Here is a 111245-nt window from a genome sequence, read left to right as displayed (position 1 = left end):
CACCATGCCTGGCTAATTTTTGTATTTTTCGTAGAGATGGGGTTTCACCATGTTGGCCAGGCTGGTCCTGAACTCCTGACCTCAGGCGATCCACCCACCTCAGCCTCCCACAGTGCTGGAATTACAGGCATGAGCCACCGCACCTGGACAGACATTTTTATCATTATTCAAGTGTGGAAAAATTTTCTCCTGTTTTTTAGTACCACGCATCTGCTTTACCTCATGCAGTCTCCTAACCTTTATGATTTGGTGACAGTATCAGAAAAGGAGAGGCTCTGAAATACAAGTTAAAAGGAATTGGGAAATGAATAAATTGACCATCTGCAGAAGTAACAGATATTTGAGGTGGTTTGGAAATGGATGGATGATGAAATTCACACAATGTTTTTCCACATCAAGTAACAGGAAATGGACCTCAGATAAGTTGTGATCACATTAATTTAACATGCTCTTTATCAGGCAATGTTTGCTGTAATGAAATAAACAAACAAAAAAACAAAAACAAAATAAAACAAAACAAAATAAAAAAGGAGCATGTCCAATACTATGTCATAACTGAAGAATGGCAGACTGCATGAAATTTAGAAATGAGTGAAAAAGAATTAGGCTTTGTTAGTATGTTTCTTGCAATCTCCATGGAAGGGAGTGCTCTGTTTCCAATGAGGAAAATATAAATTTTTCTAATCTGGCCAAAGACCATTTATTCAGGTAAATAGTTGTTTTTTCAAGACATAGCTGTAAAAAAAGAAAAAAAAAGTCCTTTAGGACCAGATTCTCTCATATAATTCTATGTTCCAATCTGTTCCTTTTTGTCCTATAAATTGTTTTCAGGAAAAAAATATATATACACACATTGTTTTCAGGAAAAATACACATATATATGTATATATTTCATATATATATATACACACACACACAAAAAAAAAGTTATTTGGGGCAAAACATGAATCATGTGCTTTCTTGCAGCTACCATATAAAAGTTCCAGTGTAAAGCACTAATGTGACATGCTGGTTTGGATTAGCTCTAATCAATTCCCCAAGGCTGATTAGTAATGTCATAAATTAATCAAGATTGTTTCAGCAACAGAGGGTACCATGCTTGGCTACAAGGTGCAAATAACTTAAAAGATCTGTCTTTGAGTCCTTATTTCTCTTTCTCTCTCTGTTTTAGAAATTTTAACCTTCTTAATAACTGAGAGTAATGGGCCTGATATGTGAACTTTGTAAAGAAGTGTTCAGTTTTTTTCTTAATGCTTCTCTCCATTCTCCACATAGATTTTAGCCACCCCACACACAATATTCTTCTAGACATCTTCTTCCCTGCTGACAACTCCAAGTTATTCAAGTAGTCCCTGATGGCCCAAACTTACATATAGACATACAGATGCAGAAATATAGACATCTATCTATATTCTCTGTATGTTTAATAAGGAGTTACTTCACTATTCTTTATTCTGGCCTGGAGAATGTGTTTAGGTAACTTAATCCTTCTACATCCCCTTTTCACTTTCTCTTCTGGATTTTAACTACAGATTTCTCCATTCCATAAAACAAACCAACAGCAGAATTTCCTGCTGATTATCTGTATTAATGGAGAGGCTCAACGGCACCTGTGCTATGAAAAGTTGTGATGAAAAAACTCAAATGTATGATGAATTTACTGTCCTCAAGTATTTTGGTGTGAAATGGTGGGAGGAGAGAAGATACATAAATGAAAAGAGTATAATCTCTGTTCTAACAGAGAGAGGAGTATACAAACATACACATACATAACATATATACAAAATACACATACACATACACACACATAGCCTCCAGAGAGATGTTACAAAGATTTTGCGGGAAGTTAAGTAGATTTATAAGAGCTTAGAGGAGCTAAAGGAAGACAGAGCTCAGCTAGGTTCTAATAGAGAGGCCTTCAGAGAGTGAGACTTGTGTGAACTTTGGAGGATAAGTTAGGATTTAGATAGATGGAGAAGCAGAGAGAAAGAACATTTAATTAAATGGATTTCATGAAGTCTGAATTGTGTCAATTCTGTGCCAAATGCAGATTCAATACATCAAATAATGTGAAGAAATCAACTGTAATGAAGCACCATCAAGGTCCTCCAAGCACTTCCTAGGAATCAGGATTTTTGGTCTAGGGTCTTTAGTCTACAGATTGAGAAGCAAGGGTACCTGGAGATTGGTTGCTGACTCTTAATTTTAGCCAAAATCTTGAGCTTTCGGAATCCATCTGCCTTCTTAATGTCCTCCGTGAGTCCTCTTTTTCTCCTCCTTAAGAGAGGAGGAGCAATGAACAATATTTAGAAAATGAGTAATATTTATGGAAACACTATTAGGTTTGAGTTTCTCATCTATAAATTTTCCTTTATGACAAACTATGTGATGCTTGTAACTTGTTTTTACACTGGGAGTTTTTTCCTATTATATTTTCCAGTATAGTATTTGATACATAAATTTAATATATGTAACATATATTTAAAATGTAAATCAGGCTGGGCATAGTGGCTCATGCCTGTAATCCCAGCACTTTGGGAGGCCGAGGCGGGCGGATCATGAGGTCAGGAGTTCGAGACCAGCCTGGCCATCATGGTGAAACCCCAACTCTACTAAAGATACAAAAAATCAGCTGGGTGTGGTGGCCGGCTCCTGTAAACCCAGCTACTAGGGAGGCTGAGGCAGGAGAATCGCTTAAACCCGGGAGGTGAGGGTTGTAGAGAGCCGAGATTGTGCCATTGCACTCCAGCCTGGGTGACATGGTAAGACACTATCTAAAAATATATATATATACACACACACACATATATATAAAGTTTAAATCAAATTATATCAAAACCCATGATAAAACATCTAACCCAAAACTGGAATATTGGCAACAACTTGTATTTACCTCTGTGTGTTTCCCCATCCCATGTCTTGCCTTTATCACTAAGATAGCCACTGCCAGGTATTTTTAAAACTCTCTCTTAAAAGTTTTCATTATCACACACTTATGTATACTTATTCCATATAAGTGCTTCTATATATACTTCAACAATGTATAATTTGGTTTTATTTTCATTTTACTGTTTTTTTGGGTTTTTTTTTAAGAGATAGGGTCTCACCATGTTGTCCAGGCTGGTCTCAAACTCCTGAGCTTAAGCAATCCTCCCACCTCAGCATTCCCAAAGTGCTAGGATTACAGGCATGAGGACCTGCCCAGCCATGGTTTTACTTTTGAGTTTTAAAAAATGTTATTAGATATGAACCTTCTGAGACTTATGTTTCTAAAATTCAACCAGGTACTACTGTGTGTACCTCAATAAATGCATTATTTTGACCATGAACATGTAATTGTCTCTAGTATTTTTATCTATTAAAAATAGCATATTTTCCATTCTCGTATGTCTCCTGTTGCATGTGTGCAAAATATTCTCTCATGTAAACATCTAGGAGTCAAACAGTTGGGTCACTGGAGTACACTTACTGGATAAAAAATACTATCAAAAATCTTCAGCAAATACAATTCGATGTGGAAGAGTTCCCACACTGATTCTTGGCAAAGACCAAAATACTTTTAAATATGCCACTCCTAAGTGTTTAAAATGAAGACACTTATTCTGATTTCCTCAGTTGGGGGTGGGGGAAAACAATGGAGAACAGCCCTTCTCCTCCTCTATTTTTTTTTCTTTTAAAATTTATTCCAATTAACAGAGATACAGTAAATGCAAGTGACACAGATAAGAAAACATGGAGCAGATCCTAACAGAAAAGGTAGGGAATAGAAACTATGTTCATAAACAGGAATTCCACACAAGAGAAATATGGGAATGAGTAAAACGGCAAGAGTCCTCCAAAAAACCCGCACTGCCAAGAATTTTCCCAATTAGAACACTCACCAGAGAAAACGGTGGTCAAGTTTCAAACTGCCCGCGCAGCGTCGGGATTGGCCATCGACATCAACTCGGCCCGATTGACGTGTATGATGCTGTAAACTGGGTTCAAACTTTTTTCTGCTGCCTTTCTATCTTAATATTTAGCAAACTCAAACTGGGAACAAGGGAGGAGAAACAGCACCACTCTCAAACAAGTTCAAGTCGATTTGTACGTTTCTGTGTGTGCCAACTGCTTCATTACTAAAGTACACATGAAGTTTAGGGACAGAGCGCCGGAAACACTATGGATATTTTACCAGTTGACACTTAAATATTGTATTTTATTTGTGGTCAACAGGAATTGAATTTTCCCTTTACTAGGTTTGTCTGATGATAAACCTGATCCTTCTTCAGATAAAAAATTGTCTCAAGCGTTGCTGCAACATGCAGTACACTGCAGTGCTAATTAATTTATTTTTTCTTTCTTTTTTGAGACAGAGTTTCGCTCTTATTGCCCAGGCTGGAGTGCAATAGCCCGATCTCGGCTCACTGCAACCTCCGTCTCCCGGGTTCAAGCGATTCTCCTGCCTCAGCTTCCCGAGTAGCTGGGATTACAGGCGTCCGCCACTACGCCCAGCTAATTTTTTTGTATTTTTAGTAGAGACGGGGTTTCACCATGTTGGCCTGGCTCGTCTTGAACTCCTAACCTCACGTGATCCACCCGCCTCGGCTCCCCAGAGTGCTGGGATTAGAGGCTTGAGCCAAAATTAGTTTCTAACAAGGGTAAAGTAAGGAATCTTGTAAATCTTCTTTGTAACGAGTAAGAAATATCTGCTGTAAGAAAAGTGAGTGCCAGCTCTCTTTGGGAAGACTGAGTGGCTCTGAAAAGAGCCTTTGGGGTGTGGGCCGAGACTGACCGAACGTTCCGCGGTGGGATGGCTCACTTGGAGCTGGTGTACTTGGTGACGGCCTTGGTGCCCTCCGACACCGCGTGCTTGGCCAGCTCCCCGGGGAGCAGCAGGCGCACAGCCGTCTGGATTTCCCTGGAGGTGATGGTCGAGCGCTTGTTGTAATGCGCCAGGCGGGAAGCCTCACCCGCGATGCGCTCGAAGATGTCATTGACGAAGGAATTCATGATTCCCATGGCCTTGGACGAGATGCCGGTGTCGGGGTGGACCTGCTTCAGAACCTTGTACACGTACACGGAGTAGCTCTCCTTGCGGCTGCGCTTGCGCTTCTTGCCGTCCTTCTTCTGGGCCTTTGTCACCGCCTTCTTGGAACCTTTCTTTGGGGCGGGAGCAGACTTTGAGGGTTCAGGCATGGCTGGTAGTAACTGCCAGAAAATTGGAGGAAAAAAGGGAAGAAAGTCGGTAGCACTGTCTACCTAACTCTTATTCCAGGCTTCTTAACGCAAATGGAGCGGACAATGAAGGTGTGCATTTAACTAGTGGTGAGTCCTGGAAACGTATTATATTAACTTTGTCCAATGAAAATAAGTGTTTTTCAAAACCGCAATCCCATTGGTTAAAGCGAAACTGTAATGTTAGCCAATAGCATAGCTTAGTTTTCGTGCCTGTATTGACTATAAGTAGCCGAGCCTTAGTGTTGCGTCAGTCTCAGGCACGCTGCTGATTGAGTATATTTGTCATGTCGGGACGTGGCAAGCAGGGCGGCAAAGCTCGCGCCAAAGCTAAGACCCGCTCTTCTAGGGCGGGTCTTCAGTTCCCCGTGGGCCGAGTGCACCGACTGCTCCGCAAGGGCAACTATGCCGAGCGGGTAGGTGCCGGCGCGCCTGTGTACCTGGCGGCGGTGCTGGAGTACCTGACCGCCGAGATCCTGGAGCTGGCTGGGAACGCGGCCCGAGACAACAAGAAGACCCGCATCATCCCGCGTCACCTGCAACTGGCCATCCGCAACGACGAGGAGCTCAACAAGCTGCTTGGTAAAGTGACCATCGCTCAGGGTGGTGTTCTGCCCAACATCCAGGCCGTGCTGCTGCCTAAGAAAACTGAGAGCCACCACAAGGCCAAGGGCAAGTAGTGGGTCTGGAGTAGTGCATTACTCATACCTCGGTCCAAACCAAAAAGGTTCTTTTCAGAGCCACCTACTTTTTCACCAAGTAGAGCTGTGTTCCACAGTTTTATCCGATGTCGAGTCATCTTGCAATGGCACTGAAATGCTGTATAGAGATGAAGCAAAACCAAACGGCTTTTACACCACATTGTTTTGAGATAGAAAGTAGACATTGAAATATTCACGGCACATCAAGAAATTTAGGCGCGGCAGCTCGCGCCCGCAATACAGCTGAAAACAATAGGAAAAGTGAGGCAGAGAATAACAAAGGGAGCTGGAAGTTGGTTAGAGGGCTGAATAAGTAAAAGCAAAGGGCAGAACTAAGGTGGACAGGCGGGTGAACAAGAAGCGAGATAACAAGCAGTGAACCTTTTGCAGCTGAAACAAAGGTGAGATAATGTGAGCAAGGACCTCGTGGCCGGCAAGATCTGGAACAAACCAGTAAAAGGCAGCTCTTCAGAGATGGGCATGTGTATTAGGGAGGAAAAAGTATCCTTAACAAAAGCCCATATGATAATCAGCTACTTAAGGTTCATGCATATGGGCTGCATATCTTGCATGTATTTAAGATTATGAGATAGAGGTGATGCACAAGCCACAGAGGCCAAAGTAACTAAGCAACAAACCTATCAATAAAAGGGCAGATACTGGCTATAGATTAGGCGGCACTGGGACGAGAAAAACACACGCACACACATAAAAAGACTTAAACTGCAACAAACTGATGCTGATCTCATCTCGCAGAGGTCAGTGCGCTCTCCCCCGCCGAGAGTGTAATACTCTGCTTAATAAACTTTTGCTGCTTTGCTTTGCTATCTGTGTGTGTGTCGACTAGTTTGCTCCTGGCACCAAGAGCCTGGAACTGCTTGGCACCATCCGGTAACACAACCACTTTGGGAAGCCGAGGCGGAAGGACAGCTAGAGCCTTGGTGTCCGAAGTCAGCCTGATCTTTACAAAAGTAGAATAACTGTGCCTGGCGTCTCATAGCCCGTAGTCCTAGCTACTTGGGAGGCTGAGACCAGAAGGATCACTTGAGCCCAGGAGTTCGAGGCTGCAATGAGCTATGATTGCACCACTGCAGTCCAGCTTGTGTGACAGAGCATGAGTGTTTCAAATGAACCTAGTGTCAGATACTTACTTTCTGTATTACGGAGGACTGAAAGCTAGCTAAATAATAGTTTTCAGTGTACCTGGGTTCCAGAGATAAAATTGGTAGACTAACCTTTGCTCCTTGCTTGGGCTTTTAGTTTATATTTCATAAGACCATGGAAGCAGAATTTGGGTATCTGACCCTTCTGCAGAATTTAGGACCCCATGTGCGTTTGGCCTACCTATTCCAGTTCAATTGAATCTTTCCGAGCACCTATGGTGTGCCAGGCACCCTCCTAAATGGGAATACAATATTAATCCAGATACATAACGTCTATATCCAAAAGGAGCTTCAAGTTGACTTGGGCAAAGAATACATGTCATAATGGACTGTTTATGTAAATGATGGGAAAGGGTTGGGGTTAGGGTGTGAGATTACGTTAGAACATGTTACTTAAAAACAGTATGAATGATGGACATTGTAAGTCAGGTTTTTTATTATATCATAGTCATATAGCCCTGTTCCTGTCAGTTTTTCCTGCTTCCTTTCTCTCATCAAGATCACTCCCTTCCTCCTCAGATCACCAAGTCCTCCTAGCTAGAGAGGGCCTTCTATTCCTCTCCACCTAAACTTATATAAGCTACTGTGTTCCTCATAAAGACATGTTAATGAAAACGAACTTCCACAGGATCTCTAGTCCATTGAAATACATTAATTTTTGAGTCTCTGCACACATTTTTATTTCCTAGATTTAAGTCTTAATTGCAATCGCATACAACTAATATTTCTTGGAATAAAACAGCAAACACAACTGTCATAAATATTACTTTTTTAAAAAAAGTTACGATTATTTGATGTTGAGGACTCCATCCTGATTTCAATGAATTAATTCATTCGTTCCATTTTAAAATGTCATCTGCGTTATTTGTGTGTATAAATTTTCAATAATTGTTTCTGTTACAACCATCAATATAAAGTAAATGATACGGCTCCATAGAAGGCCTGTAAGATTTTTGAAATTAAAATAAGTTTTTAAATATGCTGTCATGATCATTGAAGTTGATGATAAAATTATTCCATTGTTTCTATTTCTCCCAAGAACCACCATCTAATCATGAAAGCTAGCTAAGTAATAATTTTCAGAGTTCCTGAGTTCCAGAAGTAAAATTCTTTAAGCTAAACAGCTTGTAAAGTAACTTTTGCTTTATAATTATTATAATTTTTGGTGTTATTTATGCAAACTCAATGTACTCATAATCAAAACACTGACAAATGCAAACTTATGTATTAAGTAAAATAAAATATACAAGTGTGATATATCATTGTTTATAATTCTACATACACATGTAAAGAAAAATGGAGGAGCTGTTAAATGTGTAGCTTCAAAGTAAGTAAACTAGAGGAGGCAACCTAAAGATCAGAGGGATCCAAGGGGCAAAGAGCAATTAGGAAGATTTATAGTGCCTTATCACTTTATGGTATCATATCATCTGTGAAATATTGAATTAAATTAATGTCCTTACTGATTTGGTGCCCTCTGAAGGTTCGTTGAAAAATCGGACATGAGGCAGATTAATAGGAAAAAAAAGCAGACAAATTTACAATGTGCATGGGGAGAATCAGAGTGATTGCCCACCCCAGAATGTGGTTCAGAAGTTTATACACCATCCTAGAAAAACAGTTTGAGGGAGGGAGAAGAGGAATTCATTTGAGAGGATTACTAGGAAAAATGAATGGATCAGGGAAAAGAAATTAAATTTCTACCTTATCTTGTGAAATGAGCTCTTCAGGTGTGATTCCATTCGTCTTACAGGGATTCAATTTTGGTGAGTCTGGATAATAGGCAGATAAAGGTTGGGGAGGGGGAGAAGGTCTAAGAGACTTTGAGGCTTCTGCAGTTCAGCTAGTCACCATGCCGTAGTTTGGGGTATTGGTTTCTGAGCCCCAACATTGACAATAAGCACTAAAAATAAATATTTGTTATTTAAATTAACTACTTAATGCATTATACATAATTAGATTAATTTATGATGTATTAACATATTTAAAGTATAATATAAACAAAATATTTGTAAATTAGTTATAAAGAAAAAATTATATTAAATAGAGGTTGGCTTTCTGCCTGATATTTTATGTACATTATCTCCATTGTTTTTTTTTATTAATTTTTTTTTTTTTAGATGAAGGTCTTGTGATGTTGCCCAGGCTAATCTGTGACTCCTGAGCTTGCACAATCATCCCACTCCTGGACTCATGCAATCCTCCCACCTCAGCCTCCAGAGTAGCTGGGACTACAGGCAGGTCACTGAGCCTGGCCTCTATTGATTCTTATAGTAACTCAAAGAGGTAAATACTGTAGGGGCTAAGGGAAGTTTCACAGATAACCAACTGACAAAAGGCAGGATAATGGGAGAAATTTAATAATGTGCACGAGGGAGAATTACAAAGTGATTACCCCAGTCCCCAAAGGGGTACAGGTTATGTAACTTTTTTCATAGGGGAAGGAGGAGATGGGAAAGGTAGACAATTCCTTTGAGGGGCAATAAAAGATTGTTATAGAGAATAAATGGACCACAGAAATAAATTAGGTTGTAAATAATTGTCTTCATAATTTATGTATTTATTTTGAGATAGAGTCTTACTCCATCACCCAGGCTGGAGTGCAGTGGCACAGTCTCCACTCACTGCAACCTCTACCTCTGGGATTCAAGTGATCCTCCTACCTCAGCCTCCTTAGTAGCTATGAACACAGGTGTGCACCAGTACACCTGGCTAATTTTTTTTTTTTTTTTAGACGGAGTTTCACTCTTGTTACTCAGGCTGGAATGCAATGGTGCAATCTTGGCTCACTGCAACCTCCGCCTTCCAGGTTCGAGTGATTCTCCTGCCTCAGCCTCCCAAGTAGCTGGGATTACAGGCATGCGCCACCACCTGGCTAATTTTTTGTAAACTTTGTAGAGACGGGGATTCACCATGTTGGCCAGGCTGGTTTCGAACTGAGCTCAAGGGATCCACCTGCCTTGACCTCCTACTTAGTGCTGGGATTATGGGGAAGAGCCACGGCATCTAGTATGTCTTGGTAATTTAAATGAGACGGAGAAGAAGGCATTATATTGAAAAATCCATATCCAGTCTTCTTTTCTGCAATAATGAAATAACTAGGGAGGGAATAGAAGGCAATTCTGTTTCTTTCGTTAAGAAATTTTCTTGGTCCGATTAGGAAATGTCAGAGTTCCTTCGCATGTATAGGAAAGAGAAACAAGACGAGGTTAGAGGGGCTTTGATTCTGAAGCTTATTTCTGAGGCCTTTCAGTGTTCAAAAGCACTCAGCATGCCCAAGAACCACATTTTGGGGAATCATTCTGCACCCCAACAGTACCGTCACTATCCTGATCTAACTTTGTAGATGAGCAAAGATTTAAAGAGAATAAACAAGTCACCTCGTGTCTGATCGGTAACAAGTCAGCTTGAGTCTGATAGGTAAACATTTAATCTAAAACCAAAGTTTTCTAATTCCAGAGTTTCAGCTCTTAACTACTTTGTAAACAAAGAATTGAATACTAAGAGATTATATTAGAATAGTTATAGGAGTTTTATAATTTTCAAAGGTGGTAAAATAATTTCAGAGTGGCCGGGCGCAGTGACCTCACACCTGTAATCCCAGCACTTTGGGAGGCCAAGGTATGTGGATCACGAGATCAGGAGTTCGAGACTAGCCTGACCAACATGGTGAAACCCTGTCTCCACAAAGATACAAAAAAATTAGCCGGGCGTGGTGGTGAGTGCCTGTAATCCCAGCTATTCGGGAGACTGAGGTGGGAGAATCGCTTGAACCCTGGAGGTGGAGGTTGCAGTGAGCCGAGATGGGCCATTGCACTCCAGCCTGAGTGAAAGGACAAGACTCTGTTACAAAAATAAAAATAAAAATTTCAGAGTATAACCCTGTATTTACTAATAAGAAAGAAAATTAAATATACGGAAACAAAGTTGTTCCATAATGGTTGATAACAAATCTTTAGTTGGGTCATGTAAAAGTGTCTTTTTTAAAACCTACAAGCATCCAAGCGCGGTGGCTCACGCCTGTAATCCCAACACTTTCTGAGGCTGACGCGGGTGGATCACGATGTCAAGAGATCAAGACCATCCTGTCCAACATGGTGAAACCTGGTCTCTACTAAAAATACAAAAAAATTAGCTGGGCGTGGTGGCGCATGCCTGTGCCGCGCTACTCGGGAGGTCGAGGCATGAGAATTGCTTGAACCTGGGAGAGGGAGGTTGCAGTGAACCTAGATCGCGCCACTGCCCTCCAGCCTGACGACAGAGCGAGACTCCATCCCCCTCCCAAAAAAAGCGCCCGCCCCACACACAAAACCTACAAACACCAATTTTCTAGTTATAAGAACTTGTTTTAAGGATATTAATTCTATTCCAAATAAGTCCTAACTCTAACGCAATTATTATCAAAATCTCAAAGAGATTTTTATTCAAACTTCACAAAAGGTCTCCAAAGTTGCCAAGAAACCTTGGTGAAACAGATTAGGAAATTTGGAAAGGAAATAATGAGGAGATCCGCAGTACCAAATCATGAGACCTCTAATTCAGTTTTAAATGTTAATGTAATAAAAATTTAAAGTTTGGTGTAATAAATCATACAAATTTCAATATTGGTCCCAAGCATAGAGAAAAAGTAAATTTATTTTGAATGTTGAAAACATTATTCTTAAAATACAGCGGATTAAAAAATTGCTGGGGAACTGATTAAAACTGTATTGATAATTCCTAAGAAAGACACTATTTTATCTCTTTAATAGAAATTGATTAAACTGTAATCAATATAAGGAGGTTACAAAACGCCATATACAACACTGTATACATTTTCTTGGAAAAATATGTGCAACTGCTTTGCAAAATGCGTTATTAACTAGCACTAGTGATCTCTGTGTGATGGGATAACAGGTTGTACTTTCTTAATTTCTTGTTCTTTCTTGTTTTCCCCACAGTATTGATGTATATCTTCTGCGTTCAAAAGCAATTTTTTAAAGCCTTATAACGTGGTAACAAAATAGTTTGCACATTACAAAATTCAGAACACGGAAACAAGAAGCTCGCCTTTTTTCCCTATTTCGGTTTGGCCCTTTCGATTTCCCCTCCCCCACCGGGGCGGGACTTCCCGCCGACTTCTTTCAGGTTCTCAGTTCGGTCCGCCAACGGTCTTATAAAGGCGCTGCCTCAGGCCAGAGTCCTCACAAGGCGTTGTGTGCGACTCGTCTTGCTCGTCATGTCTGGCCGCGGCAAAGGCGGGAAGGGTCTTGGCAAAGGCGGCGCTAAGCGCCACCGCAAGGTGCTGCGTGACAACATCCAGGGCATCACCAAGCCGGCCATCCGGCGCCTTGCTCGCCGCGGCGGCGTGAAGCGCATCTCTGGCCTCATCTACGAGGAGACCCGCGGGGTGCTGAAAGTCTTCCTGGAGAACGTGATCCGGGACGCTGTGACCTATACGGAGCACGCCAAGCGCAAGACGGTCACCGCCATGGATGTGGTTTACGCGCTGAAGCGCCAGGGTCGCACCCTCTACGGTTTCGGCGGTTAAGCGTCCGAGTCTACCAAGAAAAGGCCCTTTTCAGGGCCCCCACTTTCTCAGTTGAGGAGCCGTGATGCTTGTTTTCCCAGATTCTCTCTACTGTTTGCCCGCACCTGCTGAGTTTGCCCTATCGGAGCATGCGTCCCTCCCTAGTCGCTGTAAGTAGTTATCAGTCACTAATCGCTTTCCAGTACCAGTAAATACAATACTCAACACAGCTTCTTTCAGGTGTTCCAGGGCTTACTGTCATGGCTCACTGTAGCCTCCCGATTAGCTGGAACCTCGCGCGCGCCACCACACAACGCTAATTGTTTTTCCAAAGACCAGATCTGCGTATGTTTCCCAGGCTAGTTTCAATATCCTGGCCTCAAATAATTGTCTCGCCTATACCTAGTGTTGGCATTACAGGAGTGAGGCACCACACATGGCCACGATACTCTTGTTGAGGTTTTAAAGTTAGTTATATTTAAGTGCCAATTTTCGCAGTATAGCTGGGGAGGAAAGTCAAGCAGTTGTTACATGTTTCTGGCACTGTAAATCCAACTGCTGGACACAAGACCTTCTTATGCAACAACCTTTAATCCGTGAACCGTAAATAAGTTTAGTTTATCGGTTTTGGCCCAATTGAGAAAAGTGAGAATTTGAATCCTTGAGTAGAAATATGTTGCTACTCAGTACAACAAAGAATGATCACAACAAAGACTAACTTACCCTTTGTTACTGAACGTGGGTCACAGCTTTACCGCTGAGAATTCCTCAGCCTTTGAGTGTTCTCTTATTTACAATTGAAGTTGATAAGATGGTATTAAAAGTGAGATTCCTACTAAGTAAACTTAAAGGCCTGAAGGACCAGTGATTAATGGGAAGTGCTAATAAGTCATATTTGAGGTTATCCAACCCGAGATTCTGATTTAATTGGTTTAAGGATACCATCACCTTGTAGGTTAGATTTAAAAAATAATAATTGCATTAAGGAAAGAAACTTGGTAAACAGAAAGTTTTCCTTCCTGATTCTTACATGCTATCACTTAGACAAATCTCTGGTCTACATGGCTGGATCTCTTTCTGCTAAATTCTGTGCTACCCTGTAAAAAAGAACTGAGATTAATAAAACGGTAGTGAGAACACAGGGAAAGATAAAAATCATAGCAAGCCTATCCAGTCATGCTGTAGTCATCCTCATAAGGCTAGAGAAGGATCTTGCCTTTCATTTACCACACAAAGTGTAAGTACAAACTTTAAAAAGATAGGATACTATAGGAATAATGAAGATGTCTCCATTGTCAAAAACTGTGTGAAAAAATGCACTTGACACAGGTCTTTCCTATGGCTTCATAATAGACAAAGATTTAATTACATAATTGCTGGCTGAATCTAGAATACTAAAATGTGGCTGTTAGAAAATGTTGCTGTCTGGGCCTGGTGTCATGCCTGTAATCCCAGCAATTTTGGAGGCCAAGGCTGGCAGATAGATCTAGGCCAGGAGTTGGAGACCATTCTGGCCTACATGGTGAAACCCCATCTCTACTAAAAATACAAAAAATTAGCCAGGCGTGGTGGCACACGCTTGTAATCCCAGCTACACGAGAGGCTGAGGCTGAGAATCGCTTAAACCTGGGACTCAGAGGTTCCAGTAAACCGAGATCACACCTGTGCCCTCCAGACTGGGTGACAAGAGTGTCACAAAAAAAGAAAAAAAAAAAAGATTGCTCTTACCTGGGGATGATGGTCAGATGCAATTACGGGTTATGGGCCTGGCATAAATGAGTAATGCTAAGTGTTTCACACTAAACATACTATTGTCAGTGTCCTAAGTGCTTTTTATTTACCAATTCATTTACACTTATTCTTTGTCTTTTTTTTTTTTTTTTTTTTTTACTTTTTGTGGTAAACAGGGTTTCACTACATGGCTTAGGCAGGTCTCCAACTCCTGGGCTCAAGCTGTCCTACCACATCTACCTCCTTAAAAAGCGGAGATTACAGGCATGAGCCACCTGGCCCAACTCATTTAATCCTTACAACAACCCTTAGAGCTAGGAACTATTTTTATCATCATCACATAATTGTTTACAAAAATACAGAGGCTTAGAGAGCATATGTACCTCAACCCAAGATCCCACGACTAGAATATGATTGTTACAGATTTGATTGCAAATAATCTGCTTCTTATGATTGTGCTTAAAATTTTCACCATGTCACATCGCTTTGGTGGTGTAAAGTTATAAAACATTTACGTCTTAACTTTAAAAATGTATTTTTGGCCCAGCGTGATGGCTCATGCCTATAATCCTAACACTTTGGGAGAATGAGACAGTCAGATTGCTTAAGACCAGGAGTTCAAGACCAGCCTGAACAACATCCTGAGACCCCCTTCTCTACTAAAAATACACAAACATTAGCTGGGCATGGTGGCCTGCATGTATAATCTCAGCTACTCTGGAGACTGAGGCACCAGAACCACTTGAACCCAGGAGGCAGAGGTTGCAATGAGCGGAGATCCTGCCATTGCTCTCCAACCTGGGTGACAGAGTAACGCTGTCTCAAAAAAAAAAAAAAAAAAAATATACACACACACACACACACACACACACAGATATACATAGTTAAAATATATATATTATTTTTTACATCTTAAAGAGAAACGTTATCATTTATATCCAAAAAATTTATTTAGGCCCACTTAGCAATTCCAGATGTGACAAATTTTTGGGATTTAAAACTTTTTCATGTAAAATACAATATTTTTCCCTTAACAAAAATTCAAGTTAAAAAAAGTATAATTTAAATTCCCCTATGGTAATTACTTGGACTACAAAGTTTTGTACTTTTGCTTTAACTGAATCAATGCCACTATTATTGTCCTTCCAGATCTTTTGATATCACCAATTACACATCCATCATTTTCATGATCATAACGAGTGACTGAGCCTCACCAAAAAAAAAAAAAAAAAAAAAAAAAAAAAAGCTTTACTCACTGGATTTCATTTATGAATTTAAACTTATAAAGCTCTTTCAATAAATCAAGTATCCAATGCCAGATGAATCGATACAGAAAATGGGGCATATATACAATGGAATACTACTCAGCCTTAAAAAAAATGAATCTTGTCATTTCTTACATTATGCTAAGTAAAACAAACCAGGCACAGAAAAACAAAAACTGCATGGTATCACTTACATGAGGAGTCTAAAAATGTTGAACTCAGTAAAATGGTCCCTGCCAGAGAATGAGGATGGAGGTATAATGGGACTCAAGAGGTATAAATTCTGGAGATCTATTTTAAAGCATGGTGACAATAGTTAATGTACTTTATACTTGAAAATTGCTGATAGTAAGCTTTAAATGTTCTCACCAGAAAGTGAGATGGATGTTAAGCTCGATGTAATCATTCCACAATGAATGTATGTCAGATCAGATTGTACATGTCATAATTTGTCATATGTTAATGAAAGTGGAGAAAAGTAAAAAATTCTCTTAAAATCCCTTAAGAGGCCGCACGTTAGGAGGCCAAGGCGGGCGGATCACGAGGTGAGATGAGACCATCCTGGCCAACATGGTGAAACACCATCTCTACTAAAAATACAAAAATTAGCTGGGTGTGGTGGCGCATACCTGTAATCCCAGCTACTCGGCAGGCTGAGGCAGAATTGCTTGCACCCAGGAGGCGGAGGTTGCAGTGAGCCGAGATCGCGCCACTGCACTCCAACTCGCTGACAAAAAAAAAAAAAAAAACAAAAAACAGAAAACAAAAAACCAAATACTTGTGGATTTAGGGGTTTTTCAAAAACGATTCCGATGACCATTGTCAAGTCACTACAGGGACTACAAGAGTTACTGGTACTGCACATTCGCCATTACGTAAACAAGCTTATGAATTTTGAGCAAGTTTAGACCGCCTTACAACTCGTAATTAGTTTTACCAACAGTGACCGCGGGTGGATGACCACGTGTGCCGCTGTCCAGAAAACTGCTCGCCCCAAAACTGACTTGCAAGCAAATTTCCGGCCCTACCAAATCCAGTGTTACCACTCCTCAGCTGAGAAAGTAAGGGGGCCCTGAAAAGGGCCTTTTATTGATAGGAAATGACGACGCTCAGCCACCGAAACCGTAGAGGGTGCGACCCTGGCGCTTCAGCGCGTAAACCACATCCATGGCGGTGACCGTCTTGCGCTTGGCGTGCTCCGTATAGGTCACAGCGTCCCGGATCACGTTCTCCAGGAAGACTTTCAGCACCCCGCGGGTCTCCTCGTAGATGAGGCCAGAGATGCGCTTCACGCCGCCGCGGCGAGCAAGGCGCCGGATGGCCGGCTTGGTGATGCCCTGGATGTTGTCACGCAGCACCTTGCGGTGGCGCTTAGCGCCGCCTTTGCCAAGACCCTTCCCGCCTTTGCCGCGGCCAGACATGACGAGCAAGACGAGTCGCACACAACGCCTTGTGAGGACTCTGGCCTGAGGCAGCGCCTTTATAAGACCGTTGGCGGACCGAACTGAGAACCTGAAAGAAGTCGGCGGGAAGTCCCGCCCCGGTGGGGGAGGGGAAATCGAAAGGGCCAAACCGAAATAGGGAAAAAAGGCGAGCTTCTTGTTTCCGTGTTCTGAATTTTGTAATGTGCAAACTATTTTGTTACCACGTTATAAGGCTTTAAAAAATTGCTTTTGAACGCAGAAGATATACATCAACACTGTGGGCAATACAAAAAAGTGACCGGGCTCGGTGGCTCATGTCTGTGATCCCACCATTTTAGGAGGCCAAGGTGGGAGTGTACCTGGACGTCAGGAGTTTGAGATCAGCGTGAGCAAAATAGTGAGACCCCCATCTCTACCAAGAAAACAATTAAATTAAATTAAAACATTAGCCCAGCGTGGTAGCACTTACACCCTAGGAGGCCCTCTTTTTTTTATATATACATATTTAAAAAAAAAAAAACCAGTGCAGTAACAACAGCCTGTTATCCCCATTTTCCCATCACACAAAGAGCTCTACTGCTAGCTAGTAAGATATTTTGGTGAGCAGATAAATGCACATTTTTTTCCTACAATATGTATGCAGTATATGGCATTTTACAACTTCGCGCTCTTATTTTAATCAATTTCCCTTATCTAAAGAGTTTACAAAAAGTGATTTTAATGTCTGCTTATTATTTCTCCTCCTGAATTCTCCCTACTAAAGTGTTAACCAATTCCCTAGGAATTTATTAATCAACAAGATTTTTTAAATAATTCATCTTCTCCCTGTTGATTAAGTACCACCTTTAACATTATACATACTCGGAACTATTACCAAAATTCTATTCCGTCTATAATTTAATCAAGATGGTTTGCAAAAGGGAATCTTTGTTCACAGTTAAAAGTTTAGAAAATTCACATTAGGAAAATTTTTAAAAGCAGTAATTTATATCTCCTTAATATTCCATCATAGGAATTTTCTAGGTCCACTTTAACAATATTTCTAGTATTTAGCAAAATGTGCTTTCTAATTTTCTTTTTCCTATTTTAAAAGAGAACTGTACAAAATTTACTTCCTGAGGAAAATGTAGAATTGAAGTGCTTTGTCACAAAGGATGCAGATTTTAAGGTAGTTTGATGACTGTTACTACATTTTCCTCAAAAGTTTTATTCCATTCACTTTTGCCAGCAGTAACTGTTCTTGTGTATGTTTACCATCATTGAGTATTATGGTTTTTAAATTCCGTGTTACATTCAGAATTTACTTTTGGTTTTGTTGATTGAGTCTTGAGTTAATGAACTAGTTACTCAGCAAGATTTATTGATTTGTTTATAAGTAATAAATTGTCATCTTTAATATAAGCTTGTTTAGGCTGGGTGTGGAGGCTCATGCCTGTAATCCCAGCACTTAGAGAGGCCAAGGCAGGCAGATCACTTAAGGTCAGGAGGTCAAGACGAACCTGGCCAACATGGTGAAACCCTGTCTTTACTAAAAATATAAAAATTAACCGGGCATGGTGTCACATGTCTGTAATATCAGCTACTCAGGAGGCTGAGGCAGGAGAATCTCTTGAACCTGGGAGGCAGCGGTTACAGTAAGCTGAAATTACACCACAGCACTCCAGGCTGGACAACCAAGCGAGATTCCATCTCAAAAAAAAAAAAAAGAAGGAAAAGAAAAGAAAAAAGAAACCTATAAACTTTATTTTTTCCTGTAAAAACTGGCCACAAAGAAATTATTTAACTTACCTTGTTTGACTGTAAGTCGTAAGACCACCGTTCCATGTACAAAAGAAATACTACACAGACAGCCCAAGAATCTAGACAGGCCTGGCTGGATTTCCCCACTCAGTCTCTTAGCATTAGATCATACTCCTTATGTCCAATCATATTTCTACATAGCTGTCCATACTTTGTTGAACCTAAGCATAAAAATGGACAATTTCCCCTGTATCTTTAAGTCTTCATTCTGAAGGCTACTGTGTACATGTTAAATAAATGTGTATGCCTTTTCTTCTATTAATCTGCCTCTTGACAGGATTTTCAGTGAAGCTTCAGAGTACAAAGGGAAAGCTTTCCCTGGGCCCCAACAAGTTCAATCATATGGTCAAGGATTCAATCAATCCTGCCTACATAATGAAACCCTCATAAAAGCTCTGAATACCAAGGTCAGTAAGTTTATTGGTTTGGGAACACATAAATATCCTAGGGAGGTGACTGCTGGTTCCACATAGAGATGGCACAGAAGCTTTGCCCAGGACCCTTCCAAGACTTGCCCTATGTGTCTCTTCATCTGACTGGTCCTGATTTGTATTCTTTATGATAAAACTATAATCATAAGGATAGCACTTTTTAGATTCTATGAGTCATTCTAGCAAATTATTCAACATGAAGGGGTAGTGGGAATCCCTGGATTTGAAGCCAGTTGCTCAGAAGAGCAAGTGGCCTGGGAACCCCACTTGCAGCTGGTGTCTGAAGTTGGGATAGTCTTGTTGGGAAATGTGCCCTTTAACTGGTGAGGTCCAGCTAACTCCAAATAATTAGTGCCCGAATTGAACTGTAGTAAATCAGTTGATGTCCAAATAATTAGAAAGCAATTCATGTACACAGTTAAAAATTTAGGAAATTCAGATTAAGTAAACTGAAAAATATCTATAAATCACAGTCCAAAGATTATCCTATTAACTTTATGACATCTATCTATTGAAATAGTCATCTTTTCATATATTTAATATTTTTTACATGCATGGATACACTGTGAAATTCTTTTAACTCTAAAGAAACTGTAATCCTGACACAATTTAACATGTAATTTCTTTGTTTTTCAGTGTTTTCATGTAGATATTTACTTTGGAGAATAGTGAGGAACTCAGCCTCTGCAATGGAACAAACCTAGACTTAAATTGTGACTTCGTTGCAGACACTTTTGCTGTTTATGTCTTAATTTCCTTATCTTTATAATGAGAGTAAAGACAATAAGAGTTACTCCACAGGAAGCTGTAGGAAATAATGGAGATAATTGAGCAAAATGGCTAGACTAGCTTAGTAAGATCTCACTAGTCATACATATGTAATTTATGTTTATTATTTATTGATTAATATTTTACTGATATTCAATTACTTAACTTTTTGTATAGATTTAAATTCACATTTATGCTATTTGCACTAGTCCAAATAAAGTACTTAACAATTCTTATGTCATTTACATTTCTAATATATTTGAATAAATGGTTAGAGTTTTATGTTTTGATATAACTTCTAAAACAGCTATTAGAAGATATTAATAGCTAAAATAAAAATAAAATATAATCAAATGAAGACTTTTTTTTTTTTTTTTTGAGACGGAGTCTCACTCTGTTGCCCAGGCTGGAGTGCAATGGCTGGATCTCAGCTCACTGCAACCTCTGCCTCCCTGGTGCAAGCGATTCTCCTGCCTCAACCTCCTAAGTAGCTGGGATTACAGGTGCGTACCACCAGGCCCAGCTAATTTTTTTTGTATTTTTAGTAGAGATAGGGTTTCACCATGTTGGTCAGGCTGGTCTCAAACTCCTGACCTCGTGATCCACCCACCTCAGCTTCCCAAAGTGCTGGGATTACAGGCATGAGCCACCGTGCCTGGCTGAAGACTCTTTTTGAGGCGTGTTCTTCATTTCCCACTTCGAACATCATCACAATTACAATAAAGAGAATATGTTTATACATACAGTTAAAATCAAGACATACATTCATATCATAAATCAGATTTAATATATGAAAGAAAAACATTGGAAAACCAAGAAGATAACTAAGAGAGTAGAAAGTTTGTCAAAGTATGTCATTAATTTTGTCAGGAAGATCTGGTTTTCCTGGAAGCCTCATGTGGGAGGAAAAAATTATTTTCCCTCTACACTTCTGAGTTCTCAGCTAAAGCTCTTGTGACAAAAGACACATTAAGAAGAGAAAAACAAACAAGTTTATTAACATGTGTACAGCACATGTCACAAGTGGGAGTACCTAGAAATGAGTAATTAAAAATGTGACTTAAAACTCCAGTTTATATACAGCATCTTTAATAAGATCAATAAGTTTTTAGAGAAATTAAAAGACAAAGGAAAAGGATTTTGAGTCTGTAGGAGTAACAAATTGTGGGAAGGCAAATGTATAGTAAACTAATGGTAGATAAAGGCTGGTTAGTAAAGTTGTTATGCAGATTGCTCTGGTGCCCTCTCTAGGCTGATGAGTCCTCTCTGGTGATTATTTTTTGTCCTCTCTGGTAGATAGAGGAGGAGCCACACCTCTGCACATTTATGTCCTGCCTTTAGGCAAATAGGGAGAGGGCAGAGTTTTCTTGTATCTGCTTCTTCTCAGTGGCCCTCAACTCAAATAATCTTTATGTCAATGTGGTATATTTTGGGGTGGTGTGTCATGCCACCCTTCACTCAGAAAAAGCTAATCTCTACCGAAAAAGAGAATCCAGGCCGGGCGCAGTGGCTCACACCTGTTTTGGGAGGCCGAGGTGGGCAGATCACGAGGTTGGGAGATTGAGACCATCCTAGCTAACACGATGAAACCTCGTCTCTGCTAGAAATGCAAAAAAATTAGCGGGGCGTGGTAGCGGGAGCCTGTAGTCCCAGCTACTCGTGAGGCTGAGGCAGAATGGCGTGAACCCGGGAGGCAGAGCTTGCAGCAGTGAGCCGAGATCACGCCACTGCACTCCAGTGTGGGCGACAGAGAGAGACTCCATCTCAAAAAAAAAAAAAAAAAATTGGAGCAGGACATAGTGACTCACACCTGTAATCCCAACATTTTGGAAGGCCAAGGAAAGAGGATCACTTGAGCACAGAAGTTTGAAAACAGCCGCAGCAACATGGTGAAACACTGTCTCCACCAAAAAAGATACAAACATTAGCTGGGCGTGGTGGTCTGTGCCTGTAGTCCCAGCAACCCAGGAGGCTGAGTTGGGAGGATTGATTGGGCTTGGGGAAGCCAAGGTACAGTGAGCGGTGATTGTGCCACTGCACTCCAGCCTGGGCAACAGAGCGAGACCTTGTCTCAAAAATAATAATAATAAACAATTTTGCCAAGATTTCTGGAAAGTATTTTCCTACTTTTTTTCTTTTCTTTTCTTTTAGGTGTAGTCTTGCTCTGTCGCCAGGCTGGAGTGCAGTGGTGTGATATCAGCTCACTGCAGCCTCTGCCTCCTGGATTCAAGCAATTCTTCTGCCTCAGCCTCCCAAGAAACTGGGATTACAGGAGCGTGCCACCACACTCTACTAATCGTTGTATTTCTGTAGAGATGGTTTCACCATATTAGCCCGGCTGAACTCAAACTTCTGACCTCAAGTAATCCACCTGCCTCAACCTTCCAAATTTCTGGCGTTTACAGGCATGAGCCACCACACTCAGCCTAATATTTTTTAAAAATCTTTTGAGCTTTTTTTCTAACATGATACTCATGTATCAAGAATAGATGCTTCATCTAATGGGATTGTATTGTTGGGGCTCAGAAACCGATTCCCCCAAATATGGAGTTTTGACATACTGAACTGAAGAAAAATCCTGAAGGTCTTTCTGAACTTCCTCCTATTCCTGTCTCTCATTTCTCTATCTGAAATCACAGAATGAAGTTGTTCTCTGAAATTCCCTTATCTCTCTAAAGTATAGACCTGCTAAAGAAGAAAGCAATTACCTCTGGTCCCTTCTCTGAGTCTTCCTTAACTGAAAACTCATATTGCAAGAAGACGGAAGTCTGTCAACACACTGAGACAAACCTTTGTCACAAACCGTTGTCTGGTCTGTGGGCCAAACAGATTTTGTCCTAGGCTGTTATATGTTATTCAAGTCTATTGAATTCCCCTAAAAATCACTTAATACCCTCTAAAATAATCCACAGTTACCCATCTCCCTTTTCCCTAAGGAAAAGGGTATGTAATCATCTCTATTCTATTGCTTGGGGCATGGGGGGGAGGGGGAGGCAGTAATCACTGATTCTCCCCTATGCACATTAATAAATGTGTATGCTTTTTCTCCTATTAATCTGCCTTTTGTGAGTTGATTTTTCACCAAACCTTCAGAGGACAAAGGGGACATTTTCCTTTGGATTCTACAGTTTCAATAGACAACCAAAAGTAAAAGTTAGCAATTATGTAAATATGCTTCACTCTTTGAACGTATTATTCTTACTTATTCCATTAATATTTATATGTCTTTGCTAACATTATGATAATTTATTGACTAGAATCCTAAATTGGAAATTCCTAGCATAAATCACACGTGTTAGAAAATATTTTTCAGGTTGGATTTCTTTAAGGAAGTGTGAGGATTCAAAGGCTCTGGAAAAGCAATCTCAGTGCAGATGCCTTTTTAATCTTTACAGGTATGAGTTTTCTCACAATTTTAAAAATTGATTTAAGCATAACTAGAATATTTCTGGCAATTTAATTATAACACATCTACAGAACACTCACTAAGTATTCACAGTAATATTAAGAGCAATTTTTTTTCCAGTTCATTTTCTTTGATTTACCTGATTGATTGATTGATTGATTTTGAGATAGAGGCTTGCTCTGTTGCCCAGGCTACAGTGCAGTGGCACTATCACGGCTAGGCTCACTGCAACCCGTCTGCGGGTTCAAGCGATTCTCCTGCCTCAGCCTCCTGAGAAGCTGGTATTACAGGCACGTGCCACCATGCCCGGCTAATTTTTGTATTTTTGGTACAGACAGGGTTTCTCCATGTTGGCCAGGCTGGTCTCAAACTCCTGATCTCAAGTGGTCCGCCCGCCTCGGACTCCCAAAGTGCTGGGATTACAGGCATAAGCCACCGCACCTGGTCTAACCCTCCACATATTGATTCATGACTTTACCTGTAACTTCTGCTTCCCTAAAATGTATAAAACAGTTGCATTCTGACTGCCTCAGAACCACTTGCTCATGGTCTTGGGGAATTGTGTCTTCCCTAAGCCACGGTCACTCATACTTACTAATAATCCTCTAAAATATCTTGGGCTGGGCGCGGAGGCTGACACCTGTGATCCCAACACTTTGGGAGGAGGCAAGTGTATATCACCTAAGGTCAGGAGTTCGAGACCTGTCTCACCAACATGGCGAAACTCCCTATCTACTAAAAATACAAAAATTAGCAAGGCATGGTGCCACACGCCTGTGGTCCCAGCAACTCGGGAGGCTGAGGCAGAAGAATCGCTTGAACCCGGAAGGTGGAGATTTCAGTGAACCGAAATCGTGCCATTGCACTCCAGGCTGGGCAAGAGTGAGACCCCACCTCAAAAAAAAAAAAAAAAAAAAAAAAAACACATGTATGTGTACATTTATATGTACGAAGCGAGTCCTAAAGGGTACCTAAGGGGAGACAAGCTAACAGCGAACTGGCTCTTTCTTGAGAAACGTGGACGGCTCTGAAAAGAGCCTTTGGAGTGTGGGTCAGAGCAGACCTGTAACTGCAGCGAGGGGCTCACTTGGAGCTGGTGTACTTGGTGACGGCCTTGGTGCCCTCGGACACGGCATGCTTAGCCAACTCCCCGGGCAGCAGTAGGCGCACGGCCGTCTGAATCTCCCTCGAAGTGATGGTCGAGCGCTTGTTATAATGCGCCAGGCGTGACGCTTCTCCGGCGATACGCTCGAAGATGTCGTTAACAAAGGAGTTCATAATCCCCATAGCCTTGGAGGAAATGCCGGTGTCGGGGTGGACTTGCTTCAGCACTTTGTACACGTACACGGAGTAGCTTTCCTTGCGGCTGCGTTTCCGCTTCTTTCCATCCTTCTTCTGCGCCTTGTTAATGGCCTTCTTGGAGCCCTTTTTAGGGGCTGGAGCAGATTTTAGTGGTTCAGGCATGGTGAAAAACAGAAGACAACAATCCTAGGGCTGTTTCGTCCTCTTTATTTAAACGCTATTATGCAAATTAGGAGTAGAATAGGTCACTGCTTATTGGTGATTATCCTTGGATGACGTCAGATGCCAGTTTTGCCCAATCAAAATAGGTATCCTGCATAATTGAGTCCTATTGGTCTAAATAAAAATCAAACGTTAGCCAATCGAACAGCTTCCTTTTCGCGCCCAGAAGAGGCTATAAAAACTGCGTTTTTCTACTTTCGTCTGTCGTTTTTAACTGTATAGATACAGGCCTTTTGCCATGTCTGGGCGTGGTAAGCAGGGAGGCAAAGCTCGCGCCAAGGCCAAGACCCGCTCTTCTCGGGCCGGGCTTCAGTTTCCCGTGGGCCGAGTACACCGCCTGCTCCGCAAAGGCAACTATGCCGAGCGGGTCGGTGCTGGGGCGCCGGTGTACCTGGCGGCGGTGCTGGAGTACCTGACCGCCGAGATCCTGGAGCTGGCGGGCAACGCGGCCCGCGACAACAAGAAGACTCGCATCATCCCGCGTCACCTCCAGCTGGCCATCCGCAACGACGAGGAGCTCAACAAACTGCTGGGCAAAGTCACCATCGCACAGGGTGGTGTTCTGCCCAACATCCAGGCCGTGCTGCTGCCAAAGAAGACTGAGAGCCACCACAAGACTAAGTAAAGACCGAGTTGAAAAGCGCACAGAAACAAAGGCTCTTTTCAGAGCCACTTTAATAATCATGAAAAGATGACACGAGTCCGTTTTCAGCTGCTTTACCACTCGACAACACACTCATGACGTTCCGGTTTTAATTTTTAACCTCTCTGTGTACGTTGCCAGAATTTTAAGATTTTTTTTTTAAGTCCTTAATGTAGATACTAACTACTAACAAGGTACCTTTGCTAGCGCCTATTTTTAGGGGTTTTGCCTTGGTGGCCAGGTTGGTCTCAGACACATGACCTCAGGTAATCCACCCGCCTAGGCCTCCCAAAGTGCTGGGATTAACAGGCGTGAGCCACTGTGCCAGGCCAGTTTGTAGTATCTTAAAGGCATTTTACTGGGACACAACTTTGGCAAAAATCAGCATCTTACTGGGAGTTACATAGTAGATACTGGTGGGATTTTATTTATGATTCTGGGAAACTGGGCTGTAAGGAATGTAGTATAGTATTCAGTTTTTAATATGCTTACTAGGAAAAGTATATGAATTGCTACTAGACATATTTCTCTAGAGTTTCATAATCTCTAGATTGAAAACGGTAGAGTTCTCAGCCCTATTTCCTGACCTCTAGGAAAGGAGCTACTTGATGGGAATGTTTAAACAAAAACATGCAGTTTTATGTTTACCAATGTATACACTTGTCATGTTTTATTTTGTTTTCTATTTTTAATTTTTGCACTTACAAGAGTTTGGAATAAAAAAAGAAAATTCGCCTTAGAAGCCTTCCAATTAAGGGTCTTTCAAACATACACATATTCTGTAGTGACCCAATAATTACATGTACATATGTTAGGGTGCTGCTGAAATAACATGTTAAAAAATAATAGTTAACTTCATTGTATGTGCTCTGATATTTTTGTTTAATTCTGTATGTAATTAACCTTTTCTTACCTGAGTGTTATGTTACAAATGTATCCTGTAAACACTGCTACAATTAGTAAGTGAGTTAAATACTTAGTAACTGCCGGGTAAGTAGATGGTCAAGCATAGTAGTCCAAGGTGGTGATGACTGACAGTAAGGATGGTTCTGAATACTTACTAAGTTGATTCCAAGAGCACTAATGGGTGAATAACTACACTCAGAAAAAATATGTCTTCTGAGAAAAGCCAAAGGCTATTTTAAGAATAGTGAGGTCAGTTCTTCATGTTATCTTTTTTTTTTTTTAAGACAGGGTCTCGCTTTGTCACCCAGGCGGGAGGACAGTGATACGATCTCGGTTCATTGCAACCTTCGACTTCTGGGCACAAGCGATTCTCCCACCGCAGCCTCCTGAGTATCTGGGACTACAGGCGCACACCACCACACCCGGCTAATTTTTTTATTTTTTGGAGATATGGGGTTTCACCACATTGCCCAGGCTGGTTTTCAACTCCTGGACTCAAGCAATCCACCCACCTCGGCCTCCCAAAGTGCTTGGATTACAGGCATGAGCCACCGCACCCGGCCTGTTGTCCATATTACTGTATGGGCATGTCAAGGTCCTTTTATTTTGGGCCTTGAAAAGGATTGTCATGCCACTTATGAGTTTTGCCATCTCAGGAAATTCAGACACAAGAATTATGTCCTTTTTTAAATTTATTTTTTATTTGTTTGTTTTGTGTTTTTGAGATGGAGTCTCCCTATGTCGCCCAGGCTGGACTGCAGTGGCGCTATCTCGGCTCACAGCAACCTCCACCTCCCGAGTTCAAGCGATTCTCTTGCCTCAGCCTCCCAAGTAGCTGGGACTACAGGCACATGCCACCACACCTGGTTAAATTTTTTGTATTTTTAGTAAAGACGGGGTTTTACCATGTTGGTCAGGCTGGTCACGACCTCCTGACAAACAAGCTTAGTTGGATGGTTACCAGACTATTGTAATTCAGTGCATGGAGTGTTTTGAAAAGACATATTCATTTCCACATAACTAGAACTACTCACTGTCCCCTGAATAAATAATTCCTCATGTAATCATAACTGGAAATTTAGCTGGGAGTATATTGGCTGCATATCTCCAGAAGAGGATGCCCTACCCAGCCAGCAAGAGTATTGATTAGTGAGCCCTTCCTGACTTATTACTAGCTGTTAGTTTCCCAGAACAGAAAGAAGGAATGCACTACTTACACACTCAACAATACCCATCGGTTTAGCAGTTGGCCCCACTTAAGTGTCCCAGAGGCATTGCTTCTCTCCAAAATAGTGTATCTTCCTTTCCAGAAGAAAGCTAATTTCTGAGAGGGGAACACTCTATTTTGTTTTGCTTAGGGTGTTGATTCCAATTAAAAGTATTAGAGCATTATTTTAATTTGTAAAATATTAATCATAAATTACTTATTGTTCTAAATTCCATATATGTGGAAATAATGAAATCATGAACCCACACACAAGAAGATGTGGATGAGCAGATTGTGAATGTTGCAGTAGTGATCTTGATATCGAATTTCCAAAAAAGTGTATTAAGAATGTAACCAATTCTAATAACTGAAGATACATAAATAGCCAACTGAAACAAGAGAGTTAAAACTGCTTTTTAAAGCTCAGTGTAAAAATACTATGATCTTTCCTTTCCACTTACATCCTTCACAAGCTAAGCTAAGGAGAGACAGAGATGATAACACACATACACAAGCCAACTAGCCAGGGAAAGTCTTGAATACTTGTAAGAATGCTAGAGAGCTCACAGAAGAAAAGTTATAGAAATCTAGCATTCTAAATACAAGAATGGATGAGGTAAGGGCTTTCATGGCCCACAAGAAGCTGATTTCAACACATCTAGCAAGCTGATGTATTTCTTTCATTTGAGATTTTCCATGTGGTTATCTTTCCTTACTATTATATAGCCATGCATTCATTCATTTATCCAACAAATACTGATCAAAAGCTCCTATATTACTGGAGATATGCGAGTAAACAAAAGTTCCTCCTGTCATGAGCCCGTATTTTAGAACACACAGGCAATACATCAACAAACTATTGTACAGCATGTAGTGACAAATTCTAGGGTGAAAAAATTAGGTGGGGATTATACAGATTTTATTTAGTCATACAAAGCCTCAATGAGAAGGTAACATTTAAGTAAGACTCAAGTATTTTATCCTGTGCTCAAAACAATTACCACAGAATTCCCTACAAGGCAGTCTTAATTTTGGAAACTCCTGACAGTTCAAAGTTTTAGCCACTGTCAGAAGTCAGATAAAACACTTTCTCTCATACACATATTTTTATATGGGGCTTCAAAGGGAATTTTCTCTGGCGGGCTCTCTCCAGACGACTTTTAATCCCCAAACCATCTGTCATTAACTACACTTAAGAGATTTAAGCAGGCCCAAAATTCGACTTGAAAATTTCAAAAACAACACTGCTTAGGAAACGGGGGGCGGGAGAGGGGAATGTTTTCACTTTAGCCAGCATGAGCTACATTACCCTGAATTTTTCCAACTTCAATTCAACCTTAGTTTTATTCTTGGCGTGTTGGCAAGGAATATACACACACTACAGTATAGGTTGGCAGAAAATTAGAACCACCATACGGTCAAAACCGGGCTGCGGAGATGGGCAGGTAACACACAAAGGAACTTTTGGCTACACCCAATGCTTGCGGAAAGCTCCCAGATTATTAAATGTTAAGATTTACAAAACTAACATTTTAACAGGGATAGGCTGAGCCTTACAAAACAGATTGTATAACGTCTGGAAATGGACCCTATCTGCTATAGGCAAAACAAGTACCAGGAAGAATACCTCAGAGAAACAGATCTTTTCAGCGCGCAAGTGGGTGGCTCTGAAAAGAGCCTTTGGGTATATATCCTGAGTCCTTGAGACTCAAGCCCTCTCGCCGCGGATACGACGTGCGAGCTGGATATCCTTGGGCATGATAGTCACCCTCTTGGCGTGGATGGCGCACAGGTTGGTGTCCTCAAAGAGCCCCACCAGGTAGGCCTCGCATGCCTCTTGCAGCGCCATCACCGCCGAGCTCTGAAAGCGCAGGTCGGTCTTAAAGTCCTGCGCGATCTCTCGCACCAGACGCTGAAAAGGCAACTTTCTGATCAGCAGCTCGGTGGACTTCTGGTAGCGGCGGATCTCGCGGAGAGCCACTGTACCAGGCCGGTAGCGATGGGGCTTCTTGACGCCGCCGGTGGCCGGAGCGCTCTTCCGAGCCGCCTTCGTAGCCAGCTGCTTGCGCGGAGCCTTGCCGCCGGTGGACTTACGAGCAGTCTGCTTCGTACGCGCCATTATTTCAGAACCAGATTCAGTTAAGGACAAAGAGAAAGCTAGCCGCTTATTTATAGTGAGAGTCTGAAGCTGATTGGACAAAAAGTATGCTGAAGGCCTACCCAACAGTAACCGGATTGGCCAAGGACTCAAATTTTTGTTGTCCACCAATTCCTCTGACAGTCTTAGCAGTTCATGGCCTCCATATTTTATTTTCTATTTTCGCTTTACAGTTGTTCACTATACCAGTGATTTCCAGTGGAAATAAATGAGAGCAATATAAGTAATTTACATTTAGGAGCAACATTAGAACAAAGCAAGAAAAGATTAACTTTTAATATTTTGCTTAATCAAATATAGCCAACATATTTCAGTATGTTACCAAAATTAAAATTGTTAGGTATTTTACACTTTTTGGCACTGACTTTTCCAAATGCAATGTGTATTTTATATAAAATTCATGCTATGGAATTTCCAATGATCACTCTACAATTGACTAGTGGCTACAATACTGGACAAGAGAGCCATATACACCTCTCCCCTCAATTGTCTATTTTTTGATCACTTAAATTTTAAAAACTTTTGTATTTTTTTAACCAAGAAAAACTGATTCGCATGTGAGAAATTCAAGGCCTAAAAATGTCAAACAACCTTATGTGAGCTTTTCGCGTTCAGATTAAAGTAATTCCATTACAGCTTATTTTTCCAATACTCTAGAAACCTAATTCATTTTCTCTTAAGTATCTATTCCATTTGTACATCCAGATATGATTTATTAAACAGATTAAAAACATCAAGTCAGATATTTTAAAAGTGTAATTTACCATGCTGAAACAAATTAATGGTCATCTCTATACTAAGAAATCAATTTGTGTGGCTGGGGGTGAGAAAGCTCAAGAAATTTTAATTTCTATGAATTTTCAGAAAATGCTTCAAAGACAACTACCTGGCACCATAATTAACTGTTCTAATTAATCTAATTAGAAATTATTCTCTCAACTCAATCATTAATGTTCAAGTGCAATCTAATTATTCTGATTCGAGAGATCTTTCTCAGAAATAAAGAATCCAAGCCGTTGATCTAGATTTAGACTAAACGTCGAATGCTCGGTTTGTCATTTACCAAGACCAAGAATGCATTTGGCCCCAAAGCCAAAGTCATGTTTGCTTCCAACAATCTAAAAATGGTGGAGTGTCAGTAAAACCCGACAGTGAACCATATAGAATAATATACTTGGATAACGCCAAATTAAGAAAAACCAAATCTTCTTGTGTTAAGCTTAAGATGAAGGCGGTTTAATACTTTTAACGTTATCCAGGCTTTTTAAAAAGCTAATGAGATTGCCACTACCTAACCAAGTCACCGAAGACTGATGTACGTTAACCTTTGGAGTGGTTTAGTAGTAGGCGAAGACGAGAAATCATATTAAAAGTAGTGCTCAGTTCTTCCACAAAATTGTAGGTGGCTCTGAAAAGAGCCTTTGGTTCCGTTGGGATTGAGTTGCTGCAAACTATCCAGCGTTCTACTTGCCCTTCGCCTTGTGGTGGCTCTCGGTCTTCTTTGGCAGCAGCACGGCCTGGATGTTGGGCAGAACACCACCCTGTGCGATGGTGACTTTGCCCAGCAGTTTGTTGAGCTCCTCGTCGTTGCGGATGGCCAGCTGGAGGTGACGCGGGATGATGCGAGTCTTCTTGTTGTCGCGGGCCGCGTTGCCCGCCAGCTCCAGGATCTCGGCGGTCAGGTACTCCAGCACCGCCGCCAGGTACACCGGCGCCCCAGCACCGACCCGCTCGGCATAGTTGCCTTTGCGGAGCAGGCGGTGTACTCGGCCCACGGGAAACTGAAGCCCGGCCCGAGAAGAGCGGGTCTTGGCCTTGGCGCGAGCTTTGCCTCCCTGCTTACCACGCCCAGACATGGCAAAAGGCCTGTATCTATACAGTTAAAAACGACAGACGAAAGTAGAAAAACGCAGTTTTTATAGCCTCTTCTGGGCGCGAAAAGGAAGCTGTTCGATTGGCTAACGTTTGATTTTTATTTAGACCAATAGGACTCAATTATGCAGGATACTTATTTTGATTGGGCAAAACTGGCATCTGACGTCATCCAAGGATAATCACCAATCAGCAGAGACCTTCCCCCTACCTCGTCCGCATAAACTATTATATAAAAAGAGGAGACCAAGTTCTTGTTTCCTTCTTACCAGTATTACTTCATCATGCCCGAGCCGGCCAAGTCTGCTCCCGCCCCGAAGAAGGGCTCCAAGAAAGCGGTGACCAAGGCTCAGAAGAAGGATGGCAAGAAGCGCAAGCGCAGCCGCAAGGAGAGCTACTCCGTGTACGTGTACAAGGTGCTGAAGCAGGTCCACCCCGACACCGGCATCTCTTCTAAGGCCATGGGGATCATGAACTCCTTCGTCAACGACATCTTCGAGCGCATCGCGAGCGAGGCTTCCCGGCTGGCGCATTACAACAAGCGCTCTACTATCACCTCTAGGGAGATTCAGACGGCCGTGCGCCTGCTGCTTCCGGGGGAGCTAGCCAAGCACGCGGTGTCGGAGGGCACCAAGGCCGTCACCAAGTACACCAGCTCCAAGTAAATTCTCAAGCTCTTTGTCAAACCCAAAGGCTCTTTTCAGAGCCACTCACTATTATCTAAAGAAGAGCTGATTCGCTCTTCCGAACGCTGGGGGCGAGGGATCATAAATCATTTTGTTGGTCTATCTGCTAAATTAAGTTCTTTGAAAGCCTTTTCAAGTGAAATATACATGAGGTACGTGCATATAGCTGCCAACACCATAGAGGGTCCGACCTTGGCCCTTGAGGGCATAAACTAGGTCCTTAGCAGTGTCGCGTTTTGCTTGTTTCGTGTAAATCAAGCGCACCCGGGATCACGTTATCCGGAAATGCCTTGAGTATCCACGGGTTTCTAAAAAGATGAGACCAGTGAAGCGTTTGACACCGCCCGGCCAGGCGGTGGGTTTGGGATACCTGGATGTTGGCGCAGCAACTGCGGTGGCGCCCCCTTTACCCAATCCCTTCCCACAGTTGCGCAACCAGACATGATTTTAAGGCCCGACAAAAGACCCAAGGTAAAAGCCAAAAACAGCACTAGGGAAACAAGGCTGGCCTTTTTAATCATTCAGACTAAATTGGAAACTACAGGGCTGGGTGCGGTAGGCTTGTGCCTGTAGACCAAGCACTTTGGGAGGTGGAGGCGTGCTGATCGCTTGAGCCCAGGAGTTCGCAACCAGCCTCGGCAACATAGCAAAACCCCGGCTCTGCAAAAAGTACAAAAATTTGCCAGGAGCGGTGGCGCGCCCCTGTTGTCCCAGCTACTTAGGGGGCTAATGTGGGAGGATGGCTTGAGCCTGGTAGTTGGAGGTTGCAGTGAGATGAGATCCGCACCACTGCACTCTAGCCTCGGCAATAAAGCCAGGTCTTGTCTCAAAAAAATAAATAAATAAATAAAAAGTGATCAGTGAAAGTTAACACCTTGCCTTCTCCTAATTGTCAATACCTGCTAGCAAAAGATGCCAAAGTAGATTTTTAAAAGTTTTTCTTGCTGTCACCCAAACCCAACTGTTTTTCGTATACTATTTACCATCAAATTTACTAACATTTTTTAAGCATCTGCTATTCACCATGGGCCAGTCATAGTATTCTGCTATAGGTATGGGAAATCCTGAATAAGTCTCCCAGACGTTAATTCTCAATCATTGCTGGTGGCCCCACAAATTGGTAGTGCTTTCATAAAGGAAAATTTGGTAATACCTGTCAAATTTTTTTAAATGAATCTATCTTTGCATCAGAAATTTCACCCCTAGGAATTTACTATTTTTGAAAATATGCAAAATAACATATACAGGGGTTTTCAGCAGTACTGTTTGTAGTATAAGACTAGAAGCAATTTGATTAGCAATAAATTACAGTACATCATTCTATCTAGTAAAAAATAAGAAGGCTCTTTTTGTAATTATTTACTGCTTATTATGTGCCAGATAATGTCCTAAAAAGCTCTCTGCATACATTAAATCATTTAGCTTTCATAACAACTTTATGATAAATTACTATTTTTATACCTGTTTTACAGATCATAAAATGGGGGTTCAGAGAGCTTGACTAAATTGCCTAAAGTGTGAAATTGTACAATGGGAAAGTTGTCAATCAAAATGAAATCACTAATGTTAAGAAAATCCTGACACACAGAACCAAGAAAGGCCGTAAAAAGAAGGTTCTCATGCTTGTATGCCTAATAACAAAAACTATCACAAGAGACGGTAAGAGCCACAACCATAAACACAGGCCATGAAAACCTTACACAAAAAAATACTTCTACAAGACCATTTGCCCAACAACTACCTTCCCAACTTTAAACTGGCATCGCCCTTGTTATTGTAACCCTCCTCGTTTTTTTCTTTAAAAACCTTTGTCTTCCTTTACCTCCCTGAATACACATATACTTTATAGCATATGGATTCCCATTACAATGCTTTATTCCCAAATAAATATATTTTTCTTTAGAGAGCCTCTATGTTACTTAGGTTGGTAACAGGTGATAAGTAGTGAAAACATGATTCAAAACCAGAGTCTGGTTTCAGAATCCCTATTTATAACTGTAGCAGGACCAGCCACAGACAAAACCTCTCAGACACTGAGTTGTAGAAGGAAGGGCTTTATTCAGCTGGGAGCATCAGGAAGCTACTGCCTTAAAATCTGAGCTCCCTGAGTACACAATTTCTGTCCCTTTTAAGGGCTCACAACACTAAAGATTTCATATGAAAGGGTCGTGATTGATTGAGCAATCTAGGGGATACGTGACAAGGGTTTCATGCACTAATAGTTAGAGAGAAACAGAACAGGGCAAGGAGTTTCACAATGTTCTTCTATACAATGTCTAGAATCTATGAATAACATCGGTTTGTAAGTTATGAGTTGATTTTTAACTATTAGGTTTAGGCCAGACAGACCCAGACCCTGTTTTAGGCCTGGCGCCAGGCTGCCTGTCTTTGGTTTCACTTCCTTGTTTTTTTGTTAAATCAGGTACTGAGTGTGAAACAATATAAAACAATATAAGAAGGTCTTTCTCTTTTCTCATAACCAGTGTATACTATACAGCTTCTCCAGGTACTAATAATGGGATGATCTCCAAAATTTGCTGTAAAATGCAAAAAAAAAAAGCAAGATACAGGATAATGTGCAGTAGAATTTTGTGTGTGTTTGTCTGTGTGTATAAATGTAAAATATTTTTGGAAGGATACTGGATAAATTGCTAACAGTGGTGGCCTCTGAGGAAAGAGAAAGTTGGATGTCCTAGAGATAGGGATGGATGGATGATCTTTTCATTGTAACCTTTTTATGGTCTTTGAATTTTGAATCCTATGTATGTATTGTCCACCCATAAAAAAAAATAGTGTAAAGAATCACTTCATTTGATTATCAGTAAAACACACATTATAAGATGATAAATGCTACAGTAAAGATATGAATAAAAAGCCTAAGGAGCACAGAATAAATAATATTACGGGTGGGAGTGGGAAGAGTGCCAAATAGCATTCTAGGCAATAAGAAAATGGGTGTCACGTTCAAAATAGCAGAAATATTGTGGTGTGGCTAAAGTCAGGGGTAGGCAGATGGGATTACCCATGGGCCTGGGCAAGTAGTCTGTGACTATGCTACACCAGTGGCCTCCTGTATCATGGCAGGCTTCTCAAAATGAGGACTTCAAGATAAAACAACTAGATATAACCTGATAAGGACTTACTAAGTGAGATTCTGAAATACTATACACACAATTCCAGATGCCAATTTAACACTATTTATATAAATGTTGTTTAAATGAGCAGACTCTAAAGTTATTTGCTAATCCAGCAGTCATAGTTTTCTTTGTTGGTCAGACCATGTGGGACAAAAAGCAAAAGAAATTACTATTAGTACCTTTTAGACTCTTACAAGTATTTATCACCAGTTAAAAAGAGAAATGTCAAATAGAGCATCGTTTTTTGTGGTTGTTGTGTTTTTGTTCTGTTTTTTTGAGACGGAGTCTCACTCTTGTTGTCCAGGCTGGAGTGCAATGGAATGATCTGGGCTCACTGCAAGCTCCGCCTCCTGGGTTCAAGCAATTCTCCTGCCTCAGCCTCCTGAGTAGCTGGGATTACAGGCAAGCGCCACCATGCCCAGTTAATTTTTGTACTTTTGGTAGAGACAGGGTTTCATCATGTTGGCCAGGCTGGTCTTGAACTCCTGATCTCAGGTGATCTGCCTGCCTCAGTCTCCCAAAGTGCTGGGATTACAGGTGTAAGCCACCGTGCCCAGCCCAAATAGAGCATTGTTACCATCACAACATATAACTAAATAAGCTAATGAACCAAAATTGCACACTGAATGGATATGTATCTATGGGATATTCAACAGTGTCTGATATTGGACAAACCCTTTTCAAGTGATGCTCTGCAATTATATTAACTTAGAACAAACTATTTGGTGGCAGTTTTGGATACTGGTACCACTATGATCTGAATGGTTACCTCTAAATATTTATGTTGAAAACAAAAACAAAAAAAACAAATAGTTATGTTGAAGCATAATCCCCAATGTGGTGGTATGAAGATGTGGGGCCTGTGGGAGGTGAATAGGTCATAAAGATGTTGTCCTCATGAATGGGATTAGTACCCCTATAAAAGAGGGAGCTTGTTCACCCCCTATACCATATGAAGTTGCAAGAAGACGCTATCTATGAAGCAGAGAGTGAGCCTCATTAGACCTAGAATATGGTGTCTCCTTGATCTTAGACTTCCTAGCCTTTAGAACTGTAAGAAGTAAACTCCTGTTACTTGTTAGTCACCTAGTTTAGTATATTTCGTTACAGTGGCCCAAACAAACTAAGATGCAAAACCCCATATTGAACAGGAAAGAGAAAATCTAACACATCAGATCACATACTTTGACTATCTTTGTGAAGAGACCATGCCCGTACTTTTTTTTTTTTTTTTTTTTTTTTTTGGTGAATGATTTTGTTCATTAGGATTTTACAGGGCCAAGCGCGGTGGCTCACGCCTGTAATCCGAGCACTTTGGGAGGCCGAGGCGGGCAGATCACCTGAGGTTGTGAATCTGAGACCAGCCTGACCACATGGGGAAACCTCGTCTCTACTTAAAACACAAAATTATCTGGGCATGGTGGTGCATGCCTGCAATTCCAGCTAGTTGGGAGGCTGAGTCAGGAGAATCGCTTGAACCAGGGAGGCGGAGGTTGCTGTGAGCTGACATGGCGTCATTACACTCCAGCCTGGGCAACAAGAGCGAAATTCCGTCTCAAACAAAAAAATAAAAATTTATAGCCAGGCGCGGTGACTCATGCCCTTATTCCCAGCACTTTGGGAGGCCGAGGCGGGCGAATCACTTGAGGCTAGGGGTGCGAGACCAGCCTGCCCAATACAACACGGTAAAACCCCGTCTCTACTAAAAGTTTTTTCTTAATTAGGCAGGCATGGTGTCCCGCCTGTAATCCCAGCTACTCGGGAGGCTGAGGCAGGAGGATCGCTTGAACCCGGGAGGTGGAGGTTGCAGTGAGCCTAGATTGAGCTACTGTACTCTAGCCTGGGCGACAGTGCTAGATCCTGTCTCAAAAAAAAAAAAAAAAAAAAAAAAAATTTTTTTTTGCAAGGCTATGTTCTGAAACTTTATTAGTAGGTATTAAATTATAAGAAATAGTAGGCCTGAATGGATATTTGACATGAGGAAATAGAAAAAGACTGGAAGAGGATTTTATTTCATAACAGGAGAATAAGAGAGCATACATATCCTTCAACAGGGTTTTATTGTCTACCCTCTAGGCGATCCTTCTCTCAAATGAACATTTTGGTTTATTGTCAGGAATAAGGGTATTTTTTTTGTTTTGTTTTTGTTATTTTCATGTTTAACGTAGGTACAGTCCTCAACTTCTTTCACAAAAGCTTTCTTCTAAATTGATTTTTTTTTTTCATTACAACCTCATGTTCCCCTGTAAGAACTTACTCTTCAGTCTGTCTCAGAACAAATTTACAAGATACGAGCTATAATTGAATAATCATAGCGTTTAAGGCTAGAAAACCTTAAGCAACGTCAGTACATTTGTGCTGCTATAACAGAATATCTGAGATGGAGTAATTTATAAAGAAATTTATTTTTCTCGGCCAGGCGCGGTGACTCACGCCTGTAATCCCAGCACTTTGGGAGGCCGAGGCGGGTGGATCACGAAGTCAGGGGATCGAGACCATCCTGGCTAACACAGTGACACTCCGTCTCTATTAAAAAAAAAAAAAAATACAAAAAAGTTAGTCAGGCGTGGCGGCGGGCGCCTGTAGTTCCAGCTACTCCGGAGGCTGAGGCAGGAGAATGGCGTGAATCCGGCAGGCGGAGCTTACAGTGACCTGAGATCGCACCACTGCACTCCAGCCTGGGCAACATAGCGAGACTCCGTCTCTGTGGGAAAAAGAAAGAGACATCAGACTGTTACTGTGTCTGTGTAGAAAGAAGTAGACAGAAGAGACTCCATTTTGTTCTGTACTAAGAAAAATTCTTCTGCCTTGAGATACTGTTAATCTGTAACCCCACCCCCAACCCTGTGCTTGCAGAGACATGTGCTGTGGTGACTCAAGGTTTAAGGGATTTGGGGCTGTGCGGGATATGCTTTGTTAAACAAGTGCCTGAAGGCAGTATGCTTGTTAAAAGTCATCACCATTCTCTAATCTCAAGCACCCAGGGACACAAACACTGCGGAAGGCCGGCCACAGGGACCTCTGCCTAGGAAAGCTAGGTAATTGTCCAAGGTTTCTCCCCATGTAATAGTCTGAAATATGGCCTCATGGGAAGGGAAAGACCTGATCATCCCCCCATCCCGACACCCGACACCCATAAAGGGTCTGTGCTGAGGAGGATTAGTAAAAGAGGAAGGAGGGCCTCTTTGCAGTTGAGATAGAGGAAGGCATCTGTCTCCTGCTCGTCCCTGGGCAATGGAATGTCTCAATGTAAAACCCGATTGTATGTTCTATTTACTGAGATAGGAGAAAACCAGCCTTAGGGCTGGAAGTGGGACGTGCTAGCAGCAATGCTGCTCTTTATGCACTGAAAATGTTTATGGAGATGGTTGCATATATGGACATCAAAGCACAGCACTTTTCCTTAAACTTATTCATCACACAGAGATCTTTATTCATATGTCTTCTTGCTGACCTTCTCCCTACTATGATCCTACTGTCCTGCCACTTTCCCCTTTCTGAGATGGTAAAGATAATGATCAATCTGTACTGAGGGAAGTCAGAAACCGGTGCCAGCCTGGGTCCTCCATATGCTGAGCGCCGGTCCCCTGGACCCACTTTTTCTTTCTCTATACTTTATCTCTGTGTCTCTTTTCTCAAGTCTCTCGTTTCACCTGATGAGAAATGCCCACAGGTGTGAAGGGGCAGACCATCCCTTCACGTCTAAAAAAAAAAAAAAAAAAAAAAAAAGATTTTTCTCACAGTTCTGGAGGCTGGGAGTACAAGATTCAGGTCCCAGAATGTTCCATGGCTGGTGAAGTTCAGGTCTCTGCTTCCAAATTGGCACCTTGTGTCCTGTGTCTTTAGGGGAGGGTTGTGGGGGGTTAACACTATGTCTTCCCATGGCAGAAGGGCAAAAAGGTATGAACTCCCTTCCTCTGTCAAGCCCTTTTATAACAGCATTAATTCATTCCTGAAAGCAGAGCCCTCATGACTTAAACATTTTCCAAAAGACTCCACCTGCCAACCTTGTTGCACTGGGGCTTAAGTTTCCAACACATTAATTTTGGGGGACACATTCGTACCATACCAAAGAAGGTCCTGCAAACCTGACATTCTCCCTAGCCTGTCTTCCTCTGCAATGTTTCCATGAGCTTCGGTTGTTATAACCTGGATATACTGATGGAACACTTCAAGCAGGGATTTTATTTATTTATTTATTTATTTATTTGAGATGGAGTCTCGCTTTGTCACCCAGGCTGGAGTGCAGTGGTGCAATCTCGGCTCATTGCTACCTCCGCCTCCCAGGTTCAAGCGATTCTCATGCCTCAGTCTCCCAAGTAGCTGGGAGTACAGGTGCACACCACCATGCCCAGCTAATTTTTGTATTTTTAGTAGAGATGGGGTTTCACCATGTTGGCCAGGCTGATCTCAAACTCCTGAGCTCAGGTGATCTGTCTGCCTCGGCCTCCCAAAGTGATGGGATTACAGGCGTGAGCCACTGCACCCGGCCTTTTCAAGCAGAGATTTTATTGGGATGTTTGCATCTGAGGGATATATTCACAATAACAAAACTTATAAGAAAATAGTAAAGCTAGAACTCATTGTGTCAATTATAGTGGAAGATGTGCCTAGACTTAGAACTGACCATAAATTGTTAATCAGAAATTGCTTTAGTAAGTAACAAATCAAAGTAAATGAAACAGCCTGGTTACTAAGGAACAGTTTCATAATTTTGAATGGGATTAAAACTTGTCTCTCTTACTTTTGTCTTAAACAGCCACGCTGGCAATCCAGCATGAACTAATGGTTCCTTGGTTGGTTTTGGGCTACAACTCATTAACAATCATCATGCTCAGTTTGCCTTTGTTCCAATTCCAAGCAGGCCAACCACTTTCCCATGTACATATTGTAACTGCCCAAGGGGTTAACCTTGCCCGCTGCCTAGACAGAGCTGATTCATGAAGACAGGGGAATTGCAAGAGAGAAAGAGTAATTCACACAGAGCTGGCTGTGCAGGAGACTGGAGTTTTATTACTCAAATCAGTCTCCCCGGGCATTTGGGAAGCAGAATTTTTAAGGATAACTTGGTGGAGGGCGGCAGGAGCGGGGTAGAAGCCAGTGAGCCAGGAGTGCTGAATGGTCAAAGATGAAATCATAGGGAGTTGAAGCTCTCTTCTTGTGCTGAGTCAGTTCCTGGGTTAGGGCCACAAGATCAGATAAGCCAGTTAATAGATCTGGGTGGTGCTATCTGACCCATCCAGTGCAGGGTCTGCAAAAAATCTCAAGCACTGATTTTAGGAGCAGTTAGGGAGGGTCAGAATCTAGTGGCCTCCAGTTGCATGACTCCTAAACCGTAATTTCTAATCTTGTGGCTAATGTTAGTCCTACAGAGGCAATCCAGTCCCAAGGCAAGAAGGAGGTCGGCTTTGGGAAAGGGCTGTTACCATCTTTGCTTAAACTATAAACTACAAACTAAGTTTCTCCCAAAGTTAGTTCAGCCTATACCTAGTAATGAACGAGGATGGCTTGGAGGTTAGAAGATGGAGTTGGTTAAACTCCATCTCTTTCACTGTCTCAGTCATAATTTTGCAAAGGCGGCTTCAATATGTGTCATTAAATGGCTGGAATTTTACTTTGTATTATTTTGCATTTGACAATTTTTTTTTTTTTTTTTTTTTTTTTTTTTTTTTTTGAGATCTGTTGCCCAGGCTGGAGTGCAGTGGCTCGATCCCTGCAACCTCTGCCTCCCAGGTCCAAGAGATTCTCCTGCTTCAGCCTCCCGAGTAGCTGGGATTACAGGTGCGTGCCACTGCACCCGGCTACTTTTTTGTATTTTTAGTAAAGATGGAGTTCCACCATGTTGGCGGGGCTGGTCTTAAACTCCTGACCTCAGATAATCCGCCCACCTCGGCCTCCCAAAGTGCGAGGATTACAGGCGTGAGCCACCGTGCCTGGGCCAATTATTCAATTATTTAATATCTGAGAAATATAAGAGGTTAAGAAAAGCTCTGAGAGAATGTCGTCTATTTTATTTATGCTTATATTATGGCCAGGTTATATTTCTTTTTTTTTTTGAGATGAGTCTTACTCTGTCCCCCTGGAGTGCAATGGTGTGATCTCGGCTCATTGCAACCTCCACCTCTTGGGTTCAAGAGATTCTCCTGCTTCAGCCTCCCAAAGTATCCCAAGTAGCTGGAATTACAGGCCTAGAGTTTTAAAAATTTAAAAACTTTTAAATTTTAAAACTTATGCCTACGTTTTTGCAAAATTTTTAGTAGAGACAGGGTTTTGCCATGTTGGCCAGGCTCGTCTCGAACTCCTGACATCAGGTGATCCACCTGCCTCAACCTCCCAAATTGGTGGGGTTACAGGCATGAGTCACCGCACCTGCCAACCAGGTTATATTTCTATAGTCTTTCCAAATTCTGGGAACGAACCCCACTTGACGCCTACAACACTAAATTCCCACAGCCCCAAAAGATGCACTCAAATATTGGAGCAGTTAGCACAGTTCAGACTATCAAATGTGTTGACCTGGAATCTCATTTTCTATATGGACAAGAAGACTACAGACTGAGAGTTTTAAAATAAGATTTTGCCATTTAAGAGAATTGTGCTGCAGGAAGGAAAGGAGGTGAGAAAACCTACAGGCTTAACCAAATAAATGGATCTAACCTCCCATTCAGTGGCCACCAGATCTTCCTGTTCCTCTCCATGCAATGAACAAACATAGGAGCTAGAACCTGGTTCCTTGGTTTAAAAAAGAAAAAAAAGAAAAAACAGCCAAAACTGAGGATTTAAGGTCATCTTGACCTTTGTGAGATCACCACAAAGAAACAAATGCCATTTTGGCCACTGTGTGATCACAAACAAGTCAGTGACACTCATTATACCAGTTTCCTTATCAGCAAAATAGTGGTGAAAATCAGCCTCGTTTTATCAGGAAGTTGTATGATTAAGACAATAAGATATATTTAGGCCAGGCGTGATGGCTGATGCCTGTAATCCTAATACTTTGGGAGGCCGAGGTGGGCAGATCACTTCAGGTCAGGAGTTCAATACCAGCCTGGTCAACATGGTAAAACCCTGTCTCTACTAAAATTACAAAAGTTAGCTGGGCATGGTGGCATATGCCTGTAATCCCAGCTACTCGGGAGGCTAAGGCAGGAGAATCACTTGAACCCAGGAGGCAGAGGTTGCAGTGAGCCAAGATTGCGCCACTGAACTCCAGCCTGGACAACAGAGCGAGGCTCTGTCTCAAACAAACAAACAAAAAAGACATACGTAACAGGGAAATAATTATCATCATGCATTAAGAGGAAAAGAATAATATAGCAATTACTGCAAATTATATTTATAAGTGAGGAAAATCACTGTAGAGCCAGTAATTTTACCTATATATGACCCCATCAGCCAACTTAACAGAAATTAATTTACTTAACAAAAAACATTTATTGAGCACTTAATATATGAGAGAAAATATATTTGCATTGAGAATACATGGTGAAAATAGCCTGCTAAAATTCCTGTTCTTGTGGTACTTTGAGGTGGGATTAAATTCCATAACATGTCATCACCTTGATAAGTGGTTTAGATAAAAACACAGCAGGAAAGGGGACAGGGAACTGGAGATTGCATTTTTAAGGAGGGTATACAAATGAGGTCTCATTGAACTGTCATTGGCATAAAGTGGTGAGAGAGTATTGCTATCTGGGGGAAGCTGTTTGAGGCAGAAGGAACTATGAGTGCAAAATACCAGAGGCAGGCCTCTGCTTAGCATGTTCTGGGAACAGCAGGTTAGGCCATAGTGGTTGGAGCAAAGAGAGCCATGGGGTGGGTAAGAAGTTTTGAGCTTCATCGTCCACCTTTTTTGCTCTTAGCCTCAAAAACCTGCACGTTTTCTAAATAGCTGCTGAAAAAATGCACCACAAAATAAGAAAGAGAAAGTGCTTCTGCCCCTGCTAAGATCTAGATCTAGGAAAGCAAATGATATTCTTGTACAATGATGCATAAAGGGATAAATTCTAATAAAGGAGTCTTGTTCTCAGCCATACCCTATCACCAAGACCAGTGCCTGAAATGCATACTGAGTGATTGATACCCAACAAATGTCTCATTATTGCTTCCTGTGATAACAGTACATAGCACATAGAGGGTATCTTTGGAGGGATTTTCTTATCTCTAATCATCTACCTAAAGTTTTTTACTTTTCCACATTTTATCCCACTCTTTCAGACTCCCAGGCCAACAATTTTGTAAACACCATTTTTGAAGATACGTAACAAAGGAAACATGAACACCGATATTCACTAAGGCATTATTTATGGTGGCAAAAAATATGAGATAGGCTTGTTGGGCAACACAGAGAGTAGTGTGAACCCAAAGTATCTGAAACCAGTCTCAATCAATTTAGAAATTTTATTTTGCCAAGGTTAAGGACATGTCCGTGACACAGCCTCAGGGGCTCCTGACGACATGTGCCCAAGGTGGTAGGGGCACAATTTGGTTTTATACAGGGAGACATGAGACTTCAGTCAATATGTGTAAGATGTACATTGGTTCAGTCTGAAAAGGGACAACTCAAAATGTGGGGTAGGGGGAAGGTTCCAGGTCATAGGTAGACTACTAAGAGACAAAAGGTTGCATTCTTTCGAGTCTCTGATTAGCCTTTCCCTTAATACACAATTTACATATGAGGACAGATAGAGAAATAATCACTTATTCCTTAGTCCTCTTAGTGAATCTGCATTTTTACATAAACAATAGGGCAGAAGAAGCAATTGGATATGCATTTGTCTCAGGTGAACAGAGGGATGACTTTCTGTCCTGCCTCTGTGAAGACAAGCTATGAACTTCCATTGCCAGGGTGAAATTCAACAGAACTGTTTTAGGGTAAAGATCTTGAGGTCCACAAAGAATTTCTTTGTGGGCAAATTGAGAGGGAGGTATGTAGCTTAAAAACAAAAAAATGAAAACAAAAGCAAAAAAACAAAACAAGACCAAAAAAAACTTTGTAGCTATCTTATTTAGGAATAAAATGGGAGGCAGGTTTGCCTGTCACAGTTCCCAGCTTGACTTTTCCCTTTATCTTAGTGATTTGGGGTCCTGAGATTTATTTTCTTTTTACAGTAGATAGATACAATCCCTGTTTCTGGAGTTATTCTGGTTATTATTACTGCATAACAAGCTAACCCCTAACTTGATGGCATAAAACAAGCATATTATATTCATGGATTCTGTGGTCAGGAAATAGGACAAAGCACAGCAGGGATTGCTACCTCTGCTCCAAGATGTCTGAAGCATCAGGTATAAACTCACCAGTTTAGGGTAATTCTTGGGATAACCACTGAGGACTGGGATCATTTGGAAGCCTCCTCACTCACACAGCTGGTAAATGATGCTGACTGTGGCACTGGGACTACCAGCCAGAGCATCTACATATGTGGCCTGAATTACCTAACAGTATGGTGGCTTCCGAGTGGTCAGACTTGTCATAGAGTAGCTCAAGATTCTGAAGGCAAGTCTCTCAGGACATCGAACCAGAAGCTGTGACTTCTCATTTCAGAATAAAAGTCAAAACCCTAACAAGGTCCTACACAGCATTGCAATTGTATGTGAGAGGATGATTCAGTGGGAGAGTACAAACAAGGTTGGGAGCACAGATTTTACTGTTAGAAAAGGCCCCAGAAAACCTAGATGAAAGATCCAAGGTCGTTTTGCAAAAATTGTGCACTCCTACGGTTAATTCTTTATGCAGTATTGTCCTGAGCATTGCAAGATTTCCAGCATCTCTGGTTCTGACCTGTGAAAGGCAGTTGTACCCTAATCATTGAAACAAGCAAAACACCCAAGCATTTCCAAAATACTCCTGTAGAGGGCAGTACAGTTTTGTTTAAAAGCTCATTGTTTTATATTTAGCAGTTAAGAGCTAGTGACTCAGGGATAAATACTTGTCAGAAGAAGAGTTTACCAAATAGGTTTGTGTATGGCCCCATGGTGTAATGGTTAGCACTCTGGACTTTGAATCCAGCGATCCGAGTTCAAATCTCGGTGGGACCTTCTTGGCTCCTTGTTTTTTCACTTCTCCCACTTATCTTTCTCTCAAAACTAGAGTGCTTCCTTGTTATCCAGTCCACCATACGTCATAGTATCTGCTTAGCAGTAGTATCTATGTTAGTCCTCAGAAGTGTGAGACCACCTGTGGAAGCAAGCCCTTGTGCACTATCAACACTACCAGGAACAACTCCCCAATTCTGTAACCTGTGCCCAGACGCGTATGGGAGAGAGGCGCCTGTCTGAAATGTCTCCCCATGTCTTGATTCCTAGAAAGGAATGTATGTGTGCATAATAAATAAATGCCTGTTTTTAAAAGAATGACCACATTACTCTATCACTGGAAAAAAAGGTGTCTGACGTGAGGAGTGATAAATATCTGATTTGAGGTCAACAAACTTGTAGTGGTACTGTTCTCCCTCCAGGCTTCACTTTTTCCATGGAACGCTTTCAGTGAGGATGGGATTCAAGCCCACACATGAAAAGTGTAAGGGATTAGCAAATGGTCAGGCCACCTCATCCTATCCTGGTTGCAAATTTCTTAAGTTCTTTCTTTTGGTAAAGCCTCTGCACTTTAAGTTGATAGGCATGGTACTGTTCAAACTGCTCGTAGCAGCTCATCAGCGCACAGGCCTTGCTGTCATCTCAGAGACTGTCACACAAGTCCTTTCCCTTTTGCTTGAGACAGCTTTTTACATTTGAGTGATTGCTGCCCTAACTTGCACACATCTCTAGCCTCATCCATCACCATTCCTGCCACACACAGAGCCCAAAATTAGCTTCTAGTCACCAGCCATGGTAAAATTATTTCTATTCTTTAATTTTTCCCTCTCTCCTCATTTTCTACCTGCAAAACATTTTTGTCCTCCCCTCTACCCTCACGTTATGAGAGCTAGTTCTTTTACTCATTCTTCAAATATTAACTTAGACCTTCCAAACCTTCTTACTGATGCCTTCACTGAACTCCCTTTACAGGAGCTTACATGCCCATCTATGTCTCCTCAACACCCTAGATCTCCTTCTCACACCACCTCATAATTTAATTCTCATTTAATAAGCTCTCCCTCTTACTCTAGACAGCAAGTTCTCCTAGGGGAGAGATCAATACTGTGGTCTTTTTCACCTTTCATTTCTCAGTTTCATTGTGCCTGGCTCATGTTAGGAGTTCAAAAATACTTGCTGAGTGCATAAACTTTTATCTAATGTGATTTGATTATCCTGGAACCCAGGGTAGCCTGTCTCCATTTGGTTACACATCTTTCTGCTCTGCTTCTTCACAAGTTTCTTTTCACTCTTTTTCCTTCACTGATCCCAAGTCTACATCCACTCTAAGAACAAGTCTTCGCCCAAGACTGGAGCAGAAGTCTCCCTGGGATGAATTTCAATTATGACAATGTCTTAATGAGGGCTTTCAGTTAATAGCTAAAGTAGGGATGGGAGGTATATGATTAGATCACTATATTTTCCACGTTTTTGGAAGATAATTCACCTTGGAAGGAAGGTTCCTTTCACTACATTCTTGGCCAGTGGTCCAGAAGTCCATACATGCCTAGTTTGGGTACTTACCGGTTGTAGGGAGCCCAGGGCCTGACACCAGCCTAGCCTCGGGAAGGTAGTAACTAAACATTCTGGATTAAACTGAAGATTTTTTTTTTTTTTTTTTTTGAGACAGAGTCTCGCTCTGTCGCCCAGGCTGGAGTGCAGTGGCGCGATCTCGGCTCACTGCAAGCTCCGCCTCCGGGGTTCACGCCATTCTCCTGCCTCAGCCTCCTGAGTAGGTGGGACTACAGGCGCCCGCCACCGCGCCCGGCTAATTTTTTGTATTTTTAGTAGAGACGGGGTTTCACCGTGGTCTGGATCTCCTGACCTTGTGTAAACTGAAGATTTTTTATTGCTACCAAAAAGCAAAGATTTAAGATAAATCCTGCGTCCTTTCTGAGAATACAGGGAGAAGACAGTAACCTCTGAACCCAGCGCTTACTCTCACCATGCTCAATAGAGTTTCAATTTGCTGCTCTCATCACAGTTGGTCTGAGAAGGCTATGGGAGATAGCAGAGGAAAAGCACAGATGTATTCTTTATGCTAACCCAGAAGTCACTGCTCAAGACACAGGCACCGTTCTACACGTGGTGCACTTTTTTTTTTTTTTAAACCTATCAGGAATCCCACAAGGTCAAGAACATTGGGACCGGGTTCAGTGGCTCATATCTGTAATCCCAACATTTTGGGAGGCCAAGGCCAGTGGATCACTTGAGGTCAGGAGTTCGAGACCAACCTGGCCAACATAATGAAACCCTGTCTCTACTAAAAATACAAAAATTAGCTGGGTGTGGTGGCACACGTCTGTAATTCCAGCTACTTGGGAGGCTGAGGCACAAGAATCGCTTGAACCCAGGAGACGGAGGTTGCAACGCAGTGAGCCAAGATCATGTCACTGCACTCCAGCCTGGGTGACAGAGGAAGGTTGTCTCAAAAAAAAAAAAAAAAAAAAAAGGAACTATTTTCCTCTTTCGCATTGGAAATTGTGATTGAACTAGTATATTCCTGTCTGGCTGGTTATGTAGAGGGACAAGAAATCTATGGAACTTTCTCCACTCAGGTTTGAAATCATCCTCTCTGTAAGGACTTTTTTTTGTTTTGTTTTGTTTTGTTTTAACGAACTTTTCTTGTCTCCATCACGGTTTGAAAGTTTGGAATCTCCCTTGGAGGATTTTTACCCTCTCTCCTGAGAGTTTCCTGCCACCTCTGTGCAACGGGACCGTCCTTGACCATCCTGGACCTTAAGGAAATAATGTATACAGCGGTCCATTTCTAAGACAAAGTGCCTTAAATCTTCTTAGGTAAGCAAAATACAGAAGAAACAGGATATATGAGGCCCCTGCTTGAATAGCGTCGCCTGCTTGTCGGCCCCTCTCTCCTTCCCGCCGCCCCTTAGTTGCCCTCACTCGAACCAAAGTTCAGTCTAAGATGAAAGTTTACTAGTCTGCAAAATAGCTGGTTTTGTCTGTTCTTATCAGCCTGTCCAGCTACTTAGGTCATGAGTCAAATACTTGAAGAGCCCCTGAGCTAACTAGGATTGTAATTCTTTGTGGGCTGCAACAAAAATGCAGCAAGACAACCCTAAAGGAACACCTAAAGCCTCTACTCAACAATCTATAGGCGATATCTGGGAAGGTTGTGACCCCATCGTACTCACCCTATGAGGAACCCCGGGAGGGACCTGCGCACTAGGGCATAAATTAGTTGTTCAAAGTGTGCTGGGTGTGCCTGCTCATCAGACAACCGATCTTGCAAGACCGTTGTTAAACTCTCACTTTTGCTGTTCTCCGGGTCTCTGAGTTCATTCTTTGTGTTTGGACGGTGAATTTGTTTCTCACAGACCTAGTCTAGTCCCAACCCTAGACCTAGTCCCAACCCAGCTTTCCAGAAAACACTGAATTTAAAGATTTTGCCTAATGACAGCCAGTTGCAAAAATTCCGTTGCAAAGAAATCCAGCAGGAATCCTGATAAAAGAAGTCTGTATTATTTGCAAGGAGAGTTACTGGGTTGTGGTTTTCTTGTTTGTTTGGCGTCGGGGGCTGGGGGGTAGGGGCGGTGCTCCTTATCATCCACAAGAGGGCGCCCGCGGTCCTTGAAGACGACTTCCAGAGTGTCCGTGTGTCCGTTTAAAAATCTGAAATCCCGGAAACCAGCCCTAACCTGCAAACTATTAGATTCAATTTGCACTAAGCACGCTCTCCTTGAACAGGCATCGAATCCAGGTTAAACTACTTGGAGCAGAGCTGAATTCCTTTCTACCATTAAGGAAATTGCTGAAGCACTCGCTTCTAAATGTGTACTGAATATCGTGGCGCTCCTAGTCAGCTAAAAGCCACCAGGAGGCGTTTATAAAGATGCTAGAGTAGGGCCGACTGAGAACATCTCCAGAGACCCATCACAGCAATCAGCTGTGGTGTAGGGGGTGGATTTTCACATTACGGGCTCCCGTGTATGTGCGAAAAAGGGGCTATGCGAAGCAGGGGTGGAGAATCTTTTTTGTGTCCGTTTGGGAGTCTCCCCTGAGTATATTTCCGGTTGGTGAGCCGGCAGTAGGAGGCCCGTGGGGCCCCGCGCTGTCCTGGGAAACTCCCGAGGGGCTTTCCCCCTTCCCTTCGCCCTCTCAGTTGAGCTCCCAGGAATGCTGGGATTTTCCTCCAGTCTCGTCTTGCAAGTTCACTTATTTCAGTTTTCCGTAAACACCAACGTCTCCTCTGCGACTTTGGAAAATCTTTCCATGCACGTCCTCAAAAGCTCCATACACCACCCTAATAAACGACGATTTTTGTGAAGCAATAGGATCTGATAACAAAGCAGAATGAAAGATCTCAGGTCTCTCACAGGCTCCTCACCTGTAAAATAACGACAATAGTTCGCATCTCACCAGGGTTCTGTGAGCGTTTCATGAGGTAACAATACAAAACACTAGTCACAAAACCTGGCACACGGTAAGGGCTCGGTTTTGTTTGACAACTTCACTTGTTTTCCAGTGCAGAAACAGAGGCCCGAGGGGGCACCAAGTTTCTGAACCCCTTGGAAGAAAAGGTCTGGGGTGCGAAGGGTGGGGTGTGCTGACGTTGGAAAACCAAATCAGACTTTAGAAAGGAAGAACTAGGTCATGAAAGACTGTAGGGTATTTTTTCAGTAGGTTGGCCCCATGGTGTAATGGTCAGCACTCTGGACTCTGAATCCAGCGATCCGAGTTCAAATCTCGGTGGGACCTAGCGTTGGCTTTTAAGTTTCTGTCACGTAATTTCTCTATGCTATAGAAGCAATCATGCCATTTCTACACAGCTTTCTCATTCCTTCCCAGAGCTCTTACTCACGAACACATGAGTTTAACGGGTGGGGGAGGTTTTATCTCTTTTGTTTAATGATATATTTTCAAAACAATTTTATTTTTATGTATTTATAAGTACTTAAACATATACACTTATTTTTTATTGATTGCATACTACCACCATTAAATTTAAAAACAACTAAAACCAGAGGAAAAACACTTAAAATACAGATAATTACTGGTAATGACTAAAAATTATATATCAATTTTAAATCTGTTTCAGAATGTTATGATGGTGTGATCAGTCAGTCATAGCCTTTAAGCATAAACGTGTAATATAGTGGGTTTAAAATTCTATGGCAGATGTGGAATAGAAATATCTTTTAAAGATAGAAAAAGAATTTATGCACATTTTCAACTGTTAAATAAAATTATGCTAAGTATAGTGTTAAAGAATTCTAGTACCTGCCAAGTTGTTAGCTTTTAGGTTCCAATGCACAAAATTCACTGAGTCATTAGACACTTCTAATTTGTATTTCATCAGATGCTGGCAATTACATGCTTTAGAATGATTTAAATTTGTAAAGAAACATTTTAGAACATCACTGGAAAGCAATGTGTGAAAGTAGAAAATTATTTTTACAATTCTTAAAGATTCCAAGGGATTAAAATAGCTTAAAGACACTGTTTTGATGAAAATAATACCATAATAGGACAAAGCAATTCCCTTGTCATCTCATACTCAGACTCTTTTGTTTCTATTTTTCAAATGCATTTTTTTCTGTAAATTTCCTATTTGTGTACATTTGATTTAAGATGGTTTGTATTTTTATTGTGATTTTTGTAGACATTCATAGAAGCATATTTTTATTAAGCCATTCTTGCTCAAATATGTCTTATGTAACAGTTTCCAAGTCAATATTTTTTTCTTCTGAGTTCTCTTAATTTCCACTGCATGTTTTGTTGTTTTATGTTTTGTATTTAAATCAGTAATCTATCTGAAACTGAATTTCTTACACACTTGAGAGATCTGCCTTTGTTTTCCTTCATAGGTAAAGTTAGCTGTGCCATCACAATTTATTTTAAAATCACCTTTGGGCCGAGCTTGGTGGCTCACGCCTGTAATCTCAGCACTTTGGGAGTCCGAAGCTGGTAGATCACGAGGTCAGTAGATCGAGACCATCCTAGCTAACATGGTGAAATCCCGTCTCTACTAAAAATATAAAAAAATTATCCGGGCATGTTGGCATGCACCTATAATCCCAGCTACTAGGGAGGCTGAGGCAGGAGAATCGCTTGAACCCGGGGGGCTGAGCCTGCAGTGAGTCGAGATCTTGCCACTGCACTGCAACCTGGAATCTTTTGATTAGTTTTTTTAATACACTTTATATCACCAAAGCATTCGTCCTCTATAGTATTCAACATTTTCAGGCACAGGGAATAAAGAGATAAAGAGGAAGAGGTTGAAGACTCAAATATTCCATTTTGTAGTGTCCAGCTTCCCATAAAGAACTAAGAACCCGTTAGGCTGTTGATGAGCTTACATATGAACCAGTAGCCTGGAGTGCAGAAAACCCAGGAGTCGGATTCCAATGCTTTGGCCCAGTGGTTAGTTACCCTACTCATAATGAAGATGTTGGCGCCATTAAGCATAACAGAGTTTCCTTGGTGAACCCTGCAGGCTTTGAAGAGATCCAGGAAACAACAATAGGTCACAAACAGACCTTGGTGACTTTTGACATTCATTTGAGATATTTGGAATATGTCCCAAAGTTGGGCCAAGCTAAAAGATAAACATTTTCTTAAAACAAAAAAAGATATTTGGAAATACGATAAAGCTCAAGTTTGTATAACAAAGCTTAATCTTGAAAACAATGGTTAATTTGAAAACAAGGGTTAATTTCTCAATGACATCTTTTGATTTTCATAATCCACACCTCAAGGGCAGTCTGGCCTTCCCATTTTTCTTTTTCCTTGTCCCACTATTCCCTTTTCCTTCTCTATTTCTCCCATTAGCCCTGTTTTGTTTTCTTTATTTCCTTTCCAGCCTATGGACAAAGTAAACCAATGATAAAATATTGTCTTTGTGCTCTTTTTAAGTATATTGAAGGACTACATTTAAGGTTTGAAACTGTCAGAAGCACTAGAATCACAGCAAGCTTGTTTATGACTTGTAGCTAAAGACCTACAGATTAAATGGCAGTTTCAAATCCTAAAGTTCCATGGATGTGTTTACAGTATGCATGAATCTAAGAATTTGTGTGGGTAAATTTCATTCTAAACTGTGATACATCTGAAAGGATGACAATAAGTACAATTAATGACACCCATTGCCTTCACTATCATTTTTTTAAAAAAATTTTTCAGCCAGGGCCAAAGCTGAATGCTACCAATTTTATAATAATGCACAGTTATTAGACAAGTTTGTTTGTTTGTTTGGAGACAGAGTCTCGGTCTGTCACCAGGCTGGCGTGCAGTGGCCCGATGACGGCTCACTGCAACCTCTGTCTCCCGGGTTCAAGCGATCTCCTGCCTCAGAATCCCGAGTAGCTAGGACTACAGACACGTGCCACCACGCCCAGCTAATTTTTGCAATCTTAGTAGAGTCAGGGTTTCACCATATTGGCCAGGATAGTCTCCATCTCTTGACTTCGTGATCTGCCCACCTCGACCTCCCAAAGTGCTGGGACTACAGGTGTGAGCCACCGTGCCCAGCCCAAGTTTTATAAATCTCGATGCCATTTGAAAACCTATATGTTTGTGAGACCAGGAGTGTGGCTCGTGCCTGTAATCCTAACACTTTGGGAGGTCGAGGCTGGTGGATCACCTCAGCTCAGGAATTCGAGACCAGCCTGGGCTACATGGCAAAACCCTGTCTCTGCCAAAATACAAAAATTAGCCAGGCGTGGTGGCAGACACCTGTAATCCCATCTACTCAGGAGGCTGAGACAGGAGAATAGCTTGAGCCCGGGAGGCAGAGGTTGCAGTGAGCCGAGATCGTGCCACTGCACTCCAGGCTGGGCAACAGGGTGAGAATCTGTCTGAAAAAAAAAAAAACAAAACCGAAACCTATACGATTCTGATTGATAAAACAATCTCACAGAAAACAATTTGACAAGATAATTCCTCTAACTTTACAATGAATGGCAAGAAAATGCAGCAGAAAAAAATTATCACTGATGAAAGGACAGAGCTCAAAGTAAATTTACTTGGGACTGCTGTTTCAACAGGATTGGTAATTTGCTAATCAGTTTTCTAGTTCTTAAATTCCTTTTGCTTATAAGCATTCAAATGAAATTGACACCACCATAACTGGTTTTCAAAAGCATTTAGGTCTTTTGAGGTAGCATCATGATTTATATGTAATTATAAGCTGATTTATTTCCTAAAGAGAGAGCTTTTTCTGATTTTATATTGCCTCTGATTTATCATTAAAAACTAAAACGAAAACCTGGATGCTGGGGAATGTAGTTCATTTGTAAGAAGGCTCACTGCCTTGTGAACTCAGATGGTTAGCGGGCAAAAACAAAACCAAAACAAAACAAACAAACAAACAAACAAACAAAAAACACTCCCGGCAGAATTCAGACTTTCTGCATGAAGTTTGCCCCAAATAGAAACACACACTTGAGAAAGTCTTGGATTTTAGCTCATCTGAATAGCACAGGTGAGAATGTGCTTCCGTCATTGAGTTTCTAAGCAAACCAAACCCAGAACGAGGCTGGCTAACAATTGTTCATGACTTGCAAGCACGGAAGCAGGAGACAGAGTGAAAATTCTCCTCCTGGAATTCCAAACTGTAAAACCCTGGAGGTGGCGAGGGAATGATCCTAACAAATGGGAAGATTTCAGACTTTCATGGGGAGACTTCATTATATTTCTCATCTAAAACTAACAAGACACAAAAAATCTTTTCCAACACCAAAGGTGAAAATCATCCCAGCTGATGTGGCCTGGGGAAGTAAAGGTCAGTTTCCCAAATGCAGCGCATGCGACAATGCATGACCTGCAATGTGACAATGACAGCTTTTCAGAAAGATATCTACTTGCACTACCAGGGCCTTGCACCTCCCAGTCCCTGACCAGACTTTCCCCTGAGCAAAGCAGCGATGAGGGCAGCAGAATGTAGTCTTTCTGAGAAGTGGAAAGCAGTCAGGATTACTGAGAGGACAAGCTCTCCTTTGTGAAGCCTTGGGAATGAAATGGCTGGAATGGAAAACAGGTTCCTTATAAGTCTTTGCTTACTGTGGGTGAGGCCTCAAAATGTTCCATTCATTTCCACAAACTTTTGATAACTCCTCCAGGTGCTGGTCACTGAAGCAGAAGATGAGGCCTCTGCAATTAATGACTAAATGTATACAACTAAATATAGAATCACTGCCGGGCACGATGGCTCAAGCCTGTAATCCCAGCACTTTGGGAGGCCGAGACGGGCGGATCACGAGGTCAGGAGATCGAGACCATCCTGGCTAACACAGGTGAAACCCCCTCTCTACTAAAAAAATACAAAAAACTAGCCAGGCGAGGTGGCGGGAGCCTGTAGTCCCAGCTACTCGGGAGGCTGAGGCAGGAGAATGGCGTAAACCCGGGAGGCAGAGCTTGCAGTGAGCTGAGATGCGGCCACTGCGCTCCAGCCTGGGCGACAAAAGCAGACTCCGTCTCAGGAAAAAAATAAAATAAAATAAATAAATATATATATATAATCACACTTGTGGATCTCTTTCTCCAGAGGCCACTGGCCAAAAATGATGTGAACTAGAAAATTTTCCATCATGAATTCAATCCCCACCATGCAAAAGAAAGGTCCCCATCTTTCAGTGACTCCACAAGTTCTTCTATTTTAATCATGGTTAAACATGAGCTCTTTAAAAGCAACCAGGGTTGGGATTAGTGAAGAAAGAAGAATGGGGAGAAGAAATTTGGGAAAAACCAGTGCAGACAGCCTTGGGGCAAAAGGTAAAACTGAGCCATCCTGGGTTCTGGTGAAGACCATAACTAGGTGAAAGTCTTATCCCCAGCAAAGTGTTGATGAACTGTTATCCTGACCCAGGCACTGTATTAAGCAATGGGGACTCTAAAGGGAACAAGATCTCAAGACTGGTCCCTGCACTGGGGGAACTTGCTAGAGGGTAAAAGGGAGATATCAAAAAGAAACTAAAACATGTGGTGTTATGATGACAGCAATTTGGGTGCTGAGGAATCATAGATGGAGGCAGCTAATCTGAGATAATGGAAGCCAGAGAAGTCTCACTAAAGTCTAGGTTGAGATCAGAGGAATAAGCACTGAAGTAAAGCAAGTAAAGTGAGGGCAGAGGAGAGGGCTAAAGAGTGTTGTGGGTAGAAAATGTAAAGGAGGAGAACATGGAGTTTGGGCAAAAAAAAAAATTCACCGTAGCTTATACTTGGAAGTCAAGCGTGAGGACTGAGGGTAGAGATGCAGCAGGTTAGGGGAGCATCATCAAAGTTTAAAGTGCTCCCTGGAGCCTTCCCTACTTATTTGCTAGTCTGCACACAACATTCTATTTTAAGCAAGAGTCCTCCCTTTTCTCCATTTTACTTAAATGTCTATCATTAATATGGACTCACAGCATCTTTTTCCCCCAGTGGTTTATAACTCATTATTGTCCTTAATTATATTGGTGTTGAACTTTACCCATATTTAATTAGGGAGAGCCCCTTTTTGGGAAAATAGCCTTTGCCTTGCAAGAGTAAAGCCATCTTGAAGCAAAACAGTCATAATGACTAATATTTGACTCCTGCATACCAAGGCATTCTGCAGCAAGGTCAAAAACAATGTATGTAGCATGAATAACCCCTCATAAAGATGCTTATTTAACTTCCCCAGTGGCCATGGGTTTTGCAAGACAGTCTGAGGTGTGATCAGTTGTTCATGTTTTACTCTAAAAGCTTGCAATAGAAAGGATACTTTCCGCAGGGCAAGTGTAGGGATCCACCCTCTGGGGCTGCAGCCCAAAATGTGCCTTCTGTTTTTAAGTCCTTATTAAAGGTTTCTTTCTGAGAAACTGGATTTGTCAACCTTTGTTTGGCCTCCCAGCTCCCTGGGCCTTTGGAGGTCGCTTTGCCTATACCTGCTTATAGTGGAAAACCCTTCGAGTGGCTTCTGGATCCTTGTAGCTTGCTACCATCATTCTTTTTTTGTTTTGTTTTTTGAATGAGATGGAGTCTCACTCTGTTGCCAGGCTGGAGTGCAGTGGTGTGATCCTGGCTTACTACAATCTCCGCCTCCCTGGTTCACGCCTCCCGAGTAGCTGGGGTTACAGGCGCACGCCACTACGCCCAGCTAATTTTTTTTTTTTAATTATTATTATTATTTTTATTTTTAGTTGAGACGGGGTTTCACCATGTTGACCAGTATGGTCACGATCTCCTGACCTCGTGATCCGCCTGCCTCGGCCCCCCAAAGTGCCACAATCATTCTTTTGAACATGCTTTTATTTTCTGCATAACAAGTTGTTCCAGACTTAATTTGCATCTACCCTGCCCCAGCCCAAAATTCAATCATTTCTCAGTAATTTCCTGATTTCTTTCAGTGGGGAAGAGTATTAGAGAGGAATACCCGGGGAGTTAGTGTACTAACTGCCTCTATGATATCTGCTTCTTGGTCCTTTTAATGGAAAAACCTAGGAAATACATGTGCATGTATACACATATAATCATATGTACTTACACATGTGCATGTGCATATACACACATATTTGCATGTATTCATGCCCATACAAGTACATACACATATTTTAGAAATCATGAGCTCGGCTGGGCGAGGTGGCTTACGCCTTTAATCTCAGCACTTTGGGACGCCAAGGCGGATGGATCACCTCCGCTCAGGAGCGCGAGACTAGCCTGGGCAACATGGTGAAACCTCGTCTCTACTAAAATAAAAAAAATTAGGTGAGCCTGGCGGCATGCGCCTGTAATTCCAGCTACTGGGGAGGCTGAGGCAGGAGAATCGCTTGAACCTGGGAATCGGGGGTTGCAGTGAGCCGAGATTGTGCCACTGCACTCCAGCCTAGGTGACAGATACTCTGTCTCCAGAAAAAAAAAAAAAAAAATTATGAGCTCACATCCATACCTCCCATTTCTATGCATTCGTCTCTTCAGGATTCTTACATTCTCCCGTTCTATATTTTTATGTGTCCCTTTTCCCAAATTGAAATCCCTAATTCCAACAAGATTAGCATATTTACTCACTTGCTCTATCATATAATACATGTACGATAGTTCTGGAATTGCTTTGCCCATCTACTAACAAAAATTATCCATTAAAAGAGATTCAGTAGGTAGTTGTAACAACTAACCAAATAAATAAATAGAGTTAAAGATTTCTTTGCATTTCTCCATACACACACCCCTGTCCCCCTACCATCCTCACTCTCTTGGCCAAAGAGTGAAGGTGTACTGTCAGTTGCGCTGTCCACAAATTATGTTCTTTTCCTTTCCATGTAGTCATAATATGGAATAAAATTGAGTTCATTTGCTTTAACTTGCTTTCAACCTTAGTTTTCTCCAGTCCCCATCCTTAATATTAGTTTTTGAAAATGTAGGTTGGCCGGGTGCGGTGGCTCATGCCTGTAATCCCAGCACTCTGGGAGGCTGAGGTGGGTGGATCACCTGAGGTCAGGAGTTTGAGACCAACCTGGCCAGTATGGTGAAACCTCATCTGTATTAAAAATACAAAAACTAGCCAGGTGAGGTGGCACGTGCCTGTAATCCCAGCTGTTCCGGAGGTTGAGGCAGGATAATTATTTGAACCTGAGAGGCGGAGGTTGCAGTGAGCCTGTATCGCTCCACTGCACTCCAGCCTGGGTGACAGAGTCAGACTCTGTCTCAAAAAAAAAAAAAAAAAGTAAAATATTCACACGCTTTCAAAAGTTAAAGGTCTAACGAAAGGTAAACTCAGAGAAGTGGCCTCCCATATTCCTTGCACTCCATTTCCCCCAAGTCTCTTACCACCATTTTAGGTAACTGTTAACGGTGGAGGGTGTCCAGGTTCTGGCATCTCGAATGAAGAATTGGACAAAATGCACAAACAAAGCAATGAAGAAATAAAAGGTTTTATTGAAAATGAAAGTACAGTGTGGGAGCGGGCCTGAACAGTGGCTCAAAGGCCCCCGTTACAGAATTTTTGGAGTTTACCCCCTGGAGAATTCTATTTGTTACTTTGGAAGCCCTATGTAAACGGAGAGGATGAGGTAAAGTTACAAAGTCATTTACAGCATGTGCCCTATGGAGAGGATATTTCCTGTTATAGCTGAAGTATGAACTGGCCTTATGTTCCCTGCCTCCAGACCTTATTTTCCTGTCTCATCTCCTCCCTGAGAGATATGATCCCCATAAATCTTTATGGGAGCAAGAGGGACTGATGGTCTTTTTTCTGTAACTGCTTCATGCTACCTTGGGGTTTAGTCCCTACCTATTGGGGATCATGGAACTCTCTCCCTGTTCTGTCTAGTGGAGGGTAGCTTCTTGATGGCCAGGGGTGGTGTCTTCACATGGAGCTGGCTGGAACCTTTGTTTCATGATCATCTGAAGCTTGATGGTTTCTAAGCAAGAGGAAATGAATTTGGTTAAAATATTTAATGGGAACTTCGGGGGCGGATATCTATGCTGTCAGAAATGTTTGTTATAGAGATTTGCAGGAGAAAAAACAAAACCTGGTTTGTTCTAGAATCCATGTGTTTCCTTAAAGTCTTAGCAGAAGTAACTCCATTTTGGTTTGGTTTGGTTTGGTTTGTTGGGGCCTAGTGCATGAGCCTAGTCCGAAACAATAGCCTCCCAGAATTTTGTTAAAAAAAATCCCCTCTTTGGTCAGGTTCTCAGTTAGGTGAGAGTGTAACCAAAACTTGGGGCCTTAGTGCTACTCTCAGTTACCATCATTTTGGGCTTCTGGTCTCAGTACATCATTCATAGGTTAAGGGGTCCTCATGGTTGCACATTTCCTTCAGCTCTTATTATTCCAGTTGAAGAAAGACCATTTGACATTCTAGCGATGGTTGCATACAAGCATTTAAAACCTTTGAGGGAATACAGTACACCAGGGAGAGTAGTATTATGACTATTGGGAAGATGATACCAAGAGTTTGGAGTGTGCTGCTCACCCAAGGTCTCCATAAACCAAACCTTCTAAAATCAAATAGATCAAAGGATCAGCTAGATAAAGAGAGTTCACTCACTTGACTGAGCAATTTCTTTGTCAATCCTCTACCACTGAATTTCCACATAATCATCATTTGATGTATTTCTCCATGGGCCACAAGTGCCAGCAGCTGCATAGATACTTCTCTGTTTAGCCAATTCTATCATAAGTTTCACAAGAGAATTTAGAGTCTATTGTGTAACTATAGCCTTTACAGTAGAATTTGCTATATGACCTATTGTGAGGGATATATTTCTAATCATTGCTTGCTTCTTTTACTTTAAACCATGGAAAAAGGACCTAACAAACGATGTCTTTTTAGAAGAGTGAAGGCCTTCCGGCAATGTTCTCTATAACCCATGATGTGGGTTAAGAGGTGTGAACCAATGTTTTGTTTTTGATTATGAGGCAAAGCATGTACCTTTAAAGTTTCTTGCCTACATTGGGCCTTCATCTTTTATCTATCAAAGTATAAGTTTATCCATGTAAAAAGCTGACTAAAAACTCCTTCACAAATAAGAGTATACACCATAAGTGCCCATAACAGACACCTTTTCCACTTCTATTTTTTGTAGAGGCACGAGCAAGAAAAAAATATTCAAAGATAAGTTTCATGACAGTAGAAATCTAAATCTGTGAACTTGAGAAAAGCTGTTCACATTAAAGATGTCATCCTCTTCTTGGGAGAAATTTCTCTGGTTAGTTTTATCTTAAGGTTTCCAACGGGTACACAGCTCCAAGAGCTCGGAGGGACCCTTCTCAGTTGTGAGATTATGAACTCAAAGTTCAAGGTCCCAAAGTTTTGTTGTAGTGTGAATGGCAAGAACAGTCTTTTTCTGATGCTTCTAGGAGATTCAAACCATAAAAAGCTTTCTTTACCTGTTGAAAATACATTGTAGCATAATAATCTACTGTTACAACATCAGCCCTCTTGCAAAGGAAACCTTTTATACAACCAGAAAACATGCACTGAAAATAACATATGAACTCTCAAGCTTGGTATTTGGTTGGTGGGGACCCATGCAGGTTCAACATGTGTATCGAGAAGTGTTATTTCTGTTCAGGGCCCATCTACCCTGGTCAGGGCATGATGTTCATCCACAATGATTGCAAGGTGTTCAGATTTTGTAAATCTAAATGTCATAAAAACCTTAAAAAGAAGTGCAATCCTCGCCAAGTTAGGTGGATCAAAGCATTCCAGAAAGCAGCTGGTAAAGAGCTTACAGTGGATAATTCATTTGAATTTGAAAAACGTGGAAATGAACCTATCAAATACCACCAAGAGCTATGGAATAAAACTATTGATGCAATGAAGAGAGTTGAAGAGATCAAACAGAAATGCTCAGCTAAATTTATAATGAACAGATTGAATAAAAATAAAGAGCTACAGAAAGTTTAGGATATCGAAGAAGTCAAGCAAACATCCATCTTATTCAAGCCCCTCTTGCAGGTAAAGGGAAGCAGTTGGAAGAGAAAATGGTACAGCAGTTACAAGAGGATGTAGACACGGAAGATGCTTCTTAAAAATCTCTGTAACCATTTCTTTTATGTACATTTGAAAATGTCCTTTACAGACTTGGAACTGCTAAATTATTAGTTTATTTTTTACATAAGGTCACTTAAATGAAAAGTGATTAAAACATATCTTTCCTACATTGCCTTCTGCAAAATACCAGATATTACGAATGTTAGATTGCATCTCAGTGTTAAATCTTCACTGACAGATCTACATATGTAAATCAGGAAAATTCTACTTCTAACTATAGAAGTGAATTGTGGATGTAAAATGGTTATGCCATTTTGATAATGACACGAAGCAGCATTTGTATAATAACTAATGGCAAAAATTCATGGCTAGTGATGTATACAATAAAATATTCTTTGCAGTAAAATATTCCCTTTATTAATGTTATAGAAGGGGGGATACAACAAGGAACTAACAATTTGTATGACAGTGTCAAATGTTATTTTAATTTTAGTATTTCCTGTTTTGCTTTAGTTGTATCTTAGAAGAGCATAATGACATTGTTTGATGACGCCTAATTATGCTGGACTGTTTTGACCTGGTTTAACCCTTCTGATAGGTAGTTGTGGATGTTGGGGATGAGAACTGAATAATCTTTGCCTGGAGCGACACTGCACTCTAGAATTTCCAGTTGGGAGAATACTCAGTTCTAACTTGTGATTCCTGGTAGAACACACTTTATTTTTCTAGCGTAGCAATGATCTAGAAGCAGAGGAATCCTAGTGTCTTTTAAAAGTTATTACATGATTTTATTTTAAAAAGCTCCTGTTTTTGGAAAGTAAAATTTATGGGTATAACATCTGTTCATTATTTGCACATAAAATAAAACCATTTAAAAAGAAAAAAAAAAAAAACAGAAAAAGAAAATAACAAATGAATAAAATTCCTTTATAAAATGTTTAAATGGCCAGCCGTGTGACCAAATATACCTGAACTTTGTTTCCCCAGGAATATGGCATCAAGCATTGGTTATAAACTATTTTAAACAACTTCAGTATTAGCTGGTTTAACATGAAATTATTTTCTTGATATTTAATTAATTTTTTGTTTTACTTGGGTTAGTAGCTTTATACAAGAAAATTTGGTTGTTTCTGCAGTTTACAATAACTTAACATAACTATAATTAATAGCTTATACTATTTTAGAAATCCTATACAATTTTGAAATATATATTAGTATTACAAAAATACAGCCTAAAGAAGATTGAGCATCATTTTGGCAATCCCATGTACCTAAACATGTCAAATAATCCTGTTTACCTCTCTTTTCTGGACACTTTAGAGGCCCGCTGAAGTATTCAAAAAGCCAGGTGCCAGGGTAGAGATTTTTGAAATTGATGTTTGATTTTGGAAATTCTAGATTACCGTAAGTTATTTATTTTGCCAAAATGATGACTCAGAAATTTTAAAGAAGCAAAAAACCTTTTATAACCCTTTTGAATTTAGTCAACATGTTCACACAGAGAACCTCTTCTGTAAAAAAAAAAAAAGTAAAACATTCACACACTTTCAAAAGTTAAAGGTACAACACAGGTAAACTCAGAGAAGTGGCGTCCCATATCCCTTGCACTCTATTTCCCCCAAGTCTCTTACCGCCATTTTAGGTAACCAGATTCTCTGTTTTCTGGTTTATCTTCACACTATGTTTTCTTTTCATGAAGAAAAACAGGTATGTGTATGTTTTCTTAATTCCCCTTCCTTCTTGAAGAAAAGGTAGCCTACTATAATATTCATCTGCACTTTCTTTACTTAACACTATCTGCTAGAAATTATATCTCTTTTGTAGCCCCATAGCGCTTCCTCTTTCAGTTCATGTTACAGTTTATTCAACCAATCTCTTTCCTGGACATTTAAAGTTAGTTAAAATGCTTCTAGAAGGTAAACAGACAAAATAAAGATTGTTGGTCTTCTGAGTCTGTCCACGGAATTCTGATTCACATAATGCTTTAAATGTACCCCAGGGTTTTCTACCATTTACATTTTTAAAAAAATCTATCCAAGTAGAATCAACCATTTTACATTTAACTTCATTGTTGCTTCTCTTTCTCATAACATTCCATGTGTCTAGTTTCCATAAGTATGGAAGGAGGAGGGTATGAAAGATGTCTTTTGGCCATTGTAACAGATTGCTTTAGAGAATTCACAGTACATGAAATGAAATTAATAAATAATGCATAGAAATGAACAAAAGAGGAAAAGAAGCAGGAGGCTCCCATAGAAGCAAAAAGACAATAATGATTTACAATAACCAATGGTCTCAGGCAAAAGTCTGTAACAGTGTTTTGCCTTCGAGTGCAAGAAAATATAAATATTCAACCTCAGTGTAATTTCTATTCACTGGAAGATAGGTAATTTGTTGGAAGTTAACATGGGAATTGTCACTTCCTCTTCCCAAGTAAGATATGCCTTTCCTCTGAAATGAGTGAGAAAGGAATTATGCAAACATTTGGAGAAAGGAGAAGGAAAATGCTGAACACATATCTAAAAGTGAGATACAGCCTCTGAAAGGACTTTTAAGAGATCAAGTGTATGTATATATATATAGAGAGAGAGACAGAGGCCATCTTCTCCCCACAACCGCGGAAGGTAATTCCTCAAGAAAGGAAAAAAAAAAAAAAAAAAAAAAAACTACCACCTTAGCAGAGGATGGTTTCAATCCATCGACCTCTGGGTTATGGGCCCAGCACGCTTCCGCTGCGCCACTCTGCTAGTGGAAAAGTGTTTCTACTCTTCTTATTTATCATGTAAGTGATCAGCCATTTTTGTCACACTACTTTACATCTTTCTATTTTTCTTTCACCCTTTCTTTCCCGGTTTTTCCCTTCTCCTCTTAGCCTCTTAAGATCAGCTCACTCTAGAACCAGTTGACTCCAACAATCCCCTTCAAATTGCAAGTTGCCCTTTCCCAATCTACCAAACATGCTTCAAAACATGACATTTCTTTCTTCAAGAGCTGCTTTGAGCTCAGGAGCAGAACAGGGGAAAGTTGAGCAAAGCCCTCACAAACCCTTACTTAGAGAGAATCGAGGAAGGCATTAAGTCAGACTTACTCTCCTTAGAGAGAAAGTATATTAGCCAGTTGGCTTTGTTTCCTGTCCCCAAGAAAATTTCTTTCCCAACATGGGTATTAACTATCACAAGTATTTTTGCATATTGACCTAGAAGTATTTTTGCATATTGACCTAATGCCCTTTGCAGCTTTCCGGGCACCTGGTGTACCCAAGCAGCTCCACCTTACCCCAACCCCTATCCCCGCCGTTGAATTCATGAAAAGTGGCTTCCTACCCTAACCCTCTGGTGTTATGTCTGGGAACAGCTTTCTCTCACTCAGCGAATGTGGGCTTTCCCAGACAGGGGCCCAAACAGAGACCTTTGATACTCTTTCATCCTGTGCTATGTCAACAAAGTCCCTTCTGAAACTTTTCTTTTGCTCTTTTCACCGACTTGCTTTTCCTGTTTTTTCAGAGTTTCTCTGGCTTCAGGAAAGCCTTGTGTTTCCAGTTCCAGGTCAGGCATAGGATTGGTGGCCACTACTCTCCAGCAATTTCATTTACGTTTATTTTGTTTTGTTTTGTTTTTTTCTCTTAAAAAAAAAAAAAAAAAAAAAAAAACCAGGCTGAGACACTGAGGCAGATATACTGGGGTTAGGAAGATGTTCCAGAATAACAGCATAAGAAAACTGGCTGGAATGGTTCATGTGGACCAGATGGGTACCAGCAAAAATGAACCAGGTCCCACTAGGACCTGATCTGGGGCCACTAGATTTGGAGCCATGGGTATTAACTATCACAGCAGGGATCCCCAACCCCTGGGCCGCTGACCCGGTATTCATCCGGTAGCCTGTTAGAAACCGGACCACACAGCAGAAGGTGAGCAGCAGGAGAGCCAGTGAAGCTTCATCTGTATTTACAGCTACTCCCCATCACTCTCATTACAGCCTGAACTCCACCTCCTGTCAGATCATCTGAGGCATTAGATTCTCATAGGAGTTCTAACCCAATTGTAAACTGCCCGTTTGAGGGATCTAGGTTTCCCACTCCTTATGAGAATCTAATGCCTGATGATCTGTCACTGTTTCCCATAACCCCTAGATGGGACCATCTATGCAGGAAAACAAGTTCAGGGCTCCCTCTGATACTACATTATGGTGAGTTGTATAATTATTATATATCACAATGTAATAATAGAAATAAAGTGCACAATAAATGTAATGCATTTGAAACATCCTGAAATGATTCCCCACTCCCCCCTACCCCTGTCTATGGAAAAATTGTCTTCCATGAAACCAGTCCCTGGTGTGGAAAAGGTCTGGGACTGAGGCATCACAGCACTGAATTGCTGCTTACACTACAGGTGTTGCTGGAGGGCTCAGAAGGGTTTCCAGAAGCCAGTGAGACCCCAGCCCCAGCCCCAGCCAGTTTCCAGGTTCTTGACACCTTCGTAAGAAAGAATTCAGGGGGGAGTCAGAATGAAGCCAAAGGCAAGAAGCTTTTATTGCTAAGCAAAAGTACACACTTAGGGAAGTGCAGGTGAGCTCGTGAGAACGAGTCATGACCAACAGAGTTTGAGTTTTCTATTTTTATGGGCTCTTGTAATTAGAGGGTGGACTAATCATGAGGTTTTCCGGGGAAAAGACGAAGATTTCATAAAATTGAGATGTCACCCATTTTTATATTAAATATGAGCAGGCTCGATCTGTCAGGGCCCTGGTGGGTGTGTAATTTCATACGGTAATTAGCATCTAATTAGGTCTTGGGTAGGGCAGGGGTCAAATCCAGTGTCATGTTGGACCCAGACGGTTTCAGACAGCTTAGCCCCCATCCTGTTTGTTAGGGTCTTATCAGCCCAAGCTCTTCCTTGTCCTTGTAGCTAATTTTAACAGTTCCTTTTTTGCTGATATGTGAAATTACTGCTTGATGTTTCTCTTATGACCACCCAGTATTCCTATCAAATAGGGATGAGATTTATCACTTTCCTTGTTCCCCCCGCCCTCTCACTCCACTAGCATGAACCCTCCAGAGACTCAGGAGGCTGCAAACTAGGTGCCTGATCTAAGCCTCTTTCAGAAAATAATCTGAGTGGAAAAATATTTTTATACTCACAAGCCAGGACTCCTCCCCTCCCCTCTACCAAATGCCCTCTTTTCCTCTCAAAGGGGTTTAGGTCTGTGTTGCATGGACCTCCTCTCTTCACAGGAAAACCAGTGAGGAAGTGGAAGGAGGAGACTGAGCATCTGCCATGTAATATGCAGTGGTGTACCTCACTTATTGCTCACCTCCGTTGAAAGTGATGAGGCTGTCTTTGTCTTACAGATGAGAAGACTGAGGCATAGATCTGTCATCCTTCACCCGTATGTTTCAATTTCATGTCTATGTTTATCAGGATGCTTTTTTTGGGGGGGGGGGACAGGGTCTTGCCCTGTCACCCAGGCTGCAGTGCAGTGGCACGATCGTAACTCACTATAACCTTGACCTCCTGGGCTTAAGTGATCCTCCCACCTCAGCCTCCCCAGTAACTAGGACTACAGGCCCACACCATCACACCTGGCTTTTTTTTTTTTTTGTAGAGATTAGGTCTTGCTAGGCATGAGCCACCAGACCTAGCTTTCATTTTTAAAAGATAAAGGATCCGACACTTTGGAAGAAAGGTAAAGGAGGAATTTTTAGAGAAACCAGTTCAGAAGAAGCTGTTAATGGTACTTACAGGAAACATAAATGTTTGAATGACAAGACTGGGAAAGAATTAATGCACCATGGGACAATTATCATAAAGACAGTGGTGAGGAGATGGTGTGGAGAGTTGCGGGGAGGGAGGAATCAGCAGTTTCCCAGATCTGGAATTACAACAGGGCCCCAAGTTCCCATCCCACCATCAGGAAAGACACCTGATGAGAACCCCAGATGGACCTGCTGATGTTTCTTCACCACTGCCTTGCAAGTCCCTTTCCTCGTGTTCATGTGGGGACCTGCAGGTCATTAATTTACAAATCAGTCTTACCTGCTTCATGAGGAGCTTTTTCCCAAGAGATATTTAGCAATGAGCTTGGGCGATATCCTTAGCGCTGTAGTGGTGGCAGAGCTTTCCTCCAAGCAGTCAGAGAGCTTTCCTAAGCTCCTAACACCTCCTAAAGGAGCTGTTAAAATTAGCTACAAGAACAAGGAAGAGCTTGCGCTGATAACACCCTAACAAACAGGATGGGGGCTAAGCTGTCTGAAACCGTCTAGGTCCAACATGGCGCTGGATTTGACCCATGCCCTACCCAAGACCTAATTATATGCTAATTACCGTACCCTAATTACACACCCTCAGAGAGCTTTCCTCTGGCTGCTTGAAGGAAAGCTGTGCCTACCACAAATACAAGGAGTAACCCTGGCACCCAATTGCGTTTTCGCGGCTTGCTAAAGGCCTGCTTTCCAAGGCTGCCAGGCCTTGCTGAGTTTGCACAAACAAACGCGGTCTGCGGGAGTAGGCGTCCGGCTTCCTGGGGCGCGCCGCCTGGTGGAGACTGCGGGGAAGGAGCGACATGAGCAGGTAACTCGCCAGCAGGTTCTCGTTTGCTGAAAAGGTGCTTTGGAAATGGCTTTGAAAAGTGACTCTCACGTAAGCCTTTGGTTGCTACTCTTCCTACACATCACGAGTAACGCCCTCCTCCCCTCAGCGAAGATTCTACAAATCAAGAGGCCAGGATGAGGTTGGTTAAGGATTGCTTTGTGTGTGCACGACGGGTATAGGCCAGGAGGGAGGCTGAAAATGCACCGCGCGTCTACGGTCATACCACCCTGAACGCGCCGGATCTCGTCTGAAAATGCACCGCGGGCGGTTCACAACTGTCAAAACGTAGGACAGGATTGTAGCCGGCAGGTTCGAACCTATGCAGACAGGCGTAATTATATTTTCATCGCCTTAAGCATCCGGAGGCTGCACCACATTGTCTGCCGATCTCTTCATGTTATGTTGTCTTGCCGGTTGTATCTGTTTTAAAGCTAAGGAAACTTAGGGATGGGGGTTGTTGTGGACTGAACTGTGTCCATCAAAATTCCTGTGCCAAACCCCTAATCTCAACGTGACTGTATTTGGAGATAGGGCATTTAAGGAGGTAATTAAGGTTAAATGAGGTCAAAATGGTGAGACCCCAATCCAAAAGGATGGGAGAGTGGGAGATGGAGGAAGGGGCCTACTCTAATGACCTCATTTTAGTCACTCCTATAAAGACTGTCACCAAACATGGTCATATTCTGATATATTGGGGGTTAGAACTTCAACATACAAATTTGTGGGGGGCTGGGCAGGGGGACACACGGTTTAGCCCATTACAAACGTATACACTTTAAGGATTGTTATATCTTCCTGAAGAATTGACCCTTTTATTATTATATAATGCCACTCTTTATTCCTGGTAATTTTCTTTGCTCTGAAGTCTACATTGTCTGAAATTAAAATTACTCCAAGCTTTCTTTTGACTAATGTTAGCATAATATGCCTTTTCCCATGCCCCATTGCACTGTGGCTTGTGTTTCCCTAATCATGCAGCTGAAAGTCCTACAACCCAAGATCACTCTCCAGGAATCAATGTGCAGTTCTGAAAGATATGCACGCCTCCCACTGTTCATTCACAGTGAATGACGGTAATAAACACCAGTGCAGCAGCCTAGGTTGTGTACCATCAGGTCTTCCACATTCACAGAGAAGAACCAAAGCCCTTTGTACATGGCACTGGCTGAGCTCCCATGCAAAAGCCACTTCCACTTTGCCAACCACACAAGTGAGCCAACTCAAAAGTGGATTCCCTAGCTGACACCATGTGGAGAAAAGACAAGCTGACCCTGCCCAAACTGCAAATCAGGGAGCAAAATGATGTTATTATTGTTTTAAGCCACTATGGTCTTGGTGGTTTGTAATGCAGCAATATATAAATGGAAAAATAAAAAACAATAGTGAGAGGGTAACATTTTTTTCCATCCTTTTTGGGGGTAGGGGAATTAAGTACTCAGTTTCAAATATGCTGAATTTAAGGTACAGGGTAACTCAAGTAGAGATGCTTGAGTAGGATAATAGGATATAAGGAATAGCCTCAGGCAAGTTCTGGACTGCAGATATGAGAGGAGATAGTATAAAACTGAAGGGCCAACAAGGAATTATAGTGAGGTATCATATAGGAAACTGAGAGGGGAAAAAGGGCCAAGACTAACACTTGAAAAATTGCTTTTTTTTTTTTTTTTTCCCCGAGACAGAGTCTGACTCTGTTGCCCAGGCTGGAGTGCAATGGGGCTAATTTTTGTATTTTTAATACAAGCAGGGTTTTACTACATTGGCCAGCCCTGTCTCAAACTCCTGATCTCGTGATCTGCCCGCCTTGGCCTCCCAAAGCTGGGATTACAGGCATGAGCCACCACACCCGGCCCTGAAAAATGTCTTTTTTTTTTTTTTTTTTTTTTTTTTTGAGATGGAGTCTCGCCCTATCGCCCAGGCTGGAGTGCAGTGGCGTGATCTCCGCTCGCTGCAAGCTCTGCCGCCTCCCGGGTTCACGCCATTCTCCTGCCTCAGCCTCTGGAGAAGCTGGGACTACAGGTGCCCGCCACTATGCCTGGCTTTTTTTTTTTTTTTTTTTTTTTTTTTTTTGTATTTTTTTTGTATTTTTAGTAGAGACGGGGTTTCACCGTGTGTGCCAGGATGGTCTCCATCTCCTGACCCCGTGATCCGCCTGCCTCAGCCTCCCAAAGTGCTGGGATTACAGGCGTGAGCCACCACGCCTGGCCGAAAAATGTCATCTTTTAAAGCTTGCGGTTGGCCTTACAGGAGAGAATTTGTAAGGAAAAAAGGATTTGGTGTCATTGATGCCATGGGAAATGTTTTAGGAAGTGTAAATATCAAGAAGGCAAGTAAAATGAAGACCAAAGGATGTCAAATGGATTCAAAAATGAGGTCATTAGCAAAAATTATCACTATGTGGACCATCAGGAATAGGAGTCAGAATGCTTCCACCCATTGCCTCCTGGGCTACAGTCTTACCAATTGCTTGAGTCAGGTGAGACAGCACATACTCACACACCACAAGTTATATAAAGCAGTTTATTACTTACAGATAGGCAGCAAGAGACAACAGAAGCCTAAGATTCATAACAAGCTAGTCCTCCTGCATGGCTGGCACCTGTTGATTCTGTAAACTGCAAGGGCCTCCCTCTGATTGGTACCAGTAGCATGTATCAGATGTGGGGAGGCCATCAACCTCTTATTTAGGAACCTAAATAAATCTGTGGAGTGGGGGCACTTGGAGGCAGCCCCACTACCAGCCCTTGGATTGCCCCCTCCCAAGTTAGCCTTTTGTATTTAATTGTCAGATTAAATTTGTCAAATTTGATCCCCATTCTGCTGCCAGGCTAGGAAAGTATGATAAAGTTTTTCAATGGCCTTGCCAAAGGCTATTCCAAGGAGAAGAAGTAAAATCAATTGGTTATGCCAGGGCCAAGGGCTCTGGTCTATTAAATCATCAATATTGCAACTAGATAATATTGTATCATCCAATTCTCCCTTCTGGAGGTTGGATAGCCATCAGCCTGGGGCCACCCTGCACAAGGCTGTGACAGCCTCATGTCCTGACTGCCAAGGGCACAATGGAAGGTTAGGCAAACCACCCTGGATGGGAAAAGAGCCTAGAATGCTAGACACCAACCAAATAAGAAAAGATTCCAGGTTGTGGGCATGGTGATCTATAGCCATGGCTTGTTGGATCACCCTGAACATCTGCTGCAACACTGGGTTATGAGCCAATCTACCCAGGCTGTGCCATTCTTTTCATGACAGCAGAATGTTCTGCCACTCCTCATCAACTACCTGAGATAGCCAAGAAAACATGTCTTCTCTTGGTTTTTGCCCATAGCTGTCCTTGAGATCACTAATTTGTCTTTCTGTGAAGGAGAGCATTTTGATGATTTCTTGCTGAGCTACCCCAACATTCTTGCACTGCTGGGTAAAGATGGGCTGCATCATGCACATTCATTCCTTCTTAAGTGCCTCAGAGACTCTTCTTATAGCCTCTTGGGTGTCTTAGGGTCTGAGTATCTATTTCCCAAGATCTCCATCCTGGAGAATGAGCAATCGCATATGTGTCCCAAAGCTAGAGGACAGAGTTGCATATTCTTCTGTTTCCATATTCCTTTCTCTCTGCCTCAATTCATGCAGCCAGCTCATTCACATCTGTGGGGAGGTGACATATGTCCCACTTATCATTCCTCCTTCCCCATAAAACATCCTGAAGCATGTCTGGCTCCTGCAGCCCTCTGCCCTGGACTGGTTACTAAAGGGCATTGCCCCTCCCTCTTAGCCCATAAGTCATGGTTCTGTCAGGCCAGACCCTACTGCTATACCAATTTTATGAAGCAGGTTCACTAATTACCCGTCCCAAAGAAGAACTCTCACTGCATGAAGAATAGCAAAAATCACTGTGCTAACCACCGGGAATCAGAACATTTCCACCCACAGCATCCTGGGCTGCAGTTTTACTAATTGCCTCAGTCAGACGAGACAGAGTACATTCACATGCCACAAGTTATATGAATCAGGTTTATTATTCACAGATAGGCAGTAAGAGACAACAGAAGCCTAAGATTCACAGCAAGCCAGTCCCCCAAGGTTCAAGAAAACTGCCAGGGTGGATGCATCTCCACTGCATGCTCCCCATTTGCACCACAGCTAAGGGACCCTGAAAGGTAACCCACTCTGGGTTATATACCTCAGGGGCAACAGGATGCACTGGGCAAAGCTTTGAAGGACATCTTTTTAGGGAAGGCAATCCAGGGCCCTATCCCAGCTTCTGTCCCCTTGGTCTCTAATGCCAGGAGTGAGGATGCAGAAGGGACCCCATGGGGAAGGAGAGATTGGGGGAGGCAATTTCTCCTCTCCCCACCCTCTTTCTCACCCCTTGTACATTAAACTCCTCCTTGCCCCCATGCTGGGGGGCACTTGGAGGCTTTCTCTGGGAAAGGGTTTTTAGCTTGAACTTTAAAGACCCGGGTGGATCAGGAAGAAGGACCCTGTACTTCTGCCCTTAATCAGATGAGGGCCAGGCATGTGAGAACCTTATATTCAGGCATGTCCTGGAGGACCGAACCCACAGAATGATGATGGCGCAAAGTACCACAAAAGAGCGGAGGAAAAGTCTCTCTGACTGCACCCTAGGGTTTCATTTCTGCAAACAGATGACTGGGCCCCTGTTCATCCCCAACCTCACTGGCAGATTAGGCCTAAGAGGAGGGGATAACACCACTTGCACATGTCCCTGTTGAACAGCTCTCATATGCTGGAGCAGCTGCGAGCTGATGGGTGTCTGATTTCTGAATATGATTTATCCAAATTCACTCACATTTCAGATGTGGATTTATTTTCCAAGGGAATGTTGAGATTACCACCATTAAAGGAAACTCAGTTACTTGCCTAAAGTGGCAAAGACCTTCTTGACCCAACTCTAGTCAGCCTCCTTTGTAAGTATTGAAAGCCCAGACCATGGGTTTTTCTCTTTGGTTCACTTATTCTAGTTTTAGCAAGAATCCTGCTAAGTTTAGTGAAAAATCTTCACCCTTGGTCTGATCACCCTAGATATTTTATCAAATTCCTTATGTCTCACCTTGATATCTTATTACCCTGGCCTCCTGGCTTTTTTTTTTTTTTTTTTTTTTTTTTTTTTTTTTTTTTTTTTTTTTTTTTGGTGTTGTTGTTTGCTTATTTATTTGTTTTTGAGACAGAGTTTTGCTCTTGTTGCCCAGGCTGGAGTGCAATGGCGCAATCTCAGTTCACTGCAACCTCTGCCTCCCAGGTTCAAGCGACTCTCCTGCCTCAGCCTCTCGAGAAGCTGGGATTACAGGCATGCGCCACCACACCTGGCTAATTTTGTATTTTTAGTAGAGACAGGGTTTCTCCATGTTGGTCAGGCTGGTTTTGAACTCACGACCTCAGGTGATCCACCCACCTCAGCCTCCCAAAGTGCTGGGATTATAGGGGTGAGCCACGGTGCCTGGCCTTCCTGGCCTGTCTTTAGAAAAAAAAAAAAAAAAAATCTGTTAGATCAGTTTAGCAAAGAATTACCCTACTTCTCAGTAATTTTTCAGCCACTAACCCCCGCCCTGATCCTTTGCTATAAACCTTCACTTGTTCTTTTGTATTTGGAGTTAAGCCTGATCTCCCCTACTGCAAAACTCCATTATAGTAGTCCCTTGAATAAAATCTGCCTTACCATGTTTAGCTAGTGTCATGAATAATTTTTCTTTAACTAAAAAACATAACAGAACAGCACAGATCAATACTAACAAATCCAAAAACACTAAAGAAAAAAGGTATAATCTAATTGGCTTACAGTAAGGGATAGTTGAAATAATATTAATTGATGGCATATAATCAATTAGTAATAAAATGTAAATTAATTTTATTTCAGATATGCTCTAAATTCCAAAAAAGCATAGGAGAAGGAAGAGACTTCTTATCTGGATACAAATATTTTAATGTAACCAAATAACTAAATTTTATTAAACAAGTATGAAGTTTAACCTAATTTATGAGTAAAAACATATGCCAAAAAGAATAAACTGGAGTGCATCAATCTCCTGAGAATTTGAGACACAAATAGTTTTAAACACATATGAAAATGGGTACTTCTAATAACAGGTAATAAAGGAATGTGACTTTTAGAAATAAGTCCATTTAAATACCATCTGTGAACAATAAATTCTTCAAACTCTTTCAGAGCTGCCAGTGGCTGGAGCCCTGTCCTCTGAATGGATGAGAGGCACCTACAGGCCAAGGGTTCAGGTGACACCACAAGCAATGGCGCGGATTCTTACTGCCCTGTGTCTTGACTTCCGCATCAGCGAACTCCGCCTTCAGTCTTCCAGGCGGCCTGTATTGCTTAGGTGGTAGCAGTGGCCCCACCAGCCCAGCCCCACAGTCCCTGGGACTCCAGTCTTTGGCTTTTACCAACCCTACCTGCGCTATGGTGCTCGGGCCCAACTCCTCACCTGGATGCAGTGGGTTAGGGGTTGGGTGAACAGACTGACTTGAGCTCGGAGTCCTGAGCCCAGACCTTTCAGGCCAGGGGCAGTCCAAGTTTGGAGACCCAGTCCCTTCTATGTTTCCAGATCTGCGAAATTCAGTAAAACTATACCCAAATGACCAGTACAGGCCACGGGGCACTGAGAATGCAGAGAATCATGAGAGCCACTCTCCTTCCTCGCGCCCAGATCCCAACAGTCACCAGAACACTGCGGATCCCACTCTCTGCTCCCCAACGACAGTTACCTTGGCAAGTCAAGACCCCAGCCATTGTCACCAGAGGAGAGAGGCAGAGGGAGATTTGGCTACAAAGAAAAAGAAGACAATGTGATCTTGAATCAGGATACTACGCTGCTGACTTTGAAAATGGGAGGAGGAGGTATGAGCCAAGGAATGTCCTTGTAGAACCTGGAAAGACCAAGGAAAGCTGCTTCACCTCTGGCACTTCTGGAGGGTGTTAGACACCCTGTCTGACATTTTCATTTTGGTCCACTGAAACTGATTACAGATTTCTGACCCCTAGACCTGTAAGGGAATAAAGACATATTTTTTAGGCACCAGACCTGAGTTTAAGAGACCTTAGTATCTTAACGCCAAGTTAGAAGCTGCATAGTCAAGCCACCTACAACCCCCGGGGCAGGGCAAAGATAGGGACCCACATAATACTCCTTTTAGAACAACTCTGTGTTCACACCCTTAACTCGAGTTGAGTTTAGTGAAACAAGAAATTATCCAAGCTGAAGTAGAGAGAGAGAGAGGGAGAGAGAGAGACCCATAAGGGAATATGTCTGCCCAGTTTCCATTTCGCGTGGGTGGCACACGTGACAACCACTACATTACAAAAACCACCATACACCTAGGAGCTATCTTTAAAATTTTAAATGGACATTTCCTGAATGGCTTGCATTCAGTATTGTGAAACTATTTTTTCTTTTAGAGCATTTTCATATTTGTGGCCCTTTTTTTCTTTCCTTATGTATTCCATTTATCAAAACCAACAATACCCAAAATCCATGATTCAAGACAAAGGAAGGCTTTTGCCTAGTGACCCAAATCCTCACAAATACCATGTCATCATGTCAGGAAACTTCAGGCAGAATAATGAGGAATTTTATTTCAATACCATTGTCCATACTGTCCTATGCCTTTTTCTGTATCCTTCCAATACACCCAAACATTAACCTCTTGATTACAAAAAAAAAAAAAAGACTTTTTAGAAACCAGGACGCAAAGGGAGGGGCTTTGGAGACCTTTAGCATTTTCTGTCAAGGAAACGCTTTGCCATAAGAGACTGTGGAATGAGGTGGGGTGAGGGGACCACCTGTGACCAGTTATCTTCCTGGCCAGCAAGAGGGCAGGGGACTGAGTGTAATCAGGTGTCTTCCAAGAGGTGGCAAGCATGCCAGTCAGATAATTTAACTTAGTTTCTTCCCCTCCTCACACAATTTGCCACCATTCCCTCTGGCATTAGTCATTCAGCTACTGCCTCACCCACTGTATTTTGTGTAACTCTGTAATTTTAATTTTGGTATTGTACTGTACATCCTGATATATATTTTGTTTCTTAGATTTTACTTTGCACTGAAAAATCCACCTGTTGTGGTATATATACATCTGCTTCATTAGTTGTGACTCCCGCAGAACATGAAACTTCATACAAACTTGTATTCACTGCAGTATTTACTCATTCTGGGGATGGGCATGCAGGTTACCCCAACTCTCTGCTGCCTGAAGTTGCTGCAGTGACTAGATTCTATGAAGCCACTACAGAGCTAAGCTGGAATTTCACTGAGAGACATTCGTAGAAGTGGAATTGCTGAGTAGTCGTCAAAAAGGCTATACAGAAATAAACACTTGTTTAATGCCCATACAGTGAAATCTAAGACCTAGATTGTTAAGATAAAGATCTTACCTTAGCCAGGTGTGGTGGTGGGCGCCTGTAGTCCCAGCTACTAGGGAGGCTGAGACAGGAGAATGGCATGAACCCGTGAGGCAGAGGTTGCAATGACCCGAGATCGCGCCACTGCACTCCAGCCTGAGCAACAGAGCAAGACTCCGTCTCAAAATAAATAAATAAATAAATAAATAAATAAATAAATAAATAAATAAAATGATCTTACCTTCATTTCATGTAGAAATTCATACTTTTAAGATTTTTAGTATGACAAATCAAAACACAGGAAGTATACCTAACTCACAGTGGTCTCAGAAAAATTCCCAGGGGAAAGTGCCTTGAGGTAAATCTAAAATAATGAGTAAACTTACGATAAAGAATGAAGGATTTGGGAGAATCATCCAACTGAATGAAAATTAGACATGAATGAAATGTCCTCCCATAGTAATTGAATCTGTCAGCAGTGACCTAAACCTGTGAAACCAGAGAGCTTACACGGCTCCGTCACCCCCACAACCCTCATGGCCTGATTTCAGCCCTTTAGGGAGAGCTTTGTTTGGTTCTAGGGCTTCCTAAGGGATGCAGGATAAATTCTCTGACTTTAACACCTTCTCTGTGGATTTTTCTGGGCCAAATTCACAGAAGTGGAACACTAGAAACTTCCTTTTTCAGTTCTTTGAATTTGGTTTTAAGATCAGCGATATTTTTCTGTGAGGAAGCTGCCTCTCTTTTTATTTAGACAGAGGTACAAGGCAGGAAAAGACTTTTTCTTTTCCTTTTTTTTCTGTGTCCTTAAAACACACAAGATTGAGCTCAGGCGTTCTCTTTATCAAAGTCTTCCTGTAGCCGAAAGAGGGTCTGGCTGATTGTCACTTGTAGAAAAAAGCCAAAAGAACAAGAATGAGGTATAATTAAAAACAGAGTGAGTTTTATTATCCATGCTAGCAACAGGGAGTGTGGCCGGCCAAAAGTTGCCACTCTTCAATTTCTAGAGAGAGGCCAAACATTTTAAGAAGAGGAGCTTGTAATGCAGAGGGGCAAGAGGCAGGAGGTGCCCAGTGGGTGTCTCATTCTGATGGCTTATCTTGAATTATTGTTTCAACTGGTGAAGGGGCCAGTGACACGTAGGCCCAATCAAGTTACAAATTAATGATGGTCAATCTAGCAGATAATCTCTAGCCAACAGTGAATATTGTCCTTGAATTAATCTCCTACTGGAGAGAGAATTCTGGAGATGCCTGGTCTGCATCAGGATTCAGCCCCTGAAGCTTCTAAGGAAATATATGACCAGATAAGTGGGCATGGTATGAGCTTAACAAGCATCCAGGTAAATAAATGAGCATAAGGCATGGGAGCATAATATGGGAAAGGGAAGGCAGTTTTAATGCCCATTCCAAGGCAGTAATTCAAGACAAAAGAAAACACATCTGCAGTTTGTCTCAAAGCTATGTCTAGAAACTGGGGAGAAAGAAGAAAAGAAACAAAGTTTTTAAAACATGGTTTGAAGCTAAGCTGTTTGGTTACATTCCAACCTCCCACAAGATTTTGCTGTTTTTTGTTGTTATCAAAACAAGTAATAGGCCAGGTGCAGTAGCTCACACCTGTAATCCTAGCACTTTGGGAGGCTAAGGCGGGCGGATCGCCTGAGGTCAGGAGTTTGAAACCAGCCTAGCCAACATGGTGAAACCCTGTCACCACTAAAAACACAAAAAAAGTAGCCAGGCATGGTAGTGGGCACCTGTAATCCCAGCTACTTGGGAGGCTGAGGCAGAAGAACTGCTTGAACCCAGGAGGCGGAGGTTGCAGTGAGCCAAGATCATGCCACTGCACTCCAGCCTGGGCAACAGAGCAAGATATCATCTCAAAAAAAAAAAAAAACAAAAAAAAGGTAATCAGAGCCTGGACAACATAGTGAGACCTCATCTCTACTACAAAAAAAGTAGAGACCAGCGTGGTGGTACTCATGGTTGTGCATGCCTGAAGCCCCAGCTACTTGGGAAGCTGAGGCAAGAAGATTGTTTGAGTCCAGGAGTTCGAGGCTGCGGTGAGCTAAGATCGTGCTACTGCACTCCAACCTGGGTGACGAAGCGAGGTTCTTTCTCATTCATTCATTCATAAGTACATACAGAAACTACAATAATTTGGATGAAGAGTTTATTGAAACAATTGGGTGAGGAGTTACATGTTGATTATAGTGGGAAAAAGAAAGTTATGGAATTGTCTTCTTTACTACAATGAAACTTTAAATAATGAAACTTTAAATGACAAACTTTAAGTGACACAATCTTAAATTATAAAAGAGAAGAGAAATTGATTTGTTTCTAAGTGTCCACTCACCTATTTTATGAAAAAATCCTCTCTGTGCTTAGGGTTAAAGAGCAGACAATAGATTGTCCAATTCTCTGCTTTGCTGAAAGCAGAACCCTCTTCCTTCTTAGAAATCCCTGAGAAAATTATCTTGGATGGAAACTCACAAGTCCAACTCTTGCTGTTTTAAGGAAGCCAGTCTCATTGGTGAGCACGCCCCAGGTGCCTACTCAGATAGACACCATGGGAAAGTGGGGTGGGGCTCAGAGCAGGCAGGCAATTGCAGAGCATGGCGGGAGAGGAGGGCGCTGGTGATGTGAGCTTCAGCTTGCTCAGGATAAAAGAAGGAGAACAGAGGTTCTTGAGATGGCTCTGGATGAAGGAGGGAGAATATAAGTTGTTTCATGCGTTTGATAATCTAGGAGTGAGGAAAAAGTACAATGTTTCCACCCAGTTCTGAACTAGTGGTCTTTTGTGTGTTAGGCAAGTGTGATAACCATTATACCATGGAAACATGTGGGTAGAATTCCCTCCAAGTGGAGGATGGTATGTGTATGTCTGGACAATTCAGGTTTGGAAACATTTCCTGTTCACATGATGGTTTTTCTTGTTTTTTTGTCTGTAATCCTTTCATATCTCTCAGACTTTTCACTTATAAAATCAACAATATCACATCCTGATTGATATTTGCCTACCACAAATGAGTAGCTGTGTTCACTAAATATATTTGCTAGATTGCCCAGCAACCTGTTCATAATACCCAAAAGAACTAGAGACATCCCAAGTGCCAGTCATCACATGAATAAGTTTGCATAGAATAATCAGTTCTAGTAAGAAAGAACAATCTACAACCATATGTATGAACCTCACAAACTTGACCAAAATAAACCAGACACAAAACAGGATGCATTCTGTGGTTACACTGATTTAAATTACAAAGCTAGCAAGACTCCCTTCAGCTGTTAGAAGTCAGAATAGTGGTTCCCTCTGGGAAGAGTGGATAGCGACTAGAAAAGGACCAGAGATGCTGTTGAGCCATGTGCTGGTTAGGTGGGTATGTTCAGTTTAAGTAGAATCATCAACATAGACATTTACATGAGGGAGAGATTGATTTTTTGAACAAGGAATTGGCTGATGCAACTGTGGGCTATCTAGTAAGTGCTAAATCCATAGGACAGGCTGTTAGAAAAAGCAAGCCATCAGGAAGGGCAGACCAGAAACAATGAAGAAAACTAATGAAACCAAAAGTTGGCTGTTTGAAAAGTTCACTGAAATTGACAAACATTTAGCAAGATTGACCAAGGGAAAAAGAAGACTCAGATGACTAAACTCAGCAATTTAAGTGGAGGCATTACTACCAATTCTGCAGAAGAAAGGATTATTAAAGAACACTATGGACAATTACATGCCAGCAAATCGGATAACCTAGATGAAGTGGACAACCTCCTAAAAGCACACAATCTACCAAAATTTAATCATAAACAGAAATCTGAATAGATCTATAACTAGTAAAAATATTCAAGAAGTAATCAGTAATATCCCAACAAAGAAAAGTCCAGAACCAGATGGCTTCACTATCGAATTCTACCAAATTTAAAGAATTAACACCAATCTTTCTTACATTCTTCCACAAAATCAAAGAGGAGGGAATATTTACGACTCATTTTATGAGGCTAGCATTATCCTGATACCAAAGCTAGGCAGAGATATTACAGAAACTGAAAATTACTGACCAATATCCCTTATGAATATTCACGCAAAATTCCTCAAAAAAATACTGGCAAACTGAATTTAGCGAAGTATTGAAAGGTTTATACACCATAACCAAGTAGGATCTGTTCCTGGAATGTGAGGATGATTCAGCATACAAAAGTCAATGCAATATATACCACATTAACTGAATGAAGGGAAAAAAACTATAATCATCTTAACTGATACAGAAAAAGTATTTGACAAAATTCAGCACCTTTTTGTCAGGTGCGGTGGCTCACACCTGTAATCCCGGCACTGTGGGAGGCTGAGTCAGGCAAATAACTCAGGAGTTCGGAGGGGAAAAAAAAAGCCTGCCCGCTCTGAGCCCCACTCCCCATTTCCCATGGTGTCTGAGTAGGCGCCTGGGGCGAGCAGGATCCCTCCTCACAGGTGAGACTGGCTTCCTTGGAAAACCAAAAGTCAGACTTGCGAGTTTTCCTCCAAGATAATTTTCTCAGGGACTTCTAAATGTTGTGGTGTACACCTGTGGTCCTCGCTACTTGGCAGGATGAAGTCGAAGGATTGCTTGAGCCCTGGAGGTCCAAGCTGTAGTGAGCCAAGATCACGGCCACTGCACTCCAGCTTGGGTGGCCGAGCAAGACCCTGTCAAAACACACACACACACACACATACACACACTCCAGCTTGGGTGGCAGAGCAAGACCCTGTCAACACACACACACACATACACACACACACACACACACACAAAATTTAAACCAGGAACAGAAGGAAACTTCCTCAACATGATAATGCCCAATTATGAAAAACATACAACTAATATCATTCTCAACAGCGGAAGACTGAAAATTTTTCTCCTACAATCAGGAATAATGGATGCCCACTTTCACCATGTCATTCAGCACAGTATTGGCCAGGAAAAAGTAAAATTATCTATGTTCACAGATAACATGACTTTTTTTTGAGGGATGGGATCTCTCTTTGTCACCCAGGCTGGAGTGCAGTGGAGTAATTATGCCTCACTGCAGCCTCGACTTCCCTGGCTCAAGCGATTACCCTGCCTCATCATCCGGAGTAGCTGGGACCACAGGCGCGTGCCACCACGCTCGGCTAATAAAAAAATAAAATTAAAAAAAATTTTAGAGACTGGGGTCTCGCTATGTTGCCCAGGCTGGTCTCGAACTCCTGGGCTCAAGCGATCTTCCTGCCTCGGCCTCCCAAAGTGCTGGGATTACAGGTGTGAGCCACTAAGCCCGGCCGTGACATGATTTTTATATATAGAAAACCCTGAAAATTACACATACACACACACACACACACACACCCAAACTGTTACAGCAAATAAAGAAATTTAGCAAAACAAGGATAAACAATCCACATGAGTTTCAGCAGAGAGCGCGGTGGGGAGCGGAGCGCCGCCAGCTGCTCTGGGGCCCTGCAGACCCTCTGGTCTTGGACCTAAGGAAGAGGCGGAGGCCCAGTCCCGCGGCGGCTTCTGCTCTGCAGGCTCCCAGAGTCCTTGCTGTGTCTCCCACCGGCCAGGCCTAGGCCCGAGGCAGCGGCGAACCTCTCTTCCCTTCCCACCTGGGTGACCTGGTGGCCGTCTGGTCTCCCAGACAACCCTGCCCCGCCTAGACTAAGCCCCGGCTAACCGCCAGGACGCAGCGCCTTTGTTTGGCGGCGGGTGGCGGGGGCGGGAAGAACCGCGCAGAGGCTGCCGGGGTGTGCAGGGACCGGGAAGGCGGCGCCGGGGATGCAGATTCGTCCGCCTCTTTCCGCCACTGCGCCACGCGAATTGGGTCCAGAAGATGCAGTTAAGTTTCTTCCCAGAAACTGTCAAGGTCAAGGTGGTGGTGTGTTTCTTGCCCTTGCACTTTTAGTGTACTAAAATCAACGGCCAAACTCTACTATTTATAGCAATCGAAGTATTCACCCATGCGCTCAATTTCTTTGCAAATGCCAAGCAGGAAAACCTCAGGTAGATGGCGGGAGCAGATAATTTGATTTTTGTTTTCCTTAATTTCACTATAGTGTCCTCCACACATATAAGGGTGAAGTTTTCTTTTTTAAGATGAAACAAATTTGTCATTAATGAAAGCATTGTCAAAATCTTACTTCTCAAAGATCCTGAGCTTCAGAATCACCTAGAAGCTTCTAAAAATTAAGACTTCCACAAGCCTTAACCGTACCAGAGACCCTCTGCACTAGAAGAGGGTATGGCAGGGAATCTTAGGGATAGTCCACCTGGAGAATCACTAGCATAAGTTCTGGGCTTCACATTCCCTCAGAAGAGTCCCATGAACCTGTGGTCAGCAGCTTAGGGCTGGTCTTCTTTACTGATCTGAGGGACAATAGGAAGCTTAGGACTCCCTGCATGGCATCTCTCCCGCCCAGTGGAGCAGAGCTCAACAAATTTCCTCATTAACTACAAAGTCAAATGGAAGCATATGCTTCGAAAATGCCACAAAAAAGCTGTTGCTAGATGAAAATGTCTAAATTTGCTTTAAATTATCATGGGGGTTGGCAGAGGGAGGAGAGCCTAACTGTTGAAGTAGGATCATGGAAATAAGGAGGTCCATAATATTCTCTATAATCATTTTTTTTTTTTTTTTTTTTTTTTTGGTGCCATAAACAGAGGTTTATAAAACTACCTAGTATAGCATGGTGGTCAAAAACACCAGTTCTGGAGACAAACACACCTGGTAGTGTCCCTTCCTAGCTAGCATAACCTCAATACATTGTTCTAAGCCTTAACTTGCTCAAATGTAAACCGGAAATGACAAGGATAGATCTTGACTAAAGAGGCTTGACAAGACTAAAAGTAATTCTAAAAATAAAAGCAGTAACTACTTTTGTAAGTTAAGCACTGTCTGAAACATTTCAGGGAGTTTTTCTTAATTGAGTTTATAATTCTATGAAGTAGACACTGTTTCCGTATCCATTTTACCAACTCGGATAGAGTCATGAAGAAGCCAAAGAGCTTGCCTAAAATCCTACATATGATGAGAAAGTGGCAGAGGAAGGAATTGTACCCCGATATTTTGGCTCCAAAGATCCCTGCCAGATCTGCCCTGCCAGTTCATAAGGACTGGGGAGATGCCTCCTCTCTATACTCCCATCCAAATTCTCCACAATCTGTACGTCTGTTGCTCCAGTTTTTCCTTATGGCGTATTGACTGCTTGTGTGCCTCTTTCTTCTCCTTGAGAGTTAGGATTGTGTAATCTTGTCCTGCATGTCTCTGGCACTCCTAGTGACAACATAGGGTCACAATTGTCTGGCACATTGTTTGTAGCTTAATAATTTATTTTTCTTTTTTTAAAAAAAATTGAAATGGGGGTCTGGCGATGTTGCCCAGGCTGTCTCAAACTTATGGCTCAAGTGATCATCCCGCCTAAGACTCCCAAAGTGCTGGGATTACAGGCGTGAACCACTGCGCCCAGCCAATAATTTATTTTAATTAATAAGAAATAAATGTGTTTACAACAATTTTTTTTTAAATTAGAGATGGAGTCTCCCTATATTGCCCAGGCTGGAGGGCAGTGGCTTTTCACAGACACAATCATTGCACATGCAGCCTCAAACTCCTGGGCTCAAGGATCTTCCTGATTTACTTAGCCTTCAGAGTAGCTAGAACTACAGGTACATCACTATGTCCAGTTTAACAATATTTTTTATCTTTTTCTTTCTTTTTTCCTTTAACAATATTTTTAAAGATCATTGTTGCTGCTAATCTGGTCTTGATTTGTTAATTGGGAAATATAGTCTAATTTGTTAATTGGGAATTACAGTCTGTCTTTCAGTTGTTACCCACAGCATTCCAAATATTCATGATCCAGCTGCTACCAGCTCACATGATCTCAAGGTGAGAAGGGGCTTTCTGTTCCTGGCACCCATGGAAGAAAGAATACTAAGTAGAGGAAAAAGTAAGCACAGACTTTCTCCAGACTGGTCTGGCAGCCCAACCACCATCTCTAAGCACAGAGAGTTTGTGGTGTTTATATGCAATCTGGGGGAAGGCAGCTTGCTTCTAAGTGTGCAGTGAAAGTAGATTGAGGAAGACAGTGAAAAGGGAGAGAAGAACAAAGAAAAGAAAAAAATACACTAGCATTTTATCCTCCTTTTCTAAATCAAATAACATTGAACTGTCACATTCCAGAGAAATAATTATTTGTGACATAGGGTACAATCTTGTAACCTTGTGCCTGTTCCCCAATATATCTCATCCTGAAGCTTCCCTGCTCTGCAGCAAATGCTAATAGTCCCAAGAGCTCAGTCTTACAGGTCCTGGTTCCTAAAAGGCTCATTTTCTGGCACTAGAAAGGTGAAGATCAGAACAAGTTGCATAGATAAGATTAGGACACTATGGTAGAATTTTTTTAAAAAATCAAATCATCTGCTCCCTACTCCTCTATCTAATTGAGGTTTTCTTGCCTGGCGTTTGCAAAGAAATTGAGCTCATGGGTGAATACTTTGATTGCTAAAATGATAAAGTTTGGCTGTTGATTTCAGTTCACTAAAAGTACAAGGGCAAGAAATATACCACCACTGTGACAGTTTCTGGAAAGAAAGGGCAGCTTTGAGATTACAGAACCTGGGGCATCTGGAAAACCTCTATTTTTTTCCTGTGGAAGAGACATGGGACCAAAGGCAAGTTTTACTGGTATTGTGGTTATCACATTTGCCCAATACAGTAAAGACCCTTGGTTTGAAACTCAGTAAGATTTTTTTTTTTTTTTTAATTTGAACAGAGCTCTTTTGTTTTCTCTACTGTCCTGGACTTGAAATCGGCTTATCCAAACCCTAGAGAGGCTGACACCCGCATGCTTTCCCCTGCCACCGTTCAGGGCGTTGCCAGCTCCTCCCTCCTGCATGGTTGGCTGGGTTCCACCAGCCCCGCTAGTGTTAACAGGAGGAAGGGTGTCCCTGGTCTGCATCTCCCTGATGGATCTGGTTCTCATCCCAATGCAGACAGCGGAAAGGGAGGGTTTTCCGCAAGGAGGTCGGCAAGTATTTCTAGAAGGAAAAGAGCTTCTTTTCTAATTAGATCACCAAATACTACACTATACTAGGTTAAGCCATTAGCCAGTCATTTATTATTTTTGTTATGGGAAGCATAATGCTCTATTTTTATAGAATTCCTTCCAATTGAGTTATCATTGAAGCTACTAGTTGGTTACAACTAAACATTAAAACAGGTACAAATTTGAAAACTAATCAGTATTTTTTAAAGTATAAAACAATGGGAAGAACATCTAAATACTAAAAATAGGTTTAAAAATTAGTTCATAGATTCATAGATGCATAAATCTTAACAAATTACCTTTCCAAAATTAATTCTATGCCTCTTCTTTATATAAGTAACTACTAGGAAATATATTTTGTTATACAAAAAAGTACAGACCAATTATTTATCAAGTGTTCCCCAACTTAAATTAGGTCATCGAGTTTTTATATTATAAATAGCAACTGTGAAAGTGTGCAATTCACCATAATCAACAACAAAAAAAATTAGCTGGGAGTGTGGAGGGAGAGGGAGAATTCAGGACTAGTCTTTTAAGTGAGTAAGAAGGCACCCGTTCACAACAAGTTTCCGTAGTGTAGTGGTTATCACGTTCGCCTAACACGCGAAAGGTCCCCGGTTCGAAACCGGGCGGAAACAAGAATTTGTATTTTCTTTCACCGCTAATTCTACTTTTGAGTATTTTCATTTAAACCAATAGAATCTTTGCTTTTGCCGAGCACGTGAACCCTCAACTTCTGTGCTCCTTCTGTCACCCAGCAACGTGGCGCTGAATCCCGCCTCACACCATTCCCTACCCCACGCCGAACCCTCACTCTCATCCTCCTTTTCTGATCTCCATCTGAGTGCCCCGGTGGTGGCAACCCCAATAGGCACCGGAGCCCCAGAACCCCACTCGCCTGCACCTCGCAGGTGAGACTGGCTTTCTTGGAATCCAGAGAGCAGCACTTGCGGGTTTTTCGCAGAGGAAGTTTCCTCGGGGATTTCTAAGGAACAGGGTTTCGCTTTGAGCCCGTCGGGGCATTACTGGACTTGCTCTTTTTTTGCTGAAGCACAGAGAGGAAACACTTTTTTTTTTTTGAGACGGAGTTTCGCTCTTGTTGCCCAGGCTGGAGTGCAGTGGTGCCATCTCGGTTCACTGCAACCCCCGCCTCCCGGGTTCAAGCGATTCTCCTGCCTCAGCCTCCCGAGCAGCTGGGATTACAAGCGCCCGCCACCACGCTCGGCTAATTTTTGTATTTTTAGTAGAGATGGGGTTTCGCCATGCTGGCAAGGCTTGTCTTGAATTCCTGACCTCAGGTAATCCACCCGCCTCGGCCTCCCAAAGTGCTGGGATTACCGGCGTGAGCCACCTTGCCCGGCCGAAACAAAATTTTTGACGTCTCTTAAACTTTCACCATGGATTGTGCACTTGAACAAGGATATAAGAGTGTGTTTGAATTCGAACCAATCAAAATAAGTTCAGCATTTTCTCTTCTGTCCCGTTATCTATTTATTACCTCTTAGCTGCAAAATCACTTTTCCTTGCGCGGTAACAATGGAATGGAGGGGGGCCCTTTAAATATTTTCTTTCGCAGTTAGCTCAATGTTAAGTTTTGTCAATAGAGGGCGATGGAGAGACATTGCTGGAGGAAACAGTCTCGCGTTAGTGTACACAATGGCCGGGCTCTCGCAGCCTGAGCAGTTTCTCTAGTAGGAGCCTCCTGCAGTGCACGGTGGCCAGCAGCACTTTGGGGAACCTCCTTTAGAGCATCTCTGGTAACAGACTTCCCCATCAACAGTTTTCCTTGGTAATCTAGATGGCACATGTCCTGCACCTTCCGCTGGAGCTCTTTTTTCCTACCCTTCCCACCTGGATGCAGGTCTGGATCTCAGCCCTGGTGGGAAGAGAATACTTCTTTGTGTGCTCTAGCTCAGCCCTCAGCCCTAGGGGTGGTAGCTGCTGCTTATACGGGCTAGTCCTATATTATTATTATTATTATTATTATTATTATTACTCTTCTTCTTCTTCCTCTTCTTCCTCTTCCTCCTCCTCCTCTTTTTCTTCTTCTTTTTCCTTTTTTTTTAGACAGTCTCCCTCTGTCGCCAGGCTGGAGGGCAGTGGCACGATCTCAGCTCACTGCAACCTTTGCCTTCCGGATTCAAGTGATTCTCCTCCCTCAGGCTCCCAAGTAGCTGGGATTACAGGTGCCCGCCACCACGCCTGGCTAATTTTTTGTGGTTTCACCATGTTGGCCAGGCTGGTCTGGAACTCCTCACCTGAGCTGATCCGCCCACCTCAGCCTCCCAAAGTGCTGGGATTACAGGCATGAGCCACAGCGCCCGGCCAAGTCCTATATTCTTTAGACTTCTCTGTACTTCTTACTAGCCAGTCCCTCCTTGTTCTAATCCTCTGATGTAATTACTAATTCCCTGTAATAAACTTTCCTGCTCAAATTACTCTCTCTCTGGAGTGGACCCAGATTGATATACCTCCCTTATGTGGCTCCCTTTAACTGTTTTCTGCTGCTTCTTAGTCTAACCACCATTCTGAGTGGCAAGAGCATAGATTAGTTTTGCGTGTTATTTAAATTTATACAAAGAGAATCATATAATATGTGCACTTTTTAGTTTGGCTTCTTAAGTTTAATATTTGGGCATTTTCATATTTTTGTTACAAATTTCATGTTTTAATTACAAATTGTGCTACATACAACATTCTCTTTAGGCAAGTATATTAATACATTCCTGTAGAGAATATAAACATGAGTGAAATTTTAGGTGACAGAGTTTGCATATGTTTAGTTTATTAGATATTGCCAAATAATTTTTCAAAAAGGTTGTACTATCTGAAGTTCCCTCTAATAGTATATGAGGGGAATTTAAAATGTTTGTGGAAAAATGGAATTAAAAGATAAAAAAATTATAAACTTTATTTCTCAATATAATCATCATCAAGTTCAAGACACTTTTGTAAGCAATGATATAAGCCACTTAGTCTATCCCTAAAGAATTGAAGGTCCTGGGAATTTAAACATGTCAATGCAGTGTTTTTTACATTATTAGCTAAAGAGAAATGGGTGTCCTTTATTGATTTGTTAAGATTAGGAAACAAAAGCCAGAAGGAGCCAAATCAGGACTGTAAGATGGATGCCTAATGATTTCCCTTTGAAACTCCTGCAAAATTGCCTTTGTTTAATGAAAGGAATGAGCAGGAGCATTGTCATGGTGGAAAACTCTCTGGTGCAGCTTTTCTAGGAAATTTTCTGCTACAGCTTTGACTTTCTCAAAAAACTCTAATAGTAAGCAGATATTATTGTTCTTTGGCCCTCCAGAGAGACCACAAGCAAAATGCCTTCAGCATCCCAAGAAACTATTACCATGACCTGTGCTCTTGACTGGTTCACTTTTGCTTTGACTGGACTACTTCCGTCTCTTGGTAGCCATTGCTTTAATTTTCTTTGTCTTCAGGATTGTACTGGTAAAGACATGTTCCAACCGCTGTGACAGTTGTTCGAAGAAACGCTTCAGGATCCTGATCCCACTTGTTTAAATTTTCCATTGAATGCTATCGTCTTGTTTACAACCAACCTGGATGCAATGGTTTAGATACCTGTCAAGTGAAATGTCTGCTCAACTTTAATTCTTAAGTCAGAATTGTGTAACCTGAATCAATTGAGATGTCTATGATGTTGGCTATCATTTCTGCTGTTAATTGTCATTCTTTTTCAATTAGGGTATAAACAAGATGAATTTATTCCTTGCAAATTGATGCAGATGGTCTCCAGCTGTGGGTTTCATCTTCAATGTTGTTTTGTCCCTTCTTAAAATGAGCTATTCATTTGTAAACTGCTGATTTCTTTGGGGCATTGTGCCCATAAACTTTTCATAAAGCATCAATGATTTCACCATTTTTCCACCCAAGCTTTACTGTAAATTTTATGTTTGTTCTTGCCTCAATTTTAGCAGAATTTATGTTGCTCTGATAGGAGCTCTTTTCAAATTGATGTCTTAGGCTTCTTAGTGACTCAAACTAGATCCTGTTCAGATATATATATATATATTTTTAATATTTATTTATTTATTTATTTTTATTTTTGAGATGGAGTTTCGTTCTTGTTGCCCATGCTGGAGTGCAAGGGTGCAATCTCAGCTCACTGCATCCTCCATCTCCCCGGTTCAAGCAATTCTCCTGCCTCAGCCTCCCAAGTAGGTGGGATTACAAGCATGTGCCACCTCACCTGGCTAATTTTGTATATTTAGTAGGGACAGGGTTTCACCATGTTGGTCAGGCCAGGCTTGTCTCAAACTCCTGACCTCAGGTGATCTGCCTGACTTGGCCTTCCAAAGTGCTGAGATGACAGGCGTGAGCCACCACACCTGGCTCAGATATGTTATAAGAAGTTAATACAAGTTTATTTCGGTGCAAAAAAAATTTGAAATATGCATAGTTTTTTCTTAATACTCATTTTCTATGAACTTTTTGAAGTCCCTTATTTATGAGAGTTTTTGTGTTTCTCATCTTTGCAAATGATTTTCTTTTCTTTCTTTTTAATTTTGGTCATTCTACTGGTATGCTAGTATGGTTTCAATTTGCATTTCTTTGATGACTAATAAAGTTGAGATGCTTTTTGAATTCTAATTGCCATTTAGATGTCTTATTTTATGCAGTGTCAATTCAAGTATTTGCCAATTGTTTTATTAGACTATCTTTTTCCTAATGATTTGTAGGATTTCCTAATATAATTTAAATATAATTTCTTTTCATATACTTGAATTGTAATTCTCTTATTTACAAGCTTTGCAGCTTGGGCAAGTAAATGAACCCATTTGAGCCTGAAGGCTCCCTCTTGAAATTGATTAATAATACCTACCTAATAGTACCACAGTGAAGGTGACACATTTCTTTCACTAATATTTGAGTGCCTATTATAAACTAGTCTATGTGTTAGACAGTAGGGCTTCATTGGTGAACAAGAACAGACATTGTACCTGCCTTAATAGAACTTACATTCCATTGAGGGAGAAAAACATTAATCAAGTGGCCTTACAAACTAATGTAAAACTTGCTACGAGGAGAGATACATTTTGCTATGAGTAATGCAGGTGTCACACACTTAAATGTTTAGGAAAGTCCCTAGAAAATTATTTATTGATCTGGAGTCTAGAGAATGCATTGGAGAAAAAGTGTTTTCCAAGAATAGGAAATGGCATGTAAAAAGGCCCTGTGGTAGGAGATAACCTTGTAAATCAGAGGAATTAATACACTAGGGCCAGTATAGCTAGAGTACATAGAGCAAAAAAAGGTATGATTTTAAATAAGACTAGAGAATTAGTTAAAGGTCTAGCATGCATGACATTTCAGGCCATTTTAATAATGGCCTACTCTACCCTTCGTCATCTCAGAATATACAGAATCTGAAATATGGTCTGATTTTATCTAAGGGACAGTCTATTACATTTACTTCCAAGAGTCTGAGAGAATTCATAAAATCAGAAGAATCATGTAAGTCCTCTTGGTCCACTAGGAACAAAAACTACAGTCCTACTGGAATTTCAAGTCTCTGTTGCCCCCTTGGTGTTTTGAGTTTTGTCCTTTTTACCTAAAGTTATAGATGTTAAGTGAAGTAAACACTAGAGGTCATGATAATTAAAAGTAGAAAAAAATTCCCTGAATTACCTGTCTAAGGGTCATAGTCCCCATATACTAGCCATATGTTAAAAATCAGAAGAAAATCAAATGTCCCTAACAGACCTATTCAGAACATTCCACCCAACAGCAGCAGAACATACATTCTTCTCAAGTGTACACAGAACATTTTCCAGGGTAGATTACATTAGGTTACAAAGCATGTCTTTAAAAAATTAAGAAGATCAAAGTTATACCAAGTTTCTTTGTCTTCTTTCCTTCTTTTTTTTTTTTTTTTTTTTTTTTGCATACAGGGTCTAGCTCTGTCACCCAGGCTGGGGTGCAGTGGCACAGTCTCGGCTCACTGCAACCTCCCAGGTTCAAACAATTCTCATGCTTCAGCCTCTCCAGTAGCTGGGATTACAGGTGTGTACCACCACACCCGGCCAATTTTGGGCTTTTTTTGTTTGTTTTTTTGAGATGGAGTTTCACTCTTGTTGCCCAGGCTAGAGTACAATGGCACAGTCTCAGCTCACTGCAACCTCTGCCTCCCAGGTTCAAGCAATTCTCCTGCCTCAGCCTCCCAAGTTGCTGGGATTACAGGCACCCGCCACCACGCCCAGCTAATACTGTGTTTTTAGTAGAGACAGGGTTTCTCTATGTTGGTCAGGCTGGTCTGGAACTCCCGACCTCAGGTGATTTGCCTGCCTCGGCCTCCCAAAGTGCTAGGATTACAGGCATGAGCCACGGCGCCTGGCTAAACAATCTAATTTTTAAACCTCAAAAAAGTAGAAGAAAAAATTAAGTCCAAAGTTAGCAGAAGGGAGGAAATAATAAAGGTTTTTTGTTTTGTTTTGTTTTGTTTTGTTTTTTGAGACAGAGTCATGTTCTGTCACCAGGCTGGAGTGCAGTGACATGATCTCGGCTCACTGCAACCTCTGCCTCCCGGATTCAAGCAATCCTCCCGTCTCAGCCTCCTAAGTAGCTGGGACTACAGGCACCTGCCACCACGCCTGGCTAATTTTTGTATCTTTAGTAGAGACGGGGTTTCACCATATTAGTCAGGCTGGTCTCCAACTCCTGACCTCAGGTGATCCACCCACCTAGGCGTCCCAAATTGCTGGGATTACAGGCGTGAGCCACTGCGCCTGGCCTTGCACTCATTTTATGAGGCTAGAAATACCCTGATACCAAAGACAGATACATTACCAAGAAAACTACAAGGCAGTATCCCTGGTGAACATAGATGCAAAAATCTTCAACAGAATATTAACAAACTGTATTACTGTATTCAACAGCACATTAAAAGAATCATACACCATGAACAAGTGGGATTTATCCTTTGGATGCAAAGATGCTTCACATACAAAAATCAATTAATTGATGGCATGGCCTTATATAGAGAACACCCTAAAGACTCCATTTTTTAAACTGTCAGTTAAGTTGCAGGATATGAAATCAGCATTAAAAAGCAATTGTGTTTCTATGCACTAACAAACTAGCTGAAGAGAAAATTAGGAAGATAATCTAATACAGTGGCACCAAAAATGATAAAATACTTGGTTAAACTTAACTAAGAAAGTGAAACACTTGTGCACTGAAAACTATAAAGCATCCATCAAAAAGACACAAACAAATGGAAAGACATCCCATGGGCATAGATTGGAAGACTTAAAGTTTCCATACTACCCAAAGTGATTTACAGATTTAATGCAATCTCTATCAAAATCCCACTGGCATTTGCACAGATATAGAGAAAACAATTGTAAAATTATATGAAACTACAAAGGACCTTGAATCACTAAATAATCTTGAGGAAAAAAAAACAATAAAGCAGGAGGCGTTACACTTCTCCTGCCCTCTCTTCTGTTCCATTGGTCTCTACGTTTGTCTTTGTACCAGTATCATACTGGGGTTTTCTTTGTTGTTGTTTGGTTTGGTTTGTTGTTTTTGTCGTTGTTGCTGCGGCTGCTGCTGCTGCTATTGTTGTTTAAGACAAGGTCTTAGGCAGGGCTCAGTGGCTCACACCTGTAATCCCAGCACTTTGGGACACTGAAGCAGGTGGATTGCTTGAGCCCAGGAGTTTGAGACCAGACTGGGCAACATGGTAAAACCCCATCTCTACAAAAATTACAGAAAATTAGCCAGACCTGGTGGCCCACACCTGTAGTCTCAGCTACTCGGGAGGCTCAGGTGGGAGAATCGCTTGAGCCCAGGAGGCGGAGGTTGCAGTGAGCAGAGATTGTGCAGCTGCATTCCAGGTTGGGTGACAGGGCAAACATAGGGGAAAAGCTTCAGAACATTGGTCTTGGCAATTACTTCATGGGTAAGACACCAAAAACACAGGCAAAAATAGAAAAATTGGACTATTCCAAATGAAGGAGCCTCCACACAGCAAAGGAAACAATCGAGTGAAAAGGCAGCCTATAGAATGGGAGAAGGTATTTGCAAACCATATACCTGTTAAGGAGTTAATTTCCAAAATACAGAAGGAACTGCTACAACTCAGTAGCAAAACAAACAAACAAACAAACCTCTGTTAATCTGATTTAAGAAGGGCTAGTGGACATTTCTCTAAAGATTTGCAAATGAGCAACAATGTTCAATGTCACTAATCATCAGAGAAATGCAAATCAACCTGTCAATGAGATTCACATCACACCTGTTAGGATAGCTATTATCAAAAAGAAACAAATAACAAAAACAAAAGGCAACATGTGGAAAATTGGAACCCTTGTTTCTACACTGTAGGTGGGAATGCAAAATGATACAGTCACTGTAGAAAACAGTATGGCGGATCCTCAAAAAAATTTAAAATGTAACTACCTTTTGATCATCCTGGCTATTTATCCAAAAGAACTGAAATAAGAATCTGGAAGACACATTCCACTTCTGTATTCACTGCAACCAATGAATTCACAACTGTCAAGACGTGGAGGATGGGTTCACGGTTATGCACGCCTGTAATCCCAGCACTTTGGGAGGCTGAGTCGGGTGGATCTCTTGAGGCCAGCAGTTTGAGACCAGACTGGCCAACATGATAAAACCCCATCTCTACTGAAAATATAAAAATTAGCCGGGCATAGTGGCACATGCCTGTAATCCCAGATACTCGGGAGGCTGGGGATGAATCGCTTGAACCCAGGAGGTGGAGGTTGCAATGAGCCAAGATAGTGCCACTGCACTCCAGCCTGGGTGACAGAGCGAGACCCTTTCTCAAAAAAAAAAAAAAGAAAAAATAGAAAACTTTCTTAGTTAAAACTGATCAGCTTACTTGATTAGAGCATCGTGCTAATAATGCCAATATTAGGGGTCCCCATAGAGGCCAGGCCAATATACAATTTCTTTTTTTCTTTTCTTCTTTTTTTTTTTTTTGTCTGAGACCGTCTCACTCTGTCTCGCCAGAACGATCTTGGCTCACTGCAACCTCTGCCTTCCAGGTTAAAGCAGGCTCCTGCCTCAGCCTCCCGAGTAGCTGGGACTACAGGAGACTACCACCACGTCCAGCTATTTTTGTATTTTTAGTGCAGACGGGGTTTCACCATATTGGCCAGGCTGGTCTTGAACTCCTGACCTGGTGATCCGCCTGCCTTGGCCTCCCAAAGTGCTGGGATTATAGGCGCGAGCCACCGCATCAGCCGGGATATAATTTCTTTAAAGCCTTGACAGTTTCTAAGTATCAATTCACACATCCACATGAGGTTGCCACGTATCTATTTCTTGAAAACTCCTTTCTGTCATTCAGGGTAAAGAATGTCCAGTTCCCCACTTTGCTCAAAAAGGAGCCCTGTTCCTTTTTCAAGATCCCCAAGGAAACTCTCTGCAGAAAACTGTTGACAAAAGTCTACTCTCGAGACTCCAAGGAAGCCAGACTCACCTGCATTGCACAGATGGGATCCTGCACATTGGCACCTACTCGGGTAGGCACCACCTGGGCCTCTCAAAGCCTGCAGACAAACGCAGAGTAAAAAGAAAGGGAGCGGCCGGGCGCGGTGGCTCGTGCCTGTAATCCTAGCACTTTGGGAGGCTGAGGCAGGTGAATAATCTGAGGTTAGGAGTTCAAGACGAGCCTGGCCAACATGGTGAAAACAGGTCTGTACTAATTATCTGGGCGTGGTGGCACGCGCCTGTAATACCAGGAGGCTAAGGCAGGAAAATCGCTTGAACCCGGGAGAAGGGTGCAGTGGGCCGTGATCGCTCCACTGCACTCCAGCCTTGGCAACAGGGTGAGACTCTGTATAAAAAAAAAAAGTAAAGAGGGTAATGGATTCAGGGTTCAACAACATAGCTCAGAACAAAGAAAGGACAAAGGTTCCTTGAGCCTTGAGATGGCTCAAGATCAAGGAGAGAATCCAAATGTCTTTCCGTGTTTATGCTTAATAATATGCAAAGATTCTATCGGTTCAAACAGAGACTCACAGAAGCAACATGACAAAAAGAAAAGGCATCATATTTTTGATCCAAAAACCTTTGCTTGTTAGGCAAAATAGTAACCTCTACACGAAATACACCCTGGAAGATCTCTGAATAGGAGCTGGCCGGGCGCGCTGGCTCACGCCTGTAATCCCAGCACTTTGGGAGGCCGAGGCAGGTGGATACTTGAGATCAGGAGTTCAAGAACAACCTGATCAACATGGTAAAACTCCATCTCTACTAAAAATACAAAAATTAGTCAGGCGTGGTGGCCGGCGCCTGTAATCCCAGCTATTCGGGAGACTGAGACGAGAATTGCTTGAGCCCGGGAGGCGGAGACTGCAGTGAGCCGTGATCGCGCCACTGCACTCCAGTCTGGGCAACAAAGAGGGAAACTCCGTCTCAAAAAAAAAAAAAAAAAAAAAAAAAAATGGAGCTATGTCTATACAATATAGCTTCAGTGATCGGGTGCGCAGTGGCTCACGCCTCCAATCCCAACACTTTAGTTAGTTGAGGCGGAAGGATCACTTGAGCCAAGGAGTTAGAAGCCAGTCCTGGAGTTAGAAGCCAGCCCTGGCAACACAGTAAGACCCTATCTCTACAAAACAAAATTAAAAATTAGCCGGCCCTTAGTGGCTTACGCTGAGGCAGGAGGATTACTTTAGCCCAGGAGTTCAAGTGAGCTGATTACTCCACTGCCCTGCAGCCTGGACTACAAAGCAAGACCTTGCCTTCGCACTGGTTTAAGGGGGCGAATCACAATAGTGGTTCCCTCTGTATAGTAATTGGAAAGGAACTTGGAGTGCTCTTGAGTTGCGTGCTGGTAGGCGAGGTTTATTCGGTTTGTGGAGAATCATCCAGGTGAATATTTGTATGTGAGAGGTTTATTTATTTATTTTTTTTTAAAGGAATTGGCTTATGCAACTGTGGACCTGGCTAGTAAGTGCTAAATCCATGGGGCAGGCTGTCAGGAAAAGCAGGCCATCGGAAAAGACAGGCTGGAAACAATATAGAAAATCAATGAAACCAAAAGTTGGTTATTTGAAAAGTTCACCAAAATTGACAAATATTTAGCTAAATAAAGCAGGAAAAAAGAAGAGAGGGCCGGGCGCAGTGGCTTATGCCTGTAATCGTAGCACTTTGGGAGGCCAAGGTGGGCGATCACCTGAGGTCAGGAGTTCGAGACCAGCCTGGCCAACATGGCGAGATCCCCGTCTCTAGTAAAAATACAAAAGTTAGCGGAGCGTAGTGGCGGCGCCTGTAATCCCAGCTACTCAGGATACTGAGGCAGGAGAATCGTCTGAACCCAGGAGGCGGAGGTTACAGTGAGCCGAAATCACGCCACTGAAGTCTGGGCAACAGAGTGAGACTCTGTCTCAAAAAAAAAAAAATTAGGAGACTCAAAAGACTAAAATCAGAAATGAAAGTGGAGGCGTGTGCTCCACCTAAGCTGAACCCGAGGCGGGAAGCTCAGGACATAGCCGTTGATTGGCTGGCTGGGGCGCAGCTTGATGGCGTCGGGTCGACCAGCCGCAGGCGGCACCTGGGCGAATGGCACCTGTGTGAGAGGCCAGTGGCCCCAGGGTGCGGTGGCCTTGGAAGTGTGAAATGGAGGCGGGAGCCCTCCCTACACTTCACCATAGGCTTCCTGATAGATTCCAGCATCATGATTACCTCCCAGATACCTTTTTTTTTTTTTTTTTAATTTGGGTGGCTTTTCTTAATGGGCCAATTGTTTAAAAACTATGAGGTGCGTCAGTATGTTGCATGGGTGACCTTCACTGTGATGTTTGCATTTTCTTGCACTATGTTTGAGCTCATCATGTTTGAAATCTTAGGAGTATTGAGTAGCAGCTCTCGTTATTTTCACTGGAAAATGAACCTGTGTGTAATTCTGCTGATCCTGGTTTTCATGGTGCGTTTTTACACTGGCTATTTTGTTGTGGGCAACATCGGACTACTTTTGTCTCCTCCGTCTTAGTGCATAAATAACGACTGCTTTTTTCCTGTCTCTTGTGGTTGACCTTTATCTATTTCTCCTGGAAACTAGGAGATTCCTTTCCCATTCTCAGCCCAAAACATGGGATCTTATCCATAGAACAGTTCATCAGCTGGGTTGGTGTGATTGGAGTTACTCTCACGGCTCTCCTTTCTGGATTTGGTGCTGTCTACTGCCCATACACTTTCATGTCTTACTTCCTCAGGAATGTGACTGACACAGATATTCTAGCCCTAGAATAGCAACTGCTCCAAACCATGGATATGATCATAACCAAAAAGAAAAGGATGGGAATGGCACAGAGACCAATGTTCCAGAAGGGGGAGGTACATAACAAATCATCAGGATTCTGGGGAATGATAAAAAGTATTACCACTTATTCAATAGGAAGTGGATGCTTTGGAACTAAGCAGACAGCTTTTTCTGGAAACAGCTGATCTGTATGCTACCAAGGAGAGAACAGAATATTCCAAAACCTTCAATGGGAAATATTTTAATTTTCTGGGTTACTTTTTCTCTATTTACTGTGTTTGGAAATTTTTCATGGCAACAATCAATATTGTTTTTGATCGAGTTGGGAAAATGGATCCTGTCACAAGAGTCATTTAGATCACTCTGAATTATCTGGGAATCCAATGTGATGTGAAGTTTTGGTCCCAACACATTTCCTCCATTCTTGTTGGAATAATCATCGCCACATCCATCAGAGGACTGCTGATCACTCATACCAAGTTATTTTATGCCATCTCTAGCAGTAAGTCCTCCAGTGTCAATGTCCTGCTATCAACACAGATAATGCGCATGTACTTTGTCTCCTCTGCGCTGCTGATCCGAATGAATATGCCTCTAGAATACTGCACCATAATTACCGAAGTCCTTGGAGAACTGCAGTTCAATTTCTGTCACCATTGGTTTGATGTGATCTTCCTGGTCAGCACTCTCTCTAGCACAGTGTTTCTCTATTTGGCTCACAAACAGGCACCAGAGAAGCATATGACACCTTGAACTTAGGCCTACTACAGACTGTTAGAGGCCAGTGGTCTCAAAATTTAGATATGAGAGAGGAAAAAATGGAGGGGACAAGGGTCTAACATTTTATAAACAAACAAAATGCTGTGGTAGTGTTTTTTACCTCTAGCATCCTCTTTCCTACTCAGGTGATACTGTGATCATGAGTAGCAACAGCTAGAACATGAGAAGGAGAAGTAACTCAAGGCAATACTCAGCAGAGAGCATCCTATGTGGACCTGAGGCTGATGCAATGGCAGAGAGGAACCAAAAAACTAGAAGGAAAAAATACACTGGAACTCTGGGGCAAGAGATGTCTATGGTAGCTGGGCCAAACACATAGGATATCCATTTTAAGTTTCACATGGAGGTGGTTATAGCTTTCCCTTGAGATTGACTGTCATTAAAATCAGAGATTGTAATTAAAAAAATAAAGAGAAAGAAAGAGAAGGAAGGAAGGAAGGAAGGAAGGAAGGAAGGAAGGAAGGAAGGAAGGAAGGAAGGAAGGAAGGAAGGAAGGAAAAGAAAAGAAAGAAGAGACATTACAAATTTACAGAAATCAAAAGGATTATAAGAGAATACTGTGAGCAATTGTATGCCAGCAAACTGGATAATCTAGATGAAGTGGACAAGTGCCTAAAAACAATCTATTAAAATGTAATTACAAAGAAATAAAAAATCTGAATAGACCTATAACTAGTAAGGATACTGAAGCAGTACGATACAAAATTTCTCCACAAATTACTAGCAAACTAAAGTTAGCAATATGTTTTGGGGTTTGTTTTTGTTTTTGTTTTTGTTTTTTGAGATGGAGTCTCACTCTACTGCCCAGGCTGGAGTGTAGTGGTGCAATCTCGGCTCACTGCAACCTCCACCTCCCAGATTCAAGCAATTCTCCTGTCTCAGCCTCCCGAGTAGCTGGGACTAAAGGCACACACTGCCACATCCGGCTAATTTTTTGTATTTTAGTAAAAACGGGGTTTCACTGTGTTGCCCAAGCTGGTTGTGAACTCCTGAGCTCAGGCAATCCGCTGACTTGGCCTCCCAAAGTGCTAGGATTACAGGCATGAGCCACCATGCCTGGCTAGCAGTATGTTAAGAAGATTATACACTATGAAAAAGTCGGATTTATTCCTGGAATGTGAGGATAATTCAACATACAAATATCAGTCAGTGTCATATATACCACATTAACAGAATGGAAACAAATTACATAATCACCTCCATTGATACCGAAAAAGCATTTGACAAAATCCAACACTCTTTCGTGAAAAACAAACAAACAAAAAAAAACCCACCCAATGAACTAGAAATAGAAGAAAACTTCCTTAGCATCATAAAGGCTACTTATGATTAACCTTCAACTAACATATTCAATAGTGAAGGGCTGGCCGAGCACAGTGGCTCACGCCTGTGATCCCAGCACTTTGGGAGTCGGAGGCAGGCAGGTCACCTGAGATCAGGAGTTGAAACCAGCCTGGCCAACATGGCAAAACCCCATCACTACTGAAAATACAAAAAATTTAGCCGGGCATGGCGTGCGCCTGTAGTCCCAGCTACTCAGGAGGCTGAGGCACGAGAATCACTTGAACCTGGGAGGCAGAGGTTGCAGTGAACTGAGATCTCACCACTGTACTCGAGCCTGGGCGACAGAGTGAGACACACTCTTAATTTAAAAAAAAAAGAAAGAAAGAAAAAAAAAAGTAGTGAAAGACTAAAGCTTTTTTTCCAAGATCAGCAAAAGACAAAAATGCCCACATTCACCACACTATTCAGCATAGTGTTGTCAGTTCTAGCCACAGAAAGTAGGCAAGAAAGTGAAATTAAAAGCATCCCAGCTGGCTCTGTGGCTCATGCCTATAATCCTGACACTTTGGGAGGCTGAGGCAGGAGGATCACCTGAGCCAAGTAGTTCGAGACCAGCCCAGGCAATATGGCCAAACCCCGTCTCTACCAAGAATACAAAAATTAGCTGGGTGTGGGTGGGAGGATCACTGGGGCCTGGGAAGTCAAGGCTGCGGGGAGCCATGATTGTGCTACTGCACTCCAGTGTGGGTAATCTCCTGTCTCAAAAAATAAATAAAATAAATTTAAAATATTAAAATTTAAAAAAGAAACTTGCATGCCAGTGTTTTACAGCAGCATTATTGATTCTGGTTGATTCTACGTGTTGACTATTCAGAAAGCCTAAAAAGGAGTAAAATTTTGATACATGCTGATACATGATATATGAATAAAGAGTGAGAACATTATTCAAAGTGAAATAAGCCAAACATAAAGGACAAATATATGATTTCCACAATAGTAAAATTCATAGAGACAGAAAGAGTAGTTACCAAGAGCTAGGAAAGTGGAGAGAAATGGGGAGTTATTACTGAAAGGATACAGAGTTTCAATTTTGGATGATAAAAAGTTCTGGAGATGGATAATGGAGATGGTTGCACGATGATGTGAATGTACTTAATTCTACTGAAATGTATACTTAAAACTAATTCAAATAACAAATTTTATGTTATGTATATCTTACCACAATTTTTAAAAGGCCCTAAAAATATGTAAGGATGTAAATTAAATGGTTTAGAAAAGTAAAGGGATAGGCTGGGCATGGTGGTTCACGCCTGTAATCCCAGCACTTTGGGAGGTGGATCACGAGGTCAGGAGTTAGGGACCAGCCTGGCCAATATGGTGAAACTACGTCTCTACTGAAAATACAAAAATTAGCCAGGCGTGGTGGTGCACGCCTGTAGTCTTAGCTGCCTGGGAGGCTGAGGCAGAAGAATCGCTTGAACTGAAGAGGCAAAGGTTGCAGTGAGCTGAGATCACACCACTGCACTCCAACTTGGGTGACAGAGTGAGACTCCGTCTCAAAAAAAAAAAAAAAAAAAAAAAAAGAAAAGTAAAGGGATAAAGATATATTACACAAAGGTTAGGCTGGGTGTGGTGGCTCATACCTGTAATTCCAGAACATTGCAAGGCTGAGGCAGGTGGAACACTTGCGACCAGGAGTTCAATACCGGCTTGGCCAAAATGGTGAAACCCTGTCTCTACTAAAAATACAAAAATTAGCCAGGTGTGGTGGCCCACCCCTATAGTCCCAGTAACTCAGGAGGCTGAGGCATGACAATTGTTTGAACCCAGGAGGCAGAGGTTGCTGTGAGCCAAAATCACGCCACTACACTCCATTTATGAGAGTGAGTCTCAAAAAATAAATTAAATAAATTAAATAAAATAAAGTTAAAAACAACAACAACCCCCTCCCCCCCAGAAAAAACCACAAAGGCTAACCATAAAAAAGTTAACGTAAAACGTATGTATTAACATAAAGTGTAGATTTTAAGACAAGGAGTATTACCATAGAGACATGACATAATAAAAAAAAAAGGAGGCATTTCATACTGATAAAACAGAGACATTTTATAAAACAAACATGTGAATGCTACATGTGTAGCATTCAATATATATTGTATATATTCAATAATATATAACAATACAAAATGACATGAAAACTTATGTCTACACAAAAATCTATCACAATTATTTGTAACACCTTTATTTATAATAGCAAAACACACTACTAAAATGTACCTCATCTAAGAAACTGTGGTACATCCATACAATAAACAACTACTCAGCTATTAAAAGGCAGGAACTGTTGATACAACAAATTGGATGGATCTCAAGGGCATTAGGCTGTGAAAAAGGCCAACCTTTTTTTTTTCAAGACAGAATCTTGCTTTGTCACCCAGGCTGGAGTGCAGTGGCACCATCTCCACTCACTGCAACCTCTGCCTCCTGGGTTCAAGCAGTTCTCATGCCTCACCCTCCCGAGAAACTGGGACTACAGGTGTGAGCCACCATGACCAGCTAGCTAATTTTGGTATTTTTAGTAGAGATAGGGTTTCACCATGTTGGTCAGGCTGGTCTTGCACTCCTGGCCTCATGTGATCCACCTGCCTCAGCCTTCCAGAGTGCAGGGATTACAGGTGTGAGCCACCGCACCTGGCCTATTTCTATAACATTCTAAAAACAAAATAAAAAACAGAGATGAAGAACACATTAGGCCTGGCACAGTGGTTCATGCCTGTAATCCCAGCACTTTGGGAAGCCAAGGTGGGTGGATCACCTGAAGTCAGGAGTTCAAGAACAGCCTGGCCAACATGGTAAAACCCTGTGCCTACTGAAAATACAAAAAATAGTCAGATGTGGTGGCACGTACCTGTAATCCCGGCTACTTGGGAGGCTGAGGCACGAGAATGGCTTGAACTCGGGAGGCAGAGGTTGCAGTGAGCCAAGGTTGCGCCACTGCACTCCAGCCTGCGCAACAGAGTGAGACTGTCTCAAAAAAAAAGAAAAAAAAAAGAACATATTAGTTGTGTAGGGGTGGCATGGGAAGTGAGTGTAACTAATTAAGTGGTGGCACCCACAGGGAAATCTTTGTGATGAAACTTTTTTTCTGATTTCCAGTGATAGTTACACAAATCTACACATGATAAAATGACCTAGAACTACATACAAACATTGTACCAACGTCAAATTCTTGGGTTTAATATTGTACTATAGTTATATAAGATGTAGCCATTGGGGGGAACTAAGTTAAGGGTACAGGGAACTTCTCTTTGCTTTCTTTGTAATTGCCTGTAAATCTATAATTATTTCAAAATTTAAAATTTTAAAACCTGATGGTAGTGGGGCATGGTGGCCCGCACCAGTAGTCCCAGCTACTCAGGAGGCTGAGGCAGGATAATCACTTGAACCTGGGAGGCAGAGGCTACAGTGAGTTGAGATCACACCACTGTACTTTAGCCTGGGCAATAGAGTGAGATTCCATCTGTTAAAAAAAAAAAAAAAAGTAATAAGAATGTTCTCTAATCAATATAGAATTAAACTAGAAGTCAGTAACAGAAACAAAGGAAAATATCCCCAAATGCTTGGGAAAATAACATCACATTCCTAAACAACCTATGGGTTAAAGACAAATTACAAGAGAAATTAGAAAATAGTTTGAACTAAAAATAATAAAGTACAACATATCCAAACTTATTGATAGTTGCTAACACTGTTCTTGGAGAGAAAGCTATAGATTTATATACATATAGTATCCAGTTGGGCATGTAAGAAGCTACAAGTCATCACTAAGTCCTAAAAACAAGTAAAACCTGAACAAACTGAAAACCCAGCTCTTCTTATGTCTGTCAGAAAAAAATGAGGTCACAGGGCAAGCCACTGCTTCCAAAATTGAAAAGACAAATACAGAGAATCACAACTTACCAGAGCAGAAACCCACAGAACAGACACCATGTGAACTAGTGCTGGAGCAGGGAAATCTGAACTCTCATTAGCAAATTGTTGGTGGCTCAACATTGCTGTGTCTAGGAGATAAAATCTCCAGAACTCAGTCATCTTCACCTCACAATTTTGTTAATTTTACCTCAGGAGCTTGACCAGATTGTCACAGTGAATATGGGAGAAAAATCCCCTCTACCTCTGGTAGCAGGTGGGCAAGAACCAGTTTGCAATAGGCCAAAGCATTTTGTTCTCTTAACAGGGTCTGCCCTCAGGAGAAACCGTTTAACCTCAGCCTAACCTGCTGGGGTTTCATCAGAGCCCAGCTGCTCTGCAGGAAGGGAAATAACGAACTCCAGCCCACTCTAGCCATCTAGTCCCACCTAAAGTGGGGGAAAACTAGGAAGCATGTTTAAAGTTGACAGTCCAGAGACACAGGATCACTAACAGACTGAGACCTACTTGTGGGACTACAGAATGCTTTATTCCCCCCACACCTTTCCACCACATTACTAAAGGCCTGCTTATAGCACCTCACTTTACCCAGTGGAACATGTCCTGCTATCAAGAAAAAATAACAAGGCACAATAAAAAGCAAAATGCACAGAAGAGACAGAGCAAGCATCAGAATCAGACTCAGATATGACAGGGATGTTGGAATTCTCAGACCAGAAATTTGAAACAACTGATTAAGATGCTAGGGGCTTTGGCCAGGCGAGGTGGCTCACACCTGTAATCCCAGCACTTTGGGAGGCTCAGGTGGGCAGATCACGTAAGGCCAGGACTTCCAGACCAGTCTGACCAACATGTTGAAACCCTGTCTCTACTAAAAATACAAAAAAATATTAGCCGGGTCTGGTGGTACATGTCTGTAATCCCAGCTACTCAGGAGGCTAAGGCATGAGAATTGATTGAACCCGTGAAGCAGAGATTGCAGTGAGCCATTGCACTGCAGCTTGGGTGACAAAGCGAGTCTCTGTCTCAAAAAAGAAAGATGGGAAAGGCTCTAATGTATAAAGAAGATGACATGCAAGAACAGATGGGCAATGTAAGCAGAGAGATGGAAATTCTAAGAAAGCGCCAAAAAGACATGCTAATGCTCAAAAACACTGTAACATCAAGACGATGAAAAGACAAGCCACACACTAGGAGAAAATATTTGCTAAAGATATACCAGATAAAGTACTCTTATTCAAAATCTACAAAGAACTCTTAAAATTCAACAGTAAGAACACAAACAACCTCATGAAAAAAAAAAAATGGCCAAAGACCTTAACAATCATGTCAACAACCAAGATATGCAGATGAAAAATAAGCATATGAAAAGGTGTTCCGCATCATATGTTATCAGGGAAATGCACATTAAAACAACAATATGATATCACTACACACCTATCAGAAGAACTAAAGTCCAGAACACTGACAACAGCAAATTTTGGTGAAGCTATGCATGTGCGGGAGCAGGGGGTATATGGGAAATCTCTGTACCTTCTGCTCAAAGTTTTGCTGTGAATCTAGAACCTCGCTTTAAAAAAAGAAGTCTATAAAATGTGTATGTAAGAAAGCAGAAAGGCTTATGTTTGTGGAACTTTATGAAGGGAAATGAAGCTTGGGACTTTAAGCTCGGTGGAGAATTGATTCAGAGAGTCAACCCTCGAATCGCTACGGAGAGTCGTGAAGAACAGATATAAAGGGCTTGAACGAGGGACCTATCAACAACAGAGGAGAAGGACATTTTATAGAGTCTGAATGTAAGCTCAATAGAATTTTGCAACGATTTTGACGCTTGGTGAGAGAGTGAGAAGGAATTCTGAGGTAAGCAGAAGGACAAATTCCAGTCATCATGTCAAGTAAGTAAACGTCAAATCTGGTCAGCGCCAAGATGTTCGAGATTTATCTTACTGAGGTTATAGTTTTAGTATAAGACTCATAGAACTCAAATACTCAGCAATTTCTGGGTTTTGGATATTTCCTAATCTCGGTGTGGTGCTTGTTTTGTAGCAGTTTTAAAATGCGATGGTAGACACTGACTTGAATAGAAAGAAAACAAATTTCTAGGAAGGATGATCAACAGAGAATTCCTGATTAGGTCCAGCAGGATGCTTTCTTCCCTTAATAGAGGTTTCCGTAGTGTAGTGGTTATCACGTTCGCCTCACACGTGAAAGGTCCCCGGCCCGAAACCAGGCGGGAACACTATCCTGTACTAAATTTTGTGTTCCTAAAACTTATAGCGAACGCTTGTCTTCCTAAAATTTACAGCGACCCCTCTAGGAACCCCGTCCATTCGAATCAATTACTACCCGCCTGTAAGTTGTTTACACTGTGTAACTCAGTACTACGAATGAGACTTGCTCTCTTCCTACACCAGATTTAGAGAGGAGGGAGCCCCATGGGAGCCCAAAGACAACAGGAAGCTAAAGGAAGAAGGAGCATATATCTATGTTGAAAGATCCCGGCCTGGTGCTATTTGATGGGATTTGGAAGGAGGTCGAGTTGTCTGAGAAGAGTAACTTGAATCGTATAATGTTACTTTGTTAGAGAAGACTAACAAAATCATGACTTTAAGAATTATTTTTATATTGTAACATTTCCTTGTTTCTTACTTTTTTTTTTTTTTTTTTTTTTGAGACAGAGTCTGGCTCTGTTGCCCAGCCTGGGGTGCAGTGGCTGTCCTCCGCCTCCCAGGTTCAAGCGATTCTCTTGCCTCAGCCTCCCAAGTAGCTGAGACTATAGGCGTATGCCACCACGCCCGGCTACTTTTTGTATTTTTAGTAGAGACGTGGTTTCACCATATTGGCCAGGCTGGTCTCACACTCCTGACCTTGTGATCCGGCTGCCTCAGCCTTCCAAAGTGCCACCGTGCCTCGCCCCTGTTTAGTACTTTTAAGTTGTCAAGCCTTCTAGCTGTACTTGATATCATTGACTATCACTTTAGATTTCACCCCATTTTAAGGTGTCTCTAAAATCCAGTCTTTTGACAAATAACCTCATTCCCAATCGGGACCGTCTTCCCAGTAAGGACTGTCTTCATGGGCATGCGACCTACGCATTTGCACAAGGCCAGGCACTTGATTTAATGCTCTGCTATTGCTGGTTTGAAATTCCTAATTTTCTTAAACAAGGAATATTTCCATTTCGCACTGCACTCATCAATTACATAACTGGTTTTTCTCCTAAATGCTCACAAAAGGAGTAATCATCCAATGTAATCATTCCTTACAGGGAGAAGCAAAAAGCTGAGCACGATACTGCAACAAGGAATGTTATGAGGGAAGGCATTTGTAGAATGTGATAACTTGAAGATATAACTGATAATTTTTTTTTCTTTAAAGAGCAGCTAAAACATAACACTGTATCCAGGGTTTGATTAATTTTTTCCATCCTTTTATTTTTATCTGTCTAATAAATGATCCACAATTTCAGGTCTCATTTGCTTCCAGTCTCTTGTTAGGTTTTTTGTTTTTGTTTTTGTTTTTGTTTTCTTTTGGTGTTTCACTAATTGTTCTTTTTATCCTCTCACGACGTTGTCATGTTACTCCACTTTTCAATGTATTCAGTGAAATTCTAGAGTTCAGAATCATGCAAGGAGGGAGTTATCACAACACTCAATTTATACAATATATATGTCTTATTTCCTTCCTTACCTTCCTTTTGAATTGTATTAAAAGCAAAACTGTTATGTGAAGCTGTAAGTTCCTTAGAAATACGAAAAGTAGCTACAAAAATTTAAACGTAGAAAATTGCATCTCAATTCTAGATGGTTGGTCTCTGGCATAGATTTAGCTAATTCATAGTAAATATTTCCAACCCATCACCATGTTTCTCTACAAAGTGCATCAGACATTGAGATTCAAGGTCTGCCGCTTTATTAGGTATAAATCCAAGTCAGGTTAACTAGTGACAAGAATTTACCTAAGTTTAGGGGAAGAAATTATTAGGTATAAATCCAAGTCAGGTTTAACTAGTAACAAGAATTTACCTGAGTTTAGGGGAAGAAATAAGAGGCCTCGCTGGGATTTGAACCCAGGATCTCCTGTTTACTAGACAGGCGCTTTAACCAGCTAAGCCACGAAGCCTCACCTGTATTGTGTGGGGATAATTTATTATTTTATAAAAATTTACACCTCAGCCTGTCAATGTTTCTACCTCACTCATTTTTTTTGTAGTAACACAATACGACATTTCTGGATCTCAGTCAAAACCAGAGAATAATGTTCTTGCTATAGAATAAGAATAGGTCCTAAATTAAGAAGACCGTTTTCCTTTAGGAAACTGCTCTAAATGTCAAGAACACCTCCAGACTATAAGCTCTGGTGGCCAGGTAGAGAACTTGCTTGGTTTTTGAGAACAATTATATCTCATATGCTTAGCAGTGAATTTGCCTTCTGATGAACTCTCATTTCATTTGTTCATGCAGTGGGTAAGTGGTTATCAGGAAAAACACTCTCTCTACGTTTTTCTCTAACTTGACCCCCAATGATTCTGCCTGTCCAGCATGCAAAATATAGTCACCCTGGCCATGGCTGACTCCTTTGCAACATGAACTCGACCTCTAGGATGGCGTTACCAAAATCAGGTAAAGGTGCAGATTAAATTCCTTGGGTAAATTTTTTCAAATAAGGTTCTACCTAGTTTGAACATCTATGTACTTAAGACACAAGTTACCTGTCACCCAACTACAGGCAGAGGAGACATAGGATAATCTCGATACACAATCCTATTCAAAAAGAACAAAAACAAGAGGAAAAAGAAAAAAAAACAAAAACCAAGAGGTACACTGGTCTGTAGCAATTGTAGAATTCAGTGGGCACATGATGCTAGTGCGTTGATTGGAACTCAGTAATGACGTCTGAGAATGACTCCCTAGGCTCTTGGGTCCATCTCCTGGGTTCTTATTCCACACTCGGATTCATCCATTCTTTTAATAAGAAATATCATTTACTTGCAGCCGAATGGTTTTCTTAGCCTACTTCCTTCCCATAGTAGTCTGGGGGGAAGAGGGGTGAGGTCCAAAGTCTTTTCATTTTATGCTGTCCTTTATTCCTTTTAGTTCAGACTGTCAATGTTCAAATACTATAATTTTCTTCAAAAAATGTGACATTATGAAAGTTACTGAAGTTTATTACTTTAGACCAGGGGTTCACAAACTATAGCCCACAGGCCAAATCTGGCCTTATATCTGTTTTTATAAAGTTTTATTGGAACACAACCACATTCATTCATTTAGGATTATCTGTGGCTGCTTTCCTGCAACAGCTGATTTGTGTAATTGCCACATCAACCGAATGGCCCACAAAGCCTAAAATATTTACTATCTGTGTCTTTAAAGAAGAAGTTTGCCAAGCCAGGAGTGGTGGTTCACTCCCATAATCCCAGCACTTTGGGAGGCTGAGGCGGGAGGATCACTTGAGCCCAGGAGTTTGAGACCAGCCTGGCCAACCTGGTGAAACCCCCTCTCTACTAAAAATATAAAAAGAATTTGCCAGGCATGGTGGCACATGCCGGTAGTCCCAGCTACTTGGGAGGCTGAGGCAGAAGAATCACTTGAACCTGGGAGGCAGAGGATGCAGTGAGCCAAGATCTGGCCACTCGCTGCACTCCAGCCTGGGCAACAGAGTGGGACTCTGTCTCAATAAAAAAAAAATTTTAAAGTTCGCCAATCTCTTTTAAAACAAAAGCCATATTCATGAAAATAATGCCTTGTCTCCCTTTGACTTCCCATAAAATGGCAGTAGGGCCACATTCTTAAGAGTTGTAGAATTATTGTTTAAACTATAGGATCCTTAATGTATGTCCTTAAGAATCTTAGCAGTTTGTTTAGATACCACCTTAAGTCTCTCTATGGTATTAATAAAGGACTTACAATAACACCCTTGGCTTCATCTTTAGACTGCATTTTCTGATCGTGCTCTGGATATGATTTTGCCTGGAAGTCTTTTCTTAATTTTAGCATCATTGTCTAATCGGGAACACCTGGGAATAGCAAATAGCTTTCCTTTCTAACTCAGTAAATTGTGGCTCATTTACATTTAGAAGTTCTCCCTTTAACTTATCTCTCTCATGCCATATTTTACAATAAATAGCAAGAAAATGCTAGGAAATTCTTAGGTGAGAAGTAATTTGGCGACAAAGTTTTTAAAAAAATTTTTTTTTAGGCCGGGTGCTGTGTCTCACCTGTAATCCCAGCACTTTGGGAAGCCAAGGCAGGTGGATCGCTTGAGCCCAACAGTTCCAGACACGCCTGGACAGTATGGCAAAACCCTGTCTTGACAAAAAACACAAAAATTAGCTGGCTGTGGTGGCATGCACCTGTAGTCCTAGCTACTTGAGGGACCGAGGCAGAGGATTGCTTGAACCTGGGAGGTCGAGGAGGCTTCAGTGAGCCAAGATGGTGCCGCTGCACTCCAGTCTGGGTGATAAAGTGAGACCCTGTCTCAAAAATAAAAATAAAAATAAATAAATAAATAAATTTTTAAAAGAAAATGCTAGGAAACATCTTTATAATTCTGTCTGAGAATCTAATTAAATTATTCAGTTCATAGATTTGTTTCTACATTCCATAATACTACAGGCAATAACATTTCTAAACTTTCTACAATTTCGTATCAAGTATCCCTTTTCTTGCAAGTTCAAATAAAATTTTATTCCATCCATGGCTTGCTTCTAAATTTTGTTAGGGTGAGTCCAAAAGCAGCCTCAATTGAGCTAATTTAGCTCCAATACAAAGATTATATCTCTGTGAGACTCCACCTATGCCCTGTAAATTATTTTCACTACAGCTGATGAGAACACAGGCTATTCTCAGTTGTTGAATGGATTCATGAATGGCATGAATTGATCTGCTTACAGCTTTCCAGTGGTTCTTTCCTTGGCCTTTTGGAGTTTTAAACCCACTCATGCACAGATCAATATTCCACCGAAGACACAGAAGATCCCTCTGTAGACCTCTGGAGCTCTCTCTGTGCAGCTGTCTCCTGTCTTGTATTCTGTCCCGAAATTCTAATTGCTTTGACCTCCATGAAATCCTTTGCGTTCTCAATTCAGTGACACAACCTAGCTCTTTTTGAATTCTCCCTTACTGTGCTAAGGCCTAAATCCCTAGACAATAAGCTAAAACATTTGTAAGACTCGCCTCATTTATTTCTCTTCTCTCAGGTATCACAGTCCCGCACTGACAGCAGGTGATGCCTGAAAACAGTTATTTCACATACTTGTGTCCAGTATATTTTTCTTGTTGTTTGCAATTTTCCTAACAGTGAATTCTTCACAGGTAGAAGCAGAAACCCATGTCTCTTTTGTTGGTGTTCTTTTTCAAGTTCCATCCACATTGTTGCATGTATATCTACTCTGCTAACTTTTTATATTGCTTAATAGCCTATGGTGTGCATTTACAACAGTTTACCTGTCCACTTTCCAATAATAAATATTAAATTTTCTTTCAAATTCAAAAGACAAAAATAAGGCTGTGATTAACTTTATCACATGTGTACTCTCGGTAGTTGTGTAAGATTAGAGGCAGTGGATAGGGTTGGGGAAGACTTATGCCTAGGAGCAGAGCAGCTACATCATAGAACGTGAATATCCTTAATTTGAATAAGAAGTACTCCAGAATGGCTTCACTAATTTAAACTTCAACTAGCAGGACAGGAGGGTTCTTTTATCACTAGTCCTGCAAAAATTAATTTTATTCAGCTTCTAGTTTTGCCAATGTAATGACAGTAAATGCGATAAATCTTTTTACTTTTTATTTCTGTGATTACTAAAGATTTTGTACAATATTTGTTAGTCTTGACATATTTCTCTCCTCTAATTACCTGTCCTATCTTTTGTTCACTTCCTTTTGATCTTGCTGTCCTTCTCTTGAAGATTTTCATGACTTCT

The 111245-nt window shown here is 41.7% G+C and overlaps 9 protein-coding genes, 4 non-coding genes and 2 pseudogenes across 13 annotated transcripts; 9 read left to right on the top strand and 6 right to left on the bottom strand.

The window, feature by feature from the left end:
- Nucleotides 1-4724: 4724 nt before the first annotated feature.
- LOC103221940 (histone H2B type 1-N) lies at nucleotides 4725-5307 on the bottom strand. Its single transcript, XM_073005745.1, has one exon. It carries the CDS (start codon nucleotides 5176-5178, stop codon nucleotides 4798-4800), a length of 381 nt encoding a protein of 126 aa, XP_072861846.1. The 5' UTR covers nucleotides 5179-5307; the 3' UTR covers nucleotides 4725-4797.
- A 149-nt stretch (nucleotides 5308-5456) lies between these two features.
- LOC103221939 (histone H2A type 1) lies at nucleotides 5457-9006 on the top strand. The gene has a single exon (XM_038005624.2). It carries the CDS (start codon nucleotides 5505-5507, stop codon nucleotides 5895-5897), a length of 393 nt encoding a protein of 130 aa, XP_037861552.1. The 5' UTR covers nucleotides 5457-5504; the 3' UTR covers nucleotides 5898-9006.
- Nucleotides 9007-12254: 3248 nt separating this feature from the next.
- Nucleotides 12255-12654, top strand: LOC140708842 (histone H4). The gene has a single exon (XM_073005746.1). It carries the CDS (start codon nucleotides 12300-12302, stop codon nucleotides 12609-12611), a length of 312 nt encoding a protein of 103 aa, XP_072861847.1. The 5' UTR covers nucleotides 12255-12299; the 3' UTR covers nucleotides 12612-12654.
- A 3994-nt stretch (nucleotides 12655-16648) lies between these two features.
- On the bottom strand, nucleotides 16649-17054 carry LOC103222369 (histone H4). The gene has a single exon (XM_073005747.1). The coding sequence runs from the start codon at nucleotides 17005-17007 to the stop codon at nucleotides 16696-16698; it is 312 nt and encodes a 103-aa protein (XP_072861848.1). The 5' UTR covers nucleotides 17008-17054; the 3' UTR covers nucleotides 16649-16695.
- A 7381-nt stretch (nucleotides 17055-24435) lies between these two features.
- LOC103221937 (histone H2B type 1-M) lies at nucleotides 24436-24913 on the bottom strand. The gene has a single exon (XM_007973399.3). It carries the CDS (start codon nucleotides 24877-24879, stop codon nucleotides 24499-24501), a length of 381 nt encoding a protein of 126 aa, XP_007971590.1. The 5' UTR covers nucleotides 24880-24913; the 3' UTR covers nucleotides 24436-24498.
- Nucleotides 24914-25128: 215 nt separating this feature from the next.
- On the top strand, nucleotides 25129-27087 carry LOC103221936 (histone H2A type 1-J). The gene has a single exon (XM_073005744.1). The coding sequence runs from the start codon at nucleotides 25178-25180 to the stop codon at nucleotides 25562-25564; it is 387 nt and encodes a 128-aa protein (XP_072861845.1). The 5' UTR covers nucleotides 25129-25177; the 3' UTR covers nucleotides 25565-27087.
- Nucleotides 27088-28589: 1502 nt separating this feature from the next.
- On the bottom strand, nucleotides 28590-30321 carry LOC103221946 (histone H3.1). The gene has a single exon (XM_073005743.1). The coding sequence runs from the start codon at nucleotides 29812-29814 to the stop codon at nucleotides 29404-29406; it is 411 nt and encodes a 136-aa protein (XP_072861844.1). The 5' UTR covers nucleotides 29815-30321; the 3' UTR covers nucleotides 28590-29403.
- Nucleotides 30322-30425: 104 nt separating this feature from the next.
- LOC103221947 (histone H2A type 1) lies at nucleotides 30426-31755 on the bottom strand. Its single transcript, XM_007973409.3, has one exon. It carries the CDS (start codon nucleotides 31707-31709, stop codon nucleotides 31317-31319), a length of 393 nt encoding a protein of 130 aa, XP_007971600.1. The 5' UTR covers nucleotides 31710-31755; the 3' UTR covers nucleotides 30426-31316.
- A 213-nt stretch (nucleotides 31756-31968) lies between these two features.
- On the top strand, nucleotides 31969-32438 carry LOC103221948 (histone H2B type 1-F/J/L). Its single transcript, XM_007973410.3, has one exon. The coding sequence runs from the start codon at nucleotides 32010-32012 to the stop codon at nucleotides 32388-32390; it is 381 nt and encodes a 126-aa protein (XP_007971601.1). The 5' UTR covers nucleotides 31969-32009; the 3' UTR covers nucleotides 32391-32438.
- Nucleotides 32439-45517: 13079 nt separating this feature from the next.
- On the top strand, nucleotides 45518-45589 carry TRNAQ-UUG (transfer RNA glutamine (anticodon UUG)). The gene has a single exon. It is a non-coding gene; the product is annotated as a tRNA-Gln (tRNA).
- A 4683-nt stretch (nucleotides 45590-50272) lies between these two features.
- On the top strand, nucleotides 50273-50344 carry TRNAQ-CUG (transfer RNA glutamine (anticodon CUG)). Its single transcript has one exon. It is a non-coding gene; the product is annotated as a tRNA-Gln (tRNA).
- A 10244-nt stretch (nucleotides 50345-60588) lies between these two features.
- LOC119626716 (probable ribosome biogenesis protein RLP24 pseudogene) lies at nucleotides 60589-61079 on the top strand (annotated as a pseudogene).
- Nucleotides 61080-85618: 24539 nt separating this feature from the next.
- On the top strand, nucleotides 85619-85691 carry TRNAV-AAC (transfer RNA valine (anticodon AAC)). The gene has a single exon. It is a non-coding gene; the product is annotated as a tRNA-Val (tRNA).
- Nucleotides 85692-96796: 11105 nt separating this feature from the next.
- Nucleotides 96797-98077, top strand: LOC103221956 (Golgi pH regulator pseudogene; annotated as a pseudogene).
- A 9289-nt stretch (nucleotides 98078-107366) lies between these two features.
- Nucleotides 107367-107440, bottom strand: TRNAT-AGU (transfer RNA threonine (anticodon AGU)). Its single transcript has one exon. It is a non-coding gene; the product is annotated as a tRNA-Thr (tRNA).
- Nucleotides 107441-111245: the final 3805 nt, after the last annotated feature.

This window comes from Chlorocebus sabaeus, chromosome 17, assembly GCF_047675955.1.
Source record: "Chlorocebus sabaeus isolate Y175 chromosome 17, mChlSab1.0.hap1, whole genome shotgun sequence".
In the NCBI taxonomy this organism is placed as follows: Eukaryota; Metazoa; Chordata; class Mammalia; order Primates; family Cercopithecidae; genus Chlorocebus; species Chlorocebus sabaeus.
The sequence above is the reverse complement of the archived record's forward strand: the minus strand, read 5'-3'. Positions and strand labels throughout refer to the sequence as shown.

Excerpts from the sequence above, each read along its gene's own strand:
- LOC103221940 (XM_073005745.1), bottom strand. The coding sequence starts at position 5,178 with ATGCCTGAACCCTCAAAGTCTGCTCCCGCCCCAAAGAAAGGTTCCAAG.
- LOC103221939 (XM_038005624.2), top strand. The coding sequence starts at position 5,505 with ATGTCGGGACGTGGCAAGCAGGGCGGCAAAGCTCGCGCCAAAGCTAAG.
- LOC140708842 (XM_073005746.1), top strand. The coding sequence starts at position 12,300 with ATGTCTGGCCGCGGCAAAGGCGGGAAGGGTCTTGGCAAAGGCGGCGCT.
- LOC103222369 (XM_073005747.1), bottom strand. The coding sequence starts at position 17,007 with ATGTCTGGCCGCGGCAAAGGCGGGAAGGGTCTTGGCAAAGGCGGCGCT.
- LOC103221937 (XM_007973399.3), bottom strand. The coding sequence starts at position 24,879 with ATGCCTGAACCACTAAAATCTGCTCCAGCCCCTAAAAAGGGCTCCAAG.
- LOC103221936 (XM_073005744.1), top strand. The coding sequence starts at position 25,178 with ATGTCTGGGCGTGGTAAGCAGGGAGGCAAAGCTCGCGCCAAGGCCAAG.
- LOC103221946 (XM_073005743.1), bottom strand. The coding sequence starts at position 29,814 with ATGGCGCGTACGAAGCAGACTGCTCGTAAGTCCACCGGCGGCAAGGCT.
- LOC103221947 (XM_007973409.3), bottom strand. The coding sequence starts at position 31,709 with ATGTCTGGGCGTGGTAAGCAGGGAGGCAAAGCTCGCGCCAAGGCCAAG.
- LOC103221948 (XM_007973410.3), top strand. The coding sequence starts at position 32,010 with ATGCCCGAGCCGGCCAAGTCTGCTCCCGCCCCGAAGAAGGGCTCCAAG.